Raw genomic sequence first — 139729 nt, forward strand, 5'->3', positions numbered from 1 at the left:
TACAAATTAGGTCTCAAGAGTTATGGTGGTCTCAATCCAGCATGGACCCTCAGCAGTAAACTCTTTCCTAGTGCTACCCAATTCAATGGCATCTGTACAGCTCCCAGAGGTCACTGTATTCTGCAGCACGAGACCCTCACTATCTGTGCAATAATATATACAGCTCTGGCAAAAATTAAGAGACCACTGCAAAATTTTCGTTTTGTCTGATTTTTCTCTTTATAGGTATATTTGAGTAAAATGTAAATTGCGTTTTTATTCTATAAACTACTAACAACATGTCTTCGAATTTCCAAGCACTAAATTTTGTATTTATTTTCAGAAAATGAGAAATGGTCAAATAACAAAAAAAATGCAGTGCTTGCAGCCCTCAAATAATGCTAAGAAAACAAGTGCATAACACAGGTCAACGAAAAAAATTTTTTTTTCTGGTGTCCAAAATATTTTAATGAATTTGGGGTATTTTTGGGGTGCTGATTCTGAATATGTCATCAGTTTTGCCAGATTGGCTCAAGTTTTTGAGATTTTTGGTATCTTATTTATAGCACTTGTTGGTAAATGCGACGCATCATCTCATTAATTTCTTTGGATTAGTACTTGAACTGAGCAGTTCTCAATATAGTTTTGTGTTAATTAGTGTTCTAAAAGTTTGTTCATAGCTTGATTTTTGCACTAACTTTATGTTGTTGTCTGTTTTCCAGTGAAAAGCATGAACTCATCATGAAGAAGTTGTCTTAACGATCCAGACTCATTCTGTTACATTTGTGGTGAATATACACTGCCAAAACATAGAAGAAACATAACACACTTCGTAAAAAAAGTGTATTTTGCCTATTTTGGGGTTATGCTTGGGGACCAAGACAAGTTTTGGGCACCACACATAGTGTGCAAAGCATGTATCGAATTATTACGAAAATGGAGCAAAGGACAAAGAAAAAGCTTCAAATTTGGTGTTCCAATGGTGTGGAGAGAGCCAAAAAATCATCATGATGACTGTTATTTCTGTGCAGTGCAAGTGCAAGGATTCAATAAGCATAAGAAACGAAAATGGGAGTAACATGGAATCTGCAAGAAGGCCTGTCCCTCATTGTGAAGATGTGCCTGTACCTGTGTTTACCATAAATAACAGTCATCATGATGATTTTTTGGCTCTCTCCACACCATTGGAACACCAAATTTGAAGCTTTTTCTTTGTCCTTTGCTCCATTTTCGTAATAATTCGATACATGCTTTGCACACTATGTGTGGTGCCCAAAACTTGTCTTGGTCCCCAAGCATAACCCCAAAATAGGCAAAATACACTTTTTTTACGAAGTCTGTTATGTTTCTTCTATGTTTTGGCAGTGTGTATTCACCACAAATGTAACAGAATGAGTCTGGATCGTTAAGACAACTTCTTCTTGATGAGTTCATGCTTTTCACTGGAAAACAGACAACAACATAAAGTTAGTGCAAAAATCAAGCTATGAACAAACTTTTAGAACACTAATTAACACAAAACTATATTGAGAACTGCTCAGTTCAAGTACTAATCCAAAGAAATTAATGAGATGATGCGTCGCATTTACCAACAAGTGCTATAAATAAGATACCAAAAATCTCAAAAACTTGAGCCAATCTGGCAAAACTGATGACATATTCAGAATCAGCACCCCAAAAATACCCTAAATTCGATGAAATATCTTTGGCACCAAAAATGCTGTTGACCAGTGTAATCATTTAGAAACAATGTTTTAACTCAGGAAGAGTTCAGAAATCAATATTTTGTGGAATAACCATGATTTTTAATCACAGATTTCAAGCGTCTTGGCATGCTTTCCACCAGTCTTTCACAATGCTTTTGGGTGACCTTATGCCACTCCTGGTACAAAAATTTAAACAGTTTTTGTTTGATGGCTTGTGACTATCCATCTTCCTCTTGATTACATTCCAGAGGTTTTTGATGGGGGTTCAGGTCTGGAAATTGGGCTGGTCATGACAGGGATTTGATGTGGTGGTCCTTCATCCACACATTGATTGACCTAGCTGTGTAGCATGGTGCATTGTCTTGCTGGAAAAAACAGTCCTCAGAGTTGGGGAACATTGCCTGAGCAGAAGGAACCAACTGTTTTTCCAGGATAACCTTGTTTGTGGCTTGACTCATACGTCCTTCGCAAAGTTTAACCTCCCGAATCCAGTCTTGCTGAAGCATCCCCAGATCACCAATCCTCCACCAAATTTCGCAGTGTGCTCAAGACACTGTGGCTTGTACGCCTCTCCAGGTCTCCATCTAACCATTAGACGACCAGGTGTTGGGCAAAGCTGAAAATTAGACTCATCAGAGAAGATTACCTTACTCCAGTCCTCTATGGTCCAATCCTTATGGTCTTTGGCAAACTTCAGCCTGGCTTTCCTTTGTTTCTCATTAATGAAAGGCTTTTTTATACCTTTACATGACTTGAGCCCTGCCTCTAGGAGCCAGTTACGAACTGTTCTTGCCATGCACTTCACCCCAGCTGCCATTTCTTTTGTAGGTCAGTTGATGTCATCCTGCTGTTGCTGAGTGGCATTCAAATAAGATGACAGTCATTCTGGTCAATGGAGAGTAATTTTACCCTCTGCTGGTCTGTAGCTTTGTTGTCCCCAATGTCTGCTGCTTGACCTTGTTGTAATGGTCTTAGAAATTTTAAGGATGAAGGCAACGTGACACTCACTGTATCCTTTTGCTAGTAAAGCCAGAATTGACCCCTTCCCTTTCCTCACTCAAGACTTTTCTTTTCAACTCCTTTGGCATGGTTAAAAGCTATTTTTTCATTCCTTTTACTTTTGGGATATTACTAGCACGTGTTTTGCCCTCCAGCTTGTCCTATTGCAAGAGGATTGTGAACACCACAGCAGGTTTTTTATACTTTCCTTCGTTAAATAAGATTTGGTTCAGGCGATCACCTAACCAGAAGCACATTAACTAGAATGAGGTGTACTCTGGTTGGAATTCAACTGACACTGGAATGGAATAGCTGTCAGACATGTAGAGAAGCTGATTTTTATAAAACTGTGCAGTGGTCTCTTAATTTTTGCCAGAGCTGTATATACCTGGCCAGAAATGTATGTTTAAGCTTAAGCTTTGTGCAATGTCTTGCTACTATTGAACTCCGTGGAAGGTGCACAAAACTTAATGTAGTGCCTGCTTTAGGCCACGTTCACACACTCAGTAATCGGTCAGTATTTTACATCAGTATGTGTAAGCCAAAATCAGGAGTGGAATAATCATAGAAAAAGTATAGTAGAAACATGTCACCACTTCTCTATTTATCATCCACTCTAAGTTTTGACTTACAAATACTGATGTAAAATGCTGGCCAAATACTGAATGTGTAATTTGTTAGCAAAGCATATACAGCATTGTTCTGCTCACACTGAATTTAAGACTGATGAGCAGGGCACGAATTTCAGTTTAGAAAATACATTCATTAGTTTGCCAGGAATCAATGTCTACTTACATCCCATTTTGACATTTTACTTTAAAGCGTCACTCCAGACATTTTTTTTTTTAGCTATTTCAGTGCTGAAGTGGTGTCAATAATTCATTTTCCCTAACAATAGTAAAATACTTACCAGTAGTCGTCTTCAGCTGTTCCCAGCACAGCTCCGGTCCCGATCCGCCATCCTGTGACTGCAAAGTCTGACCAGAAGTGAGTTAACAGTCACAAACTTTCAATACAAGTCAATGAGAACCGTGTTCTGGCTCTCATAGGCTTACAGTGAGTAGTGACTTCCGGTTCACCCAGCAAACACTGGAGCGATCCGGTAGGTCACAACCTGCAGAAGACCGACCGGAGTGGCGCTGATCACAGAAGACGGTAGCTTGTAAGGCTAAGTGCACCCGTACCGCAACTCTCGCGGAAATTACCGCGAGAATTCCGGAATCCCATTCCGCGGGAAAATCGCATTTTAAATTCCCACGATTTTCCCGCGGAAAAACTAGCATTTTGCAAGCGTATTTAGCTTGCAAAATGCTAGCGTTTTCCAAGCGATCTGTAGCATCGCTTGGAGAACTGATTGACAGGTTGGTCAAACTCGTCAAACATAGTGTTTGACAAGTGTGACCAACTTTTTACTACTGAGGCCGCCTATGCAGCATTAGTAGTAAAAGATAGAATGTAAAAAAAAATAAAAAATGGTGTTATTCTTACCTTCCGATGTCCCGCGCATCCGTTCCCAGTAATCCTTTGCGAAAATGCCCGTGATGACGACAGTTCTCGCGGTAATTCGCGATGACGTCGCGAGAATGACCGCAAGACTTCGATCCCGCGAGAACGGAAGCCATCGCGGGCATTTTCGCAAAGGCTTACTGGGACCGGGAGCGTGGAGAGAGGCGGGAATGCTGCGCGGGACACCGGAAGGCAAGAATAACAATATTTTTTATTTTAAATTCTATTTTTTACAGGGATATGGTACTCAAAGCCCGGAGGACAGCCTCCTCCTCTCCTCCGGACCGTGGGTACCATCCGCAATTGTTCTGCTTACTTTCCACATGGTGGGCACAGCCACATGCGGGAAGTAAGCGGAACAATGCATTCCTATGGGTGCGGGATCGCCGCGATTCCGAAAATTAATGAGCATGCTGCGTTTTTTACCGCGAAGCGATTCCGCCGCGGTAAAAACCGCAGCATTAGCACAGCATTGCGGAATCCTATAGGAATGCATGGGATGCTTATTTTTCGCGTTTTCGTGGCAAAATCGCGCGGTTAAAACCGCCGCGGAAACGCGAAAAAAACGCCACGTGTGAACTCAGCCTAACTGTATTGCTATGGTCAGGTAACACCAGTCAAGATGAAAAAAAAAAAAATTTAAATCTTGGAGTGCTGCTTTAACAATCAAATGGGGTCAATAGAGAAACATCACAATTCCATTGCTTTTCTTTGTATTATAATTTACTTAAAGTGTAACTCTTAGTATACAAATTTTGCATACATAATTGATAATGCAAATAGCTGCAATCTGAGGGTGTCCATATCTCGAGACCCCCCCTAAAATACAGCTCTCAAGTGCACCATGCACACAAAGAAGCGATTGGGCTCAATAGTAAATTCAGGGGTGGCCCACGCTACACTCCATCTCACAGTGCGGAATACACACCTACTGACTTACTATTGAGCCAGTACATCGCTCTGTTTGCAGTCTGCATATAGGAGCTATGCATGTTAGAGTGGTGTTTAATGCATTTGGTGGGGGTCTAAGGACCTGGACTCCCACCGAATGGCAACCATTTGCACTTTATAATGACAGTCACACTTTGAGTGATAATTTTAGAAACTAATGTACGGTAAATAAATGTCGATGTATAGATACATTAAAATAATAGTCTAAAACTGAATTTTATTTTAAAAAAAGGAAAAAATAGCTTTTTTATTAAGAAAAAAAAAAAAAAAGACCTCCTCTAAACAATTTCATTTTCAGTCAGAATATTATGCAATTTGATACTTCTATTCGTTAAGTACAAACTTCAATAAATATTTTTCTGCAGAGGTTCTATCTATTAGCGTGTGTAAAAAGCACTAGCTGTCTTGTAAAGAATACTCATTAACAAATCGCATGTATGTTGCTCTTCTCAATACATTAATAAGCTTTTAGCAGCAAAATTAAGATTAAGTTATACAAGAATTTAAATTACGGCAAATAAATCGGTCTACCTGGACCTATTTAAGTAAACGCCACTCAGTCTGTCCTGCGCCATATAAAACATGCCACATTACTCACCCCTGAGCAGTCAGCCAAATAAAAAACACGCAAGGACGGCAAGACATAAAAAGTGGTTAGACCAGCAACCAAGGAAATAAATGTTTGAAAACAATTTAAAGTCATTTAAAACAAAGAATCACATAAATAATCCAGTTTGATTTCCCATTGTTTACACCCAAAATTTTCACCTTCTTTTTCCTACACCAGAGTCTGAAATATGCCTCCCTTTCTTCTAGAGATTACCATTTCACCACCCATAATCCTATAAGGCACATCAATGTAGAAGGACAGGAACAGTCACAAAGATCCCGGCAGAGCTCCTATTCTGGAGATTTGTGACAAGTATTTGCCCTAGACTTAAGTTGCTGATTGCAGGCGGGAAAACGATGATCCTCCCCCCTGGAGGGGACAAGCACCAGTCTACAATGGATTGGATCAGTTTCTTTCCTGGAAAAACCATTTCTGAAGGTCGGAGTTAGAACATGGTCTCAACACAGGTGCAGCGTTCCCCATGTTGGGGGATTTCTCAGCTTGAACACACTTCTGTGTTTGCTGGTGCAGCAAAGTGCCATCCTGTAAATGACAAGTGACATTAGTTGAAGATAAGCAGACATTTTCATCAATAATTTTTTTTAATTATTTTGGATACATGTGCGAGTTTCGATTTCTTGTTCACATAGATTTCTTATGAGTGTGATTTCTCTAGGTACAAATGAATTACATAATAGTAGAGTTTTGTCATCCATCCGTCCGTCCAGTTCAGGCCATGGGGGTCCAGAGAAAGGCAATAAAAACAAAAACTATTTTCAATCCCAACATCCAAGAAGTATCGTTTCTCCTTGCGGAGAATGACATGCTAAGCATGCCGAGATGAGGAGACTTAAAGCCGCAATGCTCCTCTGGGAAATATGCGAATTGTTTCTTCAGAGAGGAAGAGGACTAGAACTCTAGTGCCACCTATCGGAAGTAGCATTGACTTTTAGGATTGCTACTTCCACTAGGTGGCACTAGAGTTCTAGTCCTTTTCCTCTCAGAAGAGACCATTTCCATCCCAACATCAAATATAGCAATCATGACAAATCTTGATCAAATCTCCAGTAATTTATAACCAATGACATGTAATATTGATACTATTAATAAAGTTACCATGATACCTCTTCTGACAGTAAGGAATCCTATAATCCCTTTCTACGTTTGTGTAAAAGCTTATACTATCTAGAGCAGAGATGCACAACCTGGCTTTCTGGGTCACCCCCTTATACATCAGGTCACACACATGCTTGTCTTTGTGTGGCGTCTGTATGTACAGTAGTTTCCATATTTCCTAGAAAGGGGGCACACCGCCATTTCAGGGTCACCCATAAATATTACTAGAATAGGATCCATTGTCCCTGCTGGGGACTGTGTAAGATGAATGTGGTTGTCTATATACTGTATGTGGCTCTCTCAATTGTAGTCACATACAACCATGGCTCCGCCTTTCTAGGGTGCACACTAGAAAAGAAGGGATCCCCGCCATTCATCTTCTAGGTACAAGTTAAACTTTCAGGACTCCTATCCATCAGGAAGTTATGGCATTTAATTTTGATATTCCAGAAATGTCTCTGTAGGAATTACCCATTTACATCTGATTGCAGCCCTTGGGAATGATTTAATATGACAATTTGGCCTTTGGACTAAAATGATAATGTACGCCTGATCTAGACAGAGTGGATGCCCCCCTTAGGTATAAATAGATCATGACAGCCATCTCCATATTCATCTTTCATATACATATTCATTGTTAGTAGATGAAGCGTCAGCATTTTTTTTTTTAACCTTAACCCCTTATCGTCCAATGACTGGCATAGTGCGTCATGGCAGGATGTCAGTTCCCACACAAGGATGGACTATGCCCGTCATGCATTTAAATTATCACTTGTGTGTTTACACGCAGTGACAGTTCAGTGCTTAGAGGTACGGGAAGAGGTGCAGGAACCCATGTCGTCGGTCCTCACACCCAGATTGCTGTGATCGGTAAGTCAATCTGACTGATCGATCACAACATGATCGCGCATGAGATGCTGAAATATCAGCACTTCCTGCCTGATCAGTGCAGCAGCTCAGCTCTGCCAGTGGCTGAGCATCTCCACTAACACCTTGGAGCGGTGTCCGCGCCGCCCCTGGCTGTTAGCCCCCTAATTGCTGCGATCGAGCGCGATCACAGCTGAGGGAGGCAGAGAGACAGGAGCTTCCTCTGCATTCAGATCGGCGTTCCCGAGATGTCACCGTGGGCTCGATCATTGTCATGATGACCCCCGGGTCATCAAGCTACAGAAAAGTCTCAGACCATAATCACAACATGGCGTCAGAAGCTTTTAGTATAGGTATAATGCACTGCAATGCTAGTGCACTGCAATGCATTATACCTGCAATCAAAGTGAAAAAAGTGAGTCACATAAAGGGACTAGGTAAAGAAGAAAACTTTTTTTTTAAAAAAAAATACGTAAAAAAACAAATAATAATAATAATAATAAAAATCCACTAATAAATACACATTTTTCTGTAAAAAATAAACAAAAAAAAAGTACACGTTTGGCATCGCCGCATCCGGAACAATATAATCTATAAAAGTGTCACACTAGTTAACCCCTTTAGTGAATGCCGTAAAAAAAAAAATTAGCAAATAATACTTTGTCATCATACCGCTTGGAAAAAGTGGAATAAAACGCAATCAAAAAGACGAACGGTAATAAAAATATTTTCACTGAAAGCGCCATCTTATCCTGCAAAAAACAAGTCGCCATACAGCTCCATCAGCGTAAAAATAAAAAAGTTTTAGCTATAAGATTAAGGCAATGCAAAAATAATTATTTTTTCTGTCCAATTTTTATTATGTAAAAGCGCCAAAAACATAAAAAAATATAAATGTGGCATCGTTGTAATCGAACTGACCCGAAGAATAAAACTGCCTTATCAATTTTATCACAAGCAGAAGATTCATTCTGCCTCCACAAAAATCAGAATTGAAAGCGATCAAAAAATGTCATGTGCCCGAAAATGGTACCAATAAAAATGTCAGCTCGTTCTGTAAAAAACAAGCCTGCACCTGCACATGAAAATAAGGAAAAATTATAGCTCTCAAAATATGGTGATGCAAAAATTTCTTCTTGCAAAAAAAAGAAAAAGCGTCTTTTAGTGTGTGACAGAAACTAAACATAAAAAAGGATGTAAATCTGGTATCGCTGTAATCGCATCGACCCGAAGAATAAACTCGCATAATCACTTATGTCGCACAAGGAATGATGTAAAAAATAAATAAAACCATTTCTTCACCTGCTGTGGATTTGTTCATTCTGCCTCCCAAAGATCGCAGTAAGGCTTGACGCACATTTATTCTGGCTCTATGCTGAGCGCGCGTTTGCATCGGGGTTTCCATGTAAATCTCTGAAATACATGATTCAGACAGAATCACCAGCGGAAGATTCCCTATAATGAGGCAGATGGAGGCACTGGAATGCCATAGGACCTGTGATCCGGCGATGTCCATCTTTTTCGGTGTGAAAGGAAGGACGACGCTAAACAGAGGCCAGACGGAGTCCAAAGTAACTCTGCTGCCTCATTCTAGTGAATGGATTCCTCAGGGGTTTCATCTGTCATGTAGCTCAGAGATTTAGATGGAAACCCCAAAGTAAGTGCTCAACGTAGAGCGCCGGATAAATGTGGTCATAAACATTATGAAAAATGTTCCCAATAAAAGCTTCAACTCAATCCACAAAAAAGTCCCCAATCAGGTCTGTCATTTGTTAACATAAATATAAGGGGCTTCCACTTTACTGGTAGCACAAAGGCTCTGGAAATCCAAAAGAAATTCAACAAACTCTGCACTCCCACATCCAAATGCCCCGCTTGCTTCTGAGCCCCAGTGTGCCTAAACCACCTTTAGCATTCACATTTGGCAGGGATATAATTTCCAAAATGGGGTCACTGGGGGGGGGGGGGGGTGGAGTTGGATTCTGCTCTCTAGCACTTAGGGGGCTCTGTATATGGAGTCCGCAAGCTATTTTAGGAAAATCTGCACTCCAGGAGGCAAATAGTGCTCCACTCCTCCCAAGACTCTGTATGGCTAAGCTGTACTGTATAACCACATATTGTGTATTTCTATATTCAGAAAAAATTGTGGGACACATTCTGGTGCCAATTTTACCCACTTCTTGTGTGAAAATGTTAAATCTGGGGCTAAAATAACATTTTTGTTGTAAAAATGTAATTTTTTCTTCGCTGCCCAATGGTATAAAATTCTGTGACACACCCTTGGTATTAATATGATCATTACACCCTAGATTAATTAATTGAGAGATGTAGTTTGTAAAATGGGGTCACTTATGGGGCATTCTACTGTTCTGGCATATCAGGGGCTATCACAGTGGGTCATGGCACCTCAAACCGTAATAGTAAAATCTGCACTATAATATGGAGCTCCTTCACTTTTGAGCTTTGCACTGTGCCTCAAAAGTAGTTTTCACTAGTGTTGAGCATTCCGATACCGCAAGTATCGGGTATCGGCCGATACTTGCTGTATCGGAATTCCGATACCGACATCCGATATTTTTTTAATATCGGGCATCGGAATCGGAAGTTCAAAGTTGATTGACAGCCGAAATGACGTCATCATGATGCGCGGTGTGTGCGCATCATGATGCGCCGTCATTTCGGGCCTTCCAGGGGTCTCTGCCGGCCTGCCGGGGGTCTCTGCCGGCCTGCCGGGGGTCTCTGCCGGCCTGCCGGGGGTCTCTGCCGGCCTGCCGGGGGGCTGTGCCGGCCTGCCGGGGGGCTGTGTGGACTGCCCGGGGTCTGTACCGGCCTGCCGGGGGGCTGTGCCGGCCTGCCGGTGGTCTGTGCACCCTGTGGGGGTCTGTACCGGCCTGCCGGGGGGCTGTGCCGGCCTGCCGGGGGGCTGTGCTGATGTCCGGGGGTCTGTGCACCCTGTGGGGGTCTGTGCCGGCCTGCCGGGGGGCTGTGCTGATGTCCGGGGGTCTGTGCAGGCATCGTCCGATGGGACTACAAGTCCCATCGGGCGATGCCTGCTACCATGACAGTGATTGACACATTAGCCAATGATGGGACAGTAGTAGTCCCATCATCCGGCTAATGTGTTAAATGTTTAAAAAAAAAAAAAAAAAAATCTACTACATACATACTACATGCATCATACATACCACATATATACTACATGCATGCTACATACATACTACATGCTACATACATACTACATATATACTACATGCATGCTACATACATACTACATATATACTACATGCATGCTACATACATACTACATGCTACATACATACTACATATATACTACATGCATGCTACATACATACTACATGCTACATACATACTACATATATACTACATGCATGCTACATACATACTACATGCTACATACATACTACATACATACTACATGTATGCTACATACATACTACATGCATGCTACATACATGCTACATGCATGCTACATACATACTACATATATACTACATGCATGCTACATACTGCATGCTACATACATACTACATGCTACATACATACTACATACATACTACATACATACTACATGCTACATGCATGCTACATACATACTACATACATACTACATGCATGCTACATACATACTACATGCTACATACATACTACATATATACTACATGCATGCTACATGCTACATACATACTACATACATACTACATGCATGCTACATACATACTACATGCTACATACATACTACATATATACTACATGCATGCTACATACATACATGCTACATACATACTACATGCTACATACATACTACATATATACTACATGCATGCTACATACATACATACTACATACTACATACATACTACATGCATGCTACATACATACTACATGCTACATACATACTACATATATACTACATGCATGCTACATGCTACATACATACTACATACATACTACATACATACTACATGCATGCTACATACATACTACATGCTACATACATACCACATGCTACATACATACCACATATATACTACATACATACTACATACATGCTACATACATACTACATGCATGCTACATACAATACATTCATACAATACATACATAGACATACAGTACATATAACATAGAGTAACATACTTACCAATACTTGTCACATTGTTCCCCGAAGCCATTGTCGTCTACGGAATAAATATTAACATAACAAACCACAAAAATACTCACCCATGATCCGAAGCAGTCCACGAGTGTGTCCCACGACGATCTTGGGTAGAGAACTGCAGCATCAGCTGATGCTGCCGCTCTCTACAGGCTGCAGGAATCCAATGACGGAAGGTAGGTATCCTTCCGCACTGTATTCCTCCGCCACTTAAAAAATAAAAAGTCCCTAGTCTCACTTTATGGTAAAAGCTGTGTGGGAATTTCCCACACAGCTTTTACCATAAAGTGAGACTAGGGATTTTTTTTTTTAAGTGGCCCCACATATGTGGCCCCACATATGGGGTATCAGCATACTCAGAAGAAATTGCACAACAAATATTGTGGTTCATTTTCTCCTGATAACCTTGACAAAATAAAAACAATTGTGTCTGATGTAAAATTTTTCTGAAAGAAAGTTAAATGTTCATTTTTCCTTCCACATTGCTTCAATTCTTGAAGCACCTAAAGGGTTGATAAACTTTTTGAATGTGGTTTTGAACACCTTGTGGGGTACAGTTTTTAGAATGGTGTAACTTTTGTGTATTTTCTGTCATATAGGCCCCTAAAGTGACTTCAAATATGATGTGGTCCCTAAAAAAAACCCAACAACATGGTTTTATAAATTTTGTTGGAAAAGTGAAAAATTACTGGTCAAGTTTTAAACCTTATAACTTCCTAACCAAAAAAACTATGATTTAAAAATTGTGTTGATGTAAAGTAGACGTGGTAAATGTTATTTATTAACTATTTTGAGTTACATAACGCTCTGATTTAGGGGCATAAAAATTAGAAGTTTGAAAATTGTGAAATTTTCAATTTTTTTTGCCAAATTTACATTTTTTTTTCACAAATAAACCCAAAAATATTTGGAGAAATTTTACCACTATCATAAAGTACAATATGTCACAAAAAAACAAGCTCAGAATCAACGGGATCCGTAGAAGCGTTCAAGAGTTATTACCACATAAAGTGACAGTGGTCAGATTTCAAAATTAAGGCCTGGCCATTAACCTACAAAGTGGCTTGGTCTTTAAGGGGTTAAATTTGATTGGAACTCTATTCTACTTCCTGAGTCCCGTCGTCCACCTTTATAAAAAGCCACTCAAGCTCTACTAGGTCTTTCTTGTGCAATGATGCCCAAAACTGTGCACAGCACAGGATAGGTGGTCTATCTACTGGTCTATCTACAGAAGTGTGAATTGGCAAAACTGTTAGCGGGCTTTTTCAACCTCTTTTGGGCGCTCCTCCACGACACCGTGGAGCTGCTGGCCTAAACTTGAGCGCTCCAATGATCTCCAGCATAACAAGGAAGAGTGAGCAGCATCTGGATAAAAAGACAGAGGGAGAGAGGGAGGTTTGGTAGGGGGTGAGTAGTAGCTGAGAGGGGAGAACTGCTCCTGCACTACTGCACATGGCCAGAAGCCAGTCTATAGAAGTCAATAGGGGCTGCAGAGAGGCAGCCGACCTCAGTGTAAAGGGCCGTATAGCAACGGCATAAACTGACCCACTTGACGTCAACCAGTAACCAACAGCCCTATTGTTCTTATGATTAATGGAAACCCCTGACACTGCACGACATGTTTTGTCAGATAAACACAAAGGAGCTTATATACTGAAAACCACTTACTACAGAAATCAAATGGAGAGTAACCCACTATAATCGTGACATTGCTTTATCAGCTCAGAATGGAAGATTTAACATGTTTAATCATACCTCTCGGAAAATAAACTTCTGATTTTCAGGCACATTTTGCCCATTTTCCCGGCACAAGAACATTGTCAACTGGTCAGAACCTTGATCTATAGCTACACAACCCTCGGGCTGTCGTGTGTTGTACCTGATCTCATTAAAGGACGAATATTCAAAGAACTGAAAAACACAAAGGGAACAGTAATGTATAATCTCCAGGTCAAGATACCAATTTCTGTATTAATATTACATATTACACAAATATAATCTATATAAATTATACACATAAATACAAGTTTAATTTATGTTGTTTAAGCTTAATATATAGATTTAACAAGTGTAACGGAAGGTTTTGGGCTGAGTTTCAGATCTCTAGGACCCAATTCTCGACATTCACAAAAAAAAAAAAGTGGAAATACAAAGGCAAATATTACATTTATGGCCAAACCGTGACCAATCTTCCCCAAATTTGGCACATAGGTAAATCAGACTCTTCAGAAGGTTTAAGGCAGGGTTTCAGCTAGGACCTTCAGTTCTCTACATATTCTCAAAATGATACATTACAAAAGTATGTGTCGCCATGAATGTACACCCTTTGCATTTTGTTCTTGTACCTGATTCTGCCCCATTCCATGGCAGGGGTACAGAATAACCTTTTGTCCGGTGACATCATTCTCATTTGGAGGATTATAATCAAAGCAGTGGTCGGCCATCCCCTTATTTCTGAGCTGTAGATCATAGAAAATATTATATGAGAGTTCACTACTTTACATACAACTTAAAAAAAAATGATTACTATGTCTTTATTTTTCCTTTTTTTTTAAACCCTTTTTGTGCATTTTCTTACTGTAATGTAGACCTCTCTGCCTTATAGCCAAGGTTTAAACCTCTGCAGCTTTAATACATCTTAAAGAGCCCATATCATCGACAAATGGTTTATCACATTTAATAAGAAGTTAAAAGTGTTCTGATGTAATCTAAATAGATGCTAAAGTGTCAGCACATGAAGTGTTAATTTGTAATGTAAGCCTTGTTAAAATTACTTTTAGAATAGTGGCATACTCTGCCTAAGAGTGTACATGGAATGAAGTTGGAGAACAACCTTATTTATCCGATAGAAGCAGTGCACACGTGGTTAGTCGTCTCCTTTGATCATGTACAAGAATCATTGACCGATCAATTCAGCTACTAAAGCCTACAGCAGAGGTGTGCCTGTAAGGGGGTACATAACACGTCTATAATTGCAGCCTTTACTCGGATAAAGTATTTGGAACTTCCATACTAAAGTACTGATATCAAAGCAACTTTCAAAAGTGTCGATATTCAACCTATACGCGGGGTCTAATGATCACACATCAGAAGAGAGAAGAAATTGTCCTTCAGCTACTACTCCATCAGTTAGCTGGATTTTCCCCATGTTGCCAATTCTTCTTCACTGTTACTTTGTTAGTTCCCAGTTATTACAATGCATGTAAAGATTGACATAAGCAGTGGGATTCTATCAAGCACCAATGGCCATCAGGCCGTGAAGCCATTCTACAATGCCTTTAGGATAATCCTACCATCCCATAATAGCCTGGAGTGTCCTCGGGAACATGGAGCTCGGGGTAAACATTTTCCAAAAACCATTTGAAAGGTTTACACTTCAGTTTGTTCCTCAGCTCTATTCTCTCTGTCACGTCTCCATAAGGCTCCTGGGAAACAAACATAGGATGAGATAATAAAAATGGATAAAAAGCACTTAAAGGAGATCGTTCACATAATGTATGCTACACTTCAGACTTTCTATTATATTGGTCTGACGCCATATTTAAGGGGATATGGCAGATGGCTAGCACTCGACTAGTGTAATGAATAAACGGTGCTAGTGAAAGGGAGCCTCTGGTCCCATAAATGTGAAGTCAATATAGAATCACTGCACACGTAAATTATGCTAAAGTGAGCTTTTTATTATTTAATTGACGGTGATGAAGCGACAGCTGACGTTTCGGCCTAACAACGGCCTTTATCACATAGTCGCCCTTTTGAAGTAGAGTTTTGGTAGTCACCGGTGGATAGTTTATCACTGCTAGGCAATATTTCAAAAAAATGCAGATTATCTTGATTAAATACCAATATAGCCAATAGTCCAGGTGCTAGAGGAGCAGAGATCGTGTTGGTATGGCAAAAAAACATTGGTGGCGCAGTGAGGGATGCAGGCACCGCCGTGCCTCAGCAGTGAATCCCCCACTGCGCCACCAATGTTTTTACAGTCATGGCCAAAAGTATAGAGAATGCACATATTAATTTTTACAAAGTCTACTGCTTGATTTTTTCTAATGGCAATTTGCATATACTCCAGAATGTTATAAAGAGTGATCAGCTTAACAGCAATTACTTGCAAAGTCAATATTTGCCTAGAAAATTAACTTTATCCCCCAAAACACATTTCAACATCATTGCAGCCCTGCCTTAAAAGGACCAGCTAACATTGTTTCAGTGATTGCTCCATTAACACAGGTGTGGGTGTTGATGAGGACAGGGCTGGAGATCAATCTGTCATGGACACTTTAAAAGGAGGCTGGTGCTTGACATCATTGTTTCTCTTCTGTTAACCATGGTTATCTCTAAAGAAACACATGCAGTCATCATTGCACTGCACAAAAATGGCCTAACAGGGAAGAGTATCGCAGCTAGAAAGATTGCACCTCAGTCAACAATCTATCCCATCATCAAGAACTTCAAGGAGAGAGGTTCCCTGGTTGCCAAAAAAGCTCCAGGGCGCCCAAGAAAGACCAGCAAGCACCAGGACCGTCTCTTAAAAGTGTTTCAGCTGCGAGATCGGGCTACCAGCAGTGCAGAGCTTGCTCAGGAATGGCAGCAGGCAGGTGTGAGTGCATCTGCATGCACTGTGAGGCGGAGACTCTTGGAGCAAGGCCTGGTCTCAAGGAGGGCAGCAAAGAAGCCACTTCTCTCCAGAAAAAACATCATGGACAGACTGATATTCTACAAGAGGTACAGGGAGTGGACTGCTGAGGACTGGGGTAAAGTCATTTTCTCTGATGAATCCCCTTTTCGATTGTTTGGGACATCTGGAAAACTGCTTATTCGTAGAAGACCAGGTGAGCGCTACCACCAGTCTTGTCTCATGCCAACTGTCAAGTATACTGAAACCATTCATGTGTGGGCTGGCTTCTCAGCCAAGGGAATGGGCTCTCTCTCAGTCTTGCCTAAAAACACAGCCATGAATAAAGAATGGTACCAGAATGTCCTCCAAGAGCAACTTCTCCCAACCGTCCAAGAGCAGTTTGGCAATCAACAATGCCTTTTTCAACATGATGGAGCACCTTGCCATAAAGCAAAGGTGATAACTAAATGGCTCAGGGAACAAAACATAGAGATTTTGGGACCATGGCCTGGAAACTCCCCAGATCTTAATCCCATTGAGAACTTGTGGTCAATCATCAAGAGACGGGTGGACAACAAAAACCTTCAAATTCAGACAAAATAAAAGCATTGATTTTGCAAGAATGGACTGCTATCAGTCAGGATTTGATCCAGAAGTTGATTGAGAGCATGCCAGGGAGAATTGCTGAGGTCCTGAAGAAGAAGGGTCAACACTGCAAATATTGACTTGCTGCATTAACTCATCCTAACTGTCAATATAACCTTTTGTTACTCATAATATGATTGCAATTATATTTCTGTATGTGATAGAAACATCTGACAAACACACATAAAAACCAGAGGGCAGCAGATCATGTGAAAATATAATATTTGTGTCATTCTCTAAACTTTTGGCCATGACTGTACGTGTGCAGTGATTCTATATTGACGCCATATTTAAGGGGGTTGTCCACTACTCTCACAGCCCCTTCTGAATGCCTATCTTTACAACTAGTAAATTAATAACACCTATACTCATCTGCAGCACTATTCCAGCGATGTCGGCACTTGTTCTCCTTGACTTAGTTATAGCAAGTGATCCCTGTGGCCAAGCAGATCTGACTTCACTCTTCCCTACTTCGGACAATTCAAAACATCCAGAGGAAGTGAGAGAGGTGGCTACCCTCACTCTTCCTGCAGATGTCAATCACATCCGAAGGAGAGTAAAGTGAAGCCAGCACTGATCAGCTGTAGGGATTGCGTGACAATGTCATAAGAGCCATGGGAAAGCAAGTGCCAAAAATGCTGGAACTGCACCGCAAGGCATGTACTGGTGCTTCTCACAAAATTAGAATATCATCACAAAGTTAATTTATTTCAGGTCTTCAATACAAAAAGTGAAACTCATATTATATAGATTCATTACAAAGTGATCTATTGCAAGTGTTTATTTCTGTTAATGTTGATGATTATGCAATCAAACTAAAGGAACAAAAAGCGCAATAGGGTCTTATCCGGGTTATTGTTAGAAGAATAAATTAGAATCTACTCACCCTTTTCAGGAGAGGTTCAGGCATATAAGATCCGTAGTCAGCTTGCTGCACGTCCAAAGGTCAACTCTGTGACCGTAAAACTTCAGATTCTTTGGAGTAAATTCATGGACTTCAGTGCGCTGCTAGACAAATTCACTTATCCAGGTTATGAGAAAGATTAACCGTTTATTTCCCAACGCGTTTCAAAGTGTATACCACTTCTTCATCAGGGGATGACATATATCTATATGTCATCCCCTGATGAAGAAGTGGTATACACTTTGAAACGCGTTGGGAAATAAACGGTTAATCTTTCTCATAACCTGGATAAGTGAATTTGTCTAGCAGCGCACTGAAGTCCATGAATTTACTCCAAAGAATCTAATGTTGATGATTATGGCTTACAGCCAATGAAAACCCAAAAGCCATTATAAAAGTAAATTAGAATACTTTATAACACCAGCTTGAAAAAATGATTTTAAAATCTGAAATGTTGGCCTACTAAAATGTATGCTCAGTAAATGCACTCAGTACTTGGTCAGTGCTCCTTTTGCATCAATTAGGCTAGTTTCACACTAGCGTATGGCCGTGGTGCAGAGGGCTGCAGACTTCCTCTGTGAAGCTCCGCCCACAGCCACACCTCCTCCCATAAGCTCCGCCCACCTCGGCATGCGTACCCTATCTTTAGCATTGGGTACGCATGGCCGTGCCGGTGTATGCGGATGCCTCCGCATGCGTCGTTTTGATGGTGCGGAGACCTGTGCCGAACGCAACGTGTTGCATTTTGGTGCGGTTGTAGGGTTCGAGCAGATTCTCAGCATGCAGTGACGAGACACGAGACAGGGAAATACTTGTGTAATCAACTTTTATAAACTGGCGCCACTTGGGCTATGCTGAACAGGCAAAAGAAGGGATAACACAAATCTGTCCTCGCAGGGACTCAATATAATAAATAATACTTTTCTAAGTAGCGGGAAATACCCGGCTAGTCCGGGTGACAAAGACTGAAATATGGCCAAACTATGGTACTTATTGCTATAGTCCACTTATCCTTCCTTGCGTCAATTGGGATCGCAGATGCGACCGCTTTGAGATCGTTGATGCGGCTGTCTTGACGCCTCGATATTCCGGGAAGACTTGGGGCGCAACAGGCCCTGAAGAAACGGTGCCATTGGGGCGCAACAGGCCCTGAAGAAACGGTGATGCCGGGGCGCAACAGGCCCTGAAGAAACGGTGTCGGTGGGGCGCAACAGGCCCTGAAGAAACGATGCCGGTGGGGCGCAACAGGCCCTGAAGAAACGATGCCGGTGGGGCGCAACAGGCCCTGAAGAAACGATGCCGATGGGGCGCAACAATGACGCAGTTCCCCTAAATGTCCAGCGGCCGTCCTCCGCTAAGGGTCCCTCCGTAGCCGGGACAAGGGCCTCTAATGTCGCCTATGGCGAGGTGGCGTCCCCTGAGGCCGGTGATGACAGGGTCGCCGCGGTGGGAGAAGGCCGGGGGGCAGTGTCCAAGCCTCTGTGACCGTTTTATGCGTAGCCACAGCCGCGACCTGAGGTAAGGGATCTGTCTCACAAGGGCGGGGGACGACGAGCGTGGCTCTCTGTGAACGTGGGCGGGAAACGGCCTCCGGTAAAAGTCTCTCACGTCTCACTTGTCGGTCAGTGTGCAGTATCCTCCTCACAGGCCCCTGTCCGTGTCTCCTGAAATCACCCGGCTTCCTGCCTCCTGTCACACTCTCTCCCAACTGCCACTTCAGCGCGCCCCCTGCTCCTTTTGTCCTCACCCCGCCCCCTGTTGCCCTGACAACTCCAGTCACGTCTTTTCCTTTACTGTTCTCCCAGTATCGTTCCCTCAAGAACCCTGATGGCGGTCCCCTGGGTACCGGCCCAGTCACCGTCTGGGAGTCCTCCTCCCCACACGATCTCCACACCGTCAAAACGACGCATGTAGAGGCATCCGCATACATCGGCACGACCTGCGTACCCAATGCTAAAGATAGGGAATGCATGCCGCATGCCGAGGTAGGCAGAGCTGACGGGAGGAGGTGCGACCGTGGCCGGAGCTTCACAGAGGAAGTCTGCAGCCCTCTGCACCACGGCCATACGCTAGTGTGAAACTAGCCTTACTGCATCAATGCGGCATGGCATGGCGGCGATAGCCTGTGGCACTGCTGAGGTGTTATGGAAGCCCAGGTTGCTTTGATAGCAGCCTTCAGTTCGTCTGCATTGTTTGGTCTGATGTCTCTCATCTTCCTCTTGACAATACCCCATAGATTATCTATGGGGTTAAGGTCAGACGAGTTTGCTGGCCAATCAAGCACAGACTAAGGCTAGTTTCCCATTTGCGGACGGAGGAGCAGCTCTGCCTATGGCCACATAATTCTGCATGCGGCCTGCGTACCCTATCTTTAACATTGGGCATGTAGGTTGTGCGGATGTATGCGGATGCCTCCGCATGCGTCGTTTTGACGATGCGGCGACCCACGTCGAACGCAACATGTTGGAATTTGTTTTGTTCACCGCATTGTCAAAACGGTGCATGCGGAGGCATCTGCATACATCCACACAACCTGCGTACCCAATGTTAAAGATAGGGTACACAAGCCGCATGCAGAAGTATGTGGCCGTAGGCGGAGCATCACGGAGGAAGTCTGCAGCTCCTCCGTCCGCAAATGTGAAACTAGCCTAAGAGACCTTTTTAAACGCTTAGGAAGCCTTTGCAGGAATTATTCTAATCTACTGAGATAACGACGTTTGGGTTTTCATTGGCTGTAATCCATAATCATCAACATTAACAGACATAAACACGTGAAACAGATCACTCTGTTTGTAATAACTATATAATATAGGAGTTTCACCTTTTGTATTGAAGCACTGAAATAAATTTACTTTTTGATGATATTCTAATTTTGTCAGAAGCACCTGTATGTGTGTTGTTATTTTACTGGGGGAAAACATAGGGATTCAGAATGATTTGTTAGAGAAGTGGACAACCCCTTTTCTTTTTTTGCACTTTCATCATTTCCTTCCATTCTTCCAAGAGACATAACTTTTTTTTTTTTATACCCACATAGCCATATGACGACTTGAGTTTTGCAGGGCACGTTGCACTTTTGAATGATACCATTCATTTTACCATGGAAAACAGGGAAAAAAATCAAAGTGAGGCGAAATTGCAAAAAAAAACTGCAATCCTGATTATTATTATTTTTTCTTTTTTTTTTTTTGGGGGGGGGGGGTGGTCCTAAGGGCATTCATTGTGCAGTAAAATGACCAGGAAATTAGGAATTAGGACACTCTAGGTCAGTATATTTCCAGCGATATCAAACATGCAGTTTTGATTTGTTTGTTTTTTTTAATTCATAAAAACAAAAATTGTCCATTTTGCAGCCGCTGGGTGAGGTCCTGCTTTTTGCAGGGTGAGGGATGTTTTTACTGATAACAATTCGGGCATTTGATTTTTTTTTCGCTTTACAGTTCTTTACAAAATCGGGTTAATTTCATATTTTGGTAGATCGGACTTTTATGGACGCACATTACCGCATGCGTTTTTCATTTTTTTTTTTTTAAGAGCTTTCTTTGAAAAGTGGGGTGATTTTTTTTTTCTTTTCATCATCTCACAACAAAATGCCAAGGACTCAGTCCTTTGGTATATGTTGTCAGTGGTTTCAGCTATTACAAATCTAATGGAGTGAGAATCTTTGAAAGTGTTCTTATGGCTTAAAGGGAATCCATCACCAAGTCTTTGCTACCCCATCTGATAGCAGCATGATGTAGAGACAGAGATCCTGATTTTGAGATATATCGCTTACTGTGCTGCTTAGTGCAGTTTTGATAAAATCAGGTTTTTCTGCTGCAGATCTAACAGTTGTTCTCTGGATGCTGAGCTTTGTATAACCCCGCCCACACCACTGATTGGCAGATTTCTGTATGCATTGTGCATAGGCAGAAAGCTGCCGTTCAGTGGTGTGGGCACGGTTATACTTAACTCATGAGTTTGGAGGACTACATTGCATCAGGTTTACCAGTCCTCTAGCGAGAACAGTGACAACAGCAAGCAGCCCAGTAAAGGACACGCAACATTCAGGGTCTCTTGTCCTTGCATTATGCTGCAACCATATTAAGCTGCAAAAACCTTGTCATAGATTTCCTTTAAACAAGATATAATATAATGTAATCAAGGGTCCATATTAGTATGTTTTCCAATCATTTACCACTACAGTTGTGGCGAAAAGTATTGACACCCCTGCAATTCTGTCAGATAATACTCAGCTTCTTCCTGAAAATGATTACAAACACAAATTCTTTGGTATTATTATCTTCATTTAATTTGTCTTACATGAAAAAACACAAAAAGAATTGTCCTAAAGCCAAATTGGATATAATTCCACACCAAACGTAAAAAAGAAGGTGGACAAAAGTATTGGCACTGTTCGAAAAATCATGTGATGCTTCTCTAATTTGTGTAATTAACAGCACCTGTAACTCACCTGTGGCACCTAACAGGTGTTGGCAATAACTAAATCACACTTGCAGCCAGTTGACATGGATTAAAGTTGACTCAACCTCTGCCCTGTGTCCTTGTGTGTACCACATTGAGCATGGAGAAAAGAAAGAAGACCAAAGAACTGTCTGAGGACTTGAGAAACCAAATTGTGAGGAAGCATGAGCAATCTCAAGGCTACAAGTCCATCTCCAAAGACCTGAATGTTCCTGTGTCTACCGTGCGCAGTGTCATCAAGAAGTTTAAAGCACTGTGGCTAACCTCCCTAGATGTGGATGGAAAAGAAAAATTGACAAGAGATTTCAACGCAAGATTGTGCGGATGTTGGATAAAGAACCTTGACTAACATCCAAACAAGTTCAAGCTGCCCTGCAGTCCGAGGGTACAACAGGGTCAACCCGTACTATCCGTCGGCGTCTGAATGAAAAGGGACTGTATGGTAGGAGACCCAGGAAGCAGGGCTGTGGAGTCGGTAAGCCAAACCTGCGACTCCGACTCCGACTCCTCAATTTCCCTTACACCGACTCCAACTCCGACTCCACGACTCCGACTCCGACTCCCACACATATTGCTTATATTTAAGTGAAAAATTTATTGTAGTACAATGTGAACCTCAGACATTTAATCATTTTTATGATCCAATAATCAAGATATTTAGATAGAACAGAATATATATTGGTGTACTACCCGGTTTTCATTCTTTTTGGTACAGATACGATATGGATAGACAGATATGGATAAAGGGATATATAGATAGAGCAGATTTCTAATCTGCTTTTGCTATTGAAAACATTATCTATGAGCTCAAAAACCTTTCAGGTGATGCAGTTTTTTAAAAAGATGATCAGCTTTTGCAGCTGAAAAACGTATCCTCAAAAAACACAGGAAAAACGCTGTGCGTGAATGTAGCCTTAGATCAGGAATAGAACAGTCATTTATAGGACATTTCATAACTTTCCCAAACTCCTATAAAAAAATATTCAGCACATCCAGCATTGAATTACTGTACCCAATTTATTATATATTTTAGGAGTCGGTCCATTTTATACCGACTCCAACTCCGACTCCACCAAAATGAGCTCCGACTCCACGACTCCGACTCCACAGCCCTGCCAGGAAGACCCCACTTCTTACTCCGAGACATAAAAAAGCCAGGCTGGATTTTGCCAAAACTTAACTGAAAAAGCCTAAAACGTTTTAGAAGAATGTTCTCTGGTCAGATGAGACAAAAGTAGAACTTTTTGGGCAAAGGCATCAACATAGAGTTAACAGGAGAAAAAAAGAGGCATTCAAAGAAAAGAACACGGTCCCTACAGTCAAATATGGCGGAGGTTCCCTGATGTTTTGGGGTTGCTTTGCTGCCTCTGGCACTGGACTGCTTGACCGTGTGCATGGCATTATGAAGTCAGAAGACTACCAACAAATTTTGCAGCATAATGTAGGGCCCAGTGTGAGAAAGCTGGGTCTCCCTCAGAGGTCATGGGTCTTCCAGCATGACAATGACCCAAAACACACTTCAAAAAGCACTAGAAAATGGTTTGAGAGAAAGCACTGGAGACTTCTAAGTTGGCCAGCAATGAGTCCAGACCTGAATCCCATAGAACACCTGTGGAGAGATCTAAAAATGGCAGTTTGGAGAAGGCACCCTTCAAATATTAGGGACCTGGAGCAGTTTGCCAAAGAATAATGGTCTAAAATTCCAGCAGAGCATTGTAAGAAACTCATTGATGGTTACCAGAAGCGGTTGTTTGCAGTTATTTTGGCTAACGGTTGTGCAACCAAGTATTAGGCTGAGGGTGCCAATACTTTTGTATGGCCCATTTTTGGAGTTTTGTGTGAAATGATCAATGTTTTGCTTTTTGCTTCATTCTCTTTTGTGTTTTTTCATTTAAGACAAATTAAATGAAGATAATAATACCAAAGAATTTGTGTTTGCAATCATTTTCAGGAAGAAACTGAGTATTATCTGACAGAATTGCAGGGGTGTCAATACTTTTGGCCACAACTGAATCTATACGTCAGACATCTTACCAGGCGAGCATGTGGATTCCTGTGGTAGTAGAGCTCTTTATATTCATCCATCCAAACTTCAGCAGCTCGCACACTGTTGGCCAATGCTTTACTACGAGAGTATGGGGCTTGTTTAGGAAAGACATGCCCCACGTGGGAACATGGGTGAACTTCAAGTGTCCCACCACACTGCCAGATCTAGAACAAACAAAAAGACGGCAAAAGAAAAATTATTTTTGTTAAGCAAATTTTAAGATGGGGTCTTAAATTAAGGAAAAAAATTGTATTTCTTACTCTGAATGAAAATTCAAGATTTTCTCCTCCCCAGACTTCCATTCCGGTATCATAAGATCCTAGATATTCAAAATACTTCTTACTCACAGCGAACAACCCACCAGCCATAGTTGGGGAACTAAAAAAAAGAAACATCCCAAACAGAATAGCAGTATTAATAATGACATATGATGCAAGAGGACAGTGACTTTATAAATGAAATCGAACTGTAAGGCTATGGGCCCACGTAGCGTTTTAAAACGCACACCAAAAACCGGACTCCTTCCCAGAAATCGTGCGTTTTTTTCTGCGCGATTTCACCGCGATTTTACCGCGATTATGATCGCGATATTCGTGTGTGATATTCAAGCAGTTTCCAAGCGATTTGAAGCATCGCTTGGAAAGTGATTGACAGGTTGGTCACACTCGTCAAACATAGTGTTTGACAAGTGTGACCAGGTTTTTACTATTGAGGCTGCCTATGCGGCATAAATAGTAAAAGAGAGAATGTTAAAATGCTAAAAAAAATAAAAAAATCGGTGTATATTTACCTTCCGGCATCCCGCGCTGCCATCCCGGGCCTCAGCGTTCCCAGCGATGCCTTGCGAGACCTGTGATGACGTAGTCTCGCATTGCTATAGCGATCTCGCGAGACCACGTCATCACAGGACCTTGCCGCAAGGCATTACTGGGAACGCTTAGGCCGGGAATGCAGCGCGGGAAGCCGGAAGGTAAATATACCCCGATTTTTTATTTTTTATTCTTTTTTTTACAGGGGTATGGTACCCAGGGCCTGGAGGACAGTCTCCTCTCCTCCATACCGTGGGTACCAACCGCACATGAGACGCTTATCTTCGCGCATGCTGGGCATAGCCACATGCGGGAAGTCAGCGATTCTCATGCATTCCTAAGGGTGCGGAATCGCGGCAATTCTTTGCGATTCCGCACAAAAGAATTAGCATGCTGCGATTTTTTCCGCGATGCGATTCCGCCGCGGAAAAAAGCGCAGCATTAGCACAGCATGTGCGGAATGCCATAGGAATGCATGGGGGGTGTTCTGTACACAATTTTTAAACGTTTTCGCAGCGTTTTTGCGCCGAAAATCGCAGCAAAAACGCTTAAAAATCGCTACGTGGTCACACAGCCTAACGGTGTGTGCAGACGCTGCGGAATCCGCACGGATTTTGCAAAAACCGCAGATAAACCGCATGTCAAAAGACCTGCGGATTATCTGCGGTTTTGCCTGCGGTTTGGTCCTGCGGATTCACCATCTCCACAATGGTGGAGATAGGAACCCGCTGCGGATTCCGGAGAAAGAATTGACATGAAACTTCTTTCTGCGGTTTCAAAACCGCAGCAAATCCGCGCTGATTTTTCCGCAACGTCTACACAGCGTTTTTTTTTTACCATTCATTTGAATGGTACTGTACACCGTAGCTAAAACTGCTGCGGGTCCGCAGCGGAATCCGCAGCGTGTGCACATACCCTAAAGAGCCCGAATGCACAGATCAATATTCAATAGATTTCAGTGTTACAGTGTAATACAGTGCAAGGTGTATATACCGTATACACACACAGATTATAGACATACAATTTAGGCAAACTAGAAAACATTAACAAAATGCTGTAACTTGATCCATTTTTACTATAACAAAGTAATGATGATGGATAGATGGAGTAACACGTTGAAAGCATCTTCATGATAGCATAGCTCTAATGTACCCACCTAATGACGTCAATGGCAGACCGTCTGCGTTTTTGCTCTCGCTCTGGGACTACATGCCAAGTAAAGACAAGTCTCCAATCAAGGCCTCCGATTTGAGGCTCTCCAGAATTGCCCAGATACTGGAAGGTATTCCAGTCAATCACATCAATTACAGGACAAACCACCGCACTTTCCTTTTCCCTGATCCTAGGATACAATTGAGATACTGAATCACAACCAGAATTCATAAGCTAAATGCTGAAGTATTCACAAGCAGAAAATATTGATAGCTGGGTGTTCATTTAAATAGGATCCAATTAGCAGTACATCAGGTGCGCCACTACACATTAAATGGCGCTGTGAAGTGCACTACTCTGCCGCCTCATGAGCGCTGCCCAGACAACCCCTTAACAACCAGGGGTATTTCAGTTTTGAATTTCTGTTTTCCGCTCCCCTTCTTCCCATAGCCACAACTTTTTTATTTTTCGGTCAATATGGCCGTGTGATGGGGCTTGTTTTTTGAGGGACAAGTTGTACTTTTGATCGACACCATTGATTTTATCATATAGTGTACTAAAAAATGGGAAAAAAAATTCCAAGCGTGGTGAAATTGCAAAAAAAAGTGCAATTCCTCATTTATTTTTTAACCACGTTCAATAAATGCTAAAACTGCCCTGTCATTATGATTCTCCAGGTCATTACGAGTTCACAGACACCAAGCATGTGTAGGTTCTTATTTATTTAAAAGGTGAAAAAGAATTCCAAAATTTGTAAAAAAATAAAAAATAAGTAAAAATGGCACTTTTTTCCAACACCTGTAGCGTCTCCATTTTTCGTGATCTGGGGCTGGGTGAGGGCTTATTTTTGTGCACCAAGCTGATGTTTCTTTTTATGTCATTTTGGTGTATGCATGATCTTTTGACCAGCCGTAATTTCAATGTAGTGGCAACCAAAAAAAAGTTTTCATTTTTTTTTCTCATTACGCCGTTTACAGGTCGGGTTAATTATTATTTTATATTGATAGATTGGGCGATTCTGAATGCAGCAATACCAAATATGTGTATATTTGATTTTTTTATTATTGTTTTATTTTGAATGGGGCAAAATAGGGATGATTTGAATTTATTTAAAAAAAAATTTTTTTAAACTTTTTGCATGCTTCAATAGTCTTTAAGGGAGACTCAGGTGTAGCTGAAATGCTCACCTGCTATGAGGCACTCACAGCAATGTGGCAATGACAACCATAGAGGTCTGCTCAGACGTCTGGTTGTCATGGTGACCCATCAGTGACCCACTATCATATGACGGGGTCACCGATGGGTGGGATTAGCGACACACTTCCAGTAAGCGCGAGTTTAATGCAGCTGTCACGAGATTGACAGTGACATTTAACTAGTTAACAGCCATGAGTGGATCGCAATTCCACCCGCGGCTATTGCGGGCATATATCAGTTGTATAGGTCAGCTGTCATGTGCCCGGAAAGGTGCGGCCTCAGCACCGGACCCCGCACCAAACAGGGGGAGTCCGACGTGGGCGTACTATCACGCCCAACGTTGGAAAGGGGAGAAAGAAGCCCTCCCATAAAGATTATTTTAATAAATCTGTGTATATGTTGTAAGGAGGCTAATGGCCGTATAATCATTGGGAGGTATGTGTCGCAGAGATGGCTGCTCCCTGTGATGCAACCCAGAGTATTTTGCTTTAGTGCACTTAAGCACTAAGATGTCATTTAGTGCACCTGGGTCTGGGTAGTTATGAGATGGGTGGGTTTGGTTACTCATATACCTCCCCTGTGGGAGTGGTTACAGCTTATGTAATGGAGGCTGTTTGGCACATGGTCTGTGGCTGGAGACCTCCGTTGTCTGTGTGCAGAGCGGTAGAAGTCTTCCTGCGTATGTGGCTCCAGACAGAGCCTGAGTGCTGGACATTACCCCAGCCTGTGTGCCCACAGGTATGAGGGAGCAGAATCCTACCAGGACCTGGGTGAAGTCAGAGTCATGTGATCTGGCCATGTGAAATAGTGGCTGCTGGTGTCTTGGGAGAGCAGGAACTCCCACATAGCTCTCGGAGGAGCTAGAGGACGGTGCTATGGACACTGATGCTTTGTTTTGCTTGCTTTACAGGCTGTTTTTACCTTTTTGTTGGTGCTTCTGGGTTTATGAAGCAAATAAACCCATATGGACTTTCAAAGGAACATCCTCCTGTCTTCCTCCTATCGCACTTGACTGAGTACAATCCCTACAATGTGTATTTAAAGTAGTGTGTATATATTAATATACTTAGCTACCCGCATCTTCTCTGGTACTTAGTGCTGTCACTGGTCTTTAGACTAGCGGGCTCGCTCTATGGTCTGTCTGTGACCAGGAAGTCTCTTTTGCAATGTAAACCTATGGAGCCTCATTTGACACTCCATAGGCTTACATTGTAAAAGCCACGTCAGGGTCACGAAGAATGAAGTGTGATCTGGAGAGTCTGCAGAGCGGTGATGTCACTGAAAAGAGGAGCAGAACGGCGCTGGATACCAGAGAGAAGCGGTAGGCGAGTATATTAATAAACTCACACTACACACCATACACATACACACATATTTGTTTAAAAAAAAAACAAACCTTCATGGGAGTGCTTATTTAAATTTACACATGGAGCTGGTATACATGCTTTGCACCATATTTATTATGTCTTTACACTTTTTTTTTTTTTTTAAAGTTATCTACAAAAGAAGCTTAGTAAGGGCTCACACTCATCTGCGTAAATAAAATTGGTCCAACGCTGTTCCTGAAAAGTAGGATGAGTGTCATGCGAGTACAATGCGATTTTTAGCAAGAAGCATTCGTCTGACATGTGCATGAAATGTGTTTTTAACATCAGCTTTTACACATAGTAATTCTCTGTCACTTAAAGCTAGTTTTCTAACTAATAAATCAATCTAATGTACAGATATAGATAAATCAATAGATTGATAGATAGGTCATTGGGATACATAATCAGTGCTTTTGTGCGTGCAGCTTTCTGTACTTTTATTTATTTCAAAATTAAATAAATAAAAAAACGGAATGAGGTCCCCCTAATTTTTATTAACCAGCTGAGGGAAAGCAGACAGCTGAGAGCTGGTCTTAATTGACTGGGAAGGGGGTAATAGACATGCGGCTTTCCAAGCTATTCCAGGCTCACAGCTGTCTACTTAGCCTTTACTAGTTATTAACAATGGGTGACCCCCACAAAAAATTATATGGCGTCCCCCCTATTAATAATAACCATCAAAGGCTGGCTGTTTTTTTGAGTGGTGGCATGATGCAATCGCTCCGCAAATCAGCTGGAACACACAGACAGTTACGTGAGAACGCTTCTACAGTATCTAGAGATGATATGAGTAAGGTCATCAGAGTTCATAACCGATGAACCCGGGTCACCTTACTGACGTCACCATTCTCATCGTGAGAAAATTTAAAAAATATATTAAAGTAAAAAATAGCTTTTATTATACTCAGCTACAGCCCAGTCAAATGGGCATTGCTGGTCTTGATGTGGTGCCTCCTCTCTTCTTGCGATGTGTGGATAACACCTCCTATATCATTCCACAGTGTCCTCCATCGCGCTCCTATGCAGGTGTACTGCTCTCTGTCCTGATAAAGGCAGAGAAAAGTATTGGAGTGCCCATGCAATGGTGATCTTTGCCCTTTCCCAGTGCATGCGCATTACTGTACTTTGTTCTGCCCATGGCAGGGCAAAGAGAACTGCGATGCAGAACAGTGTGTGGATGGCCTGGGATGCATCATCCACAGGAAAAGACCTAAATATAGATCAGTCGCTAAAGACAACTATGAAAAGGGGAGAGTGGAAAACCACTGATAGACGACCACAGATCCGATATAAAAGAATATATATATCTTTATTAGGACACATAAACAGATCCTGGACAAAACAGTGCTCGAAAGTGCATTAAAATAATCCACGCACCATGGGAAACATAGCAGACCTCCCTAAAGAACTATGATAATGTAGTCCAAAAAGGACATTACGATATCCTCACATAAATAGATATACAGTATTGACCCTATATCATAATATCTTCAATATACATTTTGGACGTACCGGCCCTAATAACATATTATATAAATATACACAGCCAATAAATAAATGTAAATGAATATATATGTGTATATGTATAGACACTGTATGAAAAAATGATGTAACCTAAACATATTACCAGAGAGCCGCTATAATAATGGACAGAGGGTGTCAATATAAACATGCACCACCAAATGGTGATACAAATGCCTCAGTATGACTATTATTTATATCAAACGGGCCTTACCTGGCCCAAAGAAAAAATGACAACAGACCATACAGATAACGTCTCACTGTGCGAGGAAGATTCAAAAAGTTGAGAAAAATCTCAAACCCTCTACCCTCTATAACCACTGTGCAGTAGTTATTGCTCCCTAATCCAAATTACAAACAGCGAAAGAAGCGGTAATTGCTACCAGAAAAGGGCAGTGGTGAGGAGTCTCAGGGGGGTCTGCGCGTATACCCCGACGCGCGTTTCGGAAGCTCGTCCTTCGTCAGGGGGCGTAACTTACAGCAGAGCCAGGGGGCTAAAAAGGCCATGACCGGAAATAAGGAGGCGTCAACCGGAAGTGACGCATCCGTCGTCATAATTAATATGTAATGGTTCTGTCTGTGTTCCATGTGATTAATTGGGTCTATGGTATGCGATTATTACATTTTTGTATTGTTTACATCTAAGTATTATGTGGCCGAATAGGGAGGATGTTCTGACCTGTACGCATGCGCGTCATGGTCCTGTTGTGGACGCGGTACATAGATGGCGTGTTCCTGATCTGGCAGGGCTCTAGGTGTTTGTTGGAACAGTTTTTTCAGCAGTTAAATGACAATACATTGAACATCAGGCTGACCTCTGTCCATGATGAGAATAAGATTGAATTTTTGGGTGTTATTTTGAAGAGGGATGGCCGAGATATGATCCAGACAAATATTTTCAGAAAACCAACTTCCACGAACTCGTTGTTGCATGCCTCCTCCTCTCACCCCAATCACATGATTGGTGCAGTACCGATAGGACAGTTCCTTCGCTTAAGGCGTATTTGCTCAACAGATACTGACTATGAACAACAGGCTGATGATCTGATACAGCGGTTTAGAGAAAGGGGTTATAGTCATAGATCTATTAAAAAAGCGTACAATCGTGCAAAACATAGTACGCGTAATTCTTTATTGTATAAGAATAAGGACACCGTATCTAAACCGGATCAACTAAGATTTATAACAACCTTTCATTCTCAATCAGATAGAGTGAGCAAGATATTGGACAAGTCCTGGCCTATTTTGTTGGCCGATCCAATAATAGCCAAGATATTACCAAGTAAGCCTAGGATAGTGTATCGAAGAGCAAAGAACCTACGGGGACACCTAATTAAGAGCCACTATGAGACTAATCCACCATTGACATTTTTGAGTGGTAGTGCCCAACGATATGGGTGCTTCTTTTGTGGACAATGTGTGGCCTGCACTAATATCGATCGAAGCGAGACGCTCACGGATTCATCTGGTTCTAAAGTATTTAAAATAAAAAAGAGGATCACCTGCCTATCAAAATGTGTGATATATTATGCCACCTGTCCGTGCTCCCTGATCTATGTGGGATTGACAACAAGTCAGTTGAAAGTTAGGGTCAGGGAGCACGTTCTAGGCATACAGGCTGCGGCAAGTGAAAATGATATATCTGTGCTTAAGACTATACCTAAGCACTTTAAATTATATCACCAGTGTGATAGTAGGACCTTCAGAGTTAGAGGGATTGACTCATTGGATCCTGGTATCAGGGAAGGTAGACTATCACAGCGCTTGGCTCAAATTGAGGCAAGATGGATATGGACCTTAAATACGGTCCAGCCTAATGGGCTTAATGAATGCTTAAACTTTACATCGTTTCTATGATCACCTTCTGGCTGTACTGTTGAGTGCATGTAATTTTTCCACGCGTGCGTGGTTGTTTTTAATTTGTTGTTTTTATTTATTTTTATTCATTATTTTTCTATTATACATTCTATACTCTAGGCCACGTGTATATTATACTGGAGTACAGCATTGAGTCATAGTTGAAGAGCATCCTTACTTGAACTCGAGATCTAGGCAGTTGCCTAATACAGTCGCAGGATATCGCATACCATTATATCAGGACTGTATACCATGGAGCCATATTGGGTGAACAATCGGACCTATGAAAGCTATATATTTGTCAGACATAGCTATCTACCTTGCATTATTTACTATGTATTATATACAACTTGTAGTGAAATTTGTTAGTTAACAATTTGTTATAATATGTAATCCAGAATTTTGTATGAGCCAACGGGCCTGGAGGTATATATGTAACATAATATTATATGTATAGGGCATAGCATTGTTGTTATTATATTGTGGAAATCTTTACTTGCGTTGCAATGCTTTAAATGTATATGTCTAAATTCATATATTATTATTTTTCACGACACACTTAGTAAATATGCTTTTAGATTCCATACTGCTAATTAATATGTAATGGTTCTGTCTGTGTTCCATGTGATTAATTGGGTCTATGGTATGCGATTATTACATTTTTGTATTGTTTACATCTAAGTATTATGTGGCCGAATAGGGAGGATGTTCTGACCTGTACGCATGCGCGTCATGGTCTGGGGCCGCGACGCGGCCTCTGGCGTCTTCTCCGGTGTGTTGCCGCGGCGTCCATGACGCCGGGGTGCACGCTGGCTGACGCCGGCGCCACTTCGCGTCCCTGGTTGTCATGACGACGGATGCGTCACTTCCGGTTGACGCCTCCTTATTTCCGGTCATGGCCTTTTTAGCCCCCTGGCTCTGCTGTAAGTTACGCCCCCTGACGAAGGACGAGCTTCCGAAACGCGCGTTGGGGTATACGCGCAGACCCCCCTGAGACTCCTCACCACTGCCCTTTTCTGGTAACAATTACCGCTTCTTTCGCTGTTTGTAATTTGGATTAGGGAGCAATAACTACTGCACAGTGGTTATAGAGGGTAGAGGGTTTGAGATTTTTCTCAACTTTTTGAATCTTCCTCGCACAGTGAGACGTTATCTGTATGGTCTGTTGTCATTTTTTCTTTGGGCCAGGTAAGGCCCGTTTGATATAAATAATAGTCATACTGAGGCATTTGTATCACCATTTGGTGGTGCATGTTTATATTGACACCCTCTGTCCATTATTATAGCGGCTCTCTGGTAATATGTTTAGGTTACATCATTTTTTCATACAGTGTCTATACATATACACATATATATTCATTTACATTTATTTATTGGCTGTGTATATTTATATAATATGTTATTAGGGCTGGTACATCCAAAATGTATATTGAAGATATTATGATATAGGGTCAATACTGTATATCCATTTATGTGAGGATATCGTAATGTCCTTTTTGGACTATATTATCATAGTTCTTTAGGGAGGTCTGCTATGTTTCCCATGGTGCGTGGATTATTTTAATGCACTTTCGAGCACTGTTTTGTCCAGGATCTGTTTATGTGTCCTAATAAAGATATATATATTCTTTTATATCGGATCTGTGGTCGTCTATCAGTGGTTTTCCACTCTCCCCTTTTCATAGTTGTCTTTAGCGACTGATCTATATTTAGGTCTTACACAACAGAGGAGGCATCTAGGTGTAACTTATTATGCCAGGAATATGTCCTCCTGGTCTGATTGTGTTTATGAGTATTCTGTTTTATCATCCACAGGAAGTAAGAAGGGGGAGAGGAGGCGCCGCATCAAGACCAGCAATGCCCATCGGACCAGACCGTGCAGCCATAGCCAAGTATAGTAAAATGTTGTGAATTCACTTTCTGGCCTACCTCTGGTTACTAGTGACGGTAGTGGAGCTGGTTATATTGACAGAGGGGTCACGAGTTCTCTTTCCGGGCTCCCTCTGGTGGTTACAAGAGGTAATGGAGCTGATCTAATTAACAGAGGCCTGCCACCTGATAATGAGGAGGATGATTGGACATCTGGAGTTTCTGATTGGATTTAAGACAGCCAACTCCCTCTATCCCTGCTGGTGATTTTTTTCCTGCCTCCTGAAGTCTTAAGGCCCCGTCACACATAGCGATCTCGCTAGCGAGATCGCTGCTGAGTCACAAGTTTTGTGACACAACAGCGATCTCACCAGCGAGATCGCTATGTGTGACAGCGATCAGCGACCGGCCCCCCTGCCGGTATCGCTGATCGCTCTTGGAAACCTCTGGACATTTCTTTCGTCGCTGATCTCCCGCTGGCCAGCACGCATCGCTGTGTGTGACAGGCGGGAGACCAGCGATCAGCGATAAAATAATTAAAAAAAAAAATATATTACTATTCTCACCTTCCGACGTCCCGCGCAGCATTCCCGCCTCTCTCCACGCTCTGGTCCCAGTAATCCTTTGCAAGAATGACCGCGAGACTTCACGATCCAGCGAGAACGGACGTCATCGCAGTAATTCTCGCAAAGGATTACTGGGACCGGAGCGTGGAGAGAGGCGGGAATGCTGCGCGGGACGTCGGAAGGTGAGAATAACAATATTTTTTATTTTAATTCTATTTTTGACATGAATCAGCGGCTTTAGGCTTATTTAGTTCTCCGCCTGTGTCGAGGCGTCTAGGATCATCGTAGGTACGCTCCATGGCTACTGCTAGTTGTGTGGATAAGGATCAGGGTCTGCAATCCGCTTAGTTACCAACCTCTCTGGTTTTCTGTGGCTTAGCTTGTCTTGCTTTCCTCCTCGGTGACCCAATCATAACAGCAAAATCTATTTTTTGTGTTATGCATAGCGAACTGGGGATTTATATATACAGCATTCTAGAATGCAGTATATAAGGGCATACATGTGCTAGGCTTACTTTATATGGGAAAAACCTGGGGGAAGGTTCCCTGTAAAGCTCTGGATACTAACGTAGGTTTGATTACATCTTCAATGGTTAAAATTGCAAAGTGCTTTGTCAAAAAAAAGGAAATTTTCAATTTATTACAAATTCTCTTTGTTATTAAGAACCACGGAATTTTTTATTTTTATTTACAGTTTGGGGACATTGAGGTTAGTCCAAACTGTCAATCAGTAACTCACTGCTCCCAGGAGCCTGGGGATTGAGACACTCCAGAAAACAAGATAGGAAAACCCTTTTATATGATATATTGCTACATATATTCATTCTTGTAAACCATTCTCTTACTCACATCTCTACCCTAAATAATGTTACTTCTTTGACCTCTAGGTCATTAGAAAAACTAATCGAGGTAGTAATATTTGCACGTTTTATGACCTTCCAGATGTGAACTTACCTCTCCATTAATGGCTCCAACCAGCCTTCGTGGCACTCACAATGGCAATCAAGAAAGGTCAAAACTTCTCCTTTTGCGTTGGTAGCTCCAAGTAGTCGTGCCCGTACCAGTCCTTCCCTCTTGTTGGCCCGGATTAGTCGCACCTTCTTCAGTCCTGAGATATGCCTTTCTAACTGCTCCTTAAGGTGATCTAAAAGCAAATTCATTGTATTATTATTTATAATGAAAAATAAATGTCACTTTGTACCACTGTTTCATGATAATTGCATCCACAGACGTTTTTACCGAGTCACTGAATTTTAGAAAGAAGTACGACGCTGGTCAAGTTGCAAACAACTAAAGATCTCAATGGTGTCAGTCTGAATCAGTACCAGAGAGGGTAACTGCCATGTTTTCCCCTTGTTACTTATTATAACTTCGTACGGATTCATTTCCTGAAGAATATAAGAGGCAAAACTGATAATAGCAGATTCTCATTTAAGCTGTGAAAATGGAGAAATTTATCATGATAGATTAAAAGGCAATCGTTCACAAGGTTTATGCTTGTCAATCTGAGGACAACATACAACAGGGACAGAGACCCTGATTCTAGAGCTGTGTCACAGGGTTTCTTGTTACAATTTTAATAAAATCATTATTTTTATCTACTGCAGCTCTTCTAGTTTTCTCAACGATGAGCTCTATCTAACCCCAACATCACCACGGATTGACAGTTTTTGCCTACACTATAGGAGCACAGGCTGAAAGCTGCCAATCAATGGTGGTGAACAGGGAATAGCCAGAGGTCAGGAATATTGAGGAGTACATTACTGAAAAGACTAGAAGAGCTGCAGCATATAAACACTCAGGTGTGTAGCAGTATAACATTAGTGACAATTTGGCAGCATGTACCACAATAGTTTAAAAAAAAATAAAATAGGGTTAAAGATGCCCAAGGTTCACGGACACATGTCTGGAGTGAAGCTTATCTTATATAATCTTGGTACTTTAGTATAAAAATTGCAACAACAAAAACTAAATTATGTGTATGACAGAAAGGTGCCAGAACACACAGTGCATCTGAGCTTGCTGCATCTATTGCTGGGAAGGAAAGAAAGGGATTCATTAGACTTGGCCTCATTCTCCCAGTGCCTAATGGTTCAGTTCTGGTGCTAACATGCCCAAGTAAGGCCTCTTTCACACATCAGGTTTTCGCCGTCAGGCGCGATCCGGCGCTTTTGACAGAAACCGGATCCGGCGAAATGCAATGCCGGATCCGGTTTCCCCCCCATTGACTTGCATTTGCGCCGGATGGCCATGCGTTTCATCCGGTTTTCGCCGAATCCGGCAATGTGTCGCAATGTGTCGCGATCCGGCATCTGGAAAAAACGTCTACTGTAACGTTTTTTGTCTCCGGCGAAAAAGCCGGACACGCCGTATCCGGCGCGTCCGGCTTTTTCACACAATGAAAGCCTATGAGCGCCGCAAAGCGCCTGATCCGGCGAAAGCCGGATCCGGTGGCCGGATCCGGTTTTTTTGGTCTGAGCATGCTCAGTAGCTCTGCCCACAAGACATATATAAAAGCAAGACAGTGGGACCCACAGCCACACCCAACATGCCACCCAAGAAAGCAACCAAGCGAAGCAGGAGAAGGCAGGAGACCACTGCAGCACCATCAGCACCACCACCACCCCAAATGGAGCAGCAAATAGAACATGCTGAGGAGGGGAGGCCAGCAGCAGATGAGAGACGGTAATTATCAAATCCCCCATTCCTCCAAACTAGGGCCATGGAATATCAAGATATTCATTGGCCCTTTGTTTCTCTTTATTCAACAGCCGCCAAAGAGATGCAGCAGCAGCAGCAGCAGAAATGGCATCACTGGCAGCAGCAATACCCACAGCCATGGAGTCTGGCCATCAACAGGACAGCACATCTTCTTCTGGGAGCCCTCCCTCGCATCGTCAGCGTTTGACGGTAAGTTTTTATTTCCAAAATCCATCATCTCTGTAATATATGTCTATTCATTGCCTTTTATTTCAAAACAGGAATCACAAGATGAAGAGGAGCTCCCAGAAGAAGGAAGGGGTGGACAGACACCTGGAGTGGGCTCACAATTGGTAAGTTTTTTGCATCAAACGCAGAAACACAACATCACACTACACACAACACATAGAAAACAATGTTCTGCAGACCACACACAAACAAATGCCTACATCCAAAGACATAACATTTTTTGTTTTCTTCTCTAGTCTTCCCAATCTGGTGCTCGGCCAAGAGGTCCTCGCAGTGCCTCCCAGGGTCGTCGGCGACAGCAACGCGGCGGTCACCAGCGTGTAAGTATAAATATTTTTGCTTTTTTTTTGCACTTTTTATTTCATTTCTTTTGTGGAGGCTAATTATGTTATTTTTGTCTTTTTCTTTAACAGCCTTCACAGCGTGCTCCCGACTCTGACGGTGAGGATGGAGGACTCGATGTGGACCACCTCATCGATCTCGTCAGAGAAAGGGAGCCGCTCTGGAATATGGCTGACCGCCGCCACGCTGACCTTATCGTTACCCGACGACTCTGGGAGGAAATCTGTTCTCTCCTTGTGGACCGCTGGGAGGACCTCAAAGCTCGGGCCCAGATTAAAGAGCGTAAGTATATACAGTACCGGTTGCTTGATGTAAACCAGTGTTTCCCGAACTCCAGTCCTCGTGGTCCCCACGGATCATGTCTTTAGGATTTCTATTTACTATGGAAATCCTGAAAACATGACCCCTGGGGACCATGAGGACAGGAGTTTGTGAAACACTGATGTTGTATACTAACCACTCCTTTCTCGTTTCAGGGAACAGAATTGTGAATCGGTGGCGGTCTGTGAGGGATCGTTTCAAGAAGGAGTTCAATAAAGAGATGCGGGCCCCGAGTGGATCTGGAGGACGCAGGAGCAAGTACAAGTACGCAGAAGCCCTGTCGTTCCTCCGGGAAACAATGCTCACCAGAAGGTAAATATTACACACCACATGTGAAAAAAATGTTAGATGTAACTTTTTTTTTTCAGCCAGGGCCATACCATGTCAGTATTTTAATTGTTTTTTTTTCTCTTTATTCCACAGCACGGTGAGCAGCACTCGGGAGCCTGCACGATTGGACCCTTCTGAGGCGATCCCTGAGGAGACCGGCACCGAGGGACACTTCGACCGCCCCGGTACATCTGCACCTTCCCAGCCTTCCCACACATTCGACCCATCTGCCCCATCCACCAGCACAGGAGCATCGTGGCCGCCTACATTACATGAAGCTGCTGGTGAGGAGATCGATTTCCCTTTACCCCACCCTTCTGCCCCTGCCACCTCTAGTACACCTGCGGGTACTGGGCGGCAGCGGCAGAGGGGTCAGGAAAAGAGTTATGCGCAAGAGTTCTTGCATCTGAATGCATCTTTCCAGAACTGTCTCAAAGTCTTGTCAGAGCAAATCTCCGCAGGCTTTCAGCAGATCAACTCCAGCATTCTGGAGGTGAAGACACTTCTGCAAACCATGCATTCAGAAGCAAGATCTTCGCCAAACCACACCTTTTTCATGTCTGTTGTGGAGCGCATGGCAACACTATCTCCTACCCAGCAGATGCATGTAATGCATTCGTGCCACGGTGCTCTACAGCAGGTTACCTCCCAACCTCCACCTCCCACCACTGTAGTTCCTCCACCTGCACCCCCTCCAGCCACTTTCCATCCTCCCCCTCCTATTACATCTGCACCCCCTCCAGCCACTTTCCATCCTCCCCCTCCTATTACATCTGCACCCCCTCCAGCCACTTTCCATCCTCCCCCTCCTATTACATACCAGCAACCTCCCCAGTACCAGACATCTCCCCACTTCCAGCAACCTGCCCCGTACCAAACTCCTTCCCCGTACCAAACTCCTTCCCCGTACCAAACTCCTTCCCCATACAACTTTCCATCAACATCATCTGCTCCTACAGTCCCTGCCCAACCCTCCACTCCACCGCCCACCACCTCTTCTGCCTCCCACATGTCCACCCATTCTGTAGCTTTTTCCACACCTTCACCTCTAACTGTTCCTTGCCCACCACGATCCCAGTCCTCTCTCCACACACCCAGTGTCGAAGTGTCCCGCAGCCCCTCCAGCAGTATTTCCACCCCACAGTACACAGAGTTGTAATGTTTTTTTTTTTGTAATAAAAATGCCCATTGGGTTTAAAACCTTTATTAAAAAAGTTTTTTGCACTTTAAAAACATAAAAAAAAAAAAATTTAAATAAAAGTTAAATTATCGTTTCACAATGGTTGTCTGTCATTTCTTTCTGCGGCGAACTATGTTTTAAAAAAAGGTTAAATACAGGGTATTTCAAAGGTAAAAAAGTATTCAAAACCAGGTATATAACTGTGGGTAAATTTTAGTTTTGTGCCACAGTTGTGTTCCTGGTTGTGTTTGAAGCAAAGTATTTCACCTAAAAAGTTGTGTTTATTGTTGGTGATTTCCTACCAATGTACACAACTTTTGTTAAAAGGTGAAATACTTTGCATAAAACACAACCAGGTACACACCTGTGGCCTAAAGGTAAAAATAGTAAGACCATGACAAGATAGCCAACTTTGGTTGGCAAAGGTATATACTGTTGGTCCAGAAGGTACACAAGTTTAGGGCACAAATCTTTCACACTCTGTCATCCCAGTGTACTCTGCCTTGAGGTGACATAAAGTATAGTGGAAAATTGTCCCTGAAACCGTCACAGAACTTCTAGTGGTAATATTTCCAATGACAACATCCATCTTCGCCAGTAACTTGCTCTTCTCTCCAACCTGCACTTTCTTCTCTACAACCTGTCAAAGAAGGGCTGTAGGAACATGCTATATCTAGTTTTCCAGTAGCCAATCCCGTTCGGAAGGCCACAAGGGTCAATTTTAAAAACCGGATCCGGCGTAATCCGTCGAAAAACGGATAGAAAAACGGATAGAAAAACGGATGAACCGGATGAGACGGATCCGGTTTTGTCTGTCAAGAACAAGACGGATCCGGCAGAAAACCGGATCCGGCACTTCAGGTTTTACAAAACATTTGCCGGATCCGGCATTCCGGCACGACGCCGGATCGCGCCTGACGCCGAAAACCTGATGTGTGAAAGTAGCCTAAGTACCATAAATGGACCATAATTATAGAAGGATAGGGAAAATGAAGGGAGGTCAGCTCACCAGTCTCGGTTGCGATCCATAATCCTCCTGCGCACGGAGTCACCTTGATCAGGGGTGTTGACTGAATTTTTGTGATTGTTATTATATTCTTATGATATCTTTTTATTAGTTTTTTTTTTTTTTTTTTTTTTCCTGTTTTTCCGACTAGTTTTTGTTTCAGCTCCACATTAGGCTGAGTGTTTGCAAGAGTTAACTGGTAGGGATACTCCCTATTTTCATTAATTCTTTTGTCCAACACCTGTGATTTACTAGTTTTTGTACTATTTGTAGTCGTCAGTATTGGTCTAGTGTGAACCATGAGTAAGACCCTCTAGGTCGAAACGCGTTGGTTGGAGACCACCAGAGACCCCATCTGCCTGTATGTCCTTATCCACACTTTTTTTTGTTCGATTTTAAGAATTTACAATAAATGATGTATTTTTAACTGAAGTCCAGCGCTGGAGATTCCATCCTTTATTTTGCTTCAGTCAACACCCCTGATCAAGGTGACTCCGTGCGCAGGAGGATTATGGATCGCAACCGAGACTGGTGAGCTGACCTCCCTTCATTTTCCCTATCCTTCTATAATTATATTTATGATCTAGTCCTGCTCCCTTACTCTATAATTGTTGTGGACGCTTGTAAACACTAATTCTATGGACATGGATTTGGACAGAAATAGGCAGCATATCTTTGCAGCCATTTTTGACTCTACAGACGATGTTACTAATGTGAGCAGTGGGGTCTCTCAGGTAGAGTCTTTAGAAAACCTTTTTAATAAACTGGAAAATCGGAAAAATAAGGAAACCAGATTATGGTGGGACATGACCTCTCTAAAATCTTATCTGACGAAAAAACTTATCCCTAGGGGATTGAGACTGAATAAAAGACCTACCTTCATCTACTCAGACACTTTCAGATTAGAGTGGGAGCAGATTCTTACACAAAGTTCTTTCAAATTAATGGAGTTGATTATTAAATATGAGGAACTGGAGATGACTTGTGTTAAAGAAGAGATCACTAAGATGCAGACTTCTCTGAACAAACACAATAATGTGAAAGACTTTGATAAATTTAATTCAAGAATGGAAAAAAATCTTTCCAAACTGGAAGAATATATTGCAGATATAAAACGCAGTAAATTCACAAGAGACAAACACGACTTTGAATTGAACCAGGTCTATTCCTGGAAGAAAAGCCGTCCTTTTCAAGAAGGTAAAAAACGATATCAGCATGGTTTTTCAGGCTTTCACCATAGAGATCGCAGGGTCAGCTTCACCAGGTCTCATGATTCAACAGTGTCTTCCAGTTCTAATCTGAATACGTCAGAAGAGTTCTTAGATGCTTCCTTCAACACTAATCATTCTGAGGATATCCGTAGTGATGGAATTATCGTAAGGAGATCAAAAAACGACGGAGAAGAGCGGGGAGGAAACATAAAAAGAAACTACCACTTCAGAAACAGGAGGAGATAGCAACATGCCCTGTAATAAATCTTTCAAGCTATATCCTATCAGAAGCTCATATGACTCTCTTGAGCAAAGGCTTGGGATTTAGTCCAGTCAACAAATTTGATATTTATCAGACTCTTCTAGATGTGAATAAGTTTGCCAGAAATTTAACTTTGAAATGTCATTTTGACTACCAGTCCACCTCTTCAGAGACCTTGTCACTGTCTGGATCTACAAATATTCCTGAGTTAATTTTTCCCTATGGAAATTTTTCTTTTAAAGATCTTATAGGCTATTCCACTCTTAGAGACTTACAATCACATTCCTTACCAAAAAATAGGACTTTAAATGATCTCTTTAAAATGCCCAATCCAGGGTTTTATCCAGTTCAGTCCAGACCTGCTATTCTAGATATATTCCAAGAACTAATAGAGAAAGATTTAGTGGAGCTTGATAAAATAACAGAAATGACATATGACAATTTAACAGCACAAGAGAGAGCAGCTATGAAAGAGTTAAAAGATAATGCTGACATTCTGGTGAGACAGGCAGATAAAGGGGGTGGAGTAGTCGTGCTTAATGCTGGCCTGTATTATTCAGAAAATCTGCGCATTTTGAATGATTCTGCTACCTATTCCAAGATTTCTAGTGATCCCACGTCTAAATTTCAGTGTGATTTGTCAAAATTATTAAACAATGGTTTAGTCACAGGGGCCATAACACAGAAAATTTATGATTATGTTAAAATCAAGAACCCTGTGATTCCCATTTATCATGCGTTTCCTAAAATCCACAAGGATTTGTTCCCCCCCCCCTTTAGAACTATAATTTCGGGGATAGGGTCTTTTTCAGAGAAATTGGCAGAGTGGGTTGATCATTACCTACAACCTTTGGTCATTGATCTTCCAGGATATATCAGAGACACCAAAATGTTAATCTCTGCCCTGGATGATTATCATTGGTCACCAGAATATTCATGGATTACTTGTGATGTGGTGGGTTTATACCCGTCCATACCACACAATGTGATTATCTCTAGTCTCACATTCTTTTTGGACAAATATAGCACATATGTGATAGAAATTCAATCCTTCATTGTGGATGCAGTTTCCTTTCTTCTCTCACATAATTATTTTTCATTTGATGGAATTTTTTTCTTACAAAAACAAGGAGTAAGTATGGGGGGTAAATGTTCCCCAGCTTTAGCTAATATTACAGTAGCTGTTTGGGAAGAGAAATATATCTTATGTAACAATAATCCCTTTTCACAAAATATACAACTATATGGTCGCTTTATAGATGACCTGATTTTGATTTGGAAGGGAGACATCTCAGGGATTACTGATTTCATTAGCTATATTAATATGAATGATTTTAATCTTTCATTTACATTTACAGTGTCAGATTTTTCTATTAATTATCTGGATGTGACTTTGTCTGTGAATTCTGACAGCCAAAAGGTCTGCGTTTTTCCTTTCAGAAAACCCACAGATACAAATTCAACTTTACAAGCTTATTCTTGTCATCCCAAGCACGTGGTTAAAAACATTCCAGTGGGAGAATTAATTAGGTTAAAAAGAAATTGCAGTTCACCTATAATATTTGCTAAAGAATCAAACAAAACCCTCTCTAGACTTAAGGACAGAGGATATGCTAATTGGATGCTAAGGAAAGCTGATAATATTGTCAGCAGGATCGATAGACACACCCTGCTGAATGAATCTCCTTTGAGCCTTGTACACACTGGAGTTACTGCTAACAAGAAAAAGAATCGCACACGGGCCCCAGGTAATAATTATGACCGTCCTATAGTTAGTTTCTCTACCATGTACAGTCCACAATTCAATAAGATAACGGACATTGTCAAAAAATATTTACCTATTTTACACAATGATAATAAACTTGGTCAAATTCTGGACAATACCCAGATACGATACATAGCCAGGAAAGCTCCTGCTTTGAGCGATATCTTATCCCCCAGTCTTTTTATCAGCAATAGAAGAACTAAAAATAATACTTGGTTGTCATATAAAGGCTTTTCCAAATGTGGACATCATCCCTGTAAAGTCTGCAACTATGTGGTTAAAACCAGCAGATTCACTTCTAGTGTTACTGGCATATCATACCCTATTCAGTCTCACATAAATTGTAATTCAGAAGGAGTAATATATGTTATTGAATGCGTTTTTTGTAACCTACAATATGTAGGCTGCACAATAGGACCTCTTAAAAAGAGAATTAGGAAACACTTGTCAGAAGCTACTAGTAGTAATTATAATATTTCAGCAGTTTCTTATCATTGTAAAACTGTTCATGGAGGTAAAACTGATAGTCTCAAAATTATAGCAATAGAGAAAGTCTATAGATCTACTAGGGGAGGTGATTTCAGGAGAAAATTATTAAATCGTGAATCCTTTTGGATTTTTAAATTAAATACAAGAGTACCATTAGGTCTGAACAAACGACTTGATTTAATATTGCAATTAGATTGATATTTTCTTCTGTATATTTACATTCTACTTAGTCCTATTCTATTCTGGTTATTCTGATAATTTTTGTGATTGTTATTATATTCTTATGATATCTTTTTATTAGTTTTTTTTTTTTTTTTGTTTTTTTTTCCTGTTTTTCCGACTAGTTTTTGTTTCAGCTCCACATTAGGCTGAGTGTTTGCAAGAGTTAACTGGTAGGGATACTCCCTATTTTCATTAATTCTTTTGTCCAACACCTGTGATTTACTAGTTTTTGTACTATTTGTAGTCGTCAGTATTGGTCTAGTGTGAACCATGAGTAAGACCCTCTAGGTCGAAACGCGTTGGTTGGAGACCACCAGAGACCCCATCTGCCTGTATGTCCTTATCCACACTTTTTTTTGTTCGATTTTAAGAATTTACAATAAATGATGTATTTTTAACTGAAGTCCAGCGCTGGAGATTCCATCCTTTATAAATGGACCATGGAGCAATGTTCCCTCTAGGTCTGCACAGTTACTGAGCAGAGACGTTTAGGGAGCTGGGCCTTTAAATATCCACAGTTTTCTCATTTTTGTGCAGATTTTTTCCGGTACATGAAGGCATGGTTTTAAAAGGGAATCAGCCAGGAGGTTTTGGCTATGTAATCTGAGAACACCATAATGTAGAGACAGAAACCCTGATTACTGTGATGTGTCACTTACTGGCCTGTGTTTTGCTGTTTCAATACAATCAGTGTTTTATCAGCAGGAGATAATCACTACAGGACAATTGGCCTTGTGCCGCCTAGTCCATCCACACCACTCCCAGCAGTGATTAACAGCTTTTTGTCACTACACAAGGTACACAGAAAGCTGTGGTGGTGGGGGGTTACACACAGCTAAACATCTTAGATCTGCTAGATCTGCAGAAGAGAAAACAGTGGCATAACTGCTGCACCCAGTAAACTAAGTGATATATCACTGGACACAGTGTTTGCTGCTGTCAGATTACATAGCAAATCCTGCTGACAGATTCCATCTAAAAACTCTACTCACTTGAAATGTATCATACATTGATTACACAGATTTGCAGTGTGGGATCCACAGCACAAATCCACAGCAAATCTTGAATGCGTGAACATAGGTTACTTATGTGAGGGTGACTCAATAGAGGTATGTTCCTGTAATCTCCAGATTCTAGGACCCACTAGTTCGACCAACTGAATGCATGCTTGCCATTGTGTATACCGCACTCATACCTTACATGCATTTGCATGCTGGCCACACACACATTGGAAGATATACAGAATTAAAATATTAGTATACAGTTGTGGCCAAAAGTATTGACACCCCTGCAATTCTGTCAGATAATACTCAGTTTCTTCCTGAAAATGATTGCAAACACAAATTCTTTGGTATTATTATCTTCATTTAATTTGTCTTAAATTAAAAAAACACAAAAAGAATTGTCCTAAAGCCAAATTGGATATAATTCCACCCCAAACGTAAAAAACAGGGTGGACAAAAGTATTGGCACTGTTCGAAAAATCATGTGATGCTTCTCTAATTTGTGTAAGTAACAGCACCTGTAACTTACCTGTGGCACCTAACAGGTGTTGGCAATAACTAAATCACACTTGCAGCCAGTTGACATGGATTAAAGTTGACTCAACCTCTGTCCTGTGTCCTTGTGTGAACCACATTGAGCATGGAGAAAAGAAAGAAGACCAAAGAACTGTCTGAGGACTTGAGAAACCAAATTGTGAGGAAGCATGAGCAATCTCAAGGCTACAAGTCCATCTCCAAAGACCTGAATGTTCCTGTGTCTACCATGCGCAGTGTCATCAATAACTTTAAAGCCCATGGCACTGTGGCTAACCTCCCTAGATGTGGACGGAAAAGAAAAATTGACAAGAGATTTCAACGCAAGATTGTGCGGATGTTGGATAAAGAACCTTGACGACTAACATCCAAACAAGTTCAAGCTGCCCTGCAGTCCGAGGGTACAACAGTGTCAACCCGTACTATCCGTCGGCGTCTGAATGAAAAGGGACTGTATGGTAGGAGACCCAGGAAGAACCTATTTCTTACCCCGAGACATAAAAAAGGCGGGCTGGAGTTTGCCAAAACTTACCTGAAAAAGCTAACGCGTTTTGGAAAAATGTTCTCTGGTTAGATGAGACAAAAGTAGAGCTTTTTGGGCAAAGGCATCAACATAGAGTTTACAGGAAAAAAAAAAAGAGGCATTCAAAGAAAAGAACATGGTCCCTACAGTCAAACCTGGCGGAGGTTTCCTGATGTTTTGGGGTTTCTTTGCTGCCTCTGGCACTGGACTGCTTGACCGTGTGCATGGCATTATGAAGTCTGAAGACTACCAACAAATTTTGCAGCATAATGTAGGGCCCAGTGTGAGAAAGCTGGGTCTCCCTCAGAGGTCATGGGTCTTCCAGCAGGACAATGACCCAAAACACACTTCAAAAAGCACTAGAAAATGGTTTGAGAGAAAGCACTGGAGACTTCTAAGGTGGCCAGCAATGAGTCCAGACCTGAATCCCATAGAACACCTGTGGAGAGATCTAAAAATGGCAGTTTGGAGAAGGCACCCTTCAAATATCAGGGACCTGGAGCAGTTTGCCAAAGAAGAATGGTCTAAAATTCCAGCAGAGCATTGTAAGAAACTCATTGATGGTTACCGGAAGCGGTTGGTCGCAGTTATTTTGGCTAAAGGTTGTGCAACCAAGTATTAGGCTGAGGGTGCCAATACTTTTGTCAGGCCCATTTTTGGAGTTTTGTGTGAAATGATCAATGTTTTGCTTTTTGGTTCATTCTCTTTTGTGTTTTTTCATTTAGGACAAATTAAATGAAGACAATAATACCAAAGAATTTGTGTTTGCAATCATTTTCAGGAAGAAACTGAGTAAAATCTGACAGAATTGCAGGGGTGTCAATACTTTTGGCCACAACTGTATATCATTTTGCATTCTAAAACTGAATTTTATAATGACATAGCAGTATAACAGACTCAAGCATGGCTCAGAAAAGGCGTTTTGTTGGCATTTAGGGAGGAAGGTTGGCATTCCAACATGGGTCTGTGAGAGAGGTAGGTAGGCCATACCAAGGAGATTAGGGTCACACCAAGGTGGCATAACCAAGGAACACTAAGAAGAGATAAGGACTGCAGATAGAGACCCAAGTGTGTGAAAGGTTCCTTTTGGTAACTACAGTAGGACCTGATGGAAAGGACTGGAAGCTTAAGGAATTTGTGTCTCTTTGTTGGTATGGGATACTGCAAAAATGTTGTTCCTGTGATTTTGGGATCCGTTTTATGACTTTTATACAATTCACTTGATTCAAGATGCAAAACAATCTTTTTATACACTTATCGGTGTGCAGCCTTTGCTGACTGTCCCCGGGAGTCTAGCAAGGAATATTGTTTTTGTGCGATTATTCGTATCGTTTGGTATTGATGTGGTCAGTAATAATATTTCTTGATGTGGTTATTGTTCGGTATAAACTAAATTTAACATTGATATGGTTTGTGATAATGCAATAAGCGTATGTGATGCTTACTCACATTTCACTCCAACAGCGTCTGCCACCTCCCCTTCAATACCGCCTAGGCCCACCGTATGGTTAGGCTCCCCCCATGTACCCCATCAAGCTACACCTCTAACCTGCTATAACTACAGCACTGCAATAAAAGCTCCTTGAACCCAGTGCTTGTGATTACTGGGAGCAGTTTCTGTGCTATGACTGAGACTGGACTGAGAATAGACACTCTCCTCTCTGAGCCCCTGGACCACAGTAGTGTGCTGTCCACTTCTGCCCCTCCGCCTTTTCACCACTACAGAGCTTTTTATCCCTTTTTTTTCTGCCCCATGATCTCCTTCCCCTCTCCATGGTCTCTACTTAACACCCCCCCCCCAATAACCCCCAATAACAGCTCATTAATGAATGCACTAGTAAGGAAGCATGGTCAGATGGAGTCCATACCCCTCTATTTTATTCATGATGTAGGAGTAAAATGTAAAAGAGAAAGTAATATAAATACGGGTCTGTTTTTAAAGTGGGTTAACAACTGCAATAGTTCACGAACATACATTTTAAATTGTGTACCCCTTTGTATAATTCATGGCAGACAGAGCCAAAAAACAGCAAGGCATTTGAATTATGTCCTCCATTTTTCTGCCCCCAGTACAAATGCTTGTTCATTGATTGTTCATTGCATCCAATAAATCAACTGAAAGAGATTGTTGTGGAATATCTTAATTAGTCCTTAGAGTGCTGTGGTTTAAGGGACGAAGGGAAAGAAAAGTTAGCGGTATCACTGACAGAATGGAAAATCTGCAAAGTAAAAAAATCCTCAGAGGGGATCGCATTTACATGGAACTGGCACATGACTTATTCCTTCCAAACACCATACTGAGGACTAGGGGGCACTCGTTACGGGTGGAAGAAAGGCAATTCTGAAAGCTAAATAGGAAAGGGTTCTTTACAGTTAGAGCAGTCAGACTGTGGAATACTCGACCACAGGAGGTAGTAATGGCAGACACTATCACAGCTTTTAAGGGCTGAATGATTTCCTCAGTACACATGACATTGTGGGTTATGTGTACATTTGGAGTGTAAAAAGAATGAACCTGATGGACCTAAGCTTTTTTCAACGTATGTAACTGGACAGCAGAGGAGGAGCGGGACTGTGCAGAACTCTGACTTAAACTGACAATGTCACTGTCAGAGGTAACATTACCGTGCTGTGAATAAGACAAGTGATGTGCCATATATTCAAAAATTATGTCCTCACTAATATTTTTGCTGGATGCAAAAGAAGACAATTGTGACCCAAGTTTGGTAGTACTCCTGTCGAGATGACTGGTTCCAGTGGTGTAAGTTGCTATTTGCAGCTCCCACATTTTTATTGAAAGATGCCATGGCATCAGTTTATTTGTATATTTCATATAAAGAATTAGATTAATGTACATATTAGCCAGAATATGGTCAGTCCCAGCAGCAGGCTTGTAACATTCGGCTAGCGGTGCTCAGTAATACAGCACAATAAGAAAACAGAATCTTTCACAAATAAAGTATATAAATATGGAACGCACTAGCTAGATCTGTGAAGCAACAAAACATACATGCAATAAAGTATGAGCACAGATAGATAAGAGATTGCCTTTGTATGTCCTCCAACCAATCTTTCCTCGCACATGTCTGTGCACTCACTTTATTCCATGTATTTTTTGTTGCTTCAAAAAAAGTTTCTGGTGAGTGCCGTATTTATCTGCTCTTCAGGTGAAACATTTTTTATTATTTTACATTACTCCATCAATTTCCATTTATTCTATTGCAAACATGTTTTACTCGCTAGAATTAGCATTTCTTGCTCAAAAACAAAAAAGTTAAGTATACGGTTAAAAGTGAAATGCATCAACAGGCAGTAGTATTAGTGTACTAGTAAAAACAGATGTGCAAAAAAAAATAATAATTTTTGACACTCACTATATTGTCAAGTCCAGCACTCTAGTCCTCAATTAATGGACAAGTGCACATATTTCATTTCCAATATACATACTAACAAAATACTGCACACTGTGATTAATGAATACATAAATTCCACTACTGCTCCACCCATAAAAATGTGATGTACATAGTTAACAGTCTTTGATCAAAAAACGTAAAAGTAATCCTAAGGAGAAGGTGTGCCTAGTTTGGATGGAACCTTGCCTCCCGACCCACTTCTCTGTGCCCAAAGACTTCATAAATATAGAGGAAAGGTTAGAATCAGGATTAGCTCTGATAAAATGCTGTCTGGGAAACCTGGGTGGATAAGGGAGAAGGGCATAGAGGGGTTCACACAGCCCAATGCAAAATACAATAAAATATATGGGTAAGGCCAGTGTCAAGATCCAGACCGGGTTTTGAGTCCTGTCTGCCCCTTTTCCCAGTCTGGTCATGTCAGGGGTTAACTTTGCCCTGCCTCATTTTGGTGTCAGGTCGGCTATTTCTCCCCGCTGCATCCTGCAGGCCATGTCAGTTATATTTTCTGCCTATGGCATGAGTATCTGACTCTGGTAGTACCCTGATTTGTCCTGCTGCGCTTACTGACTTTGCCTGTGTCTGTTCCTTCCTCTCTGCCCGTCCCGTATTAGCATTTCCCTTTGTTTTTGGATTTCCCGGTGTTTGACTCGGCTTTGGCTCTGACCTTTGTCTCTTGCTCCTGGTACTTCTGTTTTGGACTGGTAGTGACCCTCTGGCTATCTGCTGACACTGTGATTGTTTTTTTCCTTAGTACTGCGTGACGGTCTAGGTTTTGACTCGGCTTGTTTGACTATTCTGCTGCCACCTGGTGGTAGCCTCACTGCAGGTCTGCCAGCACTAATACATATGAGGCCTTTGGCACAGAGAGGAGATTCAGGAGGGCTACCGTCCATCCATGAGGTCACCTTGTTATGGTTGGATGGCTTATACATTTTTGATCAAATACTGTTAACTAAATACTTCACATTTTTATATTTGTAACACAAGTGGATCCATTATTGCATGCATCCATTAGTCACAGTTAAAGGTATGGACTTTTGTTGATTTTCATTTCAAAATTTTTTTAACTCAATTATTCCCTACCTTACAAAAAAAGTCCTGAAGAAATGCAAAAATTGAGTACACACTCAACTCAGTTCAGATTTTTTTTTTTACTTCTTTCAGAAATATTGTGTTGGCTGGCTGCTGCATGAAAAAAAAAGTGTGTAACTGAAATGCAGCAGGAGGGGCTATAAAAGTCCCTCCTGATTAGCAGTGCCATACCATCTGATGTTACAGCTGCAAAGTATTATGGGGAAGCCACACAGCCATACCTGAAGTCATGCGAGTCTTGCTAATGCAATCTTCTGCAACGTGTAAAATGGCAGTGGGCATTATTTTTTTGTGGTGATACATGCATGACAACCATACAATGTTTGGTTACAAATTGCTTGCATGTCTTACTCTTATATTATCAGTATATTTCTTTTTAAGGTTAAAGAAATGTATTGCACATGTAATAATTATTACTTACCTTTGTCACTGTAATCATCAACGAGAATAATTTCCTCAAGGAGGATGTCTGGAGTAGTTTCCAGGACACTGTGCACTGTCCGTAGAAGTGTTGACCAGGCCTCATTGTAAAAGGCAATGACAACAGATGTCCTGGGTAACCTATAGTAGTCATATTTCACAGTTCCACACCTGTAAGAAGAAAAAGTAACATCAGAATACACCGGGGAGAAAAAATGGACAAGTTTACATGTGGATTTTGAACATTTAAAGAAGTAGGGTAGTTACGAGAGGTACATAATAGTTAAAGGGGTTATTTGGGCTATTGATATTGTTGATTTATCCACAAGATGGGCCATCAATATCGAGCTTGGTGGGAGTGCCAAGTGTTGGACCAGATGTGATCAGCTCTGGTTTTTTGCATTGGGCAAAAAATAAGATCTGTGCTAAATGTACAAAGCACCTGCAAATCATTAGACACAAGATAAAAATAACATTTAAATAGGAGTAAAGGTGGCACACACATTCCTCCCGATTCCCCATATTATCACTGCTCAGCAAGCAAGTTTTCAACAGGCTAAATAAGTTCCTACCAGGCATCGCTTTGGTACCTTATCGCATGTTAGAACAAAGAATCATGCATACTGACAATAAGTGTTTCTACTTTCTTGTCTCAAACTATCAGACATGCGGAGCATAAGTCAGTCTGAGAACATCGAGGAAATTTAATGTACAGGCAAATGGGACTCCAGAACGGAGGATCGCTAGAAGCCGCAGCTTTCAAAAAGGAAAGCACCAGGTATCTGTACCATCCATTTGTTTTTTATGGTCAGATTTTTCTGTTGGACTTCAGGGCTGCATTACATGGAATTTGTCAGCAGGATGTAACCCAAAAACTACTTATATGAGCATGTAGCTCTTTTAAAGACAAGTCCAGCAACAACTTTTTTATGGCCGATCCGCTCCTCAGATAAATCAGAGTTTGAATCGATATTCATATGTGGCTGAAGAGTTACTGGAGATCAGAAGCCTCTGTCACTCCAGCTCTATTTCTGCTTAGTGCCGTCTCCTTGTACTTGTAGAAGGATTCTTCATTACAATAGCACAGCCTAATATTTTGTTGTCTAAATTGGTCTCCTCCTACTTGACTGATGTCTTATATGATGTGTAACGTCATGCAAAGGAGTCATCTGACAAACAGGAGGCAGTGGCGCTGAATAGAACTGGAGTGACAGAAACTTCAGATCTAGAACCTCATTCATATCAATTCAAACGCTGATTGCCCAGTACGATAGAAATGGACTGGCCATGGAAAGGTATTGCTCAACTTGTCCTTGAAAGAGCTACATGTGCATTTAAATAATTTGGGGGAATGAAATCCTGATGACAGATTCCTTTAAGATAGTGCCTTGCGAAAGTATTCGCACCCCTGGACTTTTCAACCTTTTCCCACATATCATGCTTCAAACATAAAGATAGCAAATGTAAATTTTTGGTGAAGAATCAACAAGTGGGACACAATTGTGAAGTTGAACGAAATTTATTGGTTATTTTAAATTTTTGTGGAAAGTCAAAGACTGAAAAGTGTGGCGTGCAATATTATTCGGTCCCTTTACTTTCAGTGCAGCAAACTCACTCCAGAAGTTCATTATGGATCTCTGAATGATCCAATGTTGTCCTAAATGACTAATGATAAATATAATCCACCTGTGTGTAATCAAGTCTCCGTATAAATGCACCTGCTCTGTGATAGTCTCAGGGTTCTGTTTGAAGCACACAGAGCATCATGAAGACCAAGGAACACACTAGGCAGGTCCGTGATACTGTTGTGGAGAAGCTTAAAGCCGGATTTGGATACAAAATGATTTCCAAAACTTTAAACATCCCAAGGAGCACTGTGCTATCGATCATATTGAAATGGAAGGCGTATCATACCACTGCAAATCTACCAAGACCTGGCCGTCTCTCTAAACTTTTATCTCAAACAAGGAGAAGACTGATCAGAGATGCAGCCAAGAAGTCCATGATCATTCTGGGTGAACTGCAGAGATCTTCAGCGGAGATGGGACAGTCTGTCCATAGGACAACAATCGGTCGTACACTGCACAAATCTGGCCTTTATGGAAGAGTGGCAAGAAGAAAGCCATTTCTCAAAGATTTCCATAAAAAGGGTTGTTTAAAGTTTGCAACACGCTACATGGGAGACACACCAAACATGTGGAAGAAGGTGCTCTGATCAGATTAAACCAAAATCGAATTTTTTGGCAACAATGCCAAATGATATGCTTGGCGTAAAGGTAACACTGCTCATCTCCCTGAACACACCATACCCACTGTCAAACATGGTGGTGGCAGCATCATGGACTGGGGCTGCTTTTCTTCAGCAGGGACAGGGAAGATGGTTAAAACTGATGGGAAGATGGATGGAGCCAAATACAGGACCAGTCTTGAAGAAAACCAGTTGGAGTCTGCAAAAGACCTGAGACTGGGACAGAGATTTGTCTTCCAACAAGACAATGATCCCAAACATAAAGCAAAATCTACAATGGAATGGTTCACAAATAAACATATCCAGGTGTTAGAATGGCCAAGTAAAAGTACAGACCTGAATCCAATCGATGTGGAAAGAGCTGAAAACTACTGTTCACAAACGTTCTCCATCAAACCTCAGAGCTCGAGCTGTTTGCCAAGGAAGAATGGGCAAGAATTTCAGTCTCTCGATGTACAAAACTGATAGACATACCCCAAGTGACTTGCAGCTGTAATTGCAGCAAAAGGTGGCGCAACAAAGTATTAAGTTAAAGGGGTTGATCGGGCGTTTCACATAATCTCAGTACATATCTGGGCTGCAGAATTATGACAAGTAATTTACTTTCTGTCACTAGTTTGCACGGTTTTCTAGATATTCTGAACAGAACGTCCAAGGGGGGGGGTGTTCTGGCATTGAAATGAGAACTAGTTGTAACCTCCTACTCTACTCCAAACATGCTCTCTATAGCAACAACCCCACCCTTCATAGCTACAGGCCCTCCCCGTCCACATGAAGAAGCCCTCATCACACAGTAACAAATCCTCCCCCTCTAGCAGCCTCAGTGCAGAGAGCAGACCAACCAGCTGCTGCTCCCCCAGACACACGCTGAACAGTCATCTATGGAAAGTGAAACTAGTGAGGAGGGAAAATCGTCCTGTATTCTGGGCCACTCCATGATTACAATACATAACTCATTATCAGTAATTCCTTCCCTCACTGTCCCAGGCTGCTGGCAGCAGGGAGAACAGACTGTGTGATGGCCAGTGATGGGGGTCTGCAGCTTCTAATCTGCACAGGGGATGGCAGTCACTGATGTAATCTGTTCTGTGACAAAGCCTCTGCTGTGTGAATGAGACAGCTCTGTGTCACTGATGTCTTCACATAGCAGCAGATTTGGTGCAGTGTATGTGAGCACTGTGTCTCTAATGACACAAATACTGATGGGAGCAGCCTGTCCCAGAATACAGGACGATTTTCCCTCCTCACTAGTTTCACTTTCCATAGATCACTGTTCAGCGTGTGTCTGGGGGAGGAGCAGCTGGGTGGTTCTGGTGCATGCAACATCTTTTTAACCAAGGTGAATCCGCTGAGTTTTTTAAGCAAAAGATGCATTAGGAAATGTTGTAGGGTTTTTTCTTTTGTCAAAAAAATAAAATAAAAATAATAATTTTCCACTTATTTCCTTTGTGTTTCTTCCAATGGTTTTGGTCACCAGCAGTATATTGGGTGTTTTCCCATTGTTTTGTGACATATTTTTTATTCTTGTTTTCCAGTCCTCTTTTTTTTTCACTCTACTGAATAATGAAGAAACCACTAGCAGTTTAAGCAAAAACGATGGAAAAACATGCAAAAGACAGCCAGGCATCTTCCGGGCATCTTATGAGTTTTCCCACTTGTATTCTAAAGTATAGTTCGTCTTCCAGTCAATAAACACCAGAAAAATGGACATGTCACTTTGAAGATTTTTATTTTTTTTTTTTTAGGAACCTGAAGCATTTGAAAGGTGATAAAAAAGAACATATAAACAGCAAGTCCTTTTACATAGAGACAAGACAGAGGGTGGAGGGCACCATCAGGAATATACAAAGAAGAGGATCAACCCAAAGTATGCCAAACTGGGTTTATAGGCAAAAGGGAGAAAAGAGACATACTATATATAGACTGGGGATCACTCATAATATAAAATTACAAATTTTATTGGAATCTAATAAACACCAAGTTAAAAACATTTAAAATGTGACAAATACCCCGAAGGAGGGGATTGGACCCCCTGGACCAAAACACATATAGAAGGTGTACAATAACCTGATCAATAAAATCTGGACATGGAAAATATACTAACAATACTGAAAAACAGATTGCAATGATAAACACATATGAAAAAGATTCATGCAGGACACAAACCTATAGATGTTTATATAGATAAATCACCAAGGTACATAGCATAACAGGTGAGAAACAGGAAAAGGTGATACAGGGGCGGACACAGACTGTAGTGGGCCCTTGTGCAAGAAATTTTTCGGCCCCCCCCCCGCCCTTCCTCTCCCTGTGGAGTACGTCCGACTAAGGATTTTTTTCTAATAAAGATGGTGTCGCTAAAGGATTTTCTTTATTTCTAATAAAAAAAATGTTTCTGTGTGTTGTGTTTTTTTGTATTGTTTACTAGAAATACATGGTGGCCATGTCTAATTTGGCGTGACACAATGAATTTCGGCCTTAGTACCAGCTGAGAATACAAAGCTGGTATTAACTCCTTTATTAACAAGCGTGCCACCGCCATCAGAGCGGCTACATGACCCGGGTAAAGCGCATGTACAAGCGTCTGTACACAGTGAGAAGCAGGCTTAGACTGAGAGTGACAGTCAGAGTTCAATCCAGTTCATAGCAGAGCCATCAACTCGGGTGAACCCTGATGTCACCGCGAACACGCCTCAAAAAAGCTGATGACTGCCAAGTGCCGAGCAGTCCAGTGAATACCGCCATAAGTTAATGAGCGGCCGCAGAAGTGGCCGGGAGACAGAGGGACAGGAGGACTGGTAACTATAATCATAATGTTTATTAATAATGTGCTTTATTTACAGCCCTTGGAACCGAACTGTAGCACGGGTTTCCCAGGGAAACCCCTGTTCCGGACCTTGTGCACGAACACTATGTGTGCGGTACGGGTCCTTGAACTTTACAGTTCGGGTTCGGACATCACTATTAAATATGCAACATGTAAGTTAGGGTGCCTTCACACAGGCAAGTTTTTTGTATCCGATGAGATCAGGCAAAAACTGCATCTGACTTGATATGGTTTTTCTTTTTGCCCTTAAGGATGCTTTCACACTGGCTTTTTCGCACTAGCAGCAGATCCGGCAGACTTCTGCACCTCTGCCGCCTAACGGGCGACTTGTGGCGTACCGATCCGGCAATCGGGCTTGCGGCCGGCCGCAGCAAGTGCAGTTGTGCTGGATCCGCGTCACATGGTGCCACTAAAATATACAGCGGATATGCTGCGTTTTTTAGAGCGGGAAAATCTACACCATGTCAATTTTTGCTGCGGATTTTCCACCGTAAATGTACTGTATATCTAATATTGAGGCTATGTAGGACTGGATATAATATCTGTAGAGTGCTGCTGGGCTGTATTTATTATTTGCCAGTTGCAGCCTCCAAATTATATATACAGGCCAGCACAGCCTCCAAATAACATATACAGCCCACTAGCTCAGCATTGCCTCTAGTTGTTAATATATACAGCCCAGAACAGACTCCAAATAAAATATGGTATACAGCCCAGCATAGCCTTCTGTTAATATATACAGCCCAGCACAGCATCCAAATAACATATACAGCCCAGCATAGCCTCCAGTTAATATATACAGTCCAGCAACAGCCTTCAGGTAATATATACAGCGCCCAGCACAGCCTCCAGTTAATAAATACAGCCCAGCACAGCCTCCAGTTAATATACACAGCCCAGCACAGCCTCCAGTTAATATATACAGCCCAGCACAGCCTCCAGTTAATATATACAGCCCAGCACAGCCTCCAGTTAATATATACAGCCCAGCACAGCCTTCAGGTAATATATACAGCCCACCAGAGCCTCCAGGTGATATATACAGCCCAGCACAGCCTCCACTCCAGGTAATATACAGTCCAGCATAGCTTTAAGGTAATAGATACAGTCCAGCATAGCCTTCAGGTAATATATACAGCCCAAAACAGCCTCCAGGTAATATGTACAGCCCAGCATAGCCTCTAAATAACATATATAGCCCAAGACAGCCTCCAGGTAATATATATAGGCACTCCCGTTTCCCTTAATGCTCTCCCCCATATGCAGTCTACTTTTGGCATAGTGGTTCTTGCCCTATGTGCCCCCCCCCAGTTTATGCTGCTTCTCCCCATGTGGCCCTCCCAGTTTATGCTGCTTCTCCCCCTATGTGGGCCGCCCGATTCATGTTTCCTCTCCCCCCCATGAGCCGCCCCATTCATGAGCAGCCAAGCATCTCCCCCAGGGCCCCCCATTCATGAGCAGCCAAGGCCATGCTTCTCCCCAGGCCAGGGCCCCCCCCATTCATGAGCAGCCAGGCCATGCTTCAAGTTCTCCCCAGGCCAGGGGCCCCCACATTCATGAGCAGCCAGGCCATGCTTCTCCCCAGGCCAGGGGCCCCCATTCATGAGCAGCCAGGCCATGCTTCAGTTCTCCCCCAGGGCCAGGATGGAGCCCCCCAAATGCCTGCCATGCTTCAGTTCTCCCCCAGGAGCCCCCCAAAATCATGCCTGCCTCGGTCCCAGTCCCTCAGTCCTGCTCAGCTCTGGTACTCTTACCTGGAGCAGGCAGGGCAGGCCAGACCAAGAGGATCCATCCACACTGTCCGCACATTCCTGAGCTGCAGCAGGCAGGGGAATGGCACATGTGACTTCACACAGACACATACTGACCTGCGGCTGCAGCCACAGTCCGGCCGGCGCCACACGCACAGTGAGAGTGACAGTCTGTCTCCTCCTCCTCTCCTCCCCCACAGCGGCAGCGCAGCACACCACTGACGTGGCTGATCTCACCTCTGGGCTCACTCCTCTGCAGCGGTGCTCTCACTCGCAGGCGTCAGACCCACTTCCCGCTTCTCCCGCAGCGCTGCTCTCCTCCTTGCGCCTCGGCTCCGCGGCGCTCCACATGGATAATTTGAAATAATTAGCCATACGGTGCTGGAGGTTGGAGGGGCCCCCTCTCCCCCGGGGCCCCTGTTCAATGAACAGGCTGCACGGGCGGTAGGTCCGCCCCTGAGGTGATATATAGTAGCGCTACTACAAAGATTATTCATTTAAGAAATCCTAAAGGCCTGAATGAAAATACATGCCCAAAATGGGGTGATTTAATCTGTGTTGGATAACAAAGTCAATATACACAGCATGGGATACAAATATACTATATACCAGCCTACAGATAAATATAGACAATCATATAGAGCAAGGAGGATAATCCTAACCTGAATATAAACTGGCCCTAAATGTGCATAAAGTACAAGCTAATATGCCTTATATATATATATATAGGACCAGGAAGATGACTACAAAGATTTCTATGCACTATAGTGTAATCTGGCTGACCTGACTTCAGAGAGTGTCCTGTTAGTCTCCCTATCCCTTTAGCTCCCAGTCTCTAAGTAAAGGGCCTCCAGTGACACTACTCACTGGCTGCTGCTGTAGGCACTTTCTTCACTCTTCTGATCAGAATGGCTACCCCCGGCTCAACTAACTCAAGCAGGAAATCTGTCTCCTTTTTGCTCTCAGCTAGCCACTCCTCTAGTTAACCCTTCTAAAGGCTCCCATCTAGTGTCCATTTACTAATACTAAATCACCTATTGTTTCTCTATAAAACACTATAGCCGTAAACACATATATACAAGACACACATTATACACTCAAACATGTCCATTATAACCAGGCAAATCATGATAGCACATTAGCCAGGCCTAAGCCCTGGCACCCTCTTACAACAGCACCAGACAATAAAAATCTGTGCCCAAAATAGACTGATTAGATTTTTGCTGAAATAAAAAAACAATACACACAGCATGAGATGTGCATGTGGTATATGCCAGCCTTAAATATAGATAAAGTGTGGGCAATCGTATAGAGGCTACCCCCGGCGGCCGTGATTTTACATTTGGTGTAGTCGGCAGGATCTCGCTGCCCAAAATAGTATTTTGCTATTCATGTATTACTCTCACTCTGGTTGAGGAACCACTGTGTAGCTTGGTGCTGTAGCGCATATGTAGATTTTTGGGATTATTTATTTTTCCTATATATACGTGTACTAGCTTCCATTTCATATATAATTAGGGCTGGTTTACATTCATCTCAGAATAGCATATCCTCTTTGCTCTATACGATTGCCCACACTTTATCTATATTTAAGGCTGGCATATACCACATGCACATCTCATGCTGTGTGTATTGGTTTTTTATTTCAGCAAAAATCTAATCAGTCTATTTTGGACATAGATTTTTATTGTCTGGTGCTATAGTGCATAGAAATCTTTATAGTCATCTTCCTGGTCCTATATATAAGGCATATCAGCTTGTATTTTATGCACATTTAGTGCCACTTTATATTCAGGTTAGGATTATCCTCCTTGCTCTATATGATTCTCTATATTTATCTGTAGGCTGGTACAGTATATAGTATATGTGTATCCCATGCTGTGTATATTGACTTTGTTATCCTTTTACATTGAACATGTGCATTTCTTTCTTTTGAGTGTTTTCTGATAGATTATTAACCCCTTTACCCCCAAGGGTGGTTTGCACGTTCACGACAGGGCAAATTTTTACAATTCTGACCACTGTCCCTTTATGAGGTAATAACTCTGGAACGCTTCAAAGGATCCCAGTGATTCTGACATTGTTTTCTCGTGACATATTGTACTTCATGATTGTGGCAAAAATTTAATTCATATAACTTGCGTTTATTTGTGAAAAAATGGAAATTTTGCGAAAATTTCGCAATTTTCCAACTTTGAATTTTTATGCCCTTAAATCACAGAGATATGTCACACAAAAAACTTAATAAGTAACATTTCCCACATGTTTACTTTGCATCAACACAATTTTGGAACCAAATTTTTTCTTTTTTAGGAAGTTATAAGGGTTAAAAGTTGACCAGTGATTTCTCATGTTTACAACACCATTTTCTCTTAGGGACCACATCACATTTGAAGTCACTTTGAGGGGTCTATATGATAGAAAATACCCAAAAGTGACACCATTCTAAAAACTGCACCCCTCAAGGTGCTCAAAACCACATTCAAGAAGTTTATTAACCCTTCGGGTGCTTCACAGGAATTTTTTGAATGTTTAAAAAAAAAAAATGAACATTTAACTTTTTTTCACAAAAAAATTACTTCAGGTCCAATTTTTTTTATTTTACCAAGGGTAACAGGAGAAATTGGACTGCAAAAGTTATTGTGCAATTTGTCCTGAGTACGCTGATACCTGATATGTGGGGGGGAACCACTGTTTCGGCGCATGGCAGAGCTCAGAAGGGAAGAAACGCCGTTTGACTTTTTCAATGCAAAATTGGCTGGAATTCAGATCGAACGCCATATCATGTTTGGAGAGCCCCTGATGTGCCTAAACAGTGGAAACACCCCACAAGTGACCCCATTTTGGAAACTAGACCCCCCCCCAATGAACTTATCTAGATATGTGGTGAGAACTTTGAACCCCCAAGGGCTTCACAGAGGTTTATAACGTACAGCCGTACAATTAAAAAATCATATTTTTTCCACAAAAATGATCTTTTCACCCCCAATTTCTATTTTCCCAAGGGAATCACGACCCCAACGGTTATTGTGCAATTTGTCCCGAGTACGGTGATACCCCATATGTGGGGGTAAACGACTATTTGAGAGCATGGCAGAGCTCGGAAGGGAATCAGCACCATTTGACTTTTTTGGCTGGAATTGAGATCAGACGCCATGTCGCATTTGGAAAGCCCCTGATGTGCCTAAACAGTGGAAACCCCTCACAAATGACACCATTTTGGAAGCTAGACCCCCCAAGGAACTTATCTAGATGTGTGGTGAGAACTTTGAACCCCCAAGGGCTTCACAGAAGTTTGTAACGTACAGCTCCATTTGACTTTTTTGGCTGGAATTGAGATTGGATGCCATGCCGCGTTTGGAAAGTCCCTGATGTGCCTAAACAGTGGAAATCCCCCACAAATGACACCATTTTGGAAACTAGACCCCCCAAGGAACTTATCTAGATGTGTGGTGAGCACTTTGAACCCCCAAGTGCTTCACAGAAGTTTATAACGCCCGGGCGTGAAAATAAAAAAATCATATTTTTTCCACAAACATGATCTTTTAGTCCCCAATTTTTTTATTTTCCCAAGGGTAACACGAGAAATTGAACCCCAAAAGTTGTCCAATTTGTCCTGAGTACGCTGATACCCCATGTGTGGGAGAAAACTACTGTATGGGCACACGTTGGGGCTTGGAAGGGAAGTGGTGATGTTTTGGAATGCAGACTTTCATGGACTGGTCTGTGGGTGTCATGTTGCTTTTGGAGAGCCCCTGATGTGCCTAAACTGTGGAAACCCCCCACAAGTGACCGTATTTTAGAAACTAGACCCCCCCAAGGAACTTGTCTAGATGTGTGGTGAGCACTTTGAACCCCAAGTGTTTCACAGAAGTTTACAACGCCCGGGCTTGAAAATAAAAAAAATCATATTTTTTCTACAAACATGATCTTTTAGTCCCCAATTTTTTTATTTTCCCAAGGGTAACACGAGAAATTGGACCATAAAAATTGTTGTCCAATTTGTCCTGAGTACGCTGATACCTCATACGTGGGAGAAAAATACTGTATGGGCACACATTGGGGCTTGGAAGGGAAGTAGTGACGTTTTGAAATGCAGACTTTGATTGAATAGTCTGCGGGCGTCATGTTGCTTTTGGAGAGCCCCTGATGTGCCTTATCTGTGGAAACCGCCCACAAGAGACCCCATTTTGTAAACTAGACCCCTCAAGGAACTTAGCTAGATGTGTGGTGAGCACTCTGAACCCCCAAGTGCTTCACAGAAGTTTATAACGTAGAGCCATAAAAAAAAAACTTTTTTTCCACAAAAATTATATTTTTGCCCCCAATTTTTTATTTTCCCAAGGGTAACAGGAGGAATTGGACCCGAAAAGTTGTTGTGCAATTTGTCCTGAGTAGGCTGATACCCCATATGTGGGGTAAACCACTGTTTGGCGCATGGCAGAGCTTGGAAGGGAAGGAGCACCGTTTGACTTTTTCAACGCAGAATTGGCTGGAATTGAGATCAGACGCCATGTTGCGTTTGGATAGCCCCCGATGGGCCTAAACAGTGGAAACCCCCCAAATCTAACTCCAACCCTAACCCCAACACACTCCTAACCTTAATATCAGCCCTAACCCTAGCCCTAATCCTAACCCTAATGGGAAAAAGGAAATAAATACATTTTTCTTATTTTATTATTTTTCCCTAACTAAGGGGGTGATAAAGGGGGGTTTGATTTACTATTTATAGCGGGTTTTTATGTTTGGCGGCTGTTACATGCTAAAAGACGCTTTTTATTGTAAAAATAGTTTTTGCATCACCACATTTTGAGAGCTATAATTTTTCCATATTTTGACCCACCGAGTCATGTGAGGTCTTATTTTTTGCGGGACGAGTTGACGTTTTTATTGGTACCATTTTTGGGCACGTGACATTTTTGATCGCTTTTTAGCAAACACAAAGTACAATAAGAACACTGGATTGTTGGTTGTTGGAAATGGACCTCTATACACCTATGAAGATATTGCATTACAAACCAGACGTTTGCAGCTAGAATAGTCATTTACCACATTAATTATGTATAGATTGTATTTCTGAATCATTTAATGTTAGCTTCATTGGAAAAAACTGTGCTTTTCTTTCAAAAATAAGTGACCCTAAACTTTTGAACGGTAGTGTATTTATACTAATTATTTCATGCATGCCACAAATAAACTTAATGCTGTAAGTTACATTAAAAAATAAAGAATTAATTAAACTCAATGTACAGAAAAAATGTTTTGTGCAGAATGTCTTTAAGGGCCCATTTAACATAACATGTAATTGTACGTTCTCTAAACTAGAACTGGGCCCAGATTTTCACTTTTCTGCACATTCTCCTGACTTTTACCTCCACTATCAATGCCTCTCAGACCCCTTTAAAACTGCTTCCTAGATGTATTCAACATATTTTAACATCTGCAGGACATTCAGACTGTGTCCACCCCTTCATTTTTCCTATTAGTATAGTTTTACTATTTTATCTCCTCTTGTTTCACATGCGGGTGTGGCACTACCTGGTGCTGGAAGCACACTGCGACAAGTAGCATGGGGGGGGGCAAATAATTTGATCTTGTGAAGACCGCATCACTGACAGGCAATTTTTAGCAGTTGGCAAAAGAGCCTTGGTGGGAAAGGTCGCTGCGATACTCCAGTCTGGTTCTTACTGACCTAATCAAATGAAGCCAGTCAAGCTCAAGAAGTACAAGTGTTAAGAAGCTGGAGAAACACAGAGCTGGTGGATAGTCTGTAATGCAGCCTGAAAGGTTTCAATAATACCAAGTTGGTAAGGGCACTTAATTTACTTTGCCTTACTTTGACGTCCTCTTCTCCCGTCCTGAAATGGTCCTGGGGCAGAGCAGAATTCTGCAGTGCGCAGGCGCCAGACCACTCCCGACGCCTGCGCACTGCAGGACTCTGCTCTGCCCTCAACACCGCTTGCAGTGGAGCCATTACAGGACCGGAGAAGAGGACGTCATCGCATGAAGGGAGGCGCCAGACCGGACCGTAACACCCATCGGACCGGACCGCCCACCTCTGTGAGTATAATATAACGTGTTTTTCTTCTCTTTCAGGTTACATCAGAGGCTTATCTACAGCATTACAGAATGCTGTAGATAAGCCCCCGATGTCTATGCCGGCAGCTGAAAGGCCAAAAAAAAAGGGTGACAGATTCCCTTTAAGCAAACTGCAATTGCAGCAGCAGACCCAACAGTAAGCCAACAAACTCCTGATCAAGCAGTTGTAAAAACAGAAGTAGTTTCAACAGTAACAGCATCAGCAGCAAATGGCTCTTTTGATTGAAACTGTGACTATACCGGTGTGAGGCAACATCAAAGCTTTCCTGACCATATTTGAGAGGAAAGCAGACATGAAAAATCTACCCCAGATCAATAGGCAGAGGTTGTAACTCCGTACCCTACAAGGTAACAATAGAGAGCATACTACAACCTTGCCCTGCAGAATGTCAAGAAGTGCGAAAGCTGAAGGCAGAAGTTCTGGTACACTTGGGCGGAACCCTGGCAGTCAAGACGCAAAGAGTGCACCTCTGGCGCTACTACAGGGACAAGCCTCTCGGGTCCAAGATGTTCAACCTGTTGCTCTGCAGTGCTGGATTGAGCTGCCCATCACTAGAAAGTCATCCACGTAGGGGACAATCAAGATGTCCTGCTCCATCAGGTATGCTATCTCTTCTGCCACCAGCTTGGCAAACACTGGAGGAGCCACCACCCAGCTGAAAGGGAAAGCTCTGTACTGAAAGTTTCCGATTTTCCCCCCATGGAGACCAGCTACCCTGAGAAATTTCTGATAGTCTTTGTGTATGAGAATGTAATAATAAGCGTCCCTCAGGTCCAGAACTTTCATAAACCAATCTGGAAACAGGATTTTGACAGTTGTTTTTATTGACTCCACTTTGAACGTTTGAGTCTTTAGTGAATTGTTCAGCTTTTTCAGGTTGATTATTGTCCTGAAGGATCCATCTGGTTTCTTCACCAGAAACAGTGGGGAGTAGAATAATTCTCTCTTTCCCTGAAGGGGATTCTCCTGGAGGACAGCTTTGTCCACTAAGCTTAGTAACTCGTGTTCCAGGGCCAGTTCCTCTGGAGAGGACCACAGAGGAGTCACGACAAAGTTTTGAACTGGGACTGAGAGCAATTCAAATTTAAGACCCGACTTTATTAGGCTCAATATCCAGGAACTCCTGGAAATCTTTTCCCAGGCAGGGAGAAAAAGAGATAACCTTCCCCCCACCTGGGAAAGACCATCTCCGGGAGGACTTCCTGTCCTGAGAGGAACCCCCAAAGTGGAAACCTCTGCTTTTCTTTTTCCCCCTCTTCCCACTTGTTTTTCTTTCTGGGGGGCCTTCTGCGAAAAAATGTCCTACTCCGAAAAGACTTTTTATATTTTGGAGTAGGAAGGGTGGGGAATCACTTTTTCCTATCCGCTGCTTTCTCAAGGATGTCATCTAATGTTGACTCGAACAGGAATTCACCTTCACAGGGAATGGAACATAATTTTGATTCTGTTTGGACGTTCCCATGCCAACACTTAAGCCAGAGTGCTCTAAGGGCTACACTGGAGAAGGCTGCGGATCTGGCAACCAGTCTAACTAAATCAGCAGATGAATCAGCCAGGAAAGCCACAACCCCCAGCATTAAGGGAATGGAATCTAGAATTTTATCCCTAGATACCCTATCCCAGAGCTGCTTCTCTAATTGGTCTAAACAAATCATCAATGACCTAGCCGTGCAGTTTGCTGATATAGCAGGTCTTAGATTGCCCCCTGAAGCTTCCCATGATTTCTTAAAAAAGGAATCTGCTCTTTTATCTAGTGGATCCTTTAAAGGGAACCTGTCATCAGGATTGTGCACAGTAACCTACAGACAGTGTCAGGTTGGCGCAGTTATACTGATTAAAATGGTACCTTGGTTGATGATATCCGTGTTAGGCTATGTGCCCACGTAGCGTTTTAAACCGAACACTCAAAACCGGACTCCTTCCCAGAAAACGCGCGTTTTTTTCCCCGCGCGATTTTACCGCGATTATGTTCGTGTTTTTGCCGCGATTTTCGCGTGCGAAATTCAAGCACTTTCCAAGCGATTTGAAGCATCGCTTGGAAAGTGATTGACAGGTTGGTCACACTCTTCAAACATAGTGTTTGACAAGTGTGACCAGCTTTTTACTATTGAGGCTGCCTATGCGGCATCAATAGTAAAAGATAGAATGTTAAAAATGATAAAAAAAATGTTAAAAAAATCGTGGTATATTTACTTTCAGACGTTCCGCTCAGCCACAGCGACGCTCCCGTTCCCAGCGATGCCTTGCGAGACCTGTGATGACGTTGGTCTCGCGTTGCTAAAGTGATCTCACGAGACCGCTAGAGTAACGCGAGACTACATCATCACAGGTCCTTGCCGCAAGGCATTACTGGGAACGCTGAGGCCCGGGAAGGCTGCGCGTGACGCCAGAAGGTAAATATACCCCGATTTTTTTTTTTTATTCTTTTCTTTACAGGGGTATGGTACCCAGGGCCTGGAGGACAGTCTCCTCTCCTCCACACCGTGGGTACCATCCGCACATGAGACGCTTATCTTTGCGCATGGTGGGCATAGCCACATGCGGGAAGTAAGCGGTTCTCATGCATTCCTATGGGTGCGGAATCGCAACAAATCTTTGCGATTCTGCAAAAAGAATGAGCATGCTGCATTTTTTTCCGCGATGCGATTCCGCCGCGGAAGAAAGCGCAGCATTAGCACAGCATGTGCGGAATGCCATAGGAATGCATGGGGTGCGTTCTGTACGAGTTTTTTAAACGTTTTCGCAGCATTTTCGCGCCGAAAATCGTGGCAAAAATGCTTAAAAATCGCATCGTGGGCACACAGCCTAACGGTTGTTTAATCTTCATTTTCAGTTTTGAGTTAATAATATGCTCGTGCTTCGAGGAAGCCTTTGGAGGGTGTCTTCATATGGTGTCCTGATTAGGTATTCACCAATATGGCTTCTCACAGGTCAATGTTCCCTCAGTGACCTGCCCCCTAGTTTACATAATGAATATTATATATATTTAAAAAATCCCCTTTTGCAGGCAGGCGGTGGCACCTGCGCTGAACCATGATCGCATCCATAATGTGCATTTAAATTATTGGTTTTGATAGTTTCCATAAATTTAAAAAAAATAAAAGTTTGAAAATGGCGCCAACGCAGTAGCAGCTGTCGTCATTCCAATAGATGCCACTGCGCAGGCGGTTCCATCTTTGAAGAGGCAATTTGTTTTTCTTCTAGCAAGATGGCGCAACGACGCCATTTTTAAACTGATTTTTTTTTAAAGAATTTATGAATACCATCAAAACCAATACAGATGAAGCAGAGCACCACATGAAAACCTACAGGCCGCCCTGAAGCACGAACTTATCATTAACTCAAAAATGAAAATAAAGAATAAACAACAACCATAAAACAGATTTATTCAAACAAGGTATCATTTTAACCCCTTTACCCCCCAAGGGTGGTTTGAACGTTAATGACCAGGACAATGATTCTGAGATTGTTTTCTCGTGACATATCTCTGATATGACTTGCGTTTATTTGTGAAAAAAGACAGAAATTTGGAAAATTTCGCAATTTTCCAACTTTGAATTTTCAGGCCCTTTAATCATAGCGATATGTCACACAAAATACTTAATAAGTAACATTTCCCACATGTCTACTTTACATCAGCACGATTTTGGAATCAAATTGTTTTTTTGTTAGGAAGTTAAGAAGTTAAGGGTTAAAAGTTGCGGTTTCTCATTTTTCCAACATCATTATTTTTTTTATTTTTTTTTAAGAGACCACATCACATTTGAAGTCACTTTGAGGGGTCTATGACAGAAAAAAAACAAAAGTGACACCATTCTAAAAACTGCAACCCTCAAGGTGCTCAAAACCACATACAAGAAGCTTATTAACCCTTCAGGTGCTTCACAGGAATTTCTGAAATATTTAAAAAAAAAAAAAACATTTAACTTTTTTCACAAAAAATTTTACTTCAGATCCAATTTTATTTATTTTCCCAAGGGTAATAAAAGAAATTGGACCCAAAAAGATGTGCAATTTATCCTTATACGCCGATACCCCATATGTTGGGGTAAACCCGTTTGGGCGCATGGCAGAGGTTGGAAGGGAAGGAGCGCCGTTTGACTTTTTCAACGCAAAATTGGCTGGAATTAAGATCAGACACCATGTCACGTTTTGAGACCCCTTAATGTGCTTAAACAGTGGAAAACACCCTTAAGTGACCCCATTTTAGAAACTAAAACCCCCCAAGGAACTTATCTAGATATGTGGTGAGCAAGTGCTTCACAGACGTTTATAATGTTGAGCCGTTACTAAGCCGAGGGGTTGAAGTCACCTGACAACACAAAGGAGACATCAACCCCACAAATATGAACCCCACTTGCCACCGCTACAGGGCAAGTGGAAAGAACATGGCAAAGCGCCAGAATTGGCACATCTAATAGATGTGACTTTTCTAGGCGGCTGCGGGCTGCTATTTATAGGCTGGGAAGAGGCCAGTATCCACGGCCCCTTACCAGCCTGAGATTACCAGCCCCCTTCTGTGAGCTTTAGCAAGGCTGGTTGACAAACAGGGGGGGACTCTATGACAATTACACTGTGCTCCAAATTATTATGCAAAAAATATTTCCTCATATTTTCTCTAAATTACCTATATGAATTGCAGTCATTGTTATTTTCCAGTCATCTAATATTCTAGTATAATTGCAATGTTTTTGAACAAACTGCCTATGCAAACAGTATATTTTTAAAAATAAGAAACACTCAAAATGCGTGTTCCAAATTATTATGCACAGCAGAGTTTTCAACCTTTTTATTTTTATTTTGAACAAAAAAATGGTCAATTGTGATATTATAAGCATTATCAGCTTATTACAAAATGAAATCAAACAGTTTTCAAGTCAAAACTTTATTCTAGGTGATATTACATTTGCACATAGGACCCCTTGTTCGAAAGAAGCTTCTGAACTCTCTCGTCCATTGAATTTGTCAGTTTTTGGATGGTTTGTGCTTCAATTGTTTTGCATGTGGACAGAATACCCTCCCAGAGCTGTTGCTTAGATGTGAACTGCCTCCCGCCATCATAGACACTCCTTTTGATGATGCTCCAGAGGTTCTCAATGGGGTTGAGGTTAGGGGAAGATGGTGGCCACACCATAAGTTTGTCCTCTTATGCCCATAGCAGCCAGAGATGCAAATGTGTTATTTGCAGCATGAGACGGTGCATTATCATGAATGAAAATGATCTTGCTGCGGAAAGCACGGTTATTCCTCTTGAACCATGGCAGGAAGTGCTGTTTTAGAAACTCCACATAGATTATGGAGTTCATCTTTACCCCTTCAGGGATCCTAAAGAGGCCGACAATCTCTCTCCCCATGATTCCAGCCCAGAACATTACTCCACCTCCTCCTTGTTGGCGCCTTAGCCGTGTTTTCATGGGGTGTCCATCAACCAGCCATCCTCCACTCCATTCATCTGGACCATCGAGCGTTGCACGGCACTCATCGGTGAACAAAACAGTTTGGAAGTCAGTCTTCTTGTATCGTTTGGCCCACTGGAGCCGTTTCTGCTTGTGTGCAGTGGATAGAGGTGGTCGACAGGATGGCTTACGCACAGCTGCAAACCTCTGAAGGACCCTGCATCTTGTTGTTCGGGGGACGTTGGAGGCACCAGCAGCTTCAAAAACTTGTCTGCTGCTATGACAAGGCATTTTTGCAGCTGCTTTTTAAACCTGACGCAATTGCCTGTTGGAAAGACTCCTCAATTTTTCCTTATCAGCACGCACACGTGTGTGCTGGGAATCAGCTATACTTCTTGATTGTGCAATGATCACGATGAAGTGTCTTGGCAATGTTGATTGCAGTCATGCCTTGACCTAAATACTCCACAATATGTTGCTTCTCAGCAGCCGACACATCTTTCCCATTTTGGCAAAAAATGTAGGCTGCTTAATAATGTGGAACAGCCTTGTTAAGTAGTCTTGCCTTTATTTGGACACACCTGCCAAACTAATTTGCACAGGTATCTGCAATTGCTTTCAGTGATATAAAGATCCCTGACACACATCACCATCAATTAGTTTAAATGACAAACAAAAAAATTCTAACCTTATCACTCCTAAACTCTTTTTGCATAATAATTTGGAACACAGTGTATTTAATTAATTTTAAAAATCAGCATGGGGACTCCTCTATTCTTGATAACCAACCTTGCTAAAGCTGACAGCTGAGGGTTGCAGCCCCCAGCTGTGAGTTTTGCTTGGCTGGTTATAAAAAATACAGGGGAATCCATGCCAGTTTTTTCATTTATTTATTTATAGCCCAGGGGGTGGCTGATGAATATCCCCATTAGCCGCCGCCTACTATTACTGTTATTAGCAGCAGCAGCAGGGGTAGGCTGATGGGAGTTATAGTCCCATCAACCGCCGCCTGCTTTCTTTTTTATCCCTTAAATATAACTCCTATAATTCTCCCTTGCTCGTGCCAATCGCTGGCAGAGCAGGGTAGAATGACGAGAGCTGTGTTCAGTACCCCGTGCCGGGGAACAGCGCTTACTGTAACGCTTCTTTTCTGGCGCCCGTCCATGTGGTACTGATGTGGCACACATGTGCCACAAGTATTACACACACGGACACTGACAACAGCTCCAGAACAGGAAATATCAGGACATGTGAAAGAGGCCTTATAGCAGGTTGTTATGTTTGGCTGCTGTCAAACACTAAAAGACGCTTTTTATTGCAAAAAATAGTTTTTGCATCACCACATTATTGAGAGCTATAATTTTTCCATATTTTGGCCCGCAGAGTCATGTGAGGTCTTGTTTTTGTGGGACGAGTTGTCGTTTTTATTGGTACCATTTTCAGGCACATGACGTTTTTTGATCGCTTTCTATTCCGATTTTGGCAGAATGAACAAAAACCAGCAATTAAGGAATTTCTTTTTTTTTTTGGGGGGGGGGGGTTTTATGCATTCCGTATGTGTTAAAATTGATAAGGCAGTTTTATTCTTCGTCTCAGTACAATTACAGCGATACCTCATTTATATTTTTTATGTTTGGTAGCTATTATACAATAAAAACTATTTTATAGAAAAAAATATTTTTGCATCGCTCTATTCTGAGAGCTATAATTTTTTTATTTTTTTGCTAATGGAGCTGTATGGCTGCTTGTTTTTTGTGGGACAAGATGACGTTTTCAGTGGTACCATGCTTATTTATTTCCGTCTTTTTGATTGTGTGTTATTCCACATTTAGTTAGGCGGTATGATGATAAAGCATGTTTTTTTTGCCTTGTTTTTAATTTTTTATGGTGCTCACTAAAAAAATATTATTTAGAGAGAATATTATTTTGATATATTCTTTGATAATTTTTTTTTTTACTTTTTTCTAACTTTTTTACTTTGTTCCAATATGGGACAATCATTTTTTGAAGGCTGATCGCTTCTATAGCATGTAAATGAAGCAGCATCTCCATGCTACAGAAACTGTCAGCTCTGTCAGAGTTTCCTAGCTCTGGTGACCCGGATGTCATGACAACATCGGGTCACCATGGCAACGATTGGGACCCCGCGTCACGCTGCAGTGTCTCCAATCCAAAAGGCAGAGGGGCTGTCAGCCTTCTGCCTGGCTTCCGGAATGCTGCGATCGTGTTCGATCGCAGCATTTCGGGGGCTAAAGTATCGGGAGTGGTCTGTAACCACTCCTGGTGTTTATTGGCAGGTGACAGCTGCCAGAATCAGCTGACACCGGCTGCGATCGCCCACACCCCACCCCCCCATGTGCGCGGGTGATAGCACAGAGATAATGATCCGTTCCTGGTCAAACAGGACCAGGGAACATGGACGAATAACTACGTCAGAAAGGGGTTAATCAGTATAGCACAATCCTGCTGACAGGTTCCCTTTAACACCCCCATGTCTTTAAAAGGGAAGGGCAAATTTACTGGAAGTTTAAGCTTAAAGCCATGTCCAACTTCAGGGCTTTGTCCCAGGACATGGATGCCTGGATCATCAAAAGGATATTTCCTTTTGAGGGACGGAACACAGTAGTTTTTTCTTTCAGGTCTATTCCACTCTCTTAATTGTATCTTCTCATTAAGAGGGAATGACCTATCTGTCCAAGCCAACCAAAGATCACATCCTGCACTGACTTTTCAGGGTGAGGGTCGATCACTCCATTATGGACCTTACAGCCTTGACCAGACTGTTTCCTCCACTGGAAAACAATGACGCCCTCCCATATCTTCCTTTGAAGATGAAGAAAAGTCCAATGAACCAGTATCTTTCTGCTCTTCTTCTGAGCTACTGGTCCCAGTTTCAGGGCTCCTCCTCCTGGATTTTTGTTTCTTGACACTACCCCACTGAAAGAGAGATTTAATGGAGTTTTCCACCTCCGTGCCGATCACAGATCTTAACTCTGAGGCAAAATTTAGGGTCTCCTCACATAGTATCTGCTCTATGCACAATTGGCAGAGTCTTTTCCCCCAGATGCCGGGCAAATTTTCATTACAGATTGGGCAACTCCTGTACTTGGTCTTAGCTAAGCATTTTCGTCTCTAAATAAAGAAAAAGGGGGCCCCAATTACAATGTGAACCTTCACGAAGATCACTTGATCAGACACAGCCGCGGCGTACTGGTTTAGAAGGAGGGATCAAATCCACTGATTGGTTTCCTCTGGAGGCCGGAGATTCGTCCACCACACCGGAGCTCCTGCTCTGCTGGGTGAGATCTGCTGCCGAAACATCCACTGTGCCGGGATCAAGCTTCATTCTGCCGCACTTTTTTCTGCCTTTGTCTTTGTCTACTGGCTACTGCTGATGCTGTGGTGGTTTTTCTTCCAAGACCTCCATACCTATAGGGGACCGCCCAAGTTGTTGGGAGCATCACTTACCGCGCTCCACTGCTTTTTTAAAGGCAAGCAGCCTGCGATGCGTCCCCTGTATCCCTTTCGGCTTCATCGCCAAAAGTCAATTCCGGTCATGTAACCTCATCGGTGTGTCCTCGGGAGTGCACAGAACTGGACGCATAGTGCAACGGTTGCGCTCCTCCTACACACCCTGAAAGGCACAGCAGCCCCAGCGGTGGTGACTTCAGGACACCGCACCAACCCAGGCAGTGGCACCTCTGCTGCCTCTACCGGTCTGGAAGGGTCTCGAACGACTTCAATCTTCTTTCTTCATGTCCGCCTAACTGAAGTTCCTGGACAAGGTCAGGAAACCAACTGATGTGAGGGAGAGGTACTGCCCTTTTTATCTGTAGGCTTCCTGTCTTTGAAGGGTGGATCTCCTCTCTCCGTAGTGCAGTCATTGCGGAAGGAGAAAGAAGCACTTCCCGATTACATCATATCAATCTTCTAAAACCCTGAAAGGATAGCGAAACGCTCGAAACCCAGTCAAAAGCCAACATTGCAAATGTCAAAGTGGCAGAAACTTTGTTGTCTTCCCAAAAAAGCACTGCCAGAAATTGTTACACCAACCTAGGGACTTGTTCTCAGAGTTACCAGCTCTCATTTGTGTCAAACATCAGATACTCACTGAGCCTTAAGCTCGGATCAATTTAAAAACTTATAGGGTTCCTAAAGTCCTTTAGGAGATCACTTTAAATGAGGCGATACAAAGCTGGTCTCGCACCTTCATGAAAAAACAAATCAGAGCATTCCTGACTCAGTAGGGTATATGGCCCTGGTGTGCCTCCATGAACACCAACGTCTGGGCATGCAACTGCTGAAAAGAAGGGTGTAATTGGTATCCTGTGTAATTTCTTCCTACATCTGGATCAATGCACGAGTGAGCTGCGGTGTAACTTGGTAGCATCAGATCCATTGACACATATGTCCCAGAAAAGAAACAGAATAAATATTCAATAAATACTTTAGATTTAATCAGAATTGCATTCCAACAAGCAAAATCACTGACGTTTCGGTCAACAAGACCTTCTTCAGACGGATTGCAGACAGTGTAGTGTGTGGAATAGTGCTACATAGTATAGCGGTATGTTGCCTGAAGATATGCGCTCTAAATATGTCCCAGAGATTCTCAAATGGATTCAGATCTAGGAAACTGAAGGCGAGTCACCAGAAACATCCCAGCACCTAACAGCAGTCAAAGTACAGTTGGCTATCACATACAAGTTTGCGCAGCCATCCAAGAATATATATCTTACTAGACCAACAATTAACCCTTTCTAAACTGGTCAGGATAGATGATGCTGCAGATAACATAACATTCATCACAGCATCTCCATACTTTTTCATGTCTGAAATGTTCAGTGTGAACATGCTATTATCTGTGAACATTGCAGGATGACAAAGGCAGAGCTGCCAAATCTGGAGTTCTCTTCTGAATGTTAAGTAATGGTGGACAGGGAGCAGATTTACCACTAAAGTGGGGCCCTCAATTCACCCTCATAGAGTTTGCTTCTAACAGTACAGTCAGAAACATGAACACCAGTGGCCCACTCAAAGATATTTTGATGTCTTTGGCAGTGCTCCTCCTTGACACTGGGCGACATTGCAAACCTTCTTGTGACAGCACATACGGATTTACCATCCTAGAGGAGCTGAACTGCCAAAGCAGTCTGAATGGGCCTCAGGTACTGCCTTTATGATATAAAGGACAAGCAAACCATAAAATGAAGGCCGAATCTGTCAGGAAGAAAATGATCTTTCCACCATCTGCAAAACCGTTCCCTTTATTGGGGCCATCTATCTGCTGCCTCTCCAGTGCTTATGCTGTCACATTTATTTCGATCATAGCAGGTGAAATAGATAATCACTTTTGCTTCCTAACTGTAGAGATTTATATCCTTGAAGTTTAATTAAGTTGGGGAGTTAATGTGAAGTTTAAGTAATCCTTTATTGTTTTTTCGGCAGCACACACTTGCAAGATATACCTTCAATATTTCTAAGTGCAACGTTTCAAATATGGTAAAACCTAGAAGTGTAACACCTTTGGTAAATACTACTAATCCACGATCTTCATCATGTGCTTTAGCTGTACACTACCTTGGAACGAATTGCACAGGATTCACCTGCAAACAGATTAAATCCGAGAAATCCTGTCTCACAGCCTGGAGCAAGGAGGTTTACTGAAGTAAAGAAGATTGTTGAAAGTCCTTCCACTCAAGAACAATTAAGGGATTGGCATGCAGAGAAGTACGTCAAATAAGACAAACAAGGGCAGGGTGTGTGCACGATTTGACTTACATAGCACAACAGGTGGAACAAGTAACCAAAGTATCAAAACGAATATGAACCCAAATATCAGAATCAGTTTCAATCTATTTTTTAATGAACTGCAGCTCCTCCATATTTTTTAAAATATTTTAACTTTAAGAGAATAGCTCACTATGGTTACATAGTTATTATGGTTAAAAACCGACATGTCCATCAAGTTCAACAGATGGATGGAAAAAGAAGGCATGGAAAAAAAAAGGGATTTAAAAAAAAAAAAAAAAAAAAGAGGCACAGGTACACCCAGAATGCATGTTCCAGTCTGCCCTAAAGACCAAGCTTTCTTTCCTAATCCAGAGTGTAAATTGTATCAATATTCAGAACAAGAATTTCCTACATTTGCATAATTATCTATATTTTTTCCCTCCCATAAAGGATCTAAGCATTCTACGAAAAATAAAAAATTAGTATATAATTATATATATATATATTAGCTGAAGAGTCCGGTGTTGCCCGGGCATAGTAACTGGTTAGTTAAAACAAATTATAATGATTATATCTATATATATATATAAAGCTGAGTGCATAGCCCCACCCACTCCAAATAGCCACACTCACTCTAATATCCCACATCATCCCATCAGCCAGAGCCACCGGACAACTACCACTAAAATCCCACATCATCCCATCACAGCAGCCAGACTACTACCCCTAATATCCCACATCATCCCGTCAGCCAGGGCAACCGGACTACTATCCCTAATATCCCACGTCATCCCGTCAGCCACTGGACTACTACCACTAATATCCCTCATCATCCCATCAGCCACCGGACTACCACCCCTAATATCCCACATCATCCTGTCAGCCAAAGCCACCGGACTACTACCACTAATATCCCACAACATCCCGTCAAAGTCACTGGACTACTACCCCTAATATTCCATATCATCCTGACAGCCAGAGCCACCGGACTACTACCATTAACATCCCACATCATCTCGTCAGAGCCACTGGACTACTACCCCTAATATTCCACATCATCCTGTCAGCCAGAGCCACTGGACTGCCACCCCTAATATCCCACATCATCCTGTCAGCCAGAGCCAATCGGCCTACTACCACTAAAATCCCACATCAACCCATCAGAGCCACCGGACTACCAGCCCTAATATCCCACATCATCCTGTCAGCCAGAGCCACCGGACTACTACCCCTAATATCCCACATCATCCCATCAGCCACCAGACTACTACCACTAATATCCCACATCATCTCATCAGAGCCACTGGACTACTACCCCTAATATTCCATATCATCCCAACAGTCAGAGCCACCGGACTACTACCACTAATATCCCACATCATCCCGTAAGCCTGAGCTACTGGACTACTACCTCTAATATCCCACATCATCCCATCCAGCCAGAGCCACCGGACTACTACCCCTAATATTCCATATCATCCCAACAGTCAGAGCCACCGGACTACTACCACTAATATCCCACATCATCCCGTAAGCCTGAGCTACTGGACAACTACCCCTAATATCCCACATCATCCTGTCAGCCAAAGCAACCGGACTACCACCCCTAATATCGCACATCAACCCATCAGAGCCACCGGACTACTACCCCAAATATCCCACGTCATCCAGTCAGCCAAAGCCAACTGACTACTACCCCTAATATCCCACATCATCCAGTCAGAGCCAACATTGTCAGGTTGGTGCTGTTGCACTGATTAAAATGATACCTGGGCTGGAGAAATCCGTCTTGTGTTTCTTTTTTTAATCTGTTTTTGAATTTTTAAGTTAGGCTGGTTTCACATTAGCGCTTTTTAAGCGCACGCACGGCCGGGGGTAGCTCCGCCCCCGAGCCGGCTCTCTGCCCGGCGTGCCCGCCCCTTGCTTGTAGCGCCGCCTCCTAGCGCACAGCGTCGCCTGCGATCGGCGCACCCTATCTTTAGCATAGGGTGCGCAGATCGTGCGCAGGCCGTGCGCTAGTTGCGCTTTGACCTGCGCTGCGTACTTTTGACGGTGCGCCGTGCGCGCCAAAATCCGAAAAGTTTGATTTTGCCGCGCACGGCGCACCGTTAAAGGTGCGCAGCGCAGGTCAAAGCGCAACTAGCGCACGGCCTGCGCACGATCTGCGCACCCTATGCTAAAGATAGGGTGCGCCGATGGCAGGCGCCGCTGTGCGCTAGGAGGCGGCGCTACAAGCAAGGGGCGGGCACGCCGGGCAGAGAGCCGGCTCGGGGGCGGAGCTACCCCCGGCCGTGCGTGCGCTTAAAAAGCGCTAATGTGAAACCAGCCTTAGTGAGATGCTTCATGCCAGAAAAAGAGAAGTTCCTGATTCTGAGCTCCCCCTGCAGTCTGTGTCAGCACAGTAATAAATTGTGTTATTTCCAGCTTTACAGAAGGACGATAACACCATAGAAATGATAAGAATAATAGGCCTCAGTTACCACAACTGTCTACAAGGAAAACAGGTTTCATCTTTTAAACAGCTCTGGTGAAATGAAAGATGCTTAGCGATTGGTTGCTATGGGACACACAGGCAGTGTACCTGCTGTGGTCAAGAAGATGAGCCTATGAAATATTATATATATATATATAATATTTTATATGGGGCTTTGCGTGTGTTGTGAATGTAGCTATGTGGAGTGGGCGGGGCTATGTGAAGTGGGCATGACTTGATACACATACACACATACTCAGTTTTATATATATAGATAATAGTTCCCACTGTGACCTGCTTTTGAGGTAGACTATTCCACAAATAATTCTAACTCTTTTGAGAAGTTTCTACATCTGTAGCTTTTTATCATATTTTAGTATAGGCTATTTATATACTTGTACAAATTAATTTTGCCTCCACACCCTCTGTAGACATTTACATATCATTAAGAAAAAAAGTTTTATTGTTCAGGAATGAAGTCAAACATGTAATGTAATCTTGATCTATAACTGTGCCGTTGCAAGTGTGTGACAATAGATGTCATACGCCTCTCCCTCTAAGACTGGGGTCATACTTGCGAGTGTGATGTGAGAAACTCGCGAGAGTCTCGCATCAATACCCGACACTGCCACCGCCACTCGGGACCGGAGTGCAGTTGCATGTATTTCTATGCAGCCGCACACTCCAGTCCCGAGTGGCCAGAGGCAGTGCCGGGTATTGATGCGCGAGTTTCTCGCAAGTCTTACCCCGGCCTAAAGACAACTTCTGCAAGGATAATATTTAAATACAGTGGGTATGCAAAGTATTCAGACCCCTTTAAATTTTTCACTCTGTTTCATTGCAGCCATTTGGTAAATTCAAAAAAGTGCATTTTTTTCTCATTAATGAACACTCTGGACCCCTTCTTGACTGAAAAAAAGCAGAAATGTAGAAATTTTTGCAAATTTATTAAAAAAGAAAAACTGATATATCACATGGTCATAAGTATTAAGATCCTTTGCTCAATATTGAGTAGAAAAACTTTTTTGAGCTATTACAGCCATGAGTCTTCTTGGAATTGATGCAACAAGTTTTTCACACCTGGATTTGGGGATCCTCTGACATTCTTCCTTGCAGATCCTCTCCAGTTCTGTCAGGTTGGATGGTGAACGTTGGTGGACAGCCACTTTCAGGTATCTCCAGAGATGCTCAATTGGGTTTAGGTCAGGGCTCCGGCTGAGCCAGTCAAGAATGGTCACAAAGTCGTTCTGAAGCTACTCCTTTGTTATTTTAGCTGTGTGCTTAGGGGCTTAGGGTCATTGTCTTGTTGGAAGGTGAACCTTCCGCCAAGTCTGAGGTCCAGAGCAATCTGGAAGAGGTTTTCATCCTGGATATCTCTATTCTTGGTCGCATTCATGTTTCCTTCAATTGCAACCAGTTGTCCTGTCACTGCAGCTGAAAAACATCCCCATAGCATGATGCAGCCACCACCATGTTTCACTGTTGAGAGTCTATTGGGCAGGTGATGAGCAGCACCTGGTTTTCTCCACACATACCACTTAGAATTATTACCAACAAGTTCTATCTTCGTCTCATCAGACCAGAGAATCGTATTTCTCATAGTCTGGGAGTCCTTCATGTGTTTTTTTTAGCAAACTCCATGCAGGCTTTCATTTTTCTTGCACTGAGGAGAGGCTTCCATTGGGCCATTCTGCTATAAAGGTCTGACTGATGGACGGCTGCAAAGATAGTTGACTTTGTGGAACTTTCTCCCATCTCCCTACTGCATCTGTGGAGCTCAGCCACAGTGATCTTGGGGTTTTTCTTTACCTCTCTCACCAAGCCTATTCTCTCACAATTGCTCAGTTTGGCTGGACGGCCAGGTATACGAAGACTTCTGGCGGTCCCAAACTTCTTCCATTTAATGATTATGAAGGCCACTGTGCTCTTAGGAACCTTGAGTACTGCAGAAATTCTTTTGTAACCTTGGCCAGATGTGTGCCTTACTACAATTCTGTCTCTGAGCTCCTTGGCCAGTTCCTTTGACCTCATGATTCTCATTTGGTCTGACATGCACTGTGAGATCTTATATAAACAGGTGTATGCCTTTACAAATCAAGTCCAATCAGTTTAATTAAACACAGCTGGACTCCAATGAAGGAGTAGAACCATCTCAAGGAGGATCACAAGGAAATGGACAGCATGTGACTTAAATATGAGTGTCTGAGTAAAGGGTCTGAATACTTATGACCATGTGATATTTCAGTTTTTCTTTTTTAATAAATTTGCAAAAATTTCTACATTTCTGTTTTTTTCAGTCAAGATGGGGTGCAGAGTGTGCATTAATGAGAAAAAAAAATGCACTTTTTTGAATTTACCAAATGGCTGCCATGAAACAAAGAGTGAAAAATTTAAAGGGGTCTGAATACTTTCCAAACTCACTTTATGTGTTGTGACGCGGTTGATTGTATTTTGTGAGTAATGTGAATCTGCATAAAGTTTTATAGGCACTAAGTGCCATGGTTAATGTAATGTATTATAACTAATCTATAGTGTTTTAAGGTACTGATGCTGCTGTGTAAATGCTATAAAAGGTAATGCCTATTTTGAGTAACATGCACTCAGCTCAGGTTTAGGAAAAGTATAGGATATAGAGCAGATCAGACAGTGATAGGCATTGTAAGTTTAATATGCTTAGTGCATACTGTTAGAAGATAGTGATTGTAGTTAAAAAGGTGAAAGATTAAGTTTACCCAGCAACAGACTGCTGGGGCAGACAGAGTAAAAAGACAAATAATGATTGGTCCATCCAAAAATGGGAGGTGTTAGGGCCAGTAAAAGGCAACCACTTCCTGGTTTTAGTCAGTTAGTGAAAGTTTGTTGGTAAAAGTTGCTAGGGGGAATTCAAAGTGCAGTGGGCCGCTAGATGAAGCAAGAACAAGTTGCGATTAAATGTATGAGGCCTTACCAAACTCTCTGTGGATATTCCTGCAACGTCTGGAGTTCAAGGCTATGGTCTGTGGCTATGGAGAACACCAACACCTCTTCCATACAGAGGAAATTAGACGTCGAACCACATGAGGGAAAGTTTATGGATCTTGGTAATAGTGTGGGGCTCAAAGGAACTGTTACAGCAGGGATAGTTCAGGCAGAAAAAATAAAGCGGGAAATGTATGTAATGTGTTACTGAAACAAGAAATGGAGAGTGCTGTACCCGAGACTGAGTGATACAATTTGACAAACTTCAACTGTCAAGTAACAGTTTAATGTTAAAACAAATCAAGTGACCCCCGAGTTGTGAGGCTGTTCCCGAGTATGCAGAACTGAAGACAGCAGAGGCCTACGGCCGGCAACTGAGCGTAATGGTAGCCCCCCTGAAGTGCAGATGTAAGGGGGGGGTCTCATGGTAGACCCTAGCTTAATTTTATATGGGTACTGGGTTTCTGTTATGTTTTGGTTTTGAAGAGTTAATCTCGTCATATGAGGCAAGGTCAAAAGGTCAAGCAGTAAGTTGTGGAGTCCACCAGCAGGTTATTTCCAGTTTTAGCTGGTGGTTTTTGATTGCCTGCTTTGAAAAAGTGCGAGAAGAGAAAAGGTATAAAATCAGAGGTGCTGCCAGTTCTCACCTTCCCGTCAGAAGAACGAAGATCCCTCCCCCTTTTTTTAATGTTTATCTCCTTTGTTGTTTTATTTGAGGGAAAATCACCCAGTTTTCTGGGTGGATTAGTTCAGTATTATGATTTATTGGTCTATTGGTTATTAATTTATTAAATGCTTTAATGGACTTTTCAGTTACCCTAAATAAACACGACAGCCATTATTCTTCCACACTTTGGTGTCTTGTGTTTTTAACTATTTTATTTATGGGCTTTGTGTTACCATGCATCCTGCGAACCTTACACAGTATTAAACGGAATCTGACAGTCGGATCAACCCTTCTAGGCCATCTACATGTTGATGTAGGTCATAGGAAGCTGAATAAAATGATATCTTGTATCTGGGATCCGAAATCCACATTTTTCTGACATGTAAATGAGTTCCTATGACCTACATGTCCACATAAACGGCTTAGGATGGTTGATTCTACTGACAGATTCTCTTTCAAGGCCAATTTATTAGAAAAAGTCAAACAGTATGTCAACTACAGTTCAGTTTTATTGTCTAGCAAGCATTTTTCATAACTGGTAATAAAACTAAGCTTTTTGAAAGGTCTATATACAACCCTGGATTACAGGTAGTCCATTCCTTAACTGTTCTGAATTAAAGGATTAAAGCAACTAATTTTCCAGATAGGAGTCCTTGTAACACCAGACCAGTGCGGTCAGCCAGCCTAAACAGGCCATGTCATTATGTGACAGCGAATTAGTCTACATTTAGCCAATCGCTGGTCATTTAACAACTTAAGTTGACCTGTGTAAATGATCGTTGAAATGGGTGGGAATATGCTTCATTTGTTTTAAAGGAATGGTTGCATGCCATGAAGAGGTCAACCTGTGACGTTTGCCTAATTACACCATAAATACTTTCCAGTTGTGATGCAGTAATATTAAATAACCAAATTCTCAATTGTTATGCAGCTGAAATGTCCCGATTCTTCTGCTCAGAGTGTCTGGGACTCTGATGCACAGCTTTGTCATTCTATCCTGTGCTTTGGAGTGCTGAGCTGTTGGTGCTTTGATTGACAGCTTGGCTGACCTATCTGCGACTGGGAGGTGCAGAGATTTCCACAGGTGTTCCCTGTTCTTAGTAATTGTCCTGCTATTTAGGTGAGCTGTCTGGCCCAGATTACTACAAGTCAAAAGCTTGTGCTCTCTGGTATGTGTTTGACTGATCCCTGTGCTGTAAGTTCTGATCTTCTGCTGCTGACCTTTGGACCGTGTTCTACCTGTTCGTTATTGCCCCTTATCCGCCATTTCTCTGGTATTCTGACCCTGGCATGTGACCTGACTTGACTTTGTATTTTCCCTTGGTTTACTACATGCGCTTTTGTTATTGGTTCAGTGGTTAGCACTGCAGCCTTGCAAAAATGGAGTCCTGGGTTCAAATCCCACCAAGGACAACATCTGCAAGGAGTTTGCATGGGCTTCCTCTGGGTACTCCGGTTTCTTCCCACACTCCAAAGAAATATTGATAGAGAATTTAAATTGTGAGCCCCATCGGGGACAGCAATGATAATGTGTGCAAACTGTAAAGCACTGCGGAATACATTGGCGCTATCTAAAAATAAAGATTATTATTATTATTGACCCCGGAACGTCTGACTTCACTGACTAATGGCCTGTCCGTGGGTTGCGACTAGCATCACATGAAAGAGGTTAGATAGTTGACCATATAACCCACAGACTTTGAAGCACGAGTTTTTTAAAAAAAGGAGTGTGTCAGCAGTTTTGACCCACTGAAATAGCTGCCAGTACCAAGCTGGAAACTTGGAAAAATATTTTAAGGGGATTTCTGACCCAAACATCCCTTTCGCTAGTTCCTGGTTTAAATGTTTCCTTTTTCTTCCCCTATGCTACCAGCGCCTTTTTCACAGAGCAATTCGGAGCCGGGTTGCTGCCACTTGTGATATTGGGAGCACTGACTAGACAAGAATAGAGTAATGGAAGTTCAGTAGTGATGAGCGAACGTGCTCGGATAACGTCTTATCCGAGCATCTTGTGAGTGCCCGTATATTATGTTTGAGACCCCAGAGCTGCATGATTTTTGGCTGTTAGGGAAACCCCACGTTTTGAGGCTGTCTAACAAACAGGCAATCCCCGCATGTGTTGAGGCCAACAGCCGCAAATCTTGCAGCCACGGGGACTCCAACATAGTATACGAGCACTCCCAGTTGTTCGGATAACACCTGAGCATGCGCCGGTTAGAAGTTATCAGTGCAAGTTCGCTCATCACTAAAGTTCAGCACTCCTCCAATTTTCAAGTGTACAGATAGTGTCCCAACCCTTTTCACTAGACTCAAACAAGAATTCGACACTCAAGATAATGCAGTTTATTCAATTAGTGAACTGTGTATAGACGAATGAGGTTTCAGTCTCACCGACTTTCATCAGATATACACATCTGGAAGTACAGCAAAACATCAGGCAAGGCATTGAAGGACTCTACACGCCGTTCGTCGCCTGGAGAAACATGCGCATGTGTACTCGTATCTGATGAAGGTCCGTGAGACAAAAAGGTCATTCGTCTGTATGCAGGTCACTAATTGAATAAGCTGCATTATCTTGAGTGTCGGATTCCTGATTCAGAATAGACAGGAAATGAAGATTGAGGAAACTTATTTGTGCGTTCTTAGGAGAACGACTATTAGGTCGCTTAACCAGGCCTACAATAATTTTTTTAGCTGACTCAAAAATAATAGTTTTCAGCAGCATACTGTCCTATTTCAACAGGACATGTGCTGCCGAGAACAAGCATATCCACAGAAAAATCTTAGTGATCATTTTGTGTGTATGGAAGTGTGGCCAGCCAGTCTAGACAGACCATCCACTGTATGACAGCCAATTAGCTTATATGTGACTAATTGGCAATCATTTAACACCCACAGTAGCTCAGTGGATAGCACTGCAGCCTTGCTGGAGTCCTGGGTTTGAATCCCACCAAGGACAACATCTGCAATGAGTTTGTATGTTCTCCCCGTGTTTGCGTGGGTTTTCTCCAGGTACTCCGGTTTCCTCCCACATTCCAAAAACATTACTGATAGGGAATTTAGATTGTGAGTTCCTTCGGGGACAGTGATGATGTGTGCAAACTGTAAAGCGCTGCAATGAGTTTGTATGTTCTCCCCGTGTTTGCGTGGGTTTTCTCCAGGTACTCCGGTTTCCTCCCACATTCCAAAAACATTACTGATAGGGAATTTAGATTGTGAGCTCCATCAGGGACAGTGATGATAATGTGTGCAAACTGTAAAGCGCTGCGGAATATGTTAGCGCTATATATATATAAAAAAAATATTATTATTAAACCCTACAGTAAGGAATGCCCAGAGATCATACATTTAGCAACTTTCCCATCTTGTGAAAAAGTGACATACGGTATGTTATTTAAGGGACAACCTTTTTATCTTGAGGACAATTGGAAATGACATCATGAGGTTACTTTGCTTTTTTCTTGATAATTACTGCAATATTGTAGGTTAAACTATACAAACTTTAAAAGTCTCAACTTTACCATGTGACTTCCTAAACTTTTCTCACTGCTTATAGGTAGAGTAGTAAAATCTCATAATACTTATTACTTGTTGCATCATTTAAAAAAAAAAAAAAAATGCACATGTTTTATTGTACAAAGAAAAAAAAAAACACTGCTGCTAACGTTAAAGCAGGTTCTTAGGCTGGTTTCACACTTGCGTTTTTTTTCGCGGGATTTTAGCGCTAAAAAACGCATGCTTTTTTTTTCCTATACTTTGCATGGGATGCGCTTATGTGCGCATACACATGCGTTTGTATGCGTTTTTCCGCGCATGCGTTTTTTTGCGGTATGCGCTCGGGCGCACAAAATGCATCCTGTTGCATTTTTTGGGCGTCCGACTTGCCTCAAAAAAACGCATGCGCGCGCAATGCGTTTTTTTACAGCAAGACACCCATTATAAGTCTATGGGTGCGCATATGTGCGCATTGGCATGCTTATGTATGCGTTTTTTTGCGCATGCGTTTTTTTTTTTACCATTAGTTGGACAATGGAATTTAGGGGTTTGGGTTAGAGTTAGGGTTAGTTAAGGGGGTTTAGGGCTAGGGTTAGGGTTAGCTAGGGTTTAGAGTCAGGGTTAGGGTTAGTATGGTTTGGTTAAGGGTTAGGGTCAGGGTTAGGGTTAGGGTCAGGGTCAGGGTTAGGGTCAGGGTTAGGGTTAGTAAAGTCATGGTTTGGGTTAGTGTGAGGGGCCACCTAATGTTGGAAAAAAACGCAAACGCGGTAAAAACGCACTAAAAACGCATACAAACGCATAAAAACGCTGCGTTTTTTTCATGCATGCTCATAAAAATGCTTGAAAAAAACGCAGCATTTGTATGCGTTTTTTCAATGCGTTTTTTTGCGGGAAAAACGCGCTGCAAAAAAAAGCAAGTGTGAAATTAGCCTTAGACAACATTATCGATGCTGGAGAGCAGCCTGAAAGTTACGTGTCTCAGGCAATATTTACTTTACACGAAGTCACAGAAGTACCGTAATTGTAGCTACTTCAGTGCTCATTCCTAACAGAACATTTCAAAAGCATGTCTTCGATTACACAGGAAACTATTAGAAGCCAAGCTGAGCTTGGCATCTAATTAAAATTATTAGAGTAACACACAAAAACCATGTATAAATAAATGAAAAAGTATCAGATATATTTTACTTCTCAAAAGAAACCTACAAGTTTTTTCAATAAGAACTAAAAGATTTATCTCCCTGTCCTCCCTTGTATAAACTTGTGTACTTGAGAAAGTCTGATCTTTCATTTGTCCTCAGTAAAATTTCCTATTTCAAGCACATTTACTTTTAAGCTGAAAGGGTTGACCATATTAGAAATAACGGCCTGCTTTCTTCAGAAACTGACCTACTGTATATTGTCCATTGAATACAGCACCTCAGCCTCATTTATGTTAATGGAGTTGACAATTTTTAGCTATCACAAGTGCTGTCACTACTGACAATGCTTCTTGCCTGCCAGCATCATAACTCATCCAGTTGGAAAAGTCCATCAGATCTTTAGGAGTTAGTAAAAAATTCTGTGTGTTACATAGTTACATATTTCACCATTACATACAGCAATGGCTAAAAGTGTTGGCACCCTTGAAATTGTTCCACAAAATAAAGTATTTCTCCCAGAAAATTATTGAAATCACACGTTTATCTCCTTTGCGTGTACTGGAGCAATACGAAACAAAGACAGAAAAATGGAAAATTGGACATAATTTAAAAAAAAAAAAAAAAAAATGGGTCAGACAAAATTGTAAGTAAACAACTTGGTTTCAAGCATGTGATGCTTGTTCACATTCACCTGTGGTAAGTAACAGGTGTAGGCAAGATGAAAATCACACCTGAAGCCAGATCAAAAGGGGATAAGTGAACCTAATTTTTGCAGTGTGTGTGTGTGTGTGTGTGTCGGTCACACTAAGCATGGAAACAGAAATCGGAGAAGAGAACTGGCTGAGGATATGAGAACCAAAATTGTTGACAATATCAACAATCTCAAGGTTACAACTCCATCTCCAGAGATCTTGGTGTTCCTTTGTCCACGTTGCACAATATAATCAAGAAGTTTACAGTTCAAGGCACTGTAACTAATTTCCCTGGATGTGGATGGCAGTGAAAAATTGATGAAAAGTTGCAACGCAGGATAATCCAGGTGGTGGATAAGTGGCCCCAATCAAGTTCCAAAGAAATTCAAGCTGCCCTGAAAGCTCATGGCGCATCAGTGACAGCGTGAACCATCCATCGATATCTGAATGAAATGAAATGCTATGTCAGACCCAGGAGGACCCACTGCTGACACAGGCAAAAAAAAAGCTAGACTGCAGTCTGCCTGAATGTATGCAAGTAAGCCAAAATCCTTTTGAGAAAGCATCTTGTGGACAGATGAGACCAAGATACAGCTTTCTGTTAAAATTCTACTGTTTAATGAAAACGTAATGGGAAAAGAACACTGTACCTACAGTTAAAAACGGTGAAGGTTCAAAGATGTTTTACGGTTGTTTTGCTGCCTCTGGCACTGGATGCCTTGACTGTGTGCAAGGCATCATGAAATCTGAAGATTACCAAAGAATTTGGGGTTGCAAAGCAGTGCCCAGTGTCAGAAAGCTGGGTTTGCGTCCTAGGTCATGGGTCTTCCAGCAGGACAAAGACCCCAAACATAATTTAAGAAGCACAATGTTGGGTCCCGGGATTCTCCCACTGCACGTGGTAGATCCCAAGCCTTGTCTGCTTCTGCGGACTCCCATTCAGCTTCGGCTGCTGCAGGTGCTGCTGAGCATAGAAGTGGGTCCCAGCGTCTTTGCTCAGGCTCGTGCTGTTCGTTTGGCTACTGCTGGCTCTCCAGCTAAGTCTATAGTAACCAACGATAGGCAGCAGCCAGTGGCGTAACTACAAAGTTATGGGCCCCAGTGCGAACTTTCAAATGGGGCCCCCCATTCCAAAATACACGCACATCTCCGCTCTGTACACCTGTACACACACGGCTCCTCTGCGTCCACCTCATACACATGCGGCTCCACTCCGTACACCTCGTACACGCTCCGCTCCATACACCTCGTACACATGCGGCTTCGCTACGTACGCACGCAGCTTCTCTCCGTACACCTCGTACATACACTGCTCCGCTCCGGACACCTTGTACACACACGCTCCGCACATGCATGGCTCCACTCATCTCGTACACACACAGCTGCGCTCCATACACTTCGTACACACGGCTCTGCTCCATACACCTTGGACACACATAAACTTACCCTCATCCAGCACCATGACAACCAGCACAGCAGAGTCCTGCATACACGGAGACTCCTGATCACGTGATCCCTGACTCCTCCCCTCCTGTGACCTGATCACAGGTCCTTTGTGCACAGAGCAGCCATCGCGTCAGGCCAATTGCAGCCTGGCAGCCAAAGAACGGAGCTGCACAGCCAATGAGCGGCTGCAGCTCCACGATTGGGGCCCTAAGGACTCCGGGCCCGGTCGCAGCTGTGACCGCGATAGTCCCGCCCCTGGCAGCGGCGACTGGACGCTCTGGAGTCTAAGTCCAGAAATCACCTTACTGAGCATGTCCGTGATGTGGCGTCCTCTCATTGGTGGTCAGACATCAGCTGCTCTGGTGATGTGGCAGCTTGGGATTGGCCCGTGGGCGATGTCTCGGCTGACTGGGCTTGAGTGTTTGGGGAAAAGCCTGGTGCATAAAAGGCTTCCAGTGGAACCCACTCTAGTGTCATTGATGTCTGGTTATGTGAGTGAAGACTATACCCCTCTGCCTGCATGTGCTATTCGTCCGTCTAGCTTGGGACTGAAATTGTAGGTAGGCAGCTAGCGTCAGTAGGGGCAATTAGGCGCTTGGCATAGCATCTGAAGTTTGCAGAGCATGTCCAACCCATAGATAGGGCTCCATACTCAGTGCCTGTTTAGTTACCCTGTGCTACTGACACAGTTCTGTTGCAGAGCGGGTTCAGTCCACATGCTTTGTCCTGGGACGGATAACAGGACTTAGCACTTAGTACTCCTTTGTACTTTTCCTCTCTGTGGAGTAACAGAGCTTGGAACTCTCTTTTGTTCACAGTGAGTAGCGTTATCTCTGTGTGTACGAGCATTCGCTCGCCGTGTGCGCCACCATTACTCTCTAGCAGCAGTTGTACATCTCTGCACAGTGGACTCTGGGTTGCAATCGCACTTTATTAGTTATTTTTATTTGGTGCGATCCACCAACCCTAACACACCCAGAAATGGATGGAAACAAAGCGCTGGAGAGTTCTGAAGTGGCCAGCAATGAGTCTGGATCTAAATCCCATTGAACACCTGTGAAGAGATCTTACAACTGCTGTTGGGAGCAGGCACTCTTCAAATATGAGAGACCTGCAGCAGTTTGCAAAAGAAGAGTGGTTCAAAATTCCAATTGAGAGGTGTAAGAAGCTTGTTGATGGTTATTGGAAACGATTGATTGTAGTTATTTATTTATTCCAAAGGGTGCGCAACCAAATATTAAATTGAGGGTTCCAACAATTTTGTCTGACTCATTTTTGGGGTTTTGTGAGGTTACGTTTAATTTGCCTTTCTTGCGTTGTTCCAATACACACAAAGTAAATAAACGTGCATAACAAAACATGTGAAATTACAATAATTTTCTGGGAGAAATACTTTGTTTTCTGGAACAATTTCAAGGGTTCCAACACTTTTGGCCATGACAGTATGTTGTTTCGGATTTTACAAAAAACAACTACAACGTAAATCAGCATGTACTGCATATCTAAAATTCAGCAAGGGTTTCAGATCTGATTTTCATGAGCATTTGCTGTGTCAGTTTTTAGCTTGGTTTTCACTAATGGTGTATGGGCAAATGGCATCCTTCAGACACTGATGCGGCCAGAGTTTTCCCCTCAATGCAGCTTCAGGAATTGGTCGTTACTATGAGAAGGCTTCACCGCCGGCAGTTTTGCCGTCACTCCTCCGCCGGCACCTTTCACTCTATGTTATTAACTATACAGAGCATGTCACCTCTCTCCGAACCCAGAACAGGTTAAAAGAAGGGACATAAGATGGGAGAAAACAATATTGCTGCGCGCGTTATGTTATAGGGTGCTTCTGCACCACTTTTCCTCAGCAGATTCCGGGCAGAGTCCGCCTGAAAGATACCGTGTGCTCATACACATAGTGTGCTCGTCTATAATGAAGCCGGCCACGTCTCTGAGGACCCTGTCTGGCATCCATCCTGGTCCGCCAAGTTTTTCTTCCTGATGATGCCTACTGCTGGGATTAGTGTGAACCTACCCTTCGTCTATAATGATGCAGGTTTCTCAAGCTGCAGCAATCAAAGTCAGTGAAAAACAGTGCTAGAAAATAGGATGCCATCAACGTGCGGTCTGAATGCTTCATTGTGGGACGGTACACACGACTGTATTTTCAGTCCTAGTGCTGTCCATGAAAAAAAATGGACAGCAATCAGACCAATGGTATTTAACAGGGAAGTGCAGATTGCCGATTTTTTTCACTGACACAATGTGCGTGTCAGTGGGGGGGAGGGGGATTTAAAAAAAAAAAATTTTGCTGAATGCAGCAGTTTCTTCCATACATTGAATAAGACTCACCGTCCCAAGTCTATTACTCAAAGAGGAGATCCCAAGAGGGAAAAAAGCACCAGATTCCCGCGCTGCTATATTTCAACCATCAAATAGAGGAAATCCAGTAGATTGTAGAAATTGGTTCCAATATCAGTACTTTATTTATGGTACATACAGAGACAACGCGTTTCGAGGTCCATTCAGTGACCTCTTCTTCAGGTCAAATGTACAGAAATGAAGAAGAGGTCACTGAATGGACCTCGAAACGCGTTGTCTGTATGTACCATAAATAAAGTACTGATATTGGAACCAATTTCTACCATCTACTGGATTTCCTCTATTTGTTGATTGAAATATAGCAGCGCGGGAATCTGGTGTTTTTTTTCCCCTCTTGGGATCTCCTCTTTGAGTAATGGAAGCAGACACTGTCTGTCTACACCATCCTGCTGCAGCTTCATTGCATGTGACTGAGCGCATACAGTAGTTGTGGCTTTACACAACTATTGAGGGTGAGTACCCTGCACTATTTAATTTATATTCATTATATCTGCACTGGTAAGGCCCTATGGGCGTGCTTTTGTGGTTTCTTTTATTTATACGTCCCAAGTCTATGGCTGTGCAAAAAAATAAAATCAGATGCCATACGAAGCCACAGTAAAACATTCAATTTTTAAGGATTGCAATTCTGTAACATAAGAAACTGTTAATGATTAACAGCCGCTACTGTAAAAAACGAAATGCATACGGACTGCAACCAGATGACAAATGGAAAAAAAACAATTATCCCACTTTTCTGGATTGAACTCTGAACAATTTCTTTTATACACTCGTGTGAACCAACCCTAGCTCACAGAATTCCATTGTCGATTTAACATCCATAATCAGGATAAAAAATGGACATTTCTTGTTTGTTATTTTTTGGGACACTTGGGCTCCAATTCATCAACACCCGTGTGAACATCGGTGGTTTTGATGCGGGGGTGATGGAGAAAGATGCACATGACTCGTAAGGGTGCTTAGTGAATCAGGTGCATCCTTCACACAGGTTGCCACAAATCTTACTCCAGCATAAGGTACCCCATAGCTCATAAAGAACTAGACAAGCTGCGACATCATGCCCCATTTCACCACAGCTCCATTCATTTTGGTGGAGCTGGGCGAAACCGGCGTGCAAAATATTTGCGTAAAAGTTGCGCAAAATTGTTGCTGCTTTTCAAAGCAATTTCCACCAGATTAGTCACTTTGATGAATCAAGGTCTTTGCAATGAAATGGACAAGTATACATGCCCAGTAAATTACACAGGGTATGTGATCTATGCGTGGAAAATACAGAACATGTAGGAAACAAAATCAGACATGTGAAAGTGGCTGTGAATGTTTGTCTACCAAACTATAAATCTATCTGTCCCGCTTCTCCTGCTGTTTAATATGTTTCCATAGATTTTACAGTATTTTCAATAGACAGATTCCTTCTAACCCACACTATTCTTTATTTCTCAGTGCCATATTAGTCAGAGGTAAGCTGGGCATTGGCTTCAAAGTGAAGTTCCTGTTTTGACAAGTAGTGGCTAGTCAGCAACGGTCAGACTGCGGACATGTGCCAGATATGCCATTATTATGCCTTAAGGGCCTGTTACACGTAGCGATATCGCTAGCAATATCGCTGGAACGTCACTAGTTTTGTGACGTAGCAGCGATATTGCTAGCGATATCGCTACATGTAACACTTACCTCCGACCGGCTCCCCCGCGATGATCGCTGATCGCGCGAGAATGGCCTGGGCCATTTCTCGTCGGCCGCTTCCTGCTGGGCGCGAGGACGCGGGCGGGAGGACGTTAGGATCGCCTCGTCTGACAGGTAAGTAGCGACCCCCGGCCCCAGCGATGTCGCTGGTGAGATCTGCCTGTGTGGCAGCACCCTAGCGACCACTTAGCGATGCATCAGCGATCCATATCGTTGTCGGGATCGCTGGTGCATCGCTACGTGTAACGGTATCCTTAGATTGTGTTCATCGGGCTTCTTTGTTTCTTTTATAGGTACGGAAGTCTGGGACTCCATGTAGTCCAGTCAAAATACGAAAAAAAAAATCCTTTACCCTGAACAAATTCCAAGAAAACGTTTTATTGTTTTTTTGGGTAGTATTACATGTAGGGAAAAACTTACTAAAAGTTTACCAAGATAGCCTTACCACAAAGGGTCCAAATTTGAAGTCAAAGAATATGGCCACCAAAGCTGTAAAATGTTAAATGCGACTCGCCTTTCAGTGTCTATCATATTTCTTTTACAATTACTACTTTTATAATATTTATTATTTAACGATTTATTTATCTTCTTTTACAGAGCTGAGACTGATGGAAAGTCCAGAAACTTGCCCCTTATGCAGCCATGAAGTAGAAGATGACGAAGAAAGAGTGGTGATTGGTGCGAAAGGAGCTGAAGGGATCAATAAAGCCAGTATTGAGAGGGGCGTTAGCACTGTGGTAGCTGCTGGAGCAGTGGTGCACAAGAGATGTCGTATGAACTACATAAACAAGAAGCAAATAGACTTGCATAAGAAAGCTACTACCGTTCATCGTCCACCTGCCAAGAGAGGTACACGGGTGTCTACTGGATCCTATGATAGCACGACGCAGTGTTTGTTCTGTGGACATGAAGTGGTGAAGACAAGATCTAGTAGTGATTTCGATGACAATAGCTTTGTTAAAATGGATGGATTTGTAAGGTCCATCTTGTCACATTGCAAACAGCGTAATGACTGGGCAATCAACATTCAAGGGAGAATCGCGTACTTTAGGAAGGACTTACATGCTGCAGACTGTCTGTATCATCGTTCATGTGACATTAACTTTCGGACAAATTACAGAATTCCTATGCGTCATGGTGGTGGATCTACTACAAAGAAACCGCGGAAGGTAGGAAGGCCGATGAACATGGACCAAGAGCAAGCGTTCTTGAGAATGTGTGCATTTCTCGAGGACAACGATGAAGAGCAACTGACTGTCACAGATCTTGCAAAGAAAATGATGGAGTATCTTGTAGAAGGAGACAGTGCTGCCTATAGTAATAAATGGCTGAGGTATAGGCTGGAGGAGAGGTATGGCGATTCGCTATTCATAGCAGAGTGTGAAGGGTTGCCTAACATTGTAACATTCCGTGAAAAGACCAGAATAATCCTGAGGGACTATTTCTGTAGTCAGGAAACAGATGAAGAAGCCCAGAAGAGAGCCATCATAGAGACTGCGGCCAAACTAATCAAGAGCGATATCAAGTCTAAGATCCCATGTTCAACCGATGAATATCCGAAGACTTCTTCGCTTGAATGTCAGTCTGCCTTAGATTATCTCCCCCTGTGTTTGCTTTGCTTGCTTGAAATCCTCTTCGTTGGAAAGGACATTCACAGGAAGGTCGCAAGCATTGGACAATCAGTTGTTCAGGCTGTACGTCCCAGGGCAGTAGTAGCTCCATTGCAGCTTGGGTTAGCAGTTCAGCTCCATCATCATTTCAGGTCTCGATTTCTTGTAGACAGTCTCTCAGCCATGGGATATTGTTCATCATATTCGGAAGTTCAGCGATTCGAGGAAAACGCTGCCGCTTCTGTTAGCCAGGATGTACTCGGTGGTACCATAGACAGACTGGATACGCAACTGCTGTTCGCTGCGGACAACGTCGATCGTAATATCATCACGTTAGATGGGAAGGGGACTTTCCACAGCATGGGGATGGTAGCTACTGTGACTCCAGGAAGGAAGGTCAGTCGCACTGTTCTCAGACGGAAGACTGCGGACTTGGAGATAGTTGAACAAAGCAGAGTTGATGTAAGGGAATACAGTTTCGCAAAACACACTCGCCGAAACATAAAATTCAAGCCCTTGCCATTTCTCGACGCCATTGACCATCGTGTTGATGTATTGTGGGAGATGTCTTTATGCTTCAAACAGCCTGCACTGAGCTGGAATGGAATGATGCACATGCTACATAAAGACTGTGATCATCCAGGGTCTTCTTCGGTAATCTTCCTGCCCATCATTGACATATATTCCGGAGACAAGTCATGCATCTTCTCTACTCTTGAGTATCTGTGCAACCTTGCTGATAAACACCGATCCGCTGCAGTTGTTACATTCAATCAGCCACTCTACTGGAAAGCGACAGAAATCAAACACGAGGTGCCTGAAGACAGCCCGGTTCGAGATGTTGTTCTGACGCTCGGGAGCTTCCACACATTGATGAATCTTATGGGTGCCATAGAAACATTGATGGATGGGAGTGGAATCAAAGAGATCTTGGGAACAATTTACGGTGACAATGCTATGCAACACATCATGACTGGAAAGGCAGTTCAGCGTGCAGTTCGTGGCCATCTCCTCCTTGATCAGTGTCTTACTCAGCAAGTTGCAGACAAAGTACTTTACGACCATCCCGGTTTTGCAGACCTGTTGCAAGAACTTGAACAGTTGTATACTCGGACACTGACAGGGCAGAGTGACTTGAATTCGGTCATCAATTCTACCTGCCTTAGTGAATTTGTCCACCTCTTGTCCACCAAAAGAAACGGATTATTGCTCACTCTCGCACCAGTAAACTATGGCTGAATTACCAACAGATGGTTGGAATTGCAAGGGAGCTTATCGAGGCCGATCGTACAGGATCCTGGCTGATGCACCTTCATGCTGTAGCCGAATGTTTGCCCATTCTTGTAGCTGCTGGGCATGGGAACTATGTGAAGGCCGCCTACCTTTACCTCCAGTCTATGACCACTCTGGAAGATGATATGCCATCAGTCTTCCATAGATTTATGAATAGCTTGCATTTTGTAAGGCGGACTGATCAGTACTGGGCAGGCCTGGGTTGCGACCTAGTCATCGAGCAAGCGCTGATGCGCTCCCTAAAAACTGCAGGAGGACTCACCAGAGGAAGTGTAATGTCCGAACATCAGAGGGCCTTGTGGACTCTGTCTGTGCCAATGTCCTTTTCCTACAGTGATGCAATACAGGGTTTCACTCGCCAGAGCTTTGTCACCAGTGAACAACACAAGGAGGCAAGAACGTCAAGGACGAGAAGAGATCGTGAAGACCTTGAGAAAATTGTAGATAAACTCGAGACCTTTTCACCTTTCTATGATGAAGTCCCTCTTCGCAACATTATCACCGGTGTCAATGCAAATAAGGATGTGAATGTCCATAACCTGTTCACCATTGGCAGAGAAATAGTGGCAACAATGGAGGGTCAATCACTGTTTTCAGTTAAGTACAAGCGGTCAATGAAAGCCAAGACCCTGGCATCCAGTGAGGCTATTGACGTTGCTAAGGACAAAACAACAGCCTCCGCTCTTTTGTTCCAAAGGTTTCTTGTGGTGTCTCAAACTGCCGATCTTTCCCTTGATGAGGTGATGGCCTATGAACTTTCACCATACCCACCATCCCTCTTTGAGGCAAAACATCTCTTACGCAAACCAAACAAAGCACAACTGATGGCTGCTATAAAAGAACAGAGTTTAGATGACGCAGTACTCAAGGATGTACCAGAAGTGGAACATTATGTTCTTGACGGAGGTTCTCTTCTCCATTGACTGAAGTGGTCAGAAGGAAAGACATATTGTTCAATCACTGAAGACTATACATCTTTCACACTAAAGCAATATGGTAAGGCTACTATCGTATTTGATGGTTACATTGGAGGACCAAACTCTAAGGACATTACCCATCAGCGACGGCGCAAAAAACGAACAAGTAACAAAGTGAACATTGCTGAAGGAACGAAATTTGTCTGGAAAAAGGAGGACTTCATTTCGAATGTGGAGAACAGTCTCTTATCAATCTCATTTCACAGCGCATGAATGACAGAGGTTGCCACGTAATACAATCAGAGGGGGATGCAGATGTGGAGATTGTTAAGGCAGCAGTGTCAATTTCATCCAACAAAAGTACTAGTCTCATTGGCGAAGATACAGATCTTTTGGTGTTGTTACTTCATCACGCGTCGACCAGCGATGGCAGCAAGCTTTATTTCTACTCGGATAAAGGGAGTCCTGCAACAGTATACGACATTAAGGTTATGAAGAAGTTCCTGGGAAACCATGTCTGCAGCAGTCTTCTGTTCCTTCATGCATTCACGGGTTGCAATACCACTTCCGTGGTTTTTGGAATCGGAAAAAAACTCTGTCTAGACAAGGTTTTGAAGGGAGACTCGGTCTTAAATAGCTGTGCTAAAATCTTTTCCACAGCTAACAAAAACAGAGCTGAGATTGAAGACGCTGGGTGTAAAGCGATGGTGGCATTGTCGGGGGCAAACCTGGAGACAATCTGTCTGCAAAGAGGTATTCTACTCTCTGCAAAAAAGTTGGTTCAGCCAAAATCTTTGTTACATCTGAAAGACTGCCACCGACCTCCTCTGCAACGAAGTATCATGCCCTTCGGAGTTACCTCCAAGTGATGCTTTGGATGGACAGTGGTGAGGCCATGGACACTACTGAATGGGGATGGGAACTGCAGAACAACAGTCTAGTTCCAGTGATGATGGATACTTCACCCGCGCCAGAAACACTTCTGAAAATAATTCACTGCAATTGTTCTCGTGGTTGTAGTACACTTTGGTGCACTTGCAAAAGACACGGACTTACCTGTTCACGGGTATGCGGACCATGTCAAGAAGGGCATTGTGACAATATGAGTGAGGAAGCAGTGTCTGATGATGAAAATAGTGACTATTGACCTGACACGCTTATTCAGTGATGAAGTAGGTCTTAAAATGCACTGTGTATTAATTCTATAATTTCTAGAAATGTACATATATGTCATGACGTCATTGATGACATCATGACCTCGCCTGTCCATGTAGTTAGTATAAAACTTTGTATAAAAATTGTTGTATGAAAATATATAGTATACAAAATGCAAACTCTTCTGTAACCTAAAGCTACAGCTTTGAAACAGGGAAATATTTGTTATTTTTAGTGCGATGGCTGTCATCGTCTTATGACGTCATAGTTAGGACCTTTTGTGGTGATCAATTTTTGGAAAACTTTTAATATGTTGTTCCCCACATATAGTAGTAATAAAAAAAAATCATAAAACGCTTTCTTGGAATTTGTTCCGGGTCAAACCGTATTTTGACTGGACTAATGATGGAAACCAGTGGTGGCAGCTGGACCTCACGTAATATAATGGGGTCTGTCTAGTTTCCATCATGGTGTCCAGGATTTTGCCAGAATAAACAGCACAGCATGCTGCACTATTCTGTCTGGTCTATTTGTCCACATCAGTGAATTAGCTTTTAATCCGAAGTGGATGGGATCGCTGGGACATAGCTGATTGCTGGTGAGCTGTCACAGACAGCCCCTCCAGCGATCAGGACCAGTGAGCAAGCTGGTTTCCAATGTAAACAGCGGGTATCTAAGAGCTGTGCGGCTCTTAGTTATCCGCTGTTTACATTGGATACCAGCTCCCAGCGTCGCTGATCATTGCTCTCCCGCTGCCACACACAGCAATGCGCGCTGGCCAGCAGGAGACCAACAATAAAAAAACGGCCCAGGACGATCCTGCGCGATCAGCGATTCCCGAAGGGGGGGCTGGTCGCTGATGCGTGCCACACACAGCGAGATCGCTAGCGAGATCGCTGTGGCGTCACAAAATCAGCGATCTTCCTGTGTGTGACGGGGCCTTTATCAGCAGAGGCTCACCTCTGAAGGAACTTTGTTAGAACAGATTTATGAATGACTGCTTCATTTTCACATCAACAGATCCTAAACCAAGCTTAAATGTAACTCAAGTCACACCTGAGTTTTTAACCCTGACATACCACTAAAGATGACATTAAGATTTTGGGAGTTTTGGGTAGTACATTAGAGGGATTGGCCACTACTGCACAGCCCATTCCTAATAAGTCACACATCTAAGTATCTGGGAAAGACAGTAGGGAAACTGTACAAATGGCACCACTCGACGAGGTACATTTGCATTTTTTATTTTGTGCAGCAGACTGGATGGAGCTATTAAGAAGTGGCTGTACGGCAGTGGACAACCCCTTTAACATCAACAACTTTGATTGGCAAAAGCATTAATTCATTCGACAGGCTGAGGAATTTTTGGCCGATTCAGGAATCAAGAGTGAAACTGACCAAACATTCCATGTAGGTCTACAACACTGCCAATAAGGAAATGATCATGGATATATAGATAGGCCACTAACATTTTGGAGGATAATCTGGACTTACATTGGATTCCATCTCTCCTCTAGGCGACGATGTAGTGAGATCTTGTCACTCAGGTAGATGTTTATCTGATGTTTGTTGATGCTCTCTTCTTCCAGCTTCTTTTCTTCCCCTCTAAGATTGAGTCTCACCGGACGTCCAAACTCTCCCAAGGCATTTGGGTCTAATGGTGGCCGTTCATACACTGGCCTCTTCAGCCGCTCATAGTCTAGCTCATTACGCTCGGCGGGTACTTCTCTTTCCCTAAGCTGCTCCTCAACCATTCCACCCTTGGAATTCTCGGTGTTACTGTCTTCTGCATCTTTACTCAACAATAAGAATCCGAAGAACAAAATACAGGCAACAGACACCACCAGACAAAGACCCTTCCTTCTCCTCAGGGGTGGCCAAGCTGATCCCAGTCCTCGTCTCCTCTTCATGATGAGTGCCCGTCACACTCCCTAATCTGGAGGAAGTATAGGTAGATATCTCCAGGAAGTCTTACCTATAGGAGTCAGTTACCACAAGTCCTTTTCCTACATTTACATTACAGCTAGTGCATTGCCATGGATCGGGTCGCTCAATGCAGACCACATATGGTCAATTCTGGCAGAAGTTACACAGTATAACAAGTGATCCAACAAAGTATTGTCACCATCAATCTGGCAGTACTAACCTCTCCTGAGTGAGCTTTCCAAGAGAAAGAACCCTAACACAAGGGGAGATCTCACTTACCCCAATACTGACCAGGGCTCAGAGCTTCCCCAGAAACACTGTCAATGCCATGCAGTCAGTAAAGTGCCCACTCACAGAAAGCTGTGCGGGAATGGCAAAGTCAGACTTTCCTAAACGGTCCTATGCATTCCACACAGACAAAAGTTCCACCAAGTTACAAACTATGAGCTGAAGAGAACCGCAGCCACGGCTCCTCCAGGTGCCAGCCCTCCCGCACAGCCTGGCAGCGCCCTCAGTCCGGTCCGGGATCCTGGTGCCGCCAGCACCTCTCCAGTCTTCCTCTTCCTCCCGCCACGCCTCCGCCCCGCCCCGCCCGAGGAGACGTCTTCTCCCCACTCGTGAACTTCAGCAAGTGACGGAGCCACATTAGTGGCAGACTAGTGCTGGGAATCGGGTCTTGTCTCGTTTACTAACTCTTAAGCCAGGTTGTCTGGATTTCTTGTAGAACAGAGCCAAGCAGTAATCTGCAATATATGCTGTGATTTTTTTGCATTTTTCTCACAGTACTGTCTGCAAACAGAAGTGTGAAGTGCTCAAAATTCTGGGTAAACTGTACAGAAGTGGGTGCATTCCGTCAAAGTCGTCTGGTGCCCCTCAGTCATGGTCAGTCATGGAGTGGATTTAGTAATTATGATCCCTGGTGTGAATATGGCTGTAGGGCTCATTCAGGCGTCAGCGGCAATGGGTCCGAGCACGGGCTCCTATTACACGGACTGGTCCGCGGCTCTCCAGATCCGAGCGTCACAGCGCCTTAGATTTCGGCAAATTTCGGTTCGGAGACCCTTGGCCAGTCCGTACATTGAGGTGCGATTTGCGCTCCCGTCTGTACATCTGCCTTTGTTACTTCCGTTGTTCTGCTCCATTCTAGGAGCTATACAGTGAAACTAACTAAACTTTCATTTTTCAAATAATTTTGTCCAACATGGAATATTATAAAATTAGCAAACCAATTAATTAGGGGAAATCCAGAGAATCCAGAACGGTGGCACTCACCATCCAGAAAAGCTGTATTGCAAAACACTGGTAAAAATGCATTACTGATGAGAACAAGAGGGGCGCAAAGACGACAGCCGGTTTGTGATTTATCTAGCGCTTCAACAGGTCTGTACAGGATGGCGGCAGATAGATACAGCGCTAAATGGCCGTCGTCTTTGCGCCCCTCCTGTTCCCATGAGTAATGCATTTTTAACAGTGTTTTGTAATCTAGCTTTTTTAGTTGATGAGTGCCACTGTTCTGGATTCCTTCAGCCAAATTGTTAAGGGATTTGTCTTAATTCCTGTAAAAAAAAAAAAGATTAAAAAAAAAAAAAATACACATAAATGGCTTCCCAACCCCTGCTTTTCCCAGGACTTCATCTGCATTGATTCCAGAGGAAATTTATTTGGGTCACTGTCAGAGACAAAAAAGAGCCCCTGTGCAAAAGCAAAATATGTGTCCTTTACAGCCCGACAGCTCATGATCGTGCTTAATTCTACCTGCTTTGGAAGTGGAAATGGGCACCCTTACCTCTTGGGCCAATGTGCAGCCGCACAGGTTGGACGAATGGAATGTCCATAGGTGGATTATAATGAGGGCAATCTGCGCTACTTTCTGGCAGGAAGCTTTCCTGGAAGTTGGAACCAGGGTTGGTTTTAGACAAATTGGGGCCCTAGGCAAAATTCAAATTGGGGCCCCCATGTCCATATAAAACATGTACATGTTACTCTAATATCAGTGTCACCAGTGTGCCGTCCATGTGCCATCCGTGTTTTTCCGATATGGATAATGGAAATGAAATTACAAAGCTTCTCATATACTTTCCGTGTTAAACAGGGGTGGGATTCAGCTGGTTCTCACCGGTTCGGTGGAACCGGTTGTTAAAAAAGCAGCCGGTTACCCGAACCAGGGAGATCCAGAGCCACGATCCGGTTCTCTGATGTTGCTGCAGCCTGCCAGGCAAGGAGCAGGAGCAGAGGAGGACTCTTGCTCTGCTTCCTAGCCCCGCCCGCCGGATACCGCGCATTGATACGTGCTCTGCTCTGTCTGACTCTGACTACTGGACAGAGCACAGCACACCCCGGCAGCCCCCGCCCCGTGCACTGATTCCTGCGGCGCAGTGCTGCTATTGGCGGGTAACTGGAGGTTGGAGCTGAGCTCGCTGGAGGAGTCACCGCTGCCCAGTCAATGTGAGCTGAGCCCAGGCCAGGCGTGATTTGCTTTCTGTGCACACCGTGACCCGAAAGAGCAGGACGGGCGGTGCGGGGTCTGGCCATCCAGGAGGCCTCCCTAAACTCAACCGTCAGGTCAGTTTTACTGTATGTGCTGCGGCCTATTGGGGACCTGTCACCTGTGCCTGCCTATTGGGGACCTGTCACCTGTGCCTGCCTATTGGGGACCTGTGCAGTGCTGCCTAGGCTATTAGGGACTTGTGCTGCCTACTAGGGACCTGTGCCTGCCTATTGGGGACCTGTGCAGTGCTGCCTAGGCTATTAGGGACCTGTGCCTGCCTATTGGGGACTTGTGCTTCCTACTAGGGACCTGTGCCTGCCTATTGGGGACCTGTGCTGCCTACTGGGGACCTGTGCCTGCATATTGGGGACCTGTGCTGCCAACTAGGGACCTGTGCCTGCCTATTGGGGAACTGTGCTGCCTACTAGGGACCTGTGCCTGCCTATTGGGGACCTGTGCCTGCTATTGGGGACCTGTGCTGCCTACTAGGGACCTGTGCCTGCCTATTGGGGACCTGGGTCTGCCTACTGGGGACCTGTGCTGCCTATAGGGAACAATGCTGCCTATTGGGGACCTGTGCTGCCTGTTATGGACCTGTGCTGCCTATTGGGGACCTGTGCTGCCTATAGGGAACAATGTTGCCTATTGGGGACCTGTGCTGTCTATAGGGACCTGTGCCTGCCTATTGGGGACCATTCCAATTTATTTATTTTTTTTCAACTGTTTGACTGCGCCCCTACTTGTATATGTTTGAGGAAAAGGTGAGTGTAAATGGGTGTGGCTTAATAATGGGTGTGGCTTAAAAGGGGTGTGGCTTAAATGGGGTGGTTTTCCTATACACAAACACAGAACCTGTTGTTAAAAATTTGAATACCACCACTGGTGTTAAACACGGACGACACATGTACGGTACACGGACGGCATGTTTACATGGACCCATAGACTTGTATTGGCCCTTGTCATCTGTGCTGCTGGGAAAACACGAACATGAGTGCAGCACCGTAGGTCAAATAGGGGACACGTGGCATCTGTGAGAAACATAATTAGTCGTGTGAAGGGGCTGTACCGTTGTGAGGGATGGACAGGGCTGTAATCGTGGCCTCTCATCACATAAACACACTGTCCATCACTCAGCATACCTGCAGTGCCTTTCACAACTCCATCAGGGTCCTCTGTATGTTTCTGGAGGACTCCAGCATCCACTTTAGAAATATTGGAGTCACAGTCCAGTTCAACGTTAAACGGAGCAACTTTACTGAGACTTGTACACAGCATATTCATATTCTTTCCATCATCATCATCAGGGTTCACAACATACAACTTCTCTTCTGTCCCTTTCCTTCTCTCTTAGTCACTAAGCCCGCTTTTGGGGCAGAACATGCCGAAAGGTCCCACAGCATCTTCAGTGCCCAGCCTCACTCCAGTTAGGTGTTCCCTCAGCCGTTTTGCCCCGGCTCTGAGGGCATCAGCCCATGAGATAAGCTGCCACATGTTAAGAGATGTGCCCATACTGCTTAGTCTTCACTAGCAACTGCAGACCCACTTATACTGCGCTGCCAGTACTGCTGCTGTAGATCCCACGGTAACAATCCTGGTCAGGGATATTAAATGCTGGGCCTTTGGCTTGAGCTGAACATTGCGTGACACAGTGTTGCCCAGAGCTAGCCAGCCCTCCTGAGCTAATGGGCGCCCTCGCCCCGACTGACTCCTATCAGGAAGTCCTTCCTAACATCCCATCGTGCACCTCCTACGTGAACTGTAGCTATTTACCATATTCTACTATCCCCATCTAGTGGCCAATCTGAGGTAATACTCCCCTTTAGCATTATACCACTATCTAGTGGCCGACCCAGGGTAACTCACTTTCCCTACTTAACAGTGAATGTACAAAACACAATTTAGTAAATACACAGCGGTAATGCACATATATACAACATATTGTGTAAATAGCTATATACACCATCACAAGAACAAGGGATATTTGCACGATCCCGGCACATCCCTTACATTCACATTCCCCTTTTTTAAAACTTGGTCATCCCTCACCAATGTAACATTTTTTTTTTTCCCTTTTTTAACATTAAATACTCCACGCAGGGAGGAAAAAGAGGTAGAGTAATTTGAACTCAATATGAGCCAAGTCTGTCCATTATGAACAATATCCTTGCTACCAAGGATACAGTTCTTTCAAAGGAGCGCATTCCTCCCCTTCCTTTGAACTTGCCACTACCTGGGGCCACAGTGTCGGGTAGCCCCTGGTCGCAGTCCCAATGCGATGTCCTGCTTCTCCAGCAGAATGAGCACAACAGGTGCAACGATACAAAAAGAGTCCATAGGCTCCAAATATAAAACACCCGGCTCACAGTCCTCCAGGTCAAAACATGCACAAAAATGTCCTTATGACCGTACTTGGCCACGCTGCTCCCCTAACCTTTGGGTAAAAAACATTAGGGTTTTTCCTTTGCCCTGAAGGAAGCAGAACAGTCCTTCATTTTGCTCCTTAGGTGCAACGGCACAGCAAGATATACAACAAAACTTTCTCTTCAGCGGCACGTGTCTCGTGCCGTTCCAGCAGTGGCGGAATCTCAGACACGGTTTCAGGTCGGTGGTGACTCTGCAGCCGCAGAGGTCACAGGCTGCCATGGTGTAGCAGCTGGGGTGGGGGCCGGGGAGATAAAAGCTGCGCGGGGCACCAACCGTGCCGGGCTTGGGCTTGCTTATATTTCCATCTCCTCCAGTATGCATAAGTTAAAGGCCTCCGCAAAGTAACCCCGAGGGCAATCTTCCTTGTAAAAGGAAACCCAATCCCCTTCCTTCAGGGGTTTCCCAAATTTAACTGTGGCGGTGTTGACGTAGACTTTTTCATTAGTCCCGACCTCGCGGATGAACCCGAAGCCACGGTCCACCTCTGTATAGACTAGCTGGCCATAGGTGCGACAGCCAGCCATAGCACCACCTCCTGGCCGATGCAACTCGGCCCATACCTCCTTTTCTCTCTGTTTCTTTTTTCAACAATATCAGCTATCCAGGCCAACTGGTCTGGGGACAGGAACGGACCCTCAGTGGTGCAAGTAAAGTGAGGGGCCCCCAGGGATGCTCCGGTGTTCACAGCAGGCCTCCCTTCCCGGCACACAGTGAGCAGATGTACATTCCGGGGCCCCCAACACCTCATACAATGACTGGTCACCCAAGACGGGGGATAATGCCATGGACCGGGTTCCAGGGACAAGCGGCGTCGGAGCAGTCCAGCCCTCCTGGATCAAGGGTTGAGGTGTACTCACCACCTCCGGCTGTCATCTTCTGACCGCGCCCATCCCGCGGTCGCGGTTTCCCTCCGTGGAGGTTGCGCAGACGGGTTCCCCAGGAAGCAGATCTGGTCTCGGCCTAGTTTCCGGTCCGGGCTCCTCCGGGGCGGTTGTTGATACCTTTCCTCCGTCTTTTGGTTCCCGCTGTAAAGGTTCCGGCTCTCGTCAGCGTGAAGACTCCGGCTTCACAAGAGAAGATCCCGACGGATGTTTTGGCTCTGGAACCGGGGACTCCCGGTGAAGTAAAACCCGCTCTGCTGGGCCTTGACGCTTTGAGTTTTCCAGGCGATGGACTGTTTCTGACAGCCACTGGAATCCTTCGGCTTCTGGTAAGGGTGCAGCTTCCAACACCTCGCCACTCTGCCGCACAGGCCGGGCCCGCTCCTCTTCCTGCCGCCATCTCCATTCTATGCGACCCACTGTAGGATAGGTGAGGGAGTGCTGAGGTGGTGCTGATCCAACAGGACTGGGGGAGTGACCCACTTCTTGACGCCAACAGACTGGAGACTGAGACAGAAATTGAGTCCAACAGGTCCGTGTTTATTCACCGCCTTTTGACGACTTCCACACTTCGCTACAGGACTTTCACATTTCCTTTTTACACAGACCCGGGTACCTTCACTTTCTATGCTTCACCGTCGTGGCGTTCTTTGTGGCTCTTCCCACTGTGGCTGCTCTTGGCACTTTCACCACAGCGCTTCACCATTCAAAGTACACCATCACTTGTTATTCTCAGACCGTCTCTGTCTGCCGCTACTGTCCTTTGGGCCACCCCCCCCGTGACCGTCTCCAGTGTCAGTTACTCTCTGAGGGTCTTCTACCGTATTTCTCTCTACGGCAGACCCTCCTATCTAGTGAGCTCCCCTGGCTGACTGGAGCTTCTTGAACCTTCCCACAGCCTTTAACCAATGGCAGTGACCTTGACCCCTGGCAGTTACATAACCACTTTCTCCTACGCTCCCCACTGCCCTCTAATGGTCACACTACAGCATGGCACCCTTTTCTTTTCATCTCAGCGCTTTCATTCCTACACTGAGCCATCCCTCTACCCCTCACTACAGGCAGATCCATCCGTCAGGTCAACCTCCCCACACCACTCCTCCATGTAACAAACATGCTGGCATCACTGCATGTCCTCCCATCCCCCACACACCAACTTACTCACTGCTCCAGGCTATACTGTGAGTTCTGTCTGCTGCCGGCTCCATGCTGTGTGCCTCTTGCTTCCTGCCTGCTCTCTGCATGCTTCGTGACGGGGGGAGATGACGGCAATCTCTGGTTCTTATGGAATCAGTGTGCACCTGCCTAATTTGCCCCCGGACAATCACCAAGAGGCCTGTAGTACTTTTCAGATTTCAATGCAAGACACCCTATGCAAGAAAACTGTCACCATTCCTATTTTATTTAGGTGTATCTATATAAATGGCCCACCCAAAAAGTTTGCCTCATCACTGAACATAATGTCTGTGTAAACTGAGGGTCCTGTTCCAATTTTTGTTTTGCCCATTCTGCAGATTCACCGCACCGATCTGGATCATCCTCGTTGAGATGCTGCAGCAGCTGGATTTTGTAAGGGTGCCATTTGTGAGTAGCTAATATCTGCCGAAGGGATGTTCGACTAATGTCAGATCAGCGCGCTGAATTTCCAGAATGGGCAACACAAAAATTGGAACAGGGCCCTCAGTTTACATAGAACATTTTTTGGGCGGGCGATTTATATGGATAAACCTAAATAAAATGGGAATGGTGACAGTTTTCTTGCGTAGAGTGTCTTGCATTGAAATTTGCTGCAATGACCCGGGTACTGCGTTCATCAGACATCAACACAATTTCTATCCGCTCCTCACGTGTTAACCTATGCGACATGTCAATGACTGTAAACAAAGAGAAACTTGTAAATAACTCATGAAAGAATAAAGTTATATTAAAACCAAGCACACCATTGTTTTTTTTGGTGAAATTCTCAAAAAGTTTTATGTGTCGCATGACCCTCTTCCCATTGGAAAAAATAAAGCTGGATACAAAATGGCTGAATTCAAAATGGCCTCCATGGTCACCACCCATCTAGAAAAATTTTCCCCCTCCCATATACTAATGTGCCACAAACAGGAAGTTGATATTACCAACCATTCCAATTTTATTTAGGTGTATCTATATACATGGCCCATCCTGTATATTAAGCCCTGATAACACTGAGCTTCTGCAGTGCGTCCGGGGGCTCTGCCTGAATCCCCATAAAATAGGATTCACAAAAATCCCCAACGGGCCACAGACGGCACTGACACAAGTAGAGGTCAAATGAATTTCTTTTTTTCCTAAAATTGACTGATTTTCTTAGGCCAGGTGCACACGATCAGGAATTGGCAGAACATGTCCTCTGCCGGATATTGAACGCAGATGACTCCACATATGATCACGGAACGTGCGGATTTACTGCGTCCAATACATTGGACGAGTGAGATTTATCGCGTCTCCACAAGATAAATAGACATGAAACACAGAAAAACACAGTACAACAAATGTGACAAAATACTCTGCCGTAAAAAAAATCTAACAATAAACAGCAAGTGCTAGTTGATACGTTTTTTGCAAAAAATTTATACTAAGCCGCTCTACCAAACGCCAAGGTATACCCATCAGAGCAGTCCTAACCAATGTATTTAAAACCTGACCATGTGAACAGTACCTAAATGAGCAGGATTCAGAAAGGTAATGTCTGATGTGGACACGCTGTGTAAGGCCTCTTTCACACATCAGTATTTTTGATCAGTATTTCATCAGTATTTGTATGCCAAAACCAGGAGTGTCTCCAAAACAATGAACAGACATCAGTCTTTCAATTATATTTTTTTCTTGGTAAGTTCCATTCCTGGCTTTGGCATACAAACACTGATGCAAAATACTGACCAAATACTGAAGTGTGAATGAGCCTTAAGACGGCTTTATATGTGCATGGCCCACAAGAGCGGTGTGGAGACCTCCAAAAAACTTGCAAATGCAAGAAACCAATTGAATACAAACGCATGGGCCATGCACATACAGTGAACAAGTCAGTAAGACAGTGTTCACACCACCAAGAGACTGAAACAGAAACACAATACAACAAACGTGAAAAAATACTCTGCTGTAAAAAAAAATCTAACAATAAACAGCAAGTGCTAGTAAAAAGATGATAGCAAAACAGGGTATTTAGTTGACATTATTTTTGCAAATAATGTATACTAAACAGCTCTACCAAACGCCAAGGTATACCCATCAGAGCAGTCCTAACTAATGTATTTAAAACCTGACCATGTGAACAGTACCTATATGAGCTGGATTCAGAAAGGTAATGTCTGATGTGGACACGCTGTGTAAGATGGCTTTATATGTGCATGGCCCACAAGAGCATTATAGAATGCTGTAGATAAGCCCCTGATGGCGGTGACCGCAGCTTAAAGGCCGAACATGAGGTGACAGATTCCCTTTAAAAAAAATTATAATTTTTCAGTTGCAAAAAGTTAGACAATCCGCCATATCACACTTTGTCATTTGTTTGGGTTGAAATTAAGCTGTAGAGGCCTGATCTAGAGACTACAAAAAATTATTCTGTTATTAAAGTCCTACAGTAAGTGACAGGAGTTTAAAATATTAGTAATAATATCGGATTTACATCAAACAATCGCCGAAAGAAGAGATCCAGAAGATAACAATGAAAAAATTGCAATATTTTATAATATTATTAAAATCAGACACAATAAAATCCTAATAGAAAAAAATCAATCATGGAACCCAAAACTAGGGGAAACGCCAGGTGTGTATTTCATATATGGCAACCCAAACACCAATTATAAATAAGTAACGCCGGTAAATAGATCAAAAACAATTGCTACACAGACCAGTCACAAAGTTCCATCATGATGAAAAAGTACTAATATAATGGTATACATTACCGGGAAGTAGATTAATGGTAAAGGTAGCAGTGACACAAACAGCTTGGCGCCTCTCCTCACCCCGACGCGCGTTTTGCATCCAGCTTCTTCTGGGGGCGTCATTGTTATCTTCTGGATCTCTTCTTTCGGCGATTGTATGATGCAAGTCCGATATTTTTTGCTAATGTTATTGTGGAGTGCCAGTTTTTTGTATACTATTGGATATTTTTATGCATGATATCCGAGTTTAAAATAGTTTGTAGCATCTACTATGTTCTAGAGGCCTGATCCTTGGTACAAAAAAAATACTTCTGTTATTAATGTCATACAGTAAGGGACCGGAGTTTCAAAATAGTTTGTAGCATCTAGTTTGTTCTAGAGGCCTGAACCTTAGTCCAAAAAAAATCTATTTTCTGTGACTAACGCCATACAGCACGCCATATTTTTTTTACTTCAATAAATTTTTATTGCATGTTTTCAAAAAAGAAAACATATAAGCAACATGACCCCCAACGTAGGGGTTTGAACAAGGGAAACATAAGCATAAATGTACGTACTCATAGATTGACATAATGTATAAAACAGAAAACACATCGACACTTGCATAAAAAATCATATGAAAAGACACATATCTTCAATGCAAAGGGGCAGACCTCTGAGTAAGTGACCACGGTTCCCATATTCGATCAACCTTTTTCTTGGTAACTGAGGAGTGCGCCTGAGTCTGTTCATATTGACAATGTATATTGATTTTGTCCACCACTTCTCTCATGGTGGGAAGAGACATCCCTTTCCATTTAGCTGCAAAGGTGAGCCTAGCCGCAATCAGAATATGTGACACTATACCCCTGATATCTAAAGGAAAATCAGTTGTCCCTATATGCAACAGTCCCATTGATGGTGTCAAGTTAACCTGAATCCCAGTCACCTCTCTTAACAACATATTTATAGTATTCCAAAAGCCGATCGCCATCGGACAGGACCACCACATGTGGCTCAACAATCCCAAACCTCCACAACCTCTCCGCAAGCCGAAGTCTGGTTTGGTCCATAATGTACTAGTTGTCTTGGACACCTATACCACCTAAGATGCATCTTTTTTAACCCCTTCACCCCCAAGGGTGGTTTGCACGTTCATGACCGGGCCAATTTTTACAATTCTGACCACTGTACCTTTATGAGGTCATAACTCTGGAACGCTTCCATGGATCCCGGTGATTCTGACAATGTTTTCTCGTGACATATTGTACTTCATGTTAGTGGTAAAATTTCATTCAAATAACTTGCGTTTATTTGTGAGAAAAACGGAAATTTGGAGAAAATTTTGAAAATTTCGCAATTTTCCAACTTTGATTTTTTATGCCCTTAAATCACAGTGATATGGCACCCAAAAAACTTGATAACTATCATTTCTCACATGTTTATTTTACATCAGCACAATTTTGGAACCAAAATTTTTTTTTGTTAGGAAGTTATAAGGGTTAAAAGTTGACAAGCGATTTCTCATTTTTACAACACCATTTTATTTTTACGGACCACATCACATTTGAAGCCACTTTGAGGGGTCTATATGATAGAAAATACCCAAAAGTGACACCATTCTAAAAACTGCACCCCTTAAGGTGCTCAAAACCACATTCAAGAAGTTTATTAACCCTTTAGGTGTGTCACAGGAATTTTTTTGAATATTTAAAAAAAAATGAACATCTAACTTTTTTTCACAAAAAAAGTACTTCAGGTTCAATTTTTTTTATTTTACCAAGGGTAACAGGAGAAATTGGACTGCAAAAGTTATTGTGCAATTTGTCCTGAGTACGCTGATACCTGATATGTGGGGGGAACGACTGTTTCGGCGCATGGCAGAGCTCAGAATAGAAGGAGCGCCATTTGACTTTTTCAATGCAAAATTGTCTGGAATTCAGATCGGACGCCATGTCACGTTTGGAGAGTCCCTGATGTACCTAAACAGTGGAAACCCCCTACAAGTGACCCCATTTTGGAAACTAGACCCCCCAAGGAACTTATCTAGATATGTGGTGAGAACTTTGAACCCACAAGGGCTTTACAGAAGTTTATAACGTACAGCAGTACAATTAAAAAATCATATTTTTTCCACAAAAATGATCTTTTCACCCCAATTTTTATTTTCCCAAGGGTAACAGGACCCTAAAAGTTATTGTGCAATTTGTCCTGAGTACGCTGATACCCCACATGTGGGGGTAAACCACTATTTGGGCACATGGCAGAGCTCGGAAGGGAAGCAGCGCCATTTGACGTTTTTGGCTGGAATTGAGATCGGACACCATGTCGCGATTGGAAAACCCCTGATGTACCTAAACAGTGGAAACCCACGACAAATGACACCATTTTGTAAACTAGACCCCCCAAGGAACTTATCTAGATGTGTGGTGAGACCTTTGAACCCCCCAGTGCTTCACAGAAGTTTATAACGCCCGGGCGTGAAAATAAAAAATTCGTATTTTTTCCACAAACATGATCAATTAGTCCCCAATTTTTTTATTTTCCCAAGGGTAAAAGGAGAAATTGAACCCCAAAAGTTGTTGTCCAATTTGTCCTGAGTACGCTGATGCCCCATATGTGGGAGAAAACTACTGTATGGGCACACGTCGGGGCTCGGAAGTGAAGTAGTGACGTTTTGGAATGCAGACTCTGATGGAATGGTCTGCGGGTGTCATGTTGCCTTTGGAGAGCCCCTAATGTACCTAAACAGTGGAAACCCCCCACAAATGACCCCATTTTGAAAACTAGACCCCCTAAGGAACTTATATAGATGTGAGGTGAGCACTTTGAACCCCCAAGGGCTTCACAGAAGTTTATAATGCCCGGGCATGAAAATAAAAAAATCGTATTTTTTCCACAAACATGATCAATTAGTCCCCAATTTTTTTATTTTCCCAAGGGTAACAGGAGAAATTGAACCCCAAAAATTGTTGTCCAATTTGTCCTGAGTACGCTGATGGCCCATATGTGGGTGAAAACTACTGTATGGACACACGTCGGGGCTCGGAAGGGAAGTAGTGACGTTTTGGAATGCAGACTTTGATGGAATGGTCTGCGGGTGTCATGTGCGTTTGGAGAGCCCCTGATGTACCTAATCTATTGAAACTCCCCACAAATGACCCCATTTTGGAAACGAGACCCCCTAAGGAACTTATCTAGATGTGTGGTGAGCACTTTGAACCCCCAAGTGCTTCACAGAATTTTATAACGCTGAAAATAAAAAAATCATTTTTTTCCACAAAATGATATTTTTGCCCCCAATTTTTTAATTTCCTAAGGGTAACAGGAGAAATTGGACCCCAAAAATTGTTTTGCAATTTGTCCTGAGTCGGCTGATACCCTACATGTGGGGGTAAAACAGTTTGGGCGCATGTCAGAGCTTGGAAGGGAAGGAGCACCATTTGACTTTTTCAACTCAGAATTGGCTGGAATTGAAATCAGACGCCATGTTGCATTTGGAGAGCCCCTGATGTGCCCAAACAGTGGAAACCCCCAATTCTAACTCCAACCCGAACCCCAACACACCCCTAACCCTAATCTCAGCCCTAACCCTAACCCTAGCCCTAACCCTAACCCTACCCTAACCGTAATGGAAAAATGGAAATAAATACATTTTTTTTATTTTATTATTTTTCCCTAACTAAGGGGGTGATAACGGGGGGTTTGATTTACTATTTATTGCGGTTTTTATGTTTGGCGGCTGTCGCACGCTAAAAGACGCTTTTTATTGTAGAAATAGTTTTTGCATCACCACATATTGAAAGCTATAATTTTTCCGTATTTTGATCCACCGAGTCATGTGAGGTCTTATTTTTTGCGGGACGAGTTGACGTTTTTATTGGTCCCATTTTCGGGCACGTGACATTTTTTGATCGCTTTTTATTCCGATTTTTGGGACGCAGAATGAACAAAAACCAGCGTTTCATGAATTTCTTTTGGGGGGGGTGCGTTTACACCGTTCCGCGTGCGGTAAAATTGATAAAGCGGTTTTATTCTTCGGGTCAGTACGGTTACAGCGATACCTCATTTAGGTCGTTTTTTTATGTTTTGTCGGTTTTATGCAATGAAAACTATTTTATATAAAAAATAATTATTTTTGCATCGCTTTATTCTGCGAGCTATAACTTTTTTATTTTTTTGCTGATGATGCTGTCTGGTGGCTCGTTTTTTGCGGGACAAGATGACGTTTTCAGCGGTACCATGGATATTTATATGCGTCTTTTTGATCGCGCGTTATTACACTTTTTGTTTGGCAGTATGATAATAAATCATTATTTTTTGCTTCGTTTTTTATTTTTATTTTTTAAGGGGTTCGCTAAAGGGGTTAACTAATGGGACAGTTGTATAGGGCTGGTCGTTACGGACGCGGCGATACCTAATATGTGTACTTTTATTGTTTTGGTTTTTTTTATTTTCAAAAAATGGATTTATTTGGGGGAATATTTTTTTTTTTTTGTAATTTATTTGGCGATTTTTTAAAAATTATTTTAACACTTTATTTTTTTTTTTTTTACTTTATTAAATAGTCCCAGGTGGGACATCACTGTTCTGTGACAGATCGCTGATCTGTCACATCACAGATCACTGTGACAGATCAGCGATCTGTCACAGGCAGTGCAGAAAGCTTCCTCATGCCTGCACTTTGCAGGCACTGAGGAAGCCAGCTTCCTGCAGGCCCCCGAAGGCCCCCGTCGCCATCTTGGATTCGGGGGCCTGCAGGAAAGGAGCCCCCGGCAGCAGCGCTGCACATTGCGCTGCCGTGGGGGGCTCAGGGAAGCACGGAGGGAGCCCCCTCCCTGCCGATGCTTCCCTTTATCCCCGGTACACCGCGATCATGTTTGATCGCGGTGTGCAATGGGGTTAACGTGTCGGGGGCGGTCCGTGACCGTGATAATCAGCTGACACCCGGCCGCGATCAGCGGCGCTCACCACGTGGGCGCCGCTGATCGCGGTAGACGTACTATCCCGTCCATGGGCATAGGGGCTTGGGTCCCATGGACGGGATAGTACGTCGGATGTCAGGAAGGGGTTAACCGTTCTAGGTGACCAATACAAGATGATACTCTACGTATTTCTCTTAAACTATCCCTCCATTCCTCTGGATCCCACATTGTCCCCAATTCCTCCTCCCATTTTAGCATATATGATAATTTAGCATCCACCTCTGGATCATTTAATACACTATAGAGGATTGAAACACCTTTGGGGCCTGATTCAGGTCATAGGAGGCATCCCATGGCTTTGTGATTCACAGGGGGTTTAAGGAAGAGGGAGTCTGGCATAGTTTGGAGCAGATGTCTCATCTGTAGGTATTGGAAAAAAGACGCCTAATACTAGGGAATTTGGAACAGAGTTGATCAAATGGGATAACAAGAGAGCCATCTATCAGGTCCTGGAGGGATTTAACTCCTGCAGTGCACCAGTGTTGTAAGCTAAGGGGATATGCATTTCCAAAGCTTTTAAGAAAATATTTGTTAAGGGAATATTTAGAAGGCTTGAAGCAAATTTCGTCCAATAACGTACTGTTGTTAATGCGGTAGGTAGATACGGGGTGTAGTTACTAAATTTAATAGCTTCCATTTCCAACGTAAGCCGCGTCAAGGTCAATTTAGAATAAAATGACTCAATCTGAAGCCGCTTATGTGTCCTGTCCAATAACCACCAGTCTCTAATACCCGTTAATACTTCCGCTTTATGATAAGCATGTAAGTTAGGGGCACCCATCCCCCCAAATTCATAAGGATAATATAGTAACCTACAAGCCACTCTTGGTTTTTTATATGCCCAAATGAAGTCATTAGCTATTTTTTGAAGGGATTTAAATATCCTAAGAGGAATCTGGACAGGGATGCAACGAAAATAATATAAAATCTTGGGAAGTACCAACATCTTCTAAATGTTAATCCTTGCTATCCATGACAGTAGCTGTACGTAATTCGTCCAGATCCCTCCTAGATTCTTGTACCAATTTTGAGAAATTCCATTTCACCAATTGTGTAGAATTAGTGAGGACTATGCCTATATACGGGAGTTCATCGCTCACCTACTTAAAGGGATACTCCCGCTCCAAACATTCTTGAGTTATGGGTGGAACCAATACAGGAAAGATCAAAGATTCAGCAGCATTTAGTTTATAGTATGAGACATTAGCAAACTCCTCCAAAGCAAGGATAATCGCACGGAAGGAGGACTCTACATTAGTGCAAGAGACAATCACATCATCTGCATATAATCCAATTTTGTGAGACACCTGTCTAAAGGCCCCTTTACATTTAGCGATGCACCAGCGATCCCGACCACGATACGACCCGGTCAGGATCGCTGGTGCATCGCTAAATGGTTGCTAGTGAGCTGCCACACAGGTAGATCTCACAGCGATGCAGCAGCGATACAGCGGACGATACTTACCTTTCACATGCAGTGATCCTGACGTCCGTGTCCACGCGTCGCTCGTCTGCGCCAGCAGGAAGCGCCCGACCAGAAATGGAGCTGCGCGATCAGCGACAGACAGCGGGGGAGCCGGTCGGAGGTAAGTATGACACATAGCGATATCGCTAGCAATATCGCTGCTGCGTCACAAAATCGGTGATGATTTAGCGATATTGCTAGCGATATCGCTATGTGTAAAACCCCCTTAACTCTAATACTTGCTATATCCTGGGCATTCCTAATTTTTCCGCCAAAGGTTCCATGCACAAGGCAAAAATAATATGAGTCAAAGGGCAGCCGTGACGAGTACCATTAGTTATACGAAACTACTCTGAAAGGAACCCTGATGATAAAACTTTGGCAGAGGGATTCGAGTACGTAGCACATATCGAAGAGTAAATGGGGCCCGTCAGACCAAATTTTCGTAGAACACTTTTGAGATACACCCAGTGCACCCTGTCAAATGCTTTTTCAGCATCTAGGGACAGGAATGCACTGGGGACCCCACTCAATTCCGCTATCCTGATTAAATTTATCATCCTGCGTGTTCCGTCCTTCGCTTCCCAACCTGCTACAAATCCTGCTTGATCAGACGAAACCAAGGAGGGGATCACATGGTGTAATCTAATTGCAAGCATTTTAGAAAAAATGTTAACATTAACAGCTTTCTGACAGATGCAGATTACGTGGTCTGACCACGTAATCAATCCAATATCCGCTGATCTGCATCTATTTAGAGTCGTATTGTCAACCAAGAAATAATCTATTCTGCTATATGTCCGGTGACGGGAGGAGTAGAATGTATAGTCACACTCCGTAGCATGGGAATATCTCCAATGATCATGGAGACGATATTCCTTCACTACTACTTTCCGGTCCCTCCTAGAACGGGTTAATTTACTAGAGCAGTCCATCTCTCTATGTATAGGGGCATTGAAGTCTCCACATATAATCTTTTCTCCTTTAGCCAATGCAGTCATTTTGTGAAACACCTTGCGAGCAAGCGTGCATTGGGCTTCATTATGGGCATACACCACCACCAGCGTATGTAGTTCACCATTGAGGGAGCAGACTAGGATTAAAGATCTGCCTGTAGGATCCGCATACATCTCTAGATTTCTAAATGCCACAGTGCTTTTAATCAATATACAGACTCCTACCTTTTTACTTGCATTATTAGCGAGAAAAACCTATGAGGGAACTGTGGATGGTGGAGTCTACTATTATCAGCTTCCAATAAAGGCGTTTCTTGCAAACATATGACGTCAGCACGTGATTTTTTACTTCACTCCATAACATGGAACGCTTCATAGGTGAATTGAGGCCTCTAACATTCAAGGACATAAACTGTATACTCATGTCTAAATAACAAACTTCCTATGGATGCAGCAGGTCCCAACAAACCAAGCCCCTCCACCATAACAGCTAATTAGGTCCCCAGCATAAATATAAAACCATAAGTTATATATCCTTATGAACTGAACCAAGATGCAAGTGTCAATCATCACATGCACAATAGTCAAGAAAAAAAGAAAAGTAAGAGAGTCAAAAAAAAGCGAAAAAAAATAGAAAAAACAGTAGTACTCAAAATATAATCCAAACAACTCGATGCACAAAAAAATATGCACATCCTTAAGTACCATCCAAATAATGCAGAAAAATTACTGCAATGGGGTTGGTGAGCTCTTCTATACTGAGATCCTCAGCAGAGTTGTCCACAGTCACAGATTGCTAGGAACAGTGAGAACAAGATAGAAGTCCGAGCAATCTTCCACCAGCTCAAGCAGACAGACCTTTCCAGTCTTCCACCTTATGTTTGAGACCATTCTGGGTCCAACTTTTTCCCCCTAGGCGCTTGTCGCTGTGCAAAAGGAATAGTCCAATCCTTAAGTCTGTCTTCAGTTTGTTTAGGGGGTATGGCAAGCAATTATTCTCCCCTCATGCATAATCAACAGTTTCATTGGGTTAAAGCCCCATCTATATATGGTGCCCACATCACGGAGAGATTTACATATATGTGTATTCATGCCTCTTGGCCAGAGTCACTGCAGATAAGTCCGGGAAAACTTGCAGTGATTGCATCTCCTGGGGCAGAGTCGGATTTTTCTTCATCCTTTGCATGGTAAAAAAGTGTATTCTTGCCAGCGTGTCTCTAGGCAGATCTTGATCCATGTGTTTTGGTTTGGGGGTTCTATGGACCCCCAATTCTATGGACCCCCAGGTTATAATCCTTATAAACAGGGAGGAAATGGTTGAGGAGGTAAAAGTGGCTGGAACCCTAGGAGGTAGCGACCATGCTATTTTAGAATTTTGGATAACTAGAGGCGGAAGACCTGTGAAGACTCAGACGTCAAGGTTAGATTTCAGAAAGGCAGATTTTAAGGGATTCAGAAAGATAATTGGAGGGATCCAATGGCTGGATATCCTTAAAGACAAAAATGTCCAGGAAGGATGGGAAATCTTGAAAAATGAAATTCTCAAAGCACAGTTGTTAACAATTCCGAAAAGAGGGAAGAATAGGAAGCATTTAAGGAAACCAGGATGGGTGAACACAGAACTTAAGCACATGCTAAAAAGGAAGAAAAAAAGTTTATAAAATGGAAAGAGGGAGGCATATCTAAAGAAGAATATAATGCTGTCTGCAGAATCTGCAGGGCACAAATCAGATTATCTAAAGCTGAAAATGAATTGAGGCTTGCAAGAGATGTCAAAAGCAATAATAAAGGATTTTGGGGATATGTCAAAAGTAAAAGAAAAGTCAAAGATGCTATAGGATTTTTACAGGGTGAAAATGATGAAATGGTAAGACAGGATGTTGAGAAGGCTGAACTTTTAAATTCCTATTTTGCATCTGTTTTCTCTCAGAAAGGAAATGTAACACCAACTGTTATTCACTGTCCTATTAAGGGAATAGAAGAATCCAGGATATCTATAAACAGAAAGATAGTGAGGAAACACTTAGCTAACCTAAATGAATTCAAGTCTCCAGGTCCAGATGAATTACACCCCAGAATACTGAAGGAGATAGCAGAAGAAATTTCTGAACCACTCTCCATAATCTTTGAAAATTCTCGGAGAACAGGAGAAGTGCCAGAAGACTGGAGAAGAGCAAATGTTGTTCCTATCTTCAAAAAGGGGAAGAAGGTGGACCCAGGCAACTATAGGCCGGTGAGTCTGACTTCTATACCAGGAAAGATCTTTGAACAAATTATTAAACAACATTTAAGTCAATACCTGGATAAGAATGAAGTGATCAAACAGAGTCAGCATGGGTTTGTAACTAATAAGTCATGTCAGACTAACTTAATTTCCTTCTATGACGGAATCACTGATTGGGTGGATCAAGGAAATGCTGTAGATATAGTATATCTTGACTTCAGCAAAGCATTTGACAAAGTCTCTCATACAATCCTTATTGAAAAAATGACTAAGTATGGAATGGACAAGGCAACTGTTAGGTGGATTCATAGCTGGCTTAGTGATCGGACCCAAAGAGTGGTCGTAAATGGCTGCACATCCAGTTGGAAGAATGTCTCAAGTGGGGTACCACAGGGCTCTGTCCTGGGCCCTGTATTGTTCAACATCTTTATCAACGATTTAGATGAAGGAATTGAGGGTAAACTGATTAAATTTGCTGATGACACAAAGCTAGGAGGGATAGCTAATACTAGAGAAGAGAGAGAGAGGATTCAAAAAGATTTAAATAAACTGGAGAAGTGGGCAGTAACTAACAGAATGGTTTTTAACAGGGAGAAATGCAAAGTACTACATCTGGGCAATAAAAATGAAAAAAGCATATATAGAATGGGAGGAATAGGGCTAAGTGACAGCACATGTGAAAAAGACTTGGGTATACTAATAGATCACAGACTGAATATGAGTCAACAGTGTGATGCAGCAGCAAAAAAGGCAAATGCAGTTCTAGGATGTATTAACAGAAGCATACAGTCTAGATCACGTGAAGTCATTATTTCCCTCTACTCCTCTTTGGTCAGACCTCATCTGGAATATTGTGTCCAGTTTTGGGCACCACATTTTAAAAAAGACATCAACAAACTGGAGCAAGTTCAGAAAAGAGCGACCAGAATGGTGACCGGTCTGCAAACCCTGTCTTATGAGGAAAGGTTGCAGGATTTGGGAATGTTTAGTTTGCAAATGAGAAGACTGAGAGGAGACTTAATTGCTGTCTACAAATATCTAAAGGGCTGTCACATTGTAGAAGGATCAACTTTATTCTCATTTGCACAAGGAAAGACTAGAAGCAATGGGATGAAACTGAATGGGAGGAGACACAGATTAGATATTAGAAAAAACTTTTTGACAGTTAGAGTGATCAATGAGTGGAACAGGCTGCCACGAGAAGTGGTGAGTTCTCCTTCAATGGAAGTCTTCAAACAGAGGCTGGACAGACATCTGACTGGGATGATTTAGCGAATCCTGCTTTGAGCAGGGGGTTGGACCAGATGGCCCAGGAGGTCCCTTCCAACTCTACGATTCTATGATTCTATGATTCTAATCAACCATTAAGTCTTTAATGGACATTTCAGGGAGAACAGCCTTTAAGAAGTTATGCAGGAAAGCAGGCAATCTTTATCCAAGACCTCCTCAGGGATCCCTTTCACCCGAACGTTATTCCTGCGCGATCCATCCTCCAAGTCGTATGTTTTATCACAGTCACGAGCCAATTCTTCATTTTCGTCGACTAGTGCATTGAAATAAATGGCATATTCAGCCATTTTATTCTCTAAATGAGAGGTGCGTTCTCCCAGAGCGGAGATTTCTCTTTTCAGCTCTCTAAGAACATTATGCATGTCGTCTTTTAAAGAAGCCCTCAAAGAGGAAAGAAACTCCTGCATATCCTCCCTAGTGAGTGGGGCAGAGTGGTGTTGATAAATTCCCCTTGTGCCTGCACCTCACCCAGAGTCCCCAGAGGAGCGCAGGCACCATTTTACCTGTTGCTTTGGTGGACTTCCCCCTCGTAAAGAAGTCAGGCAATCTCGGCGGGGATCCCCTCTTCTGTGATCTGTCGCGTGTCATCATGTGCTTGGGTGGTTGTAGGAGCTGCGGGTGAGTAGCTCCTAAAAATTCAGCTGTTTACAGAGGTGGTGCAGAGTTTAAAATCTAATTTTGGTTGTTAAAGGGATCCCGTCACCACTTTTTTGGCCTACCAGCTAAACATATCATTTAATTGAGTGTCAGCTATGCGTTCCACAACTACTTCTGAAACCCCCCGACTCCCCATGTATCACCCATAAAAACCTTTTTTTTATTTGTCCTGCGCTGTATGTTAATGTGTTCAGTCCAGTCCAATGGGAATTGCCTGTGTTCCCTCACTCCACCCCTCCTCGGCTTGCTGTACGTATTCTTCGCAGTGAATATCACAGATCGCATACAGATTTCACGCGTGCGCATTGAAATGTGACCTCGTCCTGGCGCAGTATGCTTTGCCCAACTGCAGGCAAAGCCGAAAATCGTTAGTGTGCATGCGCCGGCATACACAGTTGTTTATTATGTCCCGGAAGAATTTTGCGGCCATTTCTGTGTTCCCTGCCGCCGGAAACATTTGAAAAGGTCTGGACTCATGGATCATGGCGAGGTAAAAACTGCAATAATTTGACTACTACATGTATGAACCTTCACATGTGCAATCAACATGCTTTAGTGTGGGAATCCCACTGCGCAAAAATGCGAACATCAACCACCATCAGCCGCCCCATCAATTGCATCTGCTTGTTCCTCCTGCTCACACACATGCTTTGCATGGCTCACGTCCTCAACCTGGTAGTGCAGCATTTTGTCAGCCACTATCCTGGCCTGAGTGACTTGCTCCAGAAAGCATGTAAGCTGTGTGCTCATTTCCACCATTCACACACCTCTCCTCATCGACTTGCATCGATACACAGGTCTTTGTCTATGCTAGTTAACAGGTTGATATGCAACGTGCTGACAAGATGGTTAGTGCTGATGCAACAATCATCAGCATCTTTAGTCAGATCATTTATGTGCTGGAGCAGACTTTGAATAGCCTGCCGGAGGAGATGGTTGTCCCAGAAGATGTGAAGGAAGCAGAGGAGACTGCGGAAGGTACAACATTGTCTCGAAGTTCAAGACTGTCGTCACGCAGGTGGGTGCCAAGGGAGAGTGGAGTACTGCAATCGAGGGGGGCTGGTGATAACAGACAAAGTGTTATTGAAGGTGCAAGATTCAAGGAACAAATGGAGGAGGAAGAGGTGATGGACGAGCAACTGTCGGATAAAGAGGCTAATCCTCCCCTCTCTGTTGTTCGGGGTTGGCAGGAGGGGATGGAGGAAACAAGCCTCATTGTTACCCAGCCACCAACACAGCATGGGCTCGGGCCTCATGCTAGAGCCCAACATATGAGTGCCTTCTTGCTGCACTATCTGCAACATGATCCCCATATAGTAATGATTTGGAATAATGCTGACTACTGGGGTTGCCACTTTTGCCAGATGATTCCCGCCTTTGAAAGGGACCCGCGAATGCTGGAATAACGAAACACGCTTTTATACAACCTTAAGAGAGCTTTTCCCCCATGACAGCAGTGAAGCACACAGTTCGCATTGCAGCTGTAGACTTCCAACCTCCGGCCCGTTAATTCGTCAACACCAAAACATTAGCAGTGGTGGAAGTGGAAGAAGCAATTTCTGTGAGTCCTTTGACACTTTTTTTCAATACCATCAGAGAGCGTTTGGACCCTTTGACAGTTTGGTCTTCCAAAATAGAGGAGTGGCCTGAGCTCGCCTCACATGCTTTGAAGGTTTTATCGTGCCCGGCAGCCAGCGTTCTCTCAGAACGTGTCTTCAGCGCTGCTGGTGTCTTGACGGATAAGCGCATATGGTTGTTCCCTGAAAGTGTTGACTGCCTAACTTTCATTAAGATGAACAAGTCATGGATCTCCAAGAACTTTTGCATCCCAGTCGCAGACTTTACAGACTAGGTGATATTAATGCATCACACAAAAAAATGCAATATCACATAACTGCACTCTGTGATATCTTTAGTGCCGCTCCTGCAGCTGCTGATGTTAACACACATTTTTAGAAATGTGAACAGTTATGGTTGGTCTATATCTGCTATGTTAGCTGTAGTTGAAGACGTATCGGTCCCAATTATACTATTTCTATTCGCGTGAAAGTTATTCCTGTTACGATTCTGCAGCACAGGACTAGGGTAGGAGGGGGGAAAACTGACCCTGCACTGCAACTAGGCTGATACACTACAATGGAGTGGGCGACTCATTCCTTGTGAATAGACCCACCAACGATCCTAGGTTAATCTCAAGCGAAGACCGATAGATAGGGGGAAGGGGGACCCTGAAAGATCTTAGGACTGGGTACAAAAACAGGTCACATCCAAATAGAAAACAAAGAGAAGGCTGCAGAAACAAACTGAAAACAGAAACTAAGACTAGCAGAACCAGAGGTCCTAGAACCGCACTAATTAAACACACAGAAGGCAAAGCAAGGCTTCAATGCAGACTTCAAGCGGATTAACACTGTTGTCCAACAAGGAATGGGAGACAGGTGCAGGTTAATAAAGGGTGATACAATCACCTGACCCAAGACAAACCCAGCACCAGGGGAAAAAGGCCAGCAGCCAGAACACTACAAGAAAATGGCGGATAGTTACAAACTGAACAGATTCTAACAATTCCACTTCGGTGGTGTCAGGCCCTCATTTTTTAAAATGTGAACACTCCAAGTTGGGTGTCCATCTGCTAGATTGGGTGTAGTGAAAGACCTGTCAGTCCCTATTCTACAATTTCTACTGTGGTGAAATTGATGCCACTTTGGTGGTATCTGCAAATAATTTTTGGAAATGTGAACACTCCTGGTTGGGTGTCCATCTGCTGGATTGGGTGTAGTGAAAGACCTGTGGGTCCATATTCTACTATTTCTACTGTGGTGACATTAATGCCACTTATGTGGTGTAAGGCCCTCATTTCTTTAAATGTGAACACTCCTTGTAGAGTGTCCATCTGTTGGATTGGGTGTAGTGAAAGACCTGTTGGTCCCTATTAGACTATTGCTCCTGTAGTGAAATTAATGCCACTTTGGTGGTATGGTATCTGCAAATAATTTTTGGGAATGTGAACGCTCCTGGTTGGGTGTCCATCTGCTAGATTGGGTGTAGAGAAAGACCTGTCGGTCCCTATTATAGTATTTCTACTGTGGTGAAATTGATGCCACTTTGGTGGTATCTGCAAATAATTTTTGGAAATGTGAACACTCCTGGTTGGGTGTCCATCTGCTGGATTGGGTGTAGTGAAAGACCTGTGGGTCCATATTCTACTATTTCTACTGTGGTGACATTAATGCCACTTATGTGGTGTAAGGCCCTCATTTCTTTAAATGTGAACACTCCTTGTAGAGTGTCTATCTGTTGGATTGGGTGTAGTGAAAGACCTGTTGGTCCCTATTAGACTATTGCTTCTGTAGTGAAATTAATGCCACTTTGGTGGTATGGTATCTGCAAATAATTTTTGGGAATGTGAACGCTCCTGGTTGGGTGTCCATCTGCTAGATTGGGTGTAGAGAAAGACCTATCGGTCCCTATTATAGTATTTCTACTGTGGTGAAATTGATGCCACTTTGATGGTGTCTGCCAATAATTTTTGGAAATCTGAACACTCCTGGTTGGGTCACCTTCATGCGTGTTGCCTGTAGCAGTAGGCCTCTGAGACCATCAGGCCTCCACTGCCTTGCACTCAACTACCCGTGTTACTATCCATAAATTTTTCTGACAATTGTAGTCTATAAAACTGATATTTGTGCCACCTGAGTGTGGCTCAGCATGAAAGCAGGTAGAGGTGTTGCTAGTGTTATCAGAGTTCTCAGGAAAGGGGTCCTACAATGATCCTTCACACACCTCCTCTGAGACATTCATCGGAAAGCTGTAAATGCTGTCCCAGACCCAGATACCTCATGCCTGGCTGATTGCTGCAGTTCCATGCTGCAATTTGTACTGTGGGTGAATTGAGGCCACTTTCCTGGTGTCTGTCCCTCATTCGATGTCTTTTGGCAGCATTTGGGGCAGTTCTAAGGTGTTGTCCATGCCTTTGTTTTCACCACCCATTGACTATAATGGCATTCGGTAACGTTCGGCAAATATTCATCAAATTAATCGGCACATATTTGCAAATTCGGCAAACGTAACCCGAACCAAATATTGAAATATTCGCTCATCTCTAATGAGGACATTTACAGATTTGTGCCACCATAGCTTAGGGTCTTTCATAGTAATGAGCGAGTATACTCATTACTCGAGATTTCCCGAGCATGCTCGGGTGGTCTCCGAGTATTTGGATGTGCTTGGAGATTTAGTTTCTGTCGCTGTAGCTGCATGATTTGTGGCTGCTAGACAGCCTGAATACATGTGGGGATTTCCTAACAAACAGGCATTCCTCACATGTATTCGGGCTGGCTAGCAGCCGCAAATCATGCAGCTACGGCAACAGAAACAATCTCCGAGCACATCCAAATACTCAGAGATCATCCGAGCATGCTCGGGAAATCTCGAGTAACAAGTATACTCGCTCATAACTAGTCTTTCACCTACTTTTTTGCTTTGCTCTCAGTGACATTTTAGTAGAGCTGTGCAGTCGCCATGTGTTGCAGTCGTGAGATGTGCAAATATATTTCCCCTATAAATACTGCTCCTATGGAGTATGCCTCTGTACAGCTGGCATCTGATGGAGCAGGTCAAATAAATTTGTAGAGAATACATCAGGAAAAGATTGCATCCCTCAGTGTGATAGCAGATATACAACAGAGTCCGTATCCCAGATTAAGTACCGTACATCATGAAATAATCACTGACCTCAGGGAGACCAGTCAAAGAAAACACTGCGGCAGCCGGCAAAGGCGCTCAATCAGTGAAATCCTAGGTGCATTGCTCCCTTGGAAATACGAATATGCAAATAAAGTCCGTGGAGCCTCATTTAAGAGTATCAAATACGGGACTAGCCAGATCTTCCTCCAGGGAAGGACCCAGCCAAGGAGTGGCTCCTTTCGGAAACCACCAATACCACCATATTAAGTGGCCCTTTAAGTCAATATCCAGCTCTTTACGAGTTTACAGATATGACAAGGGAAATACCAAGGCCAGGTATCCATCCACAGACAGCTGTTTCGGGGTGTTGCCCCTCATCAGTGTGGAGTAGAATTCTGGCTAGGTGGGAGCAATGCCTAGTAGACCAACATCATGAAAATCACTGACCTCAGGGAGACCAGTCAAAGAAAACACTGCGGCAGCCGGCAAAGGCGCTCAATCAGTGAAATCCTAGGTGCATTGCTCCATTGGAAATACGAATATGCACCTAGGATTTCGCTGATTGAGCGCCTTTGCCGTAAACTCGTAAAGAGCTGGATATTGACTTAACCCCTTCACTACCAAGGGCGGTTTGCACGTTAACTCCCGGGCCAATTTTTACAATTCTGACCACTGTCCTTTTATGAGGCCATAACTCTGGAATACTTCCATGGATCCAGGTGATTCTGACATTGTTTTCTCGTGACATATTGTACTTCATGCTAGTGGTAAAATTTCATTCATATAACTTGCGTTTATTTGTAAGAGAATGGAAATTTGGCGAAAATGTTGAAAATTTCGCAATTTTCCAACTTTGACGTTTTATGCCCCTAAATCACAGAGATATGGCACACAAAAACCTTAATAAGTAACATTTCCCACATGTTTACTTTACATCAGCACAATTTTGGAACCAAAATTTTTTTTTCTTAGGAAGTTATAAGGGATAAAAGTTGACCAGCGATTTCTCATTTTTGCAACACCATTTTATTTTTACGGACCACATCACATTTGAAGTCACTTTGAAGGGTCTATATCAGGGGTCCTCAAACTTTTTAAACAGGGGGCCAGATCACGGTCCCTCGGACCATTGGAGGGCCGGAATATAGTTTAAAAAAAATTATGAATAAATTCCTGTGCACACTGCACATATCTTATTTAGAGGTAATAAAACAAAAATAGGAACAAATACTATATTAAAAATGAAGTTAAATCATCAAACTTACCGATTTTTTGGGTTCTTCGAATATCCTACACTTCGAGTCAATTTTTTCTCTTTCTAGATATCATTGCTTCCTAGGGATTCAAAATTGCTATTAGTAAAATACCAACATATATACAGCGCTACCAAAACAATATACCAGCAATAAAACTGCCCACACAGAGACATACAGACTGCACTGCCCATCAATGCAGCCTGATCAGTGTCCATCAATGCAGCCTGATCAGTGCCCATCAATGCAGCCTGATCAGTGCCCATCAATGCAGCCTGATCAGTGCCCTTCAGCGCAGCCTGATCAGTGCACATCAATGCAGCCTCACCAGTGCCCATATTGGTGGAACTCCACTTTTACCTCAGGCTCAGACTGGTGTGGTGCAAGAATCCCCAATAGGCAACATTGGTCCCTAAAAGACAGGTAAATGTCCCCAATAGGCAGCACAGGTCCCCAATAGACAGGTAAATGTCCCCAATAGGCAGCATAGGTCCCCAATAGGCAGGTAAATGTCCCCAATAGGCAGCACAGGTCCCCAATAGGCAGGTAAATGTCCCCAATAGGCAGCAAAGGTCCCCAATAGGCAGGTAAATGTCCCCAATAGGCAGCACAGGTCCCCAATAGGCAGGTAAATGTCCCCATTAGGCAGCACAGGTCCCCAATAGGCAGCACAGGTCCCCAATAGGCAGGTAAATGTCCCCATTAGGCAGCACAGGTCCCCAATAGGCAGGTAAATGTCCCCAATATGCAGCACAGGTCCCCAATAGGCAGGTAAATGTCCCCAATAGGCAGCAAAGGTCCCCAATAGGCAGGTAAATGTCCCCAATAGGCAGCACAGGTCCCCAATAGGCAGGTAAATGTCCCCAATAGGCAGCACAGGTCCCCATTAGGCAGCACAGGTCCCCAATAGGCAGGTAAATGTCCCCATTAGGCAGCACAGGTCCCCATTAGGCAGCACAGGTCCCCAAAAGGCAGGTAAATGTCCCCAATATGCAGCACAGGTCCCCATTAGGCAGGTAAATGTCCCCATTAGGCAGCACAGGTCCCCAATTGGCGGGTAAATGTCCCCATTAGGCAGCACATGTCCCCATTAGGCAGGTAAATGTCCCCATTAGGCAGCACAGGTCCCCAATAGGCAGGTAAATGTCCCCATTAGGCAGCACAGGTCCCCATTAGGCAGGTAAATGTCCCCAATAGGCAGCACAGGTCCCCATTAGGCAGCACATGTCCCCATTAGACAGGTAAATGACCCCAATAGGACCCGGCGTTAAAAAAAAAAAAAAAAGTACTCACCTATGTCCCCCGCTGCTCTGAAGAGGCGCCCGCTCATCTCAGTCTTCTTCCTGCACAGGCACACAGGCGGCGTGACGTCATCAGGCCGCGCAGGTGGCGTGATGATAATCAGGCCGTCTGTGTGCACTGTGCTCTGCTGCGTACAGAGGGCTGCGTAACGCCTTTCCTCGGCGCCTCGTCCCGCCCGCGATTACAGGGCCCGCCGGCATTGAACTGCAGTGCAGTTCATAAGTTCAATGTCGGCCTGGCGGGGGGCCGGATAAAAGTCCTTGGCGGGCCGCATGTGGCCCGCGGGCCGTAGTTTGAGGATCCCTGGTCTATATGATAGAAAATACCAAAAAGTGACACCATTCTAAAAACTGCACCCCTTAAGGTGCTCAAAACCACATTTAAGGAGTTTATTAACCCTTCAGGTGCTTCACAGGAATTTTTTGAATATTTTAAAAAAAAAAATGAACATTTAACTTTTTTTCACAAAAAAAATTGAACCTGAAGTATTTTTTTATTTTACCAAGGGTAACATGAGAAATTGGACTGCAAAAATTATTGTGCAATTTGTCCTGAGTACACTGATACCTGATATGTGGGGGGGGAACCACTGTTTCGGCGCATGGCAGAGCTCAGAAGGGAAGGAGCGCCATTTGACTTTTACAATGCAAAATTGGCTGGAATTTAGATCGGACGCCATGTCACGTTTGGAGAGCCCCTGATGTACCTAAACAGTGGAAACCCCCCACAAGTGACCCCATTTTGGAAACTAGACCCCCCAACGAACTTATCTAGATATGTGGTGAGGACTTTTAACCCACAAGGGCTTCACAGAAGTTTATAACGTACAGCGGTACAATTAAAAAATCATATTTTTTCCACAAAATGATCTTTTCACCACCAATTTTTATTTTCCCAAGGGTAGCAGGACACCAAAAGATATTGTGCAATTTGTCCTGAGTACGCTGATACCCCACATGTGGGGGTAAACCACTATTTGGGCGCATGGCAGAGCTCGGAAGGGAAGCAGCACCATTTGACTTTTTTGGCTGGAATTGAGATCGGACACCATGTCGCGTTTGCAAAGCCCCTGATGTACCAAAACAGTGGAATCCCCCCACAAATGACCGCATTTTGGAAACTAGACCCCCCAAGGAACTTATCTAGATGTGTGGTGAGAACCTTGAACCCCCAAGTGCTTCACAGAAGTTTATAACGCCCAGGCGTGAAAATAAAAAAATCATTTTTTTTTCCACAAAAATGATATTTTTGCCCCCAATTTTTTATTTTCCTAACGGCAACAGGAGAAATAGGACCCCAAAAGTTGTTTTGCAAATTATTCTGAGTAGGCTGATACCCCATATGAGGGGGTAAAACACTGTTTGGGTGCATGGCAGAGCTTGGAAGGGAAGGAGCACCATTTGACTTTTTCAACGCAGAATTGGCTGGAATTGAGATCAGACGCCATGTTGTGTTTGGAGAGCACCTGATGTGCGCAAATAGTGGAAACCCCCAATTCTAACCCCAACCCTAACCCCAACACACCTCTAACCCTAGCCCTAACCCTAACGGGAAAATGTAAATAAATACATTTTTTTAATTTTATTATTTTTCCCTAACTAAGGGGGTGATAACAGGGGGTCTGATTTTACTATTTATGGCGGTATTTATATTTGGCAGCTGTCATACGCTAAAAGACGCTTTTTATTGTAAAAATAGTTTTTGCATCACCACATATTGAGAGCTATAATTTTTCCATATTTTGACCCACCGAGTCATGTGAGGTTTTATTTTTTGCGGGACGAGTTGACGTTTTTATTGGTACCATGTTCGGGCATGTGACATTTTTTTATCGCTTTTTATTTCGTTTTTTGGGACGCAGAATTTACAAAAACCAGCGTTTCATTAATTTCTTTTGGGCGGTGCGTTTACGCCGTTCCGTGTGCGATGAAATTGATAAAGCGGTTTTCTTCTTCGGGTCAGTATGGTTACAGCGATACCTCATTTGACTTTTTTTATGTTTTGGCGCTTTTATGCAATGAAAACAATTTTATATAAAAAATAATTATTTTTGCATCGCTTTATTCTGCGAGCTATAACTTTTTTATTTTTTTGCTGATGATGCTATATGGTGGCTCGTTTTTTTTGCGGGACAAGATGACGTTTTCAGCGGTACCATGGATATTTATATGCGTCTTTTTGATCGCGAGTTATTGCACTTTTTCTTCGGTGGTATGATAATAAATCATTTTTTGCTTCGTTTTTTATTTTTATTTTTTAAGGGGTTCACTTAAGGGATTAACTAATGGGACAGTTTTATAGGGCGGGTTGTTACGGACGCGGCGATACCAAATATGTGTACTTTTATTGTTTTGGTTTTTTTTATTTCCAAAAAATTAATTTATTGGGGAATATTTTTTTTTTTTTTTTTTTATTTATTTAGCGATTTTTTTTAAATTTTTTTTTTTTTTAACTTTATTACAATGTCCCAGGGGGGACATAACTGTCATGTGACAGATCGCTGATCTGTCACATCACAGATCGCTGTGACAGATCAGCGATCTGTCACAGGCACTGCTGCAGGCTTCCTCATGCAAGCGCTCTGCGGGCAGTAAGGAAGCCAGCTTCCTGCAGGGCCCCGGAGGTCCCCGCCGCCATATTGGATCCGGGGACCTGCAGGAAAGGAGCCCCCCGCAGCAACGCTGCACATTGCGCTGCCGTGGGGGGCTCAGGGAAGCATGGAGGGAGCCCCCTCCCTGCCGATGCTTCCCCTTAACCCCCGGTACACCGCTATCGTGTTTGATCGTGGTGTGCAAGGGGTTAACGTGTCGGGGGCGGTCCGTGAACGCCCCTGACATATTGTGCCGGCTGTCAGCTGTGATAATCAGCTGACACCCGGCCGCGATCACCACATGGGCGCCGCTGATCGCACTAGATATACTATTCCGTCCTTGGGACTTAGGTCCCAGGTCACATGGATGGAATAGTACATCCATTGTAGGAAAGGGGTTAAAGGGCCACTTGATATGGTGGTAATGGTGGTTTCCGAAAGGAGCCACTCCTTGGCTGGGTCCTTCCCTGGAGATCTGGCTAGTCCCGTGTTTGAGACTCTTAAATGAGGCTCCACGGACTTTATTTGCATATTCGTATTTCCCAGGGAGCAATGCACCTAGGATTTCACTGAGCGCCTTTGCCAGCTGCCGCAGTGTTTTCTTTGACTGGTCTCCCTGAGGTCAGTGATTGTTTCATGATGTTGGTCTACTAAGGCATTGCTCCCACCTAGCCAGAATCCTACTCCACACTGATGAGGGGCAACACCCCGAAACAGCTGTCTGTGGATGGATACCTGGCCTTGGTATTTCGCTTGTCATATCTGTAAACTTGTAAAGAGCTGGATAGTGACTTAAAGGGCCACTTAATATGGTGGTAATGGTGGTTTCCGAAAGGAGCCACTCCTTGGCTGGGTCCTTCCCTGGAGGAAGATCTGGCTAGTCCCGTGTTTGAGACTTTTAAATGAGGCTCCACGGACTTTATTTGCAGATTAAGTACCGTAAATATATTGCAGATTAATGAACTACAAATCCAAGCAGACCTATTAGAACGAACTGGCTGTAGGGGATAGAGGGGACTTGTATTTGTCCCAGTGACTCAAAGTAGGGTTAGCAAAATGGTCTTGTAGGTTTGACATTGGTATAAGGATGCAATCAATGGTGAGCGCTCTGGTCTGCATACTCTTCGGTAACTGCTGTAACAGGATCTCAGCTTGCTTCCATGTTCTAAAGACCATAAAACCACAGAGTGAGTGGAGCTTTGAGAATATTATTATCTGTCTAAGGGCTCGCTCACACCACCATATTAATCAAATGAGTGCTATCCAATTTTTTTTGATCGGATAGCACTCGGACCAATGATTTGTAATGGTGCAGTGCTGATCAATATGAGAAAAAAGTTGATTTGGCATGAAAAAAAAAATAGTTGCAGCATGCCGCAATTTGAGTTTTAAATCGGACAAGACTTGCCCATTCAAGATTATAGGTGCGTGGAAATCATCGGATTGCACTCGGACGACATCTGAGTGCAGTTCGATTTCCATGGACTCACAGAATGGAAAAGATGGAGAAGATGGAGAAATTTTGTTCTCCTCGCAGAGAACCAAACTATGCTGACACTCGGATCAAACTCTGATTAGAGTGTCATTAGCATAATCAATTCAAATCTCTCGGATGAGAGAATCTGCGGCCGTGAGACCCAGGCATTAAGACTGTTATTTTAACAGGATCGTTAAGAGTAGGATGAGTCGAATTTTACAGTCTGATTACAGAATGCTTTTTTTGATCAACATCTCAAAAATAGTATTTTTTAACTAAAATCAGAGCTCTAACAGCCTGTGTAACAGGACCGTGTATTTTTCGCTTTATAAGACGCTCCGGATTATAAGACGCACCCCAAATTTTGAGGAGAAAAATAGGAGAAAACTTTTTTTTAATAAAATGGTGGTGCTTCTTATAATCCAGGCGTCTTATTGCTTTCCGGGGGTGGTGGGAAGTGGGGTCCCAGGGTTGCAGCTGGAAGAGGCAGGAGTGGAACGTTGTTGCTAGGATGAGGGGGTGTTTTGATGTGCAGCTAGCCGCTGCTGGTGTCCGATGCTGCCACTGTGCTATGTCCCTGCGCTCTGTACCTGGTGCTGCCGCCCGCTCTGTCTGCCGGGTGCTGCTGCCCGCTCTGTCTTCCGGGTGCTGCCAGGTGCCGAGATTTCAGTGCCGAGATCTCCATCTGCGCTTGCGCAGCGGCCATTTTCCAGGAAGCAATACACCGCACAGCCAACAAAGCATGGATGGAACGGCAGAGCCCCCCCACGCAGCACGGGACAGAGTGCGGCGGCAAGCACCGGACACCCGCAGCGGCAGCACAGATAAGTTATATCCACATTGTAAGACGCACCCCTATTTTCCCCCCAAATTTGGGAGAAAAAAAAGTGCGTTTTACAAAGCGGAAAATACGGTATTTCAAAGGTTAAGTTCCCACAATGACACTGCATATTTCCTCTGCGTAAAAAAAACAGCATCTTCCAGTTCCAGAAAGTGAATGGGTTTTATAGAAATGCCCACTGTGCTGCATTAGATGCAGAAAATCCCAAAAAAGGTAAAAAAAAAATAAAAAAATGCACATGCATGTTTAGTGCATTCCCACTGTGGAAACGTCCTGGACAAATGTAATCCACATGTGGATGTATCAAAGTTTTTTCAAAACCAAATACAGGTAAATATCCAAAACAAATAAAATAACGTAAAACATGACATACTAGAAAGACACACAATTGGGATGGATGGTGATACAGTTGTTTTTCACTTGTTTGTTATAATGAAAATGTGAATAAAAACTATCTGATTAGAAAAAGAAAGGCACACAATATCAAAAATACAATAAAAACACGTAAGAAAATGCACAGAAAAAACGCAAGTAACCTAATTTAACCAATTGGTGCAGAAATGCTGCAGAAACATCAGCAACAACCAAATACTCTTTGTGGATATGCTCACAAGGTTTTTTGTTTTTAGAAGATTTTGGAGCAGAATCGGAGCAAAAGCTCTCCACTTATCCTATGGATAACATCTTTAGGCTTAAGAGCATGAAGCAATGGGAAAAAAAAAAACTGAAGAATGAGAACACACCTCAACGTGTTACAAAACATTTTTTTTTGTTTAATTTCCCAACAAATATTTCCATATTTAATATGAAAGTTAAATTAATCTTTTTTATGTAAGTGATAACATTGAATCAATTATACCATTTATAAATCAGTAGTTTACAACCAAATTAATTCTATACAATTCTACTAATAGCTAGCTTTTAATATGCAGTACTGTTGATAAAACGAATGCAGGAAAAAAGGGTTTATTTAAACCTCTGGTAAACATTTAATCAGCTCGCATTCAAGCCTCAAAAAGAACAAATCACTTCTACTTTGAATCCATAAATTAGTTGAGTGGAAGACACCCTTTTCAGTAGAGATCAATATAATGCAAGTAAAAACATTATATGGAGCCGTCTGCTCCCCAGCCCCTCCTAAACCACCACCATAACTTTATGTAAGCCCATTCATGGATTATAAGAAGGTCCTTTATGTGCCATACACTTATTTCAAAGTCATAAAAATCACATTAATGGTTTGCAATTCATCCAGGACTAGTCCTACCACAAACCTTGTAATGATGTCCACGGATGCAACTCTCAAATGTAAATGCAATGTTCTGCCTTCCTGGTCATGCACAATAATGCCAGGTGTACGCTCTCTGGCTTCATCCGAGCACTGCGCATGTCCAGGTAGGCATTAGTGATGCCAATTCCACTTTGCAGCCAGCTGAATTGAAACAGGATTGGCGTCCCCAATATCTACTTGGGCATGCGCAGTGCGCTGATGAAACCAAAGAGCATACACCTGACTTATTGCACCTGATGGTAACGTCTTCTGGGTGGTGAATGTTAATCACGGCCAAGGGGCAGGACTAGTCGGGGGAAATAAACTCTCTGCTGGACTAGCCCTGGATGATATGGATACCACAAGCCAGATTCATAATTTGATTTTTCAGCATTCATAATAAGTGTATAGCACATAAAGGACCTTATCATAATCCAGGAATAGGCTTATATAAAGTAATGGTGGCGGTTTAGAAGGGTTTGGTGAGCAGACTTGTTCCGGTTAAACGGAGTTTATCATCAGAAAATGACCTATTGTTTAAATTACATTTTTGTGTTATATTAAGACGTACAACTATTTTGGCTTTATTTCATATAACAATATAAAAAGAAAAAAATAAGTGGCAATCTTGCCATTTTCACACTGGTCAATGGGACTTTTCTGGTCTATTTTATGTGTTCTCTTGTGCTTTGCTTTTTTTATAGCTCACCACTGTGGGCTTTATTTAGCACTTCCAGATGTTGTCGCCTGGTGCACCATTTGTAACTTTTCACAAAATTAGTTGCACTGTACCCACAGAATCATAGCATGGAAGAGTAGGAACGGACCTCCTGGGCCATCAGGTCCATCCCCCTGCTCAAAGCAGGATTCACTAAATCATCCCAGACAGATGTCGGTCCAGCCTCTGTTTGAAGACTTCCACTGAAGGAGAACTCACCACCTCTCATGACAGCCTGTTCCAGTCATTGATCACCCTCACTGTCAAAAATATTTTTTTTTCTAATATCTAATCTGTGTCTCCTCCCATTCAGTTTTATCCCATTCCTTCTAGTCTTTCCTTGTTCAAATGAGAAGATGATCCTTCTACAATGTGACAGCCCTTGAGATATTTGTAGACAGCTATTAAGTCTCCTCTTAGTCTTCTTTTTTGCAAGCTAAACATTCCCAAATCCTTTAACCGTTCCTCATAGGACATGGTTTGCAGACCGGTCACCATTCTGGTCGCTCTTCTCTGAACTTGCTCCAATTTGTTGATGTCTTTCTTAAAATGTGGTGCCCAGAACTGGACACAGTATTCCAGATGAGGTCTGACCAAAGAGGAGTAGAGGGGGCAATAATGACTTCACGTGATCTAGACTGTATGCTTCTGTTAATACATCCCAGAATTGTATTTGCCTTTTTTGCTGCTGCATCACACTGTTGACTCATGTTTAGTCTGTGATCTAGTAGTATACCCAAGTCTTTTTCACATGTGCTGTTGCTTAGCCCTATTCTTCCCATTCTGTATATGCACTACTTTCCTCCCATTATGTATACTCCACTCCTCATTGGAGTGCTTTTTATGTACAACCAGAAGTTTAGAGAATTTTTTGCTCTACAGATAAAAAAATAAAAAGATTACCATTTTTGATTTTGTATATTTAACACAACCTGATTTAAACAATAGTTACATTTACTGATGATACATTGCCTTTAAGGCTGTGATAACATGTCCTGACCACATCATGCCCGGAAGTGGCCAACAAATGTGTTAATATGGAGATTGTTATGGTTTCCAGATTATTTAACTTAAAAAGACATTTAATCGCTTCTGACCAAGCAGTTAAGCAGTAAAATGTCCGTACACTGTGTGACCAGAACTTAATTGCTGTTAGGTGCAGTCATTTGCAAACCATGCCAATCTACTATCTGCTGTGGTTTTCAGCCGCACTGAGGCACAACCCTAGACACCATACCACCAGAAGATGTGAACACAGCCTGAGAGCTATAACACCATTCACACAAAAAATAATTAAGAATGTAATAGATCATCAGATTTTCCAGAAACCTGTGCATAATATATACCTGTATTCACACACACACCTGGTTGCATAGAAAGTAGGTACCGTTACATGGACAGTATTCGGGAGGGTAGGAGAAATTGAAAAAAAAAAAAGCTTACAAGTACCGTTTACAAAATCAGTTTTCTAGCCCAAATCACAATTGTCACACTAAAAATTTCAAATCCTGGAGAAAAAAAAAAAAAAAAAAAAATAGGAAAATCATAGTTATACAAGTTTAGAACAAATTTTGACATGTAGGGCAATTTGCGGAGTGCTTTGCCAGATTCACTTTCTTCATTCAGGAAGCTGGTTGGAGCAAGTCCTCTATTCTTCAACTTGTGTGGGACCCAGAAGTTAATAAAGGGGTTGTCTCATGCCAGACATTTATGGCACATCGCAATTGTTTGGAACCAGTTGGGACAAGTGATCAGGAAACCCCTATTCTGCAGACAGATAGGAGGTGGGAATTACTAAAATTAAGATTTCTGTAGTAAGAGATACACGCCGTCCTCTGCTGAAACTTTGGATCGGTTTTAGGACTTATCTACAGAATGCTATCAGAACCTTAGACCACCTGGAAGACCAGTCTGACACCTAATAGTAAGAGCAGGCACCGCTATATCTTTTGATATCTAGAAACAACTAGAGTATTTGTTCTTCCCAATAGCAATGTACTAATTAACAATTTCCAACAGCTTTTCTATCGGGAACTAAAATTCTTGTTTGTTTCAGCTGCAGCATTGTATTGTTCAAGTGCCTGGCAATGATATCGGGGTTATGTTGCACAGTCTCACATGATATGAATACGTGGCACTGGGTGCAGATGTGAATCTCCATCCTCCAATACATCAAATCCTTTCTAAAACGGAGCATAATTCACAAATAAATAAACATGTGATGAACAAATCTGCTATGTACCATTGTGTACCAAGGCACTGTAGAATATGGAGTATTGTTAAATGCTGGTGAGGTTTTCTGCTGAGATGCAGTCAGGTAAACATTAGTCCAGTCAGGCTAATCGGCCTTTGTGACATTAGATCTTCCGCGCTTGGAGCTTCAGGTGTAAACTGGAGAAAGTTCTATTCAGTCTCTTTTGCAGCCATTTTCTTCTACCTTTCAAACTTCCAAAGCTGATTCTTTTCCAAGGCGCTACAAGGCTGCATCTGCACATCTGCGCGGCCTTCTGGTGTACGATATGAGCCAAGACATTTGTCCGAGTCAGGATGATATATTGTTCCATCCTGTACAGAAACACAAGATGTGGAAAGCGTCATTATTCAGGTACCAATATGCTGTGCTTGGCTACCATTATGCTCTTCATAAACTGTTACTTCACAAGTCTGACATTCACAGTGTGAACACATAGCGCCATGTTTGGACAAGACTAATAAAAGGTGCAAGAGGCGGTTGAGTTCGAGTAAAAGGACCAGCAAGCAGTCTAGATATTGCGAGTCATACCCGGGCCACAAAGGTCAGACATGATGTGAAAGCAGCCTAAAGCTTTTACTACTAGAAACAGGAGTGTCGTACATGCATCTGCAGTTACACTATTTTTGCTATTTCCTATGAATCAGTTCATTTTTTTCAACAGTTTCCATGCTACATGTAAAAGCAATTCAGAGCTAATAATCAGTAAATTTCAATTCCAATTGGCACCCAAAGTAGGTGGTGCTCGTGTCTAGGGTTGGCATTCCATTTCGAACATTGAAGAAAGACCGGCACTCACATGTAGATTTGCAGAATTCGTAGACTTTTGTTTCATATTTTTCAGAATTCAAATATATGTAAACAGCGTCGGACTGGAACACCTTGGCCCCACCAGAGAAAATCATTCTTGGGGCCCACTATGTAGCTGCATAGAGTTAAATACCAGACCACCAATTATGCGGTAAAACACGCTAATATCCGGGTATAATATAAGGTTGTACATGTCTTAATTATGTAGCAGGAGTTGGGGTAGCCCCCTCATAGAATATAAAGCAGCCCCCTCACATAGTATAATGCAGCCATCTCATAGAATATAATGCAGCCATCTCATAGAATATAATACTGCCCCCCTCATAGGGTATAATACTGCCCCCCCCATAGGGAATAATGCACCCCCTCATAGGGTATAATGCACCCCCTCATAGGGTATAATGCACCCCCTCATAGGGTATAATACTGCCCCCCTCATAGGGTATAATAATGCCCCCCTCATAGGGAATAATGCACCCCCTCATAGGGAATAATGCACCCCCTCATAGGGTATAATGCTGCCCCCTCATAGGGTATAATACTGCCCCCCTCATAGGGTATAATACTGCCCCCCTCATAGGGAATAATGCACCCCCTCATAGGGTATAATGCTGCCTCCTCATAGGGTATAATACTGCCCCCTCATAGGGAATAATGCATCCCCTCATAGGGTATAATACTGCCCCCCTCATAGGGTATAATGCACCCCCTCATAGGGTATAATGCACCCCTCTCATAGGGAATAATGCTGCCCTCCTCATAGGGTATAATGCTGCCTCCTCATAGGGTATAATGCTGCCCCCTCATAGGGTATAATACTGCCCCCCTCATAGGGAATAATGCACCCCCTCATAGGGTATAATGCTGCCTCCTCATAGGGTATAATACTGCCCCCCTCATAGGGTATAATACTGCCCCCCTCATAGGGTATAACGCTGCCCCCTCATAGGGTATAATGCTGCCCCCTCATAGGGAATAATGCTGCCCCCCTCATAGGGTATAATACTGCCTCCTCATAGGGTATAATACTGCCCCCCTCATAGGGAATAATGCATCCCCTCATAGGGTATAATGCACCCCCTCATAGGGTATAATACTGCCCCCCTCATAGGGTATAATACTGCCCCCCTCATAGGGAATAATGCACCCCCTCATAGGGTATAATGCTGCCTCCTCATAGGGTATAATACTGCCCCCCTCATAGGGAATAATGCATCCCCTCATAGGGAATAATGCTGCCCCCTCATAGGGTATAATGCTGCCCCCCTCATAGGGTATAATACTGCCCCCCCTCATAGGGTATAATACTGCCCCCCTCATAGGGAATAATGCATCCCCTCATAGGGAATAATGCTGCCCTCCTCATAGGGTATAATGCTGCCTCCTCATAGGGTAT

At 43.0% G+C, this 139729-nt stretch overlaps 2 protein-coding genes across 3 annotated transcripts in view; both read right to left on the reverse strand.

The window, feature by feature from the left end:
* Window positions 1-1996: 1996 nt before the first annotated feature.
* On the reverse strand, window positions 1997-100449 carry GALNT12 (polypeptide N-acetylgalactosaminyltransferase 12). Its single transcript, XM_073587787.1, has 10 exons — window positions 99444-100449; window positions 51992-52161; window positions 35882-36071; window positions 26555-26740; window positions 24850-24967; window positions 24577-24753; window positions 15205-15336; window positions 14257-14370; window positions 13667-13822; window positions 1997-6294 (listed from the first exon to the last, which is right to left on the reverse strand). Exons 1-10 carry the CDS (start codon window positions 99857-99859, stop codon window positions 6157-6159), a joined length of 1797 nt encoding a protein of 598 aa, XP_073443888.1. The 5' UTR covers window positions 99860-100449; the 3' UTR covers window positions 1997-6156.
* A 33585-nt stretch (window positions 100450-134034) lies between these two features.
* Window positions 134035-139729, reverse strand: part of GALNT4 (polypeptide N-acetylgalactosaminyltransferase 4) — a 149287-nt gene continuing 143592 nt past the window's right edge. For both annotated transcript variants that reach the window (XM_073587789.1, XM_073587788.1), the window contains one exon: window positions 134035-137837. In XM_073587789.1, the coding sequence (XP_073443890.1) occupies window positions 137706-137837 (132 nt within the window). In that variant the 3' untranslated portion in view covers window positions 134035-137705. The remainder of the gene's footprint in view (window positions 137838-139729) is intronic.

Source organism: Dendrobates tinctorius, unplaced genomic scaffold (assembly GCF_039654945.1).
Source record: "Dendrobates tinctorius isolate UK_male_01 unplaced genomic scaffold, ASM3965494v1 ptg000102l, whole genome shotgun sequence".
Taxonomy (NCBI): domain Eukaryota; kingdom Metazoa; phylum Chordata; class Amphibia; order Anura; family Dendrobatidae; genus Dendrobates; species Dendrobates tinctorius.

Excerpts from the sequence above, each read along its gene's own strand:
- GALNT12 (XM_073587787.1), bottom strand. The coding sequence starts at position 99,859 with ATGAAGAGGAGACGAGGACTGGGATCAGCTTGGCCACCCCTGAGGAGA. Across the intron at positions 52,162-99,443 it reads GAGGAGAGATGGAATCCAAT|GTGTGGAACTGTGAAATATG; the intron begins GTAAGTCCAGAT and ends TTCTTCTTACAG. Across the intron at positions 6,295-13,666 it reads AGAAGTTTATTTTCCGAGAG|GATGGCACTTTGCTGCACCA; the intron begins GTATGATTAAAC and ends TGTCATTTACAG.